Raw genomic sequence first — 140,821 nt, forward strand, 5'->3', positions numbered from 1 at the left:
AATACAGTTCCTCATGTTGTGGTGACCACATACCCCCGCCAACCATAAAATTATTTTCGTTGCTGCTTCATCGCTGTCATTTTGCTATTGTTGTGAATCAGGCGACCCCTGTGAAAGGGTCGTTCAACCCCCAAAGGGGCCGTGGCCCTCAGGTTGAGAACCTCTGCCCTAGAGGTTCTACGTCCAGTCTAATTGTTTCTCTGGGAGGGCTTCGGATACCCCGTGGACCGCACGTGTCTTCCGAGTCTTTTGGGGGCCCATCTCTGGTCTGTTTCATGGCCAGGTCTCTGCTTTTGAAGCCGGAGCAAATTAATAATTACCATGGGGGGAAAAGGCAGTTGAGAGCCAGTCGTCTTTCCTAATGCTCAGTTCTGTGAAGAGCGGCCTCATTCCTGCTCTGGGGTGGGGGGTCTGCTATTGGGGGTAGCTGGAATAGAAATTCCGGAGGTCCGTGCCAGCCGAGCGCCTGGTCTGTGAATGGGAGGATGTTTGTGAAACATTGAGCGAAAAGGTTGTGGAACAAGTTGGAAGGGGGCGTTCCTGGAGCGGAAAAGAGATAAGCACAGTCTTGTGGTTCCTGTGTTTGATCTCCGGACTTGAGAGACCCTCTGGTCTTGCAGGGCTTCTGTCGATCGTGGATAGAAAAGTCACAGAGAAAGGCGTCTCCTCTCTGAGAGCAAAGGAGCTGACGTCTCGGGCTAGCGTTAAAAGCCCGTGAGCATCTTGTAGCTCGTCTTTGAAGTCGCCTGTGTTTCCCTCATTGTATTGAAGGTGGGGGTGACTGCTCCATATACCAATCTCTTGTTATATTTTCCCCTTCTTTTCTTCCTTCTCTTCAGCTCAAGAAACCCTGGGTCTGAAGTGAGCCAGCCGCCACCATGCCCAGCGGCTAGTCCACTCCTACTGTGCGTCACCTCCAGGATCCTCCCCCACCCCCAATCCACCAGACCCTGCTCCTGCTCTGCTGGGCCTCTCGTCTAGGGACGCGCCCACAGTGTCTCCTGACGTCTACCTGCTCAGCCAGCATTTCCTTAGAGAGACAAGAGCGAGGCAGATGGGCGCAATCATGCCACCGACGGCCAGACAGCAATGAGCGGGTGACGCCAGGTTGACGTCAGAGCCAGAGAAGACACCGAAGCCCACAGACGAGCCTGGTTTTCAAGAGACTCCCAGTGCCCGCGGCACCACTGCCGCCACCGCCGTCCGCCTGGCTCCTGCGTGCCATCCTGGCTGAGCCTGGCACCTCCTGGGGGCATCATCGTGACTTGATCCGCTCCTGGGCTTCAGGCGGGACCCCCAGCAGCCAGGCACCATGGAGGAGCAGACGTTCAGCGTCCAGCAGATCCAGCCCAACGTCATCTCGGTGCGCCTCTTCAAGCGCAAGGTGGGAGGCCTGGGCTTCCTGGTGAAGGAGAGGGTCTCCAAGCCGCCCGTGATCATCTCCGACTTGATCCGAGGGGGTGCCGCCGAGCAGAGCGGCCTCATCCAGGCCGGGGACATCATCCTGGCGGTCAATGGGCGCCCCTTGGTGGACCTCAGCTACGACAGCGCCCTGGAGGTGCTTCGGAGCATTGCCTCCGAGACCCACGTGGTCCTCATCCTGAGGGGTCCCGAGGGCTTCACCACGCACCTGGAGACCACCTTCACCGGGGACGGGACCCCCAAGACCATCCGGGTGACACGGCCCCTGGGTCCCTCCACCAAAGCCGTTGACCTGTCCCACCAGCCTCCAGCCAGCAAGGAGCAGCCGCTGGCAGTCGATGGGGCCGCCAGCCCTGGGAAGAGGCCTCAGCGAGCCCACAGCGCTGCCAGCCAGGAGGCCGGCTCACGAGCTCATGCCAATGGCCTGGCCCCCAGGCCTCTGAGCGGGGACGCTACCAAGAACAGTGCCGGGGCGGGCCTCCAGGGAGGCGGGGAGAGCAGCGCCCTGCTCAGGGAGATCCAGCCCGTGCTCAGCCTCCTCACCAGTGGGATCAACGGGGCAGAATCTGCCAAGGCAGAGACGAAGGATGCGGAGGTCCAGGTGGAAAGGTAAGGCCGCACCTGTGTGCAAACGTGTGCGTGTGCTAGTGTGCGAGTGTGTGCACGTTCAAGTGCAGCCCACGGCCTGGAGCCAACATGGGGATGGCTCCCTCTGGCATCTGCCCTTTGCATCCCACCGGCCCCCAGCCATACCTGCTTCCTTCCCTTAGATGTGAAGGAGCCCCGGTTGTATAGGGGGTTACATATGAGGCTGCTAACCTCAAGGTCAGCAATTCAAAACCACCAGAGTGTATGTTCCTGGCCATGAAGCCCAGGACTCATGGTCACAGCCGTGAACATGGCATCTCCCAGTCTTTAACCAACGCACACCTCCTGACACCCTGCACCAAACCCACCCCATGGTCATTGAAGCAATCCCAGCCCTGGGCAGCCCAGCAAGGCCAAGTCGAACTGCCCGGTAGGGCCTCCGAGGCTCTTACGGAGGCAGACTGCCTCCTCTTTGTCCCGTGCAGAGTATGGCTGGTGGGTCTGAACTAATCTTTCAGAGGGCAAGCCAGGTTTAACCCGCCATGCCACCAGGGCTCCTAGGATGCCTGTCTCCTGGCCGGACAGCTTGGCCCTTGAGTGTTCTGAGGAAGGCAGGCCGTTGTGGTGAGTGGCTGACTCAGACATGTGGATTATGCTCGGGCCCCTAGGAAGAGCGCGTGGGGAGAGCTGAGCCCCAGGTGCCCTCCACCGAAACCGGCCTCTCATCTCAGCCCCAGCCAGCGAGGAAACAAGGAAGGAGCCACGGGGGTGCGGGAAATGGGCTCAGGGTGCAGGGTTGACCCTACCTGGGACGGAAGCTAGAAGCTGGGAGGGAGGAGCTGGACATCAGCCCTCTGTGTGAGTCCAACGGATATTCTCTAAGGAGGTGCAATGGGTGAGGTGGTCAGACAGACAGACTGGCTGATTTTTCTCTGCCCCCCCTTCACTGTCCCCTTTGACACTCCAGCAGCCAGAACAACCAGGATGGGGCTAGGACCCTGGTTATTCAGGGCTCAAGTCCAGGGCCTCTCAGCAATATAAATCAATATAGCCCACACCCTTTCCCAGGCACCCCGAGTGCCCCAAGACCATCACCACTGCCCGGAGTAGTGTACCCCCCATGCCACATTCACTCATTCAACAGATGCTCACCGAGGGCCTCCTGGTTGCTATGAGTTGGCATCAACATGACGGCAGTGAGTTTGTTTTATGGGGGGAGGTGGCAGGCAGTGTCCCGGGCCCCGGGAACAGAGGAGTGATTGGAAGAGACCAATATCCCCAGTCGTGCGGAAGCTGGGGGGGCTGTGCAGTGGGGGAGACCAGACAAGTTGTGCTGAGTTGCTGAGCAGAGTCCGGAGGGGCTGTGGAGGAAGGGTGCAGTTATAAATCAGCGGGCGACAAGAGTCCCATTGGGACGTGACACTGCCAGACCTGCAGGGGGGTGTTCATGAACTTTGAAGCTTTCCAGGGGAAGAGCATTCCAGACAAAGGGCCGATATATGTGCCGGAGAGTGCCCAGCATATTAGAAGGACCACTTGGGATCCCCGCTTCCACCCTTAAGTAGGTCCCCCAGCCCCTGGGAACCCACCTGACTCGGCATTGCACCCCAGACCTTTCTCAGCTTCCCAATTTCCGCAAGATGGAAGCTTTGTCCAGGAACCCCTGGGCAGAAGGGAAGCAAGGGACCCTCACTGACCGAGACACTGCCCCCCAGCCCACTCCTTTCTTCTGCACATGCCTTTGGGCAGGGAAGCTTGCCCCCACTAGGAGTAGACCCCAGTCACAGGTGGGGGACTACTGATGGGCCTGAGGGGCAAGAGGCAGGCCCCAGAGCCCAACCTTGGGGGGCTCCCAGCCGGCAGAGATCCAGAGGCCTGGCTCCCCCAAGACCTACACAAGCTCAAACCCCGTCTTCAGGGAGCAGCCACCCAGGGAGGCCCCTGGTTGCGGGCATGTCTGGACCTTGCTGCATCCTCTCAGGATCATGCATGCCCAGGAATCTCCCTCAGTCACTTCACTCCACCTGCCTCCGCGTCCTCTCCAACTCACAGTGACCCCCGTGGGTGCTACTGAGTAGAATGGCTCTGTGGGGTTTTCTTAACGTGTGAGCTTTACAGAGAACGATCTTCAGGCCTTTCATTCCATGTGCCCCTGGGTGGGCTCGAACCCCCAACCTCTTAAGTTCACAGTCAAGTGCGAGCCACATGTGGGGGACTGAGAGAGGGGAAAGGAGCCCAGGTGGTGGTGTGGTTACACTTCGGGCTGCGGTCGATATGGTCGGCAGTTCTAAACCACTGGCCACTCAACAGGAGGAAGACTGTGCTTTCTACTCCTGTCTACAAGAAACTCCCAGGGGATCACCAGGAAGTCACCATTGACTTCATGTCAGTGAGTTTGGGTTTGTTTTCTTGTTTGTAAGAGAGGGGGTGCTGCCGATGGCACAGGAGCTGCCCAAACCACAAACCTGTGTCTCCGTTTGCACCTGACGGCCCGTGCGGGTGGAGATTCCGTCTTAGGCTCACACACGCAGCCAGCCAGCGTTGTCTCACCCAAGCACCGAGCAACAGGATATGCACGCCATTAGCAAGAACTCTTGAGCTATGTCTCCTCTGTTTCTAGTTGAGGGCTTTCAGAAACTCCCTCCCATCGAGTCAATCCCAAATCATAGCGCCCCTCCCTCCAGGACAGGGTCGAATGCCCCCCATAGAATTTACGAGACTGTTGATCACAGCAGAAGCGGAAACTTTCCTCTTGCTCCCACCAAGTGCCCTGTGGGTTCAAACGGCTGACCTTGACCTTGCCGTGAGCAGCCCATCAGGTGACCTACCATGCCCACAGGCCTCTACTGAAGGTACCTGGCTCATCCACAAGTCAGCCTCCACCCCGGAGGAGACAGATGAAGAAGCCAGTGTTGAGTGGACTCTGACTCAGGGCGCCCCCACACATGTCCCAGCAGAACTGTGCCCACCTCATGCGGGCAGTCAGGCTGAGTGGCTCCCCAGTGGGTCCTCCTGCCACTGCCAGGTCACACCGGCGTCTGGCTTCGGGGACTGTCCCAAGTTCCCATGCCCTCATTTTCTCCCTTCCCTCTTTCTCCTGGAAACAGACGTCTTAGCTTGCTCCTCACAGTTCCTTTCCCTCAGGGGACATCCTGGTCCCGTTTGTCTGTGGGCGGAGAGATGCTTCCTCAGAGCCGGTTTCACCCCAGGACCTGAGGAGGGGACTTCTGGAACCTTCTGCCCCGGCAGCCGTCACTTTAAGATGTCAGAGCAGATCCAGGTTACTCAGCTTGCTGCCCCGAAGGAGGCTTCTAAGGAGGCCAGGCTCGCTGCCCGATCCAGCATCCATCTGTCTCAGCCGGCCAGCCACACTCAGCCTCCTGATAGCCCCTCCTTCTGAGAGCTTACCTTACCAAGGGCCCCCACAAGCCTCCCCGCCTCCACCCAGGGTCGAATGGATTCTGCCCCCAGAGCGGGGCCTGTGGGTTTAGTGTCCTTTTGCAGGGGAGGGCATCCCGGCTCTGAGAGGTGCAGCCACGAGCCCGAGGCCTCCTATGGCCACGGGGCTGTCCCGGTTCAGCGTCGAAGGCTTCCCAATAAGAACACCAGGTTTGGAGAGAGCCTGAGAGAGAATACAACATAGCTGAAACCAGGGCAGTGCCCGGTGTCCAGCCTGGGGTGGGCCATCTCCATTGCTTCCTTTTCTTGATGTGTAAGCTGAGGCTTCAAGGGGCACTGGTACTTGTCCCCAATCCCATGGCCAGTGAGCCACCAAGCCGGGACTTGAACTGACGGGTCTGTCACTCTCTTGGCTCCAGGGCACGTGGCTCCCAGCCATCGGGCTGCTGGAGACTTGGGGCTGTTTCCTTGGAGTCCCAAGGGAAACTTCAGTCTTGTCTGCTAGAGGCAGCATCCTAACATCGAGATGCCCTGGGAGCCCCGAGTCGGTTAGGGCAGCAGGACCTCTTGGGTGATAGGCCCTCCCCCACTCTCAGGGGCTCATTGCTCCTGGCTACCTCCCCTCCTGACACAACCTTGGAGACAAGCCAGTGTCCGAGGTCATCTCTAGCCCTTCTGGGTTGCAAGGGAAGGACTTGACTTGGCGAGCGCATTTTAATGAGCCATGCCGTCCGTCTGCAAGGCCCATCCTTCATGCTGAGGGAGGGGCTCGCTGTTTAAAGCCCCACGTTTGATTCATGTCCCAGCAGCGAGTTGAAATCAGAGCTGGGCCTACAGCAGGTCCTGGTGGAACCAAGGGAGGCAGAGAGGCGGAGGGCGGGCGGGGAAGGAGGAAGGATTGGAGGTTAGACTGACTCTCAGCTTGGATATGCCGACTCAGCTAGAGAAGGGGCTTTGCAGGGATACCATGAGGGCCTGAGGAGCTAGGGCCAGGGGCTAGAGGGAGGGGACCTGCTCAGCATCTCAGCAGCACACAGCCCCCCAGTGACACACGGGTGGGCAGTGGCCGTGCCTGAGGGGCATTGACCAGGAATCGAACCCAGGTCCCCTGCGTGGAATTTCCCTGCTCCATCAGGTGGTGTCTGCTTGGCTTCTTCACAACGCCATCGCAGCAGCAGCCCTAAAATCACGTGTCATTGTTGCTGGCTGCCACCGCGCCAACTCTGCCGAACAGCGACCAGTGTGTGACAGAGCAGCACCCTGCTAGGTCCCGCTCCACCCACCCGGCCCTGGCGCATACTTGACCCTGTCATAGTCCCCCCCTCCCACCCCTGTTACAGATGAGGTCACAGAGGCCGAGAAGGGTGAGGTGTGGGGTCCCCAGTTGCCTGCTCGTAACTAGCACAGCCAAGAGTCACATCCCCAAACTCAAAAGGCAAACTCACGGCCGCCCAGTTGATTGCACCTCTTAGCCACCTGATAGGACGGGGGAGAAGGCGCTGTGTGGGCCCCTGCACGGTGCTGCTTTGTGGCAGTGGAAAGCCTCACTTGCCTTTCACGGAGAGGCTGGTGGTTTGGAACTGCTCACCCGAGGGGCAGCAGCCCAACACATAACCACTGTGCCACCAGGGCCCTGGGCTTGAGCCCAGTTCCATCCAATGCCACAAGTCGGGCCTGTGTTCACGGAGCCTGGCTATTTCAGCCAACTCACGGGCCAGTGTCTAACTCACGTTACTTTGATTTGCCTGGCGCGGTGGACCAGCTTAGCCACTGGTCCTCCTCAGCCCTCTGTTAAACACTGCTCTCCCCCACTCACCACACCAACTGCAAAGTCAGTTTGTCTTCACAACACGGCGCATGCGTGATTTAAGCTAAAGCGTCCTTGACCGAACGTAGATGCTTTCCCTGCAAAAGCCACATTGTCCCGTTGGATTTCCACGGCTGTCTTCCTCGTGGGTGCAGAGGGCCGCCTCTTGCTCCCTGGGATTGGCTGGTGGGGTCCTTTACACCCACGGCCAGGTCCTCGGAGCTCTGGGCCCCAGGGGGACTCCTCTGTGGATGCTCAAGCACCACTCGCCTCCCCCTCCCCTGCTGACTTCTCACCAGAGGCCCCGTGATGTCATCAGACCGGGAGGTTTCGAGGTGCTAGAGATCGAGTGACATTTCCAGCAGCCTCTCTGCAGACACCTCCTCTGTTTATCACCCCGCTGGTGAGCCATCAGCTCGGGCAAGGTCTGTCATCAAGAGCCACTCCGGTGTGTTTGGATGACATTTTAAAAGAGGGCGAAACAGAATGTTCCCTCTGACAATTTTGCAGGCCTCCCCAGGCAGGAGGAGGACAGAAGTGGCTTTGACTTTGGCCTAGGATTAAGGGAAGCAGAGCGGGGTGGGGGGAGTGTCTGACTGAGTAAACAGCTGGGGGCCGAGCACTTGGCCCTGCTTCCTGATTCATCCCAACACCACACTTGAAGGGAGGGCAGATGATGGACAGAGTAGGGAAGCAGGAGTCCTCGAAACTGGGGACACCCAACAGATGGACGGATAAGGGTGAACTGGACCCCTGGAACCAGAACTTAGAGGGCCCCAGACCCAGCTGCACCGTCCGAGCTGGAGAACAGAAGATGCCACAGGACAGCTGATGAGAGGGTCAGACTTGAGACCAGCCATCGGGAAATCAGAGGGAAGCCCCCACGGGCAGGACTGGGGAGCACTCTGGATTTTGACAAAAAGCCCCGTCTCATCCACGAGGATGAGCCCCTCCTGGCATCTCAGAGGGCGGCCGGGCTGAGGCGCCTTGCCTAGAAGCAGCTTCCCCTTGAGTCTGTCTGAGTCCCAAGGCAGGGACCCAGGAAAACGTCATGTGAGGAAGTCAGTTGGATGGACGTGCTGCCATCCGTAGCAGTGCGACTGAGGCGAGTGGCTTCACTTCTCCGAAGCTCCGTGACCTCATCCAGCGGTGCCCGTGAGGATGCTGATCCTGGTGGTGATGGCGAGGAGAGAGGAAGGATTGGGGTAGTAAGGAAATAAGGACGGGGGGTTGGGTGGTGGTGGTGGTGGTGAGGGTAGTGGTGGTGAGGGTGGTGGTGGGGTGGAGGTGAATGTGGTGGTGGTGGTGAGGGTGGTGGTAGTGGTGGTGAGGGTGGTGGTGAGGGTGGTGGAGGTGGTGGTGGTGGTGGTGGAGGTGGTGGTGGTAGAGGTGGTGGTGGTGGAGGTGGTGGTGGTGGTGGTGGTGGTGGTGGTGGTGGTGGTGGTGGTGGTGGAGGTGGTGGTGGTGGTGGTGGTGGTGGTGGTGGAGGTGGTGGTGGTGGTGGTGGTGGTGGTGGTGGTGGTGGTGGTGGAGGTGGTGGTGGTGGAGGTGGAGGTGGTGGTGGTGGAGGTGGTGGTGGTGGTGGTGGAGGTGGTGGTGGTGGTGAGGGTGGTGGTGGTGGTGGTGAGGGTGGTGGTGGTGGAGGTGGTGGTGGTGGTGGTGGAGGTGGTGGTGGTGGTGAGGGTGGTGGTGGTGGTGGTGAGGGTGGTGGTGGTAGAGGTGGTGGTGGTGAAGGTGGTGGTGAGGGTGGAGGTGGTGGTGGTGGAGGTGGTGGTGGTGAAGGTGGTGGTGAGGGTGGTGGTGGAGGTTGTGGTGGTGGTGAGGGTGGTGGTGAGGGTGGTGGTGAGGGTGGTGGTGGTGGTGGTGCTGAGGGTGGTGGTGGTGGTGGTGCTGAGGGTGGTGGTGGTGGTGGTGAGGGTGGTGGTGAGAGAATGACGGGCGTGATTATGGTGATAATAAAAGGGGTTATGATGATGGCGGTGATAGTGGCGGTCATAACAGGATGAGGATGGTGTTGGTGGAGATGATGTTGATGGTGGTGGCGATGATGGTGACAGTGAAAAGAAGGGTTATGAAGGTGGTGGCGACGATGATGATGATGGCCATACTGGTCAGGAGGAGAGAGAACCATGTTCCGACCATCACGAGGGCTCTGTTGCTGGTGGTGCTAGTGGCAGTGGTAGCAGTGATGGCAACCTACCTCGTAGACGTGCCCTAAGGTCTAAATTCATTTAAATACATGTAAAGTACTTATCATGTGTCTGGCTCCTACCAAGTGCCCGGTCAACTCTAGCTGAGCCCTGGTGACACTCCAGGAGACATTGAACTCTTAACCCACTGCAGGGTCAGCAGTTCAAGCCCACCAGCCACTCAGCAGGTGGCCAATGAGGCCATCTGCATTTACAGTCTCGGAAACCCCACACAGGGCCACTGTATTGGGACTGGAATTGACTCCATGGCCGTGGGCGTGGTTTATTGATCATTATCAACAGTACACTGTACCCTCACTTATCAGCTGTCTGACATTTTGCGTTTACGACAATAGTAGAAAATGTTTTTCTTTTCTTTTTTTTCTTTTTTAATTCTCATGTCTGACCGTAAAGAATGTCAAGCGGTGAGGTGAGGGCAGCACTGGGCCTCATGGTTCCAGACATGTGTCCGCGTCAATGGGCCATGAGGCCCAGTGTTGAACAGTTATATCACGTGACGTGGCAGATGTGTAATGACATGGTCATCCTCCGTGTGGGGATCTGCGAGGTCCGCCGCCGTGCTCACACCATGCCCATTGACTCGGAACAGCTTGGTCTTCAGGATCTGCGCACGTTGGGAAAGCCAGGGGGCGGGGGCATTATCCCTTTGGCAACTATGTTCCCTTGTGTCCAGAACCATGCCTGTATGGCTGGCATTGTGCGAATCCTTAGGCCTGGGATGACCACGCCTCCCCTGATTTACCTATCCCTCCCTCCTCCTAACCTTCCCACCATCAAGACACATGGATCTTAAAACAAAACAAAAGCCTAGTACTGTGGAGTCGGTGCTGACTTCTGGCAATCCCATGCGCCTTAGATGAGAACTGCGCTCCATCGGGCTCTCCGTGATTGAGGTTACTTGTTTTTTTTTTGAAATAGAGAACCAGGTGCTTCCTCTGCTGTGTCTGCCGGTGGGCTCAAACCTCCACCCTCTTGGTTAGCGGTTGAGTGTGTTAACCCCTCCCAGGTTCCCCTTCCGAGCGTCCGGGTTTCACACAGCCTGGGGCTCCACTAGAAGGTGGACTTCATGTGCCCCCAGATCTGTGAGATGCAGGACGGTGCAGAGGTAAGGAACACCTTGGAGCTGCATCTGTCAGGAGGAAGGTGTGCCAGCCACCCGTGCCCACTCATGAGCTCACCGCCAGGCCTGACCCCAGGGACTGCCTTCTGCCCGCACGTGGCTGGCCGTCTTGGCAAAGCACCAGGCTAGACGCCCAACCCTCTGTGGTCCCGTAGAGAGTGGAGTAAGCGAGCCAGCAAGATTCTGAGCCCACTCGGGGTTCCGGGCCAGGGCTGCCAGCTAGTCACTCTGACGCCACCTCTCCCCTCACCTGCTGCACTCTGCCTTTCAGAGATTTGGATGGCAAGTCACACAAGCCGCTATCCCTTGGCGTGGAGAACGACCGCGTCTTCAACGACCTCTGGGGGAAGGGCAACATGCCTGTAGTCCTCAACAACCCCTACTCGGAGAAGGAACAGGTAAGGGATGGGGGGTGGGGGGCGAAGCAGCTCTGAAGCTCCCTGCCCTGGCGCCGTGGGCGGGAGCATGGAGGGAAGAGAAGCCAAGTCCCAAGCTGTGTTGGGATGGAAACAGTCACCGTGCGGCCATCAGTGTGTGCTCATCCCGGGCATGAATGCGGCCAGGCTTTTGTTTGGTGTCGTTGTGAGCTTGCCACCTTCCTGCTCCCAATTCTGCTTCTACCGGGAAATGCATTCGAACCAAACCAAACTCTGACCCAGCTGCCCCCGAGCCGGGTCATGGCAACCCTGTTTCTTTCTAAGTTGAACCAAGCGTGCCTGGTGGGGGGGGGGGGTCACCTTTTGGAAACACAACCTACCAGGCCTTTCTTCTGCGTCATGTTTTGGGCAGATTCGAAGGGGTTTGCTCTACGCTTTGTGATTGAGGGCTGGACCCTCCCCTCTACCCAGGGCCTACGGGAAAGGCATTCACCTGGCCCCACAGCAGAGGTGCCTGGTGAAACGCTCCACTTGCTCCCCTGGCCCCAGCTACCCAGTGTCCCTCCTCACCTACTATGGTGTCCAGTCATTTCCAACCTAAAGTGACCCCGGGTACACCCAGTCCTGTGCCAGCCTCACCATTGTTCTCAAGCTTGAAACCCGTAGTGACACTATGTCAGCGGTTCCCAACCTGTGGGTCATGACCCTTTGGGGGGTCAAATGACCCTTTCACAGGAATCGCCTAACACATATTTCCAATGGTCTTAGGAAAACACATATTTCCAGAAAACACATATTTCCAGTGGTCTTAGGAACCAAGACACGGCTCCTCTATCCGTCTCCTGATGAGTCCGCCCACATGCAGATAGACCCACCTAAGCGTACCCAGCGTGAAGACTGTTACCCATGCTACACCATGCTCAAAGACGAAATTTCATTTATCCATAATTAGATCTCAGTATCTCCCAATATATAATTACATGCTGTTTTTGTGATGAATCACGGTGCTTTCACGATGTTCGATTTGTAACAATGAAAATACACCCCGCCTATCAGCTATTTACGTGATGATTCACCACAGTAGCAAAATGACAGTGATGAAGTAGCAACGGAAATAATTTTCTGGTTGGGGGTCCCCACCGCATGAGGACCTGTATGAAAGGGTCGCGGCATGAGGAAGGTGGAGAATCACTGCCCTGTGTACACCCACCCAATCCTGGGCCATCCTCGCGGTGGTTTTTACGTTTGATCCCCTTGTCGTGGCCGCAGCGCCAGTCCACCTCATCAAGGGTCTTTTCTGGCTACTGGCCCCCTCCTCCTCCTTCACCAAGCAAGGTGTCCTCTTCCCGGGCTTGGTCTCTCTGACAGCATGTCCAAAGTACATGAAATACAGTCTCACCGTCCACTCTTCTAAGAAGCCTTCAGGCCGCCATACTTCTTCCCAGATAGATCTGTTGGTGTTTCTGCCGGTCCGTAGTCCTTGCCAGCCCCAAATACAAATGCATCAATTCTTCCCCGGTCTTCCTTTTTCGGTGTCTAACGTGTACATGCAGGTGCGACTTGGATCGGGTGGACCTGTGTCCCCAAAGGGCCATCCGCGCACTTCAACACCTTAAAGTGGTCTTTTGCAGCAGATGGGCCCAAGGCAATACCCAACCTGATTCCGGGTCTGCTGCTGCTGGGAGCGTTGCCCGTGGATCCAAGCAGTCTCGCGCCCGAGAGGCAAGTGACAGGAATCGTGTTTGTGCATCTTCTTGGCGGCATTTTGCCCCCGGGGTGGGCCAAGCCGAACACGTAGTTTTTCATACCAATGGCACGCGTGATGCATATGGACTTGTCCCACTCCGCCTCTCTTGGTGGTCAAGTCCTAAGTAGCAAGTACAGGGAGTACTTGTGCCTTGTTGCAAAATTGCCTGACCCCCCAGTGTGCACGCCACCATCATTTTATTTCCGTACGGGACACCTGAAGCACTGCCAGCGTCTCACAATGACCGGGCCCGGGTGAATGGCATTGTACAAAGAGCCCAGTTGGCACTTGGACAGGTGTATTTAACGAGAGGATAAATTCCTTGAGAGGGAGTCACTCGGCCAGAGGGCACGTGCACCTTTGTAATGCTGGCAAGGGTCGCCGACTCGCTCACTCGCCGGGGAGGGTGTCCCAGCTGAGCCAGCCAAGGTGAGGAGACTGGCTGTTTCCCCAAAGCCTCGCCAACTCAGTGTGCCCTCAGACTCTCTCGTCCGTGCCAGCCTGCCGAGATGTGTTTAGACAGCTGAGCCAGTGTCATTTCCTGAGAGTGGCAGGGCTGGGCGGGGGCCCGGCACAGCCTTTTTCTCCCCTGCCTGGGCAGAGAGAGGACCGGGCGCAAGCAGCCCTAATGAAGCATGCTCTGCCCCAACGGTTGGGCAGGAGGACTATCAATGCATCCGAACGAAGGTTCTGACGAAGGCTATTGACGTGGCATCGACGGCCCAAAGGACACACAGATCAGCTGTCCTGGGACATCAGGATGCCCTCTGAGAGTTCTGGGGGCAGTGGTGTTTGCTGTCCGTGCTGGCATACAGTCGCCTGCTGCATCGCCCGCTGCTGTGCCAGCTACACGACGGTCGGTGTGTTGGCGTCTGACGTTTTGGCTGTTGTACTGTAAGCCCATCCCTGTCTTCAGAAACCGTCCTGTAGAATCACTCGGGGCAAATCATCCGTTCATGATCAAGTGCACATGCCTTGCTATGTTTTCTCTTGATGTTTCCGTAATGCGAGCCCTCCCAAGGCAAAGGACAGACAAAGGCAGCTACGGGCCAGGTCCAGGTTAGAGACACGGTCACTTAGCTCGGCAGTGTGTTGCCTACAGAGGCATTTTATGTTTGGGATTTACTGCCAGTTTTTCCATCTTTTCCACAAATATCCTGTTGACAGCATCTCTTGAAAATGATACTGGTCTCCCCACGCTGAGCCTGTGTTCTGTGGGCACCATCAGCATGGACTAACAGCTGCCCCCTGTCGGACAGGGTCTGGCTCTGCAGTCTGCCACGATGCCCGCCCCTCCCTCCCTTCTCCCTGTCCTTCAGGCCAGCCTCTGGGGTCCTACCTGATAGCACTGTTGTGGTTGTCGTCGTCAGGTGCTGCTGGGTCGGTTCCGACTCAGAGAGACCCTGAGTATAGCACAACAACAACAGGTGCCCGGTGCTGCCCCATTCTCACACTTGTTCCTAGGTCCGAGCCCATTGTGGCAACCAGGGTGACGACCCATCTCCTAGAGGGCCTTCCTGTGTTTCGCTGCCCCTCTCCTTCACCAAGCACGATGCCCTTCCCCAGGGACTGGTCTCTTCTGCTACATGTCCACAGGACAGGGCACCTAGTCTCACCAGCTGCGCCTCTCAGCATCTTTCTGGCCATGCTTCTTCCAGGACAAATTTGTGTGTCTTTCTGGTCCATGGTATTTTCAGTAGTCTTCACCCGTGCTGCGGATGTTCTTACAGTCATCAGGGCAAAAGTGAAAGGTGTATTGTGTCCGTATTGTCATGGAGGGGAAAAACAGAGACCGTCTCTCAGGAAAGGTGAGAAAGATCATATTTTTGTGGGGGTGGAAAATGAAGACGATTCTTGTATGTTTTATATGCAAATTTACATGTCTGCTATGCAAACGCAAGTGTTCTGTTTGGAAATTACCCAGCCTACTTCATTGATTTGCCTTACCGACATGTGCCCTCGGGGAGCCCGGGGGCAGGGGGGGGGGGTAGGGGACGGCGCAGTGGTAAAGTACTAGCCGATAAATGAAAGGTCAGCAGTTTGAACCTACCAGTTAATCCACAGGAGCTGGGCCCCAGAGTACGCAGTTCTTGGTCAGTAGTTGTCCCTGAGGTCTAGGCTGTAGGAATGGGGACAGAGGAGGCCTTGGGCCCATGAAGAAGACAAAGTCCCTGCTCAAGTGCTTCTCATAATCAGACCCAGAAAGAGGTGAAGACCCCATGGCAGCGAGGCCCAGCTTCAGAGCTTTGAAAACAGCCCTGTGACCCCGCAGCTAGAGCCACTAGCCAGCGACTCAGAGAGGTTTCCAAGCCGAGGGAACTGGGTGGAGAACTGGTGCCCATCTCTGTATCCTGAGAGCCATCTGCTGGCCCTGGCCTCCCTGCTCTCTGCTCTCAGCCCCTCTCTGGAGCAACTCCGGCAGCGGAGCGGCAGCCAAGGAGGCAGCTTCCTTCTTCCCAGTTGTAACTCACATTCATGCTCTGAGTGTCCACAGGGAGGCTGCTATTGTGGGCGACACAAAGGTGGGCCTGGCTGACCCCCGCCTTTCTGCATCAGGAACAGAGGGCGCAAGTGCAGGGGCAGCTACGTCTCCACAAAGACTAGCACAAGGAAAAGGGACCCGAGTGAAGCAGGACAGGTGCAGGCTAGACGTGAGGAAGAACTTCCCAGCTCGAAAGATGACTAGCTCCCAGAGGGAATGCCCGGCTCTATGTCCCCTTGGCCCAGAAGGGGTTCCCATCTTCCTGGGTTCTTTCATTCACCTGAATTCAAGGAGGATCAGCCATCCAGGTGCCTTCTCTGCAGCCAGTCTCCGAAGGCTGAGACTTCCATCTGGACCTCCTGGCCATTCCTCTCGTGAATGGCAGTGACACCCCAGGCCCTGGCTCCCAAATGACCCGGGACCCTCCTCTGACATCGCCTTGCAAGTGGTGTGTGGCCTGGGAGGGCAGGCAGAGGGATCCATTCTCCTGTCTCTTGCCTTCTCCCTGCCACATGCAGGGTGCTGGGGCGGAAGCAAAGATGAACCAGGGTCACCCTCCCTGTTTTGGGGGCTCAACCACGGGGGGGAGTAGGGCAGCCTCGTGTATTGCCATTAGTGCTACGATGGAGAGGGACACAAAACAGGCGGGGGGGCACATAAACATATCGGCAGGTATCAGGAAAGGTTGCCCAGAGGAGACGACATCCATCCTGAGGTGTGAAGGGCAAATCGGAGAGGGAGGGCGGGGTGGTGGCGGCATGATATACAGTAGATGTAGATCGTAGAAAGGACAGCAGGGGCTGGCGTTTTGTTTTGTTCTCTGTGTCCTGCCAAGCATCGTTACAAGAATCTTAGGTTGACGTAGCGCCTGTCTTCATTGTCTACTGCTGCTATGGCAGCAATACCACGAGTGGGCGGCTTTGTAACCAACAGAAATTTACTCTCCCCGTTAAGGAGGCTAGCAGTCCACATTCTGAGTGTAGGCTCCAGGGGAAACCTTTCTGCTTCTGTCTACCCCGGGGGAAGGTCCTTGTCTCCGTGTGACATCGTGGGCTTTGCATGCCTCGGAGCTCCCCGTGTTGATGCCTCCCCGTGTGCATTGGCATCAATCTTACTCTGAGTCTAGGAGGTTCTCAGCACAGGGACCCTGAGTCCAAGGGGCACAATCTACTGCAAGCTCTTCTTTCTTGGCCGGAGATAGACTCCTCCTCTGCTCAGTCCTCTCTCTCCGTTTAACTCTTATACAATCAAAGCAATGCAGGCCGCACAATAGAGAAACTCCCCTTACATTGGATCCGGGCTGTGACCTGAATGAGGGGGTTGCATCAACCCAAAGGAGCACTGGTGGAGTGCGGTGCGGGCAGCAGTTTGAAACCACCAGCTGCTCCCTGGGGGAAAGACGAGGCTTTCCACTCCGGTGAAGCGTTACAGTCTCAGAAACGCACAGGGCCAGCTCTGCCTTGTCCTTTAGGGTCTGCAGGAGTCGAAATCGACTCTGGCAGCGAGTCTGGTTTGTTGTGGTTGGTCCGACCATAATCCCCTAAAACAACTGATTGATCATATCAGATCACGTGATCGAAAACGATTACCGAACCACTGGAGCTCATTGCCTTGCCACGTCGAGACATATTTTTAGGGGACACAATTAGATCTGTGACCATGCTAATCTCCCCAGAGACACTGAGTTCAGTCACTACGCTAAAGGCCCTTCAGGAAGCAGCCTGGTTCCACAGTAGAATCCTCACCTGGCAAGGTGGAGACGGCAGAAAAATCAGTGGTTTTTGTCTGACGATGCTGATGAAGTTAAGAGCCAACAGATCTGTCTGGGAAGAAGTACAGCCCAAACGCTCCTGAGAGGCCAGGATGACCGGACTTCATCTCATGCACTTGGGACGTGTGATCAGGAGAGGCCAGTCCCTGGAGAAGGACATCACACTCGGTCCAGTAGAAGGTCGTCAAAAAAGGGGGAAGGCCCTTGACAAGGTGGACTGACCCAGGGGCCGCAGCAATGGGCTCAAACCTGAGTCCTTGTGAGAACGGCACAGGACAGGGTGGCCTTCCATTCTGCGGTGCGTGGAGTCAGAGCAGACTCGATAGCACATGCCAACCGCAACAAGTTGGGGACCCAGGTTCAATCCCCAGCCACAGGCACACCTGCCCATCGGAGGCTTGCACGTGGCTGTGACGCCGAGCACGTTTCTGCACACCTTCCAGACTCAGACAACACAGAAGATGCCTGGGGCTGTCCACCCGAAAGTCAGCCAGCAAGAACCGAATGGAGTGCATCATTCCAATCTTTAAGGCCAGCCGTGAGGACGGACGGCATGGCCTCCATTGTGTAAGGAGGGGGTCGCCACCACGATGGCAGCTCACCGCAGTGATGGAGGCCCGTCACCCAAGAGAACGCTGCCCTGGATAAAAGCCACGAGGGACCGCCGTTTGCGCATCCGCCCTGCAAACTGTGGGACTCAAAACCACCCTTCTCGGCTTCTCTTCCTTGAGCACCGGTTTCCCTCGTCTGCCTGGTTTGCCTTCCTGTGCCATGATCAGCCCGCCCTGGGTAGAAGCCCACCCTGCCTGGGGGCTGAACGAATGATCGGACCCTTTCTCGGGAGCAAGTGAGGAAAGGTCTGGGCCTGGGGGAGGTTCCCCGCAGCCTCCTCCCCTCACCCACGCCCCCGAGGAAGGGGATCAAGTAGATGGCAGTTCTATGATCGGAGCCCACTCCCCACCTGCATCACCTCATCGGAACCTGGCATTTCCTCACGCCGGGGACACAGCTTGCTGGCTGCTTTCAAAATGTCAGTGTCTGGTGAGAAGCTTTCCTCCTTTCCAGGTGTCAGCGTCCCCCCAGCCTCTCTGGGAGGCTCCCAATCAGGAGCAGCAGGGGCTGGGTGGCAGGCTCCTGGGCCATTTCGGCCACAATCTCTGGAGGCTCCAGAACCCTCTTGACCCAAGCACAGACCACCTGGCCCTCAGAGGACCGAATGAGGGCAAACCTGCCCTGGCCTTGCTCCGAGGGGCAGCCCCAGGAAGCCACAGGAGCCGCCTAAGTCAGCCCGACGTGTCACACACAGCTAACTGGGCCGGGAGGAAAAGAGCAGCTGGTGTGATACACGTGGATCACGCACGGGTGTGACCCTTTTCACACTTGCGTCCCCTTGCACACAACACTGAGGCTGAGAGCTCAACCCTGGCTCAGACCCGGCTCGGGTCTTCCCTGCTTGGTGAGGTTGGTCAGGGCAACCAATGAGCATCCTGCTGACCCTCCATTCCCTGGTGCTGCTCCTCTTGGGTACCCTCACATCAATTCCAACTGAAAGGGACCCATGAGTGTAGGCAAGTGGAACGCTGCCCAGCCTGGCACCATCCCCACAGCTGTCTGTGTTTGAGCCCGTTGCGGCAGCCGCCGTGTCGGTCCATCGCCTCGAGACTCTCCCTCCCTTCTCCCTGACCAGGGACTGACCCTCCCTGACCACACGTCCCATAGCCAAAGCGTGTGAGATGAAGTCTCGCCATCCTTTCTTCCAAGGAGCATTTGGGGCTGTCTCCCTCCGAAGTTGGGTCCGTTTGTTCTGGAGGCAGCCCAGGATGTGTTGAATCTTCTTTGCCAGACAGGAATGCCGAGGCCCCGGGTCTTTGATCGACCTTATTCACCGTCCAGCTTCTGCGTCCATTGGAAGCGATCGAGGGTGCCAGCACATGGGTCAGACACAGCTCAGTCCTCAAAGGGCCCTCCATGCCATGCAGTGCTTTCAAGAATCTCAGCAGATTTCCCCCAGGCAATCTGTTGTTAGACTTCTGCTTCCGTGGGCGCTGATGATGGATCCGAGTGCACCTTCCATCCCCCACAACAGCAGTCACCACCCAGCCAGTTCCAACACCCCCCCCCCACCTGCCACCCCCTGTCTGTGTCAGAGTGGAACTGTCCCCCCTCAGGGGTCTTCATGGCTGTGACTCTTTGAAGGCCCATTTCCAGGCCTTTCTTCTGAGGCACCTCGGAGTGGGCTCACGCCACCGAACCCCCCAGGAGCTGAGCAGTTAACCCATTTGCACCACCCCAGAATTCCCAACCTGTCGGAATAATCAGAAGCAGACACCTGTTGTCCTTGAGTCTAACCTGACTCATGACGTCCTTGGAGGACAACATGCAGGTCCCCAGAGGGCTCCCAAGGCAGTGGTCTTCATGGAAGCAGACTGGCCACACGTTTCGATCTGTGGTGCTGCTAGTGGATTCGAACTGCTGACCTTTGGGTTAGCGGACAAGTGCTCAACCACTGTGCCACCAGGGCTCCTTCAACTTGTCCCAGCTCATGTAAATATCAGCACTCACAGCTGGTACTGAGCAATGCAAGCACTGTGCCCAGCACTCTAGACCAGGGGTGGGAATGTCTGGCTCTCGGGCCGTACAGGACCCCAGAAATCATCAGTCCCAACTAAATCAAAGAGGAGACATTCCGGCCAACACATCAGGGGTGAGCCCAGTAAATATTTGACCAGTATGGCCCGTGAATGATGTTATAATGGTCCTTGGCCAAAAAAAAATAATAATAATCCCCAACCCTGCCATAGATCCTCAATCCCATTCAATCCCCAGCCACATCCAGTGAAGTGTCATTGCTGCCCCCATTTTTACGATGAGCAGGCTGACCTATAGAGGGTTTAGTAGTTTGGTGACAGTCACGTGACCAGTCAGGGGTGGAGGGGGGATGTGAACCCAGGCTGTGCAGTCCCAGATCCCATTCGGAACTTTACAGGACCTGGCACAGAGCTGAATGTTCACGACATGCTCACTAGGACAGTTGTTACCACCGGCTAATTGTTATCGTGCCGACGGAAAGCACATAGTGACCCTGTGCACTGTCCCCATCATACAGATGAGAGCCTGTGGCCAGGAAAGGAAAAGGGTCCCTCCACATCTCGTTCCCTTTATAACCTCGCTGTCAACCCTCGGCTCCATGTGTCCCCAGTCACGTTCAGGAGCACCTGGAAAGGAGCAGCGGGGTCTAGAGTGGAGACTTGGGGGGGCATGGAGGACTGGATCCCAGACTGAGCTCTGTTGTCTATTTATACTTAGCAATGGGGTGTCAGGCACCCTGCTTCTCAACTCCTCTGGGTGGGGCAAACTTCATACAATCAGCTGCTGACCAAAAGGCTCTAGCAGGACTTGGGGGAGGGGGGGACGGTTGTTTTTGTTTTTTCTGCCAAGGGACGCTTGGATATTTATGACATCATTCGAGGGGCCATCCGAAATGATCCACTTAACAATCAGCCTGCTGTGTTTGGTCCAGCACCCAATGAACTCAGCCCTCGCCTGATGGCCAGAATTGCTTCTCTCTGGTGAGAAGCATGATGTAAGCCAGGCCTCCATGGGCCTTCAGCGCCTTGCAGGCTGGACATTCCCCAGCCCTTGTTAGAGATTCGAGCCCACTCCACCAGATGCCCCTCAGAAGAAAGGCCTGGCCACCCTGCATCCTCACCAACCCTACAGAGCTACCATTCTGCTGGGACACAGATGGGGGCGCCGTGACCCAGAACTCAATGACAACTGGATCGGGTGGCTGCACATCTTGGAGCCTCCATTCCTCACCTGGAAAAGCCATCTCACTGTGAGCATTCGGCTGGGCAGTGTGTGTCCCATTAACCGAACCCAGATCAGGTCCCAGAGAGGCATTCTTGGACTGTGACCTAAAATGAAATTCCCCTGCACACAGCCATGGCCTTCGAGCGCATCACAGTGTGGCCGACATCCTACCAGTTTTTTGCTTCCACTCCTGGAAACTCAACCCCCAAGAGAAGCTGCAGATACCACCCCCACCCCCACACCCCACGACAATGGTCATGCTGCAAGACTTGGGGTTCCATCCACAGGGCCCACTGGGGTGGTCTGAGCAGCCTCCCTGGGTTCCATTCTGGCTGCCATCTCGGGGTGTCTGCTGATGACTCCCCTCCCAGAGCCTCCCTGGCTCTAAGCCTTCGAGATTAACTTCTCTGTGTGAGAAGGTACCCCAAATCTCTAGCCATAAGCTGCTATTAAACTCATTTTTGGCCCCAGCAAGTTGGTGGGGCCAGCTTTCTCCTGACCCAGCTCACGACCCAGTGAGACACCCAGGCGGGGTTTTCCCCAAAGCATCCTCAGCCTCCCCCTCCCCTGCCTGGGGTTACACATGCTCCCCAGGCACCCGAAAAGAGGGAGCAAAGGTCCCCCCAGACAGACATCCTCTAGGAATCTCTGCCGAGCCCAGGCATCTCTGTCGTCCAGGCCAAGTGGCGGCATTCACTTCCCTCTGCCTGAGTCATTGCCAGCTCTGTGGCCCCCAGGTCTTCATAGGTCACTTAGTCATAAGCCAAGCCTTCCAAGTCCTGCAGCCCTCAGGGGTCAGAGCCAGGAAGGGCCCTGAATCGACTAGTGTTTGGGTTCAGCCTAGCTGGAATTTCCACGTATTTTGGTAACTGTTTGTTTTCAATAGGGAGTACAATCACGCACCATGCAACATCCTTTTCGGTACCGCCTGACGGTATGTACGTCTGTGGTCCCATACCGTTATAATAGAGTTCTGAAATCCCAATCGCAGCGGGGCATAGAGCACTCAGCAGCTGCCCAGATGCAGCGTGGGCACATTTTGCCTCTTGTACAGAAAAGAGATTGTGTTGCCCGGCATAGCCTGTGGTTGTTAGGTACCCACTGCGTTTGGCTCCGACTCCCATTGTACAGCAGATCCCAACGCTGCTGTGTCAGTCTGGGCACTTTAGAGAAACAAACCCACAGAAACTCATGTATAAGAGAGAGTTTTATATGAAGGTTAAATGCACATCAAGAAAAACATCCCAACCCAGTGCTGCCCAAGCCCACAAGTCCAACATTAACCTATGAACCCATATGTTCAACACCAATCCACAAAGTCCTCCTCTGTCTCACAAAACAGACGCAATGATGCCGATGGCGGGAGGAAAGCTGAGTAAGTGAACGTGTAAGCATCTCAGTGCTGGCAGGGGTCTCCACACGGGTGCTCCAGCACCCAGGGCTGCATCGGGGTAGGTCCATGTGGCTTCTCCTCAGGGATGTCTTGCAGGAAGTGAGCCTTGCCAGCTAAAGCAGGGAACTGGCTAAGGCAGCTTCATCCTGGTCCGACCATCAGAAAGCAAGAGACCCGAGAACTAAAAAGGCGAGGCTCACCGAACCATTTATCCCTCCGCCCCTCAATAACCCCCCCCCATGTGTTTATCAGCCAGGTTGGCACAATAAGCTAACTCAGCTGCCCAGTCCTGTGCCATCCCCACAAATGTTATGTTTGAGTCCATAGTGGCAGCTGCTGTGTCCATCTCCCTTTCACTGACCCTCTACCGTTCCAGAGACCGGTCTCTTCTGATAACATGTCCACAGTAAATGAGACAGAGTCTTGCCATCCTGGCTTCTAAGGGGCATTTGGCTGTTCTTCTTCCAAGACGGATTGCCTTGTCTTTCTGACCATCCATTTGATATTCTTGGCCATCACTGTCATGCAAAGACATCACTTTGTCCCTGGTTCTCCTTATTTATTCCCCGGCTTCCACAAGCTTTGAAGGGATTGAAAATACCATCTCAGGCCTCAAAGTGACATCTGTGCTCTTTTACACCCTAAGGGGGTCTTCTGCACAGCAGACTCCCCACCACCACCCCCCACCCACCCCCCTGGTGCAGTGCATCCTTTGATTCATTGACACCGCTTCCATGGCAATGGTTGTGGATGCAAACAGCGTGAAGTCATTGACATTGGTTCCTTCTCTGTTTATCGTGTGGTCTGCTGGTCCGATGGTGAGGATTGTGTTTCTGTTTTCTTTACATCGAATTGGCATCTGTACTGAAAGGGACACCCTTTGACCTTCGTCAGTAAGTACTGCATGCCCCTGAGCTTTTCAGGAAGCAAGGTGGTGTCACCTCCATCGCACGGGTCTTCGTTGTTGTTGTTGATTTACTGATGCAAATATTTATTCCAAATTAGTTATTTCATGGTTTTCCCCATTGTGACAGACTTGTGATAGCCATATCTTTCACATCTGTAAATAATGTTATCAACATAATCTTAATCTTTGAAATCTCACACAAATTTCATATTTTACAATCTACCCTGAAATATCAAGGCTGCAAGAATAAAACAACTTTTTGTGTATCCCAATATTTTACAACTGTCCCCAGAAAGAAAAAAAAAAGAGGGGGGAAACCACATTTGCTTGGTTACCTGAGCAGCCAAAAATAAAATATCCAAATTGTTAGTATTATTTTGATACAGTTATAACTTCCATAGTCACTTGGTCATTGACAGTGACTGCTTGAGCACAGGGGTGAATGCCCCATCGCACAGGTCATTGGTGAGCCTTCCCTCCATCTTGCTGCCACGTTCTTCTCCGTGTAGACCAAGTTGGGTGATTTGCTCACCCTGCAGACTGAGTGCGTCTCGGGAATGGACACGGCCCCGATGGCACAGAGTGGGACAGCTCACACATCATCATCCACCACATGCAGCTGGACATTTCATAGAGAACACCTCTCTTATTGGCTTTCGCCCGCACTACACGGAACTTTCGTTGTGAAACGACCGTGTCACGGCGCATGCTTCAAATCACACGATGGCAGCATCCCACCACGTCCATCGTGCATCTCTGGAAGGTGATAGCCTTTGCATTGTTTAATTTTCCTTCAAAAAACCCTCCGCGAAGTACATCCCGGCTCCCCTAGCGCTGGTGAGAGCAACAGCAAGAGGCAAAGGAGCCGTCTTGATGTGGACGTAAAACAGACAGCTATTCGATGCCGCGAAGGTAGAACATCAGGGAAGGTCCCTGCTTGCCGTGTTGGCATGTTAGTTACCCTTGGCAGGCACCACAGTCTCCGCTGTGACCTGGAACCAATCCGATGGCGTCGAACAACAGTAACGACAGCCGATTCCAATTCATCATGCCACCGTGGAGATTTCCAAGAATTATCAATCTTTATGGGAGCAGACAACCTCCTCTTTCTCGCTCAGAGCAACAGGTAGATTCAAACCCCTGACCTTGTGGTTAGCAGCCCCACGTCTGACCCACAGAAGGCCATGGAGCGGGGACTGTGTAATCAGGGAAGAGAAAGGATGGAAGACCCGTTTCAGGCAGTTCACATCAGAAGCAATGCTAGACGTGACCTTGGTGGTGGTGGTGGCAGCCCTGGAGTCCACGCTGACCCATGGGGACCCTGAGTCTGGGAGATGGAGCAGCACCATTGCCATGACCTGGCTGTGACCTTTCAGAAGCAGATCGTCAGGCCTGTCTCCTCTAAAAGTCTGTGGGTGAGTTCGATCCACCCACCATTCGGTTCCTAGTCCACTGCAGAGTCATTCACGACTTCTTGAACACACAGCCAGGAAAGGGTCCTCTGAGGTCCTTGTCCTTTCACGGAAGCTTTGCTTTTCAGCTGGGCTTGAGAATTCATGTACAAAGGCTCAAGGTTCAGTTAGGTGGGCAGGATATCCTCTTCCTAGCCATGCCTGCTAGCAGACTTGCGCTCTGGCCTTTGGCCTCTCAGCCACACAACCCGTTGGCTTCTGACCTGCTCACACAATCACAATCCTCTCTTGGAGCTGCCGATAAATGCCCCACAGGCATGCCACTCCCCTGTAAACCTCAGCAACAAGGTACTCAGCTCTAGCTCTGTGCAGTGGCAAACCCAGCTCCCCCATTAAATGTCTGGAGGTACCCTGCTCTCCTGCATCCCCCCACCCCCCATTCTACCCAAAACGTCCTCCTGGGTCTCTGCCTCCTCCCTCCCGTGCTGCTGGCCCTGGCAGCCAGGGGCTTCCTTACACAATGCTTCTCGGTGGCCCCTGGTGCCCAGCGCAGGCCCTCTCCCTTCTGCGCTACCACAAGATCAAACTTTACCACCTAAGGGCCTCCCTGGCCTTGGCACTCATGTAAGCCTCTCGTCTCTGTTGTGCTTGGTAAAATAGAGGGTCCACAGAAAGGGAGACTCTTGGTGAGATGCATAGCACCGGAGCTGCAGCAATGGCCTCAAACGGAGCAATGGTGGTGAGGATGGGGCAGGACCAGGCACGCGCATAGGAGGGCTGCTGTGGGTCAGAACCAACTCGACAGTTCCTAAAAAGAGCAACCTCTAGCGAACATGTGCTGGGTGCTGAGCACTGTTCTGGGAGCCGGGCAGAGCCAAGTGAAGGACGGGTAGGCGGAAAGCTCTACCTGTACCTAAATGTTTCTGATATCAGTTGACATCAAGTTGGTTCCAATGCGTGGTGACCCCATGCAGAGCCCAACCCAAGGTTGTCCAGGCTGGACCCTTGTGATCCTTAGGAGGACTTCCACTGGCTGATGCTTGGAAGTAGATCTCCAGGCCATTCTTCCTCGCCCGCCATAGCCAGGAAATGCACTGATGCCTGCTGAGCGTCAGAGCAGCACACAAAGCGCCCCTGACACAGGAGTAGTGGCTGCATAGGAGGTGCACCGGCGGGGAATTGAACCCAGGTCTCCCACATGGAATGCAAGCGGTCTACCACTAGCCTGCCAGTGCTGCCCTTTAAATGTGTATGCCGCTGTTGAGTGCTGGTGAGCGGGCTACCACTCACAGCAAGGCTGAGTCAACAGCGAAACAAAACATTACCTGGCCTTTCACCCCTCACAGTTGTTGCCGTGCCTGGGCCCACAGTTGCAGCCACTCTGCTGATCCATCTCGTCGAGGCTCAGTGACCCTCCGCTTGACCGAGCATGATCTCCTTCTCCAGGGACTGGCCGCTCCTGGTAATAACATGTCCAAAGGGCGCGAGAGGGAAGCTCGCCGTCCTCCCATCTCAGGGGCATTCTGGCTGGACTTGCAAGACAGAGGTGTCTGTTCTTCCGGCAGTCTGTGGCACTGTCCGTATCCTCCACCGTTGCCATCCTTGAAAGACAGCCATTCTTCTTGGGTCTTCCTTAGCCACTGTCCCGTTTTCACAGGCACAGGAGGTGATTGAAAATTCCATAGCTTGGATCAGCCGCACTTAGATTTGCCCAGTGCAGTAAATCTCTATGAGAGAGTGTGTTAGGCCAGGTTGACGAGAGAGACAAATTCAGCGACGCTCATCTATGTGTAAGAGAGAGCTTTATATCAAGAAGTAATTGTTTATCAAGACAACATCCCAGCCCATTCCAAAGCAAGTCCGATACTAGTCCATGAATCCCTCTTGAGACTCATGCAGCTAGATGCAGAATGTGGGAAGAGCACAGGATGGTGGGTGAAAAGTCTTGTAGATCCAATGGCTGTGGAAGCATCGTGGGGTTCTTGTAGGGCTCAGTGGCTCACCAGCAGGAAGGTGAAGGCAGGGGTGTGGGGAGACCCTGCCTCCAGAGAGCCATTTATCTTGGTGGCATCTCCAAAGGAGGTCATCAAGCTACAACCTGATTGGCAGGCTCAACTCCACCCCATCTCCTTCTAAGTGCCATGTTGGCACAAAACTCACAGTCACATAGATCAATACACCTGCACACACACACACACACAGAGTAACGCAGGCAGTGCTTAGTGGTAGGAAGAAAAGTGGTAAGGGGGCACAGAGGCCAGAGAATAACAGGTGGACGCTGTGTTATTAAGGAACAATCAGGAGAGATTTCTGGTAGAATGCTGGAGCAGATGCCTGAGACTTGGGATGCCAATCCTTTCTTTGTTTGTTTTCCCTGCCAAGGGCCAGATAGTAAATATTTTCAGTCCTGAGGACCATACTGCCTCCATCTCCATCACAACCACCCGGCTGAGCTGCTGGCGTGAACAAGCAGCCACGCACACTATATAAATACACGCGCGTGACGGCCGGCTTCCAATTACGCTTTCCTGCTTGCTGACCTGGCCTCAGAGGGAGATGCTTTCCCAGGAAGTGACTTGAGAGCGGGGCCCTGACTTGCCTGGGACACTAGCCCCCGGCATGTTGCAGATCCAGAAAGCCAGTTACCATTGCGTCAACGCTGACGCATGGCAGAGGAGAGCTGCACTCCCCGGAGTTTCCACTGGCTGGTTTTCTGGAAGTGCGTTGCCAGGCCTTTACACTGAGCGCACCTTGGAGGACTGGAACCTCCCAGGGTTGCGGCTCGCCGCTGAACCTGGTCACCTTTTGTTCCACCCAGCGAACTCAATATCTGTTTATTGAAGGACACAAAGAAGGCAGGCCGCCCCTTCGCATGTCCCCAGGACCTCGAAAGGCAAAGAGGAATGGGTGAAGCATTGACGTGGCCACAAGCTGAGGGCCTGCTGTTCAGATTAAGGCATGGGCATCCCTGAGAGTCCAGGCTAACCAACCACTCTTTGCTGCCACCCAAGAAGTTTTCATGGTTCCAACTTAGACACACAGGTAGCCGGAGCGCAGAGCCCACACATGACCCTCACAAATGCCACCAGCCTGCATTTTGAGTACCAGCCCTGTGGTCCCCACTCAGATAAATCACTTGCATTCTGCCCACGGGGGCCCTGATGGCTGTATTCAACTCCCCTGCCAAACCCCCTCTCCTCCACACCCTGAGTCATCTAGCATTACTGTGGGCTAATCAAAACATCTAAGCCACAAGAACAGCAGCCCTGCCAGAGACCTGATAATGTCTGGTTGCAGGAATTCAGTCCCCCAAAGCCATGGCGCAGGGAGGCCCCCAGCTCAACCCCGGCAGCTAATTCCTCAGCTCCTAATGTCTTCCCCGAGCACATCTGGGACCTCAACAGATGGCCTCCTCATTAGGCATGCTTGCTCACTCCCTCGGCTCCCCAGAGGTTTCTATGCCCCCCCCACTCACCAGCCACACCCCAAACCCCACACCTTCTTGCATGCCATGCTCTGCACCCGTCTACTCACCATCCTCCCCCCAGGTCCTGAGCCCAACCTGGTGCCAGCACCTTGTCCAGGGTCTTCCCTGAAGCCCGCATTCTGGTGTCCACATGAGTGTTGGAGAGGTTCTAGAGGGGTGGTGGTGTGCCTGGGGGGCCCTCCACACTCAAACCAAACTCATCACCCCCAATTCAATGTTGACTCATCATGACCCTAGAGGACAGAGTAGAACTGCGCGCCTGTGGGTTTCCGAGACTATCATTCTTTATGGGAGTAGAAAGTCTCTTTCTCCCTTCGAGCAGCTGGTGGTTTTGAACTGCTGACCTTCCACACACACAAAAAAAATCAAAAAGCCTCACTGCCATCAAGCCAGTGCCAGCTCACAGCGGCCCTGTAGGACTGACAGAAATGCCCCCATGAGTTTCTGAGCCTGTAACAGTTTAAAGGAGTAGAAAGTCCCATCTGTCCCCTTAGGTGGTTTTGAACCGTAAACTGCAGACCGTAGCATGTGGCCCCTCCTCCACTGGAGCTCCACCACCAGCAGGATAGATTTTATTTCTTCCATAAAGCATGGTGTTGGCACCATCCAGAAATACGCCTGCCAAGATGTGCCCTCTGTTGCCACCTGCCTGCTGATGGCACAGGCCCGCTGAAGGCAGCGGGGTTAGCTAAGGGTGGCTTCCTATGGGAGACTTGCATCAAGTAGCTCTGAGTTCACCCGGATAGAAGGTACAATTGGGGCCTTTGGAGAATGACGGGAAGATGGATCGGGGTCTTTCTGGTGCTGCCAAGCATGGTGGTCGTAGAGTGTGATACCTGTAGCCATGGTGGTACTAGTCCTGGATGGTGTCTTCACAATGGCAGTGATGATAATACAGCTCACTGCCACCGCGTCGCTGCCCGCTGATGGCAGCACTATAGGACAGGGTGGCACTGCCCGGTGGGCTCGGAGACCTGAACTCTTTGCCGGGAGAAGGAAGCCTCATCTCTGGTTCACAGAGCAAACGAGTGCTGACCTGGCAGTTAGCAGCTCAGCCCGTGATCCGCTACACCACCAGGGCCCAATAACAACACCAGAGCCTGTCAAGCAAAGGATGGCAACATGGGAGCGAAAGATCATGGGAATTCATCCCTGAGCTTTTGGAAGCGCCCTCATAGAGTCAGCCCTGTCGAACACAGAAACCTGTCAGAAGAACAGCTCAAATGCTGTTCAAAGTGAGACGACGGAATGCCTGCTGATTGCTCTCTGAGGCATTCCTGAGCTGGAAGGGACAGGGAGGGGCCATTCGGAATGGGATCGTCGTGTGGGCTCCTGGGCCGGGAAGGACAGGGGAAAGAGGAAAGGCATCACATGCACTAGCAGAAGAGCATTGCGAAGTCTATTCTGACATGCAACCCTGCCAGGGAAGCGTGAACTCAGGACACCTGGATAATGACTGATGTTTGCAACACAGATGTGGAAACAAAGAAGGATCCTGGTTGGAAAATGTGGCCGTGGTGATATCAAGGGCCCCTGAGATTCCTTGGTACAATTTGGCAAGATCAAAGGTTTATTCCATGGAAATATCCTTTTGTAACAACAGACATGTCAGCTCTGCTTGGGGACCTCACCAGGTGAAATAGACTACATCTGTGCAAAGAGACTGGTGGAGACGGTCCAAGGGCGGGGAACTCTGATGCTTACAATGCAAGTTCAAGTTCAAGTTGGACTTCAAGAGCCAGTTGTTTGGCTGGAACAAAATCGGGTTCCAAATCTGGAAAGGTATGTCAGGGTTGGACCTCTAACCACATTTACTCAATGTGTTAGGCCTGGAGGCCTTCTCTCCTACACCCCTGCCATGCTGGCTTCCTCGCTCCTTGAACTTGCTGAGCAGACAGACCCCTAGCCCAGATGTGTAGAGAAACAAATCCAGCGACACTCAAATACGTATAAGAAAGAGCTTTCAATCAGCAAGTCATCTTACATCCAGAGAAGGCATCTCAGCCCAGTCCAACTCGAGTCCACAAGACCAGTGCAAACCAGGGCCCTCTTCAGACTCAGCATAGCGTAGCGTAGGCTGGTGACACAGGTAGGTGAGGCAGAATGCAGGAGGATCCCAGTCTGGTGGGTGCAGGGCCACGTGGAACCCCCTGGGGACAGAGAGCACACACCTCTCTATCTGGCTGTCACCATCGCCCTGGCCCCTGCTGTCTTGCCTGGCACAGCGAGCAGGCATCCCTGGGTGTGTGATGTTCCCCGGATCATGCTTTTTCTTGTTTCTCCAACAAAAGCTTTGTGGCCATCCTTGGTGAAGCAAGCCTGTCTGCACCAGTTTTCCCAACAGGTGGTGTTCACCCCGTGTCTCGATGTCCCCTTCTGGTCATCCTCTCGGCATTCCCAGCACGTTCATGCTGTCATCGCGTGCTTCCTGGACCGCAGTATCGTAAACATAGCTTTTCTAGGCTCTGAGGAACCCATCTAGGTTTATTTATCGCAATGGTCTGGAGCCAGACCCGTGTTCTCTCCCAGGTCTGCCTGTAGATCCTCAGTCAGCATGTGCTGAATGAGTGGTGAGTGGTGAGTGGGGGGGGGGGGGTTAATCACAGCTGGCATGAGGCAGGCTGGCCAAGAGGTCAAGGGAGATGGCTCGGGAGCCAGCTTACCTGCCTGCCTTTGACACCCAGCTCCAGCTCATTAGCTCTCGGCCTCTTGGGCAACTTGGCTGGCCTCCCTGTGCCTCTGTGTTCTCATCTGTGAAATGGGTGGTGGTTTAGCAGACAGTAAGTGGTCATAGAACATGAGTCTTGGACTTTCAGAGTTCTCTTGGGCTTTCAGATTTCCATCCTGCACTTAACCCAAACCCACTACCATGGCCTTAGCTCCAACCCATAGCGACCGTAGAGGAAAAAATGGAACTGCCCTTTATGGTTTCCGAAGCTAAACCTTTATGGGAGCAGACAGCCTCTTATTTCTCCTGTGGAGCAGTTGGTGGGTTTGAACCACCAGCCTCATGGTCTGAAGCCCAAAAATAAACCCACTGAGCCACCAGGGCTCGGCCCACCATCCACCCACTGGTGGAACAGAGTCTTCCTTGCTTCCACTGTGTATCTCTTACATTTCCTCACCAGACTGAACCCCTCTGGCTGCTGGCATTTGGACCCCGACTCCTTTCTGACTTCACCCCCTGGGGCCCCTCTCTCCTACACCTCCCACACTGGTCTCCTCGCCGCCCCTTTGAGCTTGCTGAGCAGACCCCTACCCCAGGGCCTGTTGGGAGCCATCCCACAGTCACGGAGCACTGGCCTTTCGTGCCCCTGCTCTGCCACCATCAAACACCTCCCCCAACCCCGTCCCCCCGCTGTGTACAGTCTTCTCACAACCTCAGATTATAGTGTTCATTCACGTGTGTGCGTGTCACTGTCTCCGCTTCTTTCACACGGACTCTGCAGGAGGCCAAGGGCCCTCCCTGCCTGTCTCCTCCCCCCCCCCCCGCCCCCCGGTAACTAACAGTGCCTGACACATAGAAGGTGCTCAGTAAACACAAAACAGGAAACACACGGCCATCGAGTCAATGTAGCTCATAGCCACCCTGCTGGACAAGGCAGAACCACCACCAGCAAACACCACCACCCCCCCACACACACACCTGGTTTCTGAGACGGTAACTCCTAATGGGAGTAGAAAGCCCCGTGTTTCTCTCACCGGAGCTGCTGGTGGTTTCGAACTGATGACTTTGGGAATCATAACCCGAAATGTTCGTGAGAAATTTCCAGGATGCTTTCATTGCCACGTGCCTGTGGATATTTTGGAGACACCCCCTTGTATTCGTGTGATCTCCTGGTTCTAGTTCAGTACCCTCTGCTCTACTGCTGGGCCCGAGGGCCACTCAGCACTGGGCATCACCTCACTGCCATGGCCAGGCTGTTGCATGAGCGCACCCCGTCCTCAGGCAGGGTAGACAAGGACAGCTCAGAGACCTTCACGACAAAAAGGTGCACCTGACCGTGGGGTCCAGCAGCGACCCGGGAGCATCAGCCCACCCAGGACCTCCCCTGCCTCATCTGCAAGCGAGCATAGGAACATGGGATGAATGTGTTGGAACGTACCAACAGCAGGAGCAGCAGGCAGTGCAAAGGTCCTGGGGCAGGAATGAGCTTGGCCTTCGGGAGAGGCCGAAACCTGAGCGCTGGGGCAAATTGTCCACCTGTGCTTCCAACCCTGCCACTCCAGACCTTTCTGTTTCCCATTGTGCTTGCCAGAAACAGCGAGTGTGGTCGGTGGGAGGGGGCACTGGCACATCCAAGGAACTTTTCATGGCCGCCGGGTGATCTCTCAACCTGCCACTCAGGGCCGTCGGCATTCAGAGAGGCCGGTGATGTCCTTCTGTCACGATGTGTCCCACAGACACTCAGTGAGCACCGACTGGGTGCCAGACTCTCCCCAGAGCAGATCCCTCCCAGGGTGCCGCCCCCTGCCTGGGTGGAGAGCCCCAGTCCCACCCACCTTCACCGCCTGCATGACCAGGAGGATGGAGTCCCGCTCGGTGAGCAGGCAGCAGGTGACGTGGCCAAATTCCAGGAGGACCAAGGGGGCCCCCCTTGGAGAAGTCCCCCCCCCCACCGCTCCCCAAGCCTTGGCCTAATGTTCCATCTGCTCCGTTCTGTTTTCAGCCCCCGGCTTCAGGAAAACAGTCACCCACGAAGAATGGCAGCCCCTCCAAGTGCCCCCGCTTCCTCAAGGTCAAGAACTGGGAGACTGATGTGGTTCTCACGGACACCCTCCACCTGAAGAGCACCTTAGTGAGCATCTGGTTAGGGGAGGCGGCGGGGGGAGGGGAGGGGCAGGGTTGCTCTGCCTCAGTGCTGTCCACATTGGGGGGGGGGGGGGGTGAGCGTCAATGAAGTCTTGGGCGGGGCGCTGTCCTGTGCATGATAGGATGTTTCGAAGCTGCCCTGGTCTCCACCCATGAACCTCCCATCTCAGATTGTAGCCACCAAAATGTGCCCCCGAGAGAAGACCCACCGCCCATTTGAGATCCTTGATGGAGAATCCTATCGTTCTAGAAGCACTTGTGTGTGTGTGTGTGTGTGTGTGTGTGTGTGTGTGTGTGTGTGTGTGTGTACTTTGTGCACGAAAGAATCTGGGAGGGTTACTGGCTCTGGAAACATTCTCTTTGTCCCTCTGTCTGTCTGTCTGTCTGACTGACCATTGGTGGAGTGTTGGAAAGGCCTCACCACGTGTCTTCTACATTTCTGGTGTCCTGTTTTTGACAGTCAACAAGTCCACCCATTGCCTCCAGTTTTCGATGGACTTGCTCCTCTTGGAAGGACAGTGCATCTGTTAGAGCTGGCGGTGTCACAAGATAACCCGAAACTTGGTAGCTTAACACTACCTTCGTTGATGGTTTTTTAAACTTAATGTGTTTCAAAAGTCTTCAGCATGGTGGATGATTCTGCTGCTTGGGGGCCGAATCCAGCTCTGCTCAGCTGGACTGGCGCATGCATGTGAGGCGTCGGCTGAGGGCAGGCTGGGACAACCCAGTGCGGGTCCAAGTGCACTTGCATCTTCCAGCCAGCTAGCTGGGGCTCCTTCACTCGGTGGGTGAGGGCTTCTGAGAGAATGAACAAGACCACTGGAGGTCTAGGCTTCTGCCACCCGATCCCGCTGGCCACAGCCAGCTCGCATTCAAATGGCACGTGACAGGCTCTCCACCATGATGGAAAGAGGTGTTAGGTCACATGGCAAAGGCTGGGGATACAGGAGGGAGGAGAGGAGGGGGCCCTTTTTCAAACAAGGCTGCCATCCATCACTCGCTGCTGTCAAGGTGATTCTGGCACAGAGTGACCCTGTCGGACAGGCGGGTCTGCCCCTGTGCAGCTCCGTCTTTCTCCCGAGGAGTGGCTGGTGGGTTTGAAGTCCTGGCCCCGTGGTTAGGAGCCCCGTGAATAAGCACTACACCCCCAGACCGCCTTGGGCTTGCCATCAGTGTGTTCAAAAGAATGGCTGCAATCACCAAACTGGCTCGTTCTTTATCAAGGTGCACACCAAAAAAAGGAAATGGTTTGGAATAAAGCACCTAAGATTCCGATGCCAGGGCATGGCCATCAGAGATGGTCCCTGTGCCCTCATGTCACTTACGGTGCCTCACCTGGGCCCCTAGCCACGTCCACCAGGGACTTGAAGGTGGGAACGAGGGACCGTGAGTGTCAGCCCAGATCCCACCGCCTAGCTCCCCGGCGAACTCCCCTGAAACCGGCAGTAACTGGTGCTCCTGATCCTCCCCTTAGGAATCGGGGTGCTCGGAGCACATCTGCATGGGCTCCATCATGCTCCCGTCCCAGCAGACGCGAAAGCCTGAAGAAGTCCACCCCAGGGAGCGGCTCTTCCCTCTCGCCAAGGAGTTCATCGACCAGTACTACTCATCCATTAAGAGGCAAGTCCACGCGTGGGTCTGGGGCACACGGTGAAGTGCTAGGGACAAAGACTAGCCCAGGGGCCTTGCTCCTGAATGTCAGAGGTCGGGAACGGGGACCCTAGGTTCCAGGTCTGGCCCACGATGTATTTCCTTTGCACGAAGACATTTTTGCTTAAGGCTTGAAACAATTCAAGCAATGCAGCACTTAGGTGTCTGCCCTCCCCTAGACTTCAGCGCTCCCCAAGGTGGGTGATGCCACTTTGGTGGGGGAGAGGGGATGTATGCTAGCACGATCTAGGGGGACTACAGAAACAGATACCTACACCTTATCCTGGATGATGGGCTAGAGTCTAAAAGTGTGTCATTGCCACGGGGCAAGGTAGTCAGGTTTGGTTTTTTTTTTTTTTGGCCCTAAAAAGTGGGCAGTGGGACAAATAAGTTTGGGGACCTAGGTTGTAGAGAATCTCTCACACCACAACAGAAACTAAGCTCACTGCCTTCAAATTTGGGGACCCCATAAAACAGGGTAAAACTACCCCTGTGGGTTCCCAAGACTGTAACTCTTTATAGCAGTGGTTCTCAACCTTCCTCATGCCGCGACCCTTTCATACAGTTCTTCATGTGGTGGTGACCCCCCAACCATAGCATTATGTTCATTGCTACTTCATCACTGTCATTTTGCTACTGTGATGAATCGGGCGACCCTGTGGAAGGGTCGTTCGACCCCCAAAGGGGTCACGACCCACAGGTTGAGAACCACTGCCCTACAGAAACGGAAAGCCCCATCGTTTATTCCACAGGGTAGCTGGTGGTTTCAAACTGCTGATCTCACCGCTAGCAGCCAAGCACGCAACCACTATGTCACCACAACCCCCACACGTGTTTGTAAAACGGTTCACTGCCAACCAGGAGGCACCTCATCCCCATGGACATCAAACACCCAAAAGCCAAGTCCACGGCCCTGCTGTCGAAACTCTAGGAAGGGCTTCCGAGGCGGTAAATCTTTACAGGAGCAAACGGCCATCCCTCTCAGCGGGTGGGTCAGAACTGCTGACCTTGCCTTCGGCAGCCCAGGCTTTACCCAACACTGCCCCCAGTTGGCCATCAGGTCCACTTGGACTCATGGTGACCGCATCCACGTGTGTCGCGTGGAGCCCTGCTCCATGGGGTATGCAGAAGCGGCTGACTTCCTCGAAGCAGATCGCCAGGCCTTTCTTCCAAGGTCCCTCTGGTTGGACTGGGACTTCTGGGTCAGCAGCCATGCGTGTTCACTGCGTGTCCCACCCGGGACCCTTGTGAAATATGATCCAGCTGCAGAAAGGAAGGGCCCGAGCGCTGCGTGTTGAGGAGGAGGAAGCTGACCAAGGGCCAATGACCTGGAACCAGAGAACACAGGGACAGGTTGTAGGGGGACGGCATCAGGATTGCACATGATTTAAGTGTGTTTCGCAGAAGAGTCATGCTTGTCTGAGGGTGCATACGAGCGAGCCAGCAAAAAGATAAGGGAAGATACCAGATTCCAAGTCTCCCCTGGGGAGGCGGTGGGATACGATGCCCCAAGGAACTCTCTCCTTACTTGTTTTCTGCTTTGGTGTGAAACGGACGTGGGGCTCTATGATTTTATTCTGGATACTTGTTTGGAAGAAGCCCTGGTGTGTGTGGTTTGAACCCACCCCACAGTTGGAGAGGGGGAAAGACCTGGTTGTCTGCCCCCATAAAGACTGCAGCCCCATAGGACAGACACCCTGTGGGGCAGTTCCACTCCATCACACGGGGTCACAATGGCTCCAAGGTCAGCGCAGCAGCACCTCCCAGGAACAACATGCGTCTGCAGAAGCCTGAAAGGTTCCATATTGATATTTTTTAACTTCATAAAATTGAATTCAGTAAAAAATATATTGAATTCAGCCCTGGTGGCGCTGTCAGGTAAGCATTGGACTACTAAGCTCAAGGTCAGTGGTTCAAACCCATCAGCCACTCTCTGGGAGGAAGAGAAGGCTGGCCGCTCCCATCAAGGGATAAAGCCTAGAAACCCTGTACAGTGTGGCCTTTGAGTCAGAATTGATTTGCTGACAGTGGGTTTGTTGTTTTGTTTTGGGGGCATCATTGAAGAATTAGAAAATTTCCATCACACCCCCAAAACCATGACCTTGCTTTAAGCTTTAAACCTGAAACGAAAGATATCCCCTGATGTTTTCTTAAAACCAAACCAAAGAAGAAGTCGGCCTAGAGCTCTGTGCTCCATTAGGAACCATCGTGAGGGAGATGCCACAGGGGCCTGGGAGTCTATGGTAACGAGGGAGGGACAACTCAGAGAAGGAGGCCGAAAATGGGTGCACACACAAAGACTACAACTCAAGTCCCCCAGGTTCTACACGTAGAGGCGATTGAACTGGTCGACTTGTGTGTTACATGTGCAGCTCCAACATCCAAACAAACAATTTTGGTTTTTTTTTTAAAAATCACGAGTTCCCCTAAAACTCATTTCTAGTTTCAAGGAGTCACTGGCCGGACAGTGACTTTGGCCAGTACCTGGGGTCGCACCCAGCTGTGGGTGCACAGCCAGACCTGCGTGGACCTTTGGGTGTGTAGTGTCTGCTTTGTGCACAGACGTCAGCTCAGCACTACTGTGGCTTCGCCCTCTCCTGGGGCACAGGGTCATGCCCGGGTCCCTTCCCTGCTCACCCAGGTTTGGCTCCAAAGCCCACATGGACAGGCTGGGAGAGGTGAACAGAGAGATCGAGACGACCAGCACCTACCAGCTCAAGGACACAGAGCTCATCTACGGGGCCAAGCATGCCTGGCGGAACGCTGCCCGCTGCGTCGGCAGGATCCAGTGGTCCAAGCTGCAGGTAGGTGGGGTGATGATGGGAAGACCTTAAGGGGAGCCCTGGGCTGGGGGTCGGGGTGGGGGGCATTAGCTCCTACTTTGAGTGTGCGGTGACCATGAGGTTCCAAGACCTCAACTATAGGTGAATCCGACCTACTGAAGATAATTCACTGCCACTGAGTCAATTCCAACTTATAGAAACTCTACAGGACAGGGTAGAACTGCCTGTTGGTTTCCAAGACAGTAACTCTTTATGGGAGTAGAAAGCCCCATCTTTCTCTCACGGAGCAGTGGGTGGTTTGAACTGCTGCTCTTGCATGCCACCAGGGCTCCCGGCACCCCTTAGTTACCCAGCACAGTGCTTTCTGACAAATGAATGCCTCTTGGTAGGCTCATATGCTCTAGTTAACCACAGACCCCACTACTCCTTTTTGCCTCACACCTTCTCCCTCTCTGCTTGCTTATGTTATCTGCCTCAGCCTTGAAGGCATCAGATTCTGTCTCCCCTGGTACAGTTTTCTTTTCCTGGGGAGGAGTTTTAACGGAGGTAGAGTGTGATCAACTTCAGGGTGTTTGGTTTGACTCTTTGGGGTCTGCTATATTCTTTAATCCCTAATCCCTGGTGGTGTAGTGGTTACAAGTTGGGGTGCTAACCACAAGGGAAGCAGTTTGAAACTACCCACAGAGCCATGGGAGGAAGACAAGGCTTTCCACTCCCATAGGGAATTAGTCTTAGAATCTCACAGGGGCAGTTATACCCTGTCCTATAGGGTCACTATGAGTCGGAATCAACTTGACATGAGTAAGGTTTCGGTTTACTTCCTAATAACCTATCAAGGTATGTAACCAGTTCATTCAAATTCTATCCTGTCCCCCTCACACTTATACTCCCTGCCGACTATTCAGAGCTGTTTTCTGGTGTGGTTATTAGGATAGAGACGTGTGTGTGTGTGTGTGTGTGTGTGTGTGTGTGTCTATCAAGAACCCTGGTGGTGCTGTGCTTAAGCACTTGACTGCTAACCTCAAGGTCAGTGGTTCAAATCCACCAGCACCTCCAAGGAGAAGACTTGGTGATCCATTCCCATAAAGAGTACGACCTAAGGAAACCCTATGGCCCAGGTCCATCCTGTGGTATAGGGTCTCTATAATGCAGAATGGATCCAGTGGAGACAGCACCTGTCCTATAGAAACCCCAAAGCCCCAACCCACTGCATCTCATTGATTCCAACTCAGAGGTACCCTTTAAGGAGTTTCTGAGATGATTAACCTTCAGAGGAGTAGAAGGCCTCGCCTTTTCCCCCTGAAGTGGCTGATGGGTTTGAACTATCAGCCCTATGGATGCCTAACCCAATGGATGCCTAACCCAATGGATGCCTAACCCAATGGATGCCTAACCCACGTATCGATCCATGTACACCTGCTTGCTGAAGTACAGGGACAATGAGAAAGAGGAAGCCTTGGGATGAGGATTGATGGTGTGGCCACACCCACGGGCCCAAACTAGAACCTCTGTGAGGATGGCCCAGGACCGGGCGGTGTGTTGTTCTGTTATATGCAGGGTCACTAGGCACTGGAACTGACTCACAGACAGCTAGCAATGACAACGCCTGTTATCTGCGCTATGTGTTTGTCACTGCCTGCCATGAGTCAGTTCCAAGACATAGCAACCCTGTAAGACAGAGGAGAAATGTGCCGGTCGGTGACATCCTTACTAGAGCAGAAAGCTGCGTCTTTCTCCCAGGGAGCTCTGGTGGGTCAAACCGTGGACCTGGTGGTCAGCAGCTCTTCATGTGGCCCACTAGTCCATTAGGACTCCGTCCATCTATGTGCAACCAGCGTACATACATCTCTAGAGAAACAATGGCATGATGCCCTTCTTCCAGGTGTTCGATGCCCGAGACTGCACCACGGCTCACGGGATGTACAACTACATCTGCAACCACATCAAGTACGCCACCAACAAAGGGAACCTCAGGTGAGCAGGCCAACGCTGGGGCTGGGGCAGGAGTCTAGTGGCCCCACAGCCTGGACCCTTGGGTCTGAAGTTGACTCACAGGTCAGGGACGTGCTGCCCCTTCCAGGGAGATGGGCCAAGACGGCAGAGGACTCCCAGCCTACACCATCTCTTCTGGAAACGGCAGGCACCAATGTGGTTTGCAAAACTCCCGTTAACAAAAATCACACTCCACTTGCTCCTGGATAACGTCCCTCTGTAGAGCAGGATAGGGTTTTCTGATGGCTGGGAACAGAAACCGGAGTGCGTATCCGTTGGCCAGGGCCAGTGTCCTTGACCACCTTCCACTAACTTGGTCACCTAACATGAACTCCGCATCATCCACGGCTAAAGAGCTGTGCCCTTCCGATACTGCCACACCCAGGACTCTGCCTGCCCCAGCGAGCAGACCTGCAGCAAAGCATCAGTACGGACTGGGAGCTCCCACCCTGGGTTCCCCCCAGCTGGCGAGGAGCAACTGGAAGGGGACAGCTGGGCCCCGCAGACAGGTGTAACACCTGTTAGTCCCGCTTGCTCATTCCTGCCCCAGCATCTGTGCCCGGCTGCTGAGGACCAGCCCCATATCAGGCCCAAGCAGGTTCACTTCAGGAGCATTCCCCGAGTCCCTGCGTGCATCCGAATGTGGCTCATTTGCATGAAGCACGAATCGTCTCGGATGCTTCTCTCCCAGCCGGCTGAGTCAGTAGGAGAGGGGCCTGTAATGCAAGCCAGGGACTAGATGGAGAATTGGTATCTAGGTGTATTTCCTTAAAACCCTCAACCCCAGAGAGCATCCAAGAACCCATGTAGGCCAGTTCTCCACCCTCAAGGTGCATGTGGGACGAACAGTGGCCTTCGCATGGTGCTGTGAGGAGGTGATACGTTGGGGGAGGGCGGGGAGTAGGGGGGGGGGAGGTCGCCATCACAGACAGCAGGTCCTGCTGGGGAGGTAGTTGGCCTCGCCGCCCCTCACCTCCCTCGCGCTTCAGCTTGGCTCACCTCCATCTTTCCCAGAGGTCTTTGTGAAAACCTTTTCCTTAAAGAAAGTATTCTGCTGATTCTTTTAAAAAAAACTCATGCCTGGAAACTCTGAGAAAGCAACAAGAGGGTGGATGCTGCGCATGGAGTGATCACAGGCATGAGGGGTGGGGGCAGGGATGAGGAGAGGGGGTGGGAGAAGAGAGGAGAGGCAATTAAACAGACTTGCCACTTGGCGAGATGCTGCTGAGAAGCAGGAGGTGGGAGCTCTCTCCGCAGTGAGCCGTGGTCCCCACGGCTGCAGTTGGCTTGACACTGGCATTTCCAGGCGTGCGTTCAGACGTGCAGCTCTGTGGCACAAACCTGGCTGTACGTGGAGTCCAACCACAGAAACGGCCATGGGTTTTCATTTTGCTTTGTTTTCCGTACGTTTGAAGTGAAGTGGCCTGTCACGAAAGACTCCCAAGTCGGCTTCAGGTTTACTCCTAAGCCTCCTTTCTGAACCGCTCAGGCCGAGGTGGAGATCGAAGGGGCACGAACCTGGCGGGGATTGAGGCTGTGAGCCTGCACGCTCGCATGACGTTTTGTTTGCCTCAAAAGAAGCCTATTCTATGGAGCTGCACGGCACATCTCAGCAAATGAAATCAGAAATAACAGCCCATTAACACACACCCATAAATGTGGGGTTAATCCTCCCTCCCCTCTTTCCTCCCTCCCTCCCTCTCTTCCTCTGTAATTTCATGTCCCCTCCTCTCCCTGCCCCTGCCCTCCTTGCCTCCAAAGTCTTATCTTCTGCGGTGAAAATCACTCCTCTTTTTCCTTGTTTTCCCTCATATTGATAATATCACTAAATATTGATTTTAAGATTGACTAACTTTGCTAAGCATAATGTACTCTAGTTTTCTCCATGTCTCCCGGTGTTTAAGAGAATCATCGATGTTTTGTTGGGGTTTTTTTAAATAATTTTATTGGGGGTTCGTGCAGTATTTATGTCCATCCATCCATCCATCCATCCATCCATCCATCCATCCATCCATCCATTGTGTCAAGCACGTTTGTATATTTGTTGCCCTCATCATTCTCAAAACATTTCCTTTCTACTTGAGCCCTTAGTATCAGCTCCTCATTTTTCCCTCCTTCCCCTGTTCTCCCTCCCTCGTAAACCCTTGATGATTTATAAATTATTATTATTTTTCCACGTCTTACACTGTCCGATGTCTCCCTTCACCCACTTTTCTGTAATCGGTTCCCCCTTTCTACTCCCCTTCCCCTCCTGAGATTGCTACTCTCATTATTGGTCCTGAAGGGTTTATCTGTCCTGGATTCCCTGTGTCTCCAGCTCTGATCTGTACCAGTGTACATGCTTTGATCTAGCCAGATTTGTAGTAGAATTGGGATGATGATAGTGGGGTGGAGGAGAAGCATTAAAGAACTAGAGGAAAGTTGTGTGTTTCAACGGTGCTATGCTGCATCCTGACTGGCTCATCTCTTCCCCACAACCCTTCTGTACGGGGATGTCCAGTTGCCTTTAGACAGGCTTTGGGTCTCCACTCCACACTTCCCTTCACTCACAATGATATGATTTTTGTTCTTTGATCCCTGATGCCTGATCCCATCGACACCCCGTGATCACACAGGTTGATGTGCTTCTTCCATGTGGGCTTTGTTGTTTCTCAGCTAGATGGCCACTTGTTTAGCTTCAAGCCTTTAAGACCCCAGACACTGTATCTTTTGATAGCCGGGCACCTTCAGCTTTCTTCACCACATTTGCTTATTCACCCGCTTTGTCTTCAGCAATTGTGTCAGGAAGGTGAGCATCACAGAATGCCAGTTTAATAGAACAAAGTGTTCTTGCATTGAGGGAGTACTTGAGTGGAGGCCCAATGTCCATCTGCTACCTTAATACTAAACCTATAAATATATGCACATAGATCTATTTCCCCATTGTCATATATAGCTATATTTACATCATCATATTTAACTCTATTTACATATGCACATGTTGTTTGTTTTCGTAATGCATAATACTCCATTGTCTAAATATACCAGAGCTTATCTGTTCCTCTGTCATTGAGTTTTGGGTTGTTTCCATGTCTGTTTGTGTTTTATATTATGGAAATTGATTCAACAGCCATAGGTGTGCATACGGTATATATCCGGCAGAGTGATGGCAGGATCACAGGATAATTGTATTTGCAGGTGTTTAAGGAAGCCCATGCTGGTCTCCATGCTGGTTGAACAGTGCTGCAGTCCCACCAGCCGTGTTTGAGCCCCGCAGTCTCTGCACATCCTCTCCAGCAGTTACTCCCTGCTGTGTTTGAGTTTTGCTCACCGTGTTGGTGTGCGGCAGTGTCTCGCTGTTGATGTGTATTTCGCGTATGGCTGGTGAACTGGAACATTTTCTCTATAGGGTTATGGATCATCTGTCTTGACCCTATTTTTGATTGGCTTATTTGTATCTTTCTGGTTAACCTGTTGTCGATTTCTGTAGGTTGTGGAAATTAGCCATGCCTTTGATGTTTGGTTGCTAAATAGTTTTTCCCCAATCGGAGGGTTGTCTTTAAACTTTCGATGAAGTAGTCTGTGGTGCATAAGTGCTGAATTCTCGGGTCCCAGCCCTTTAATCAGCCGTGGGTTTTAATGCCAGGTGAAGGACTGAAGGTTGGAACCCTTCGGTCACCGTTTATGGAGGAGAGCTTCAGACAATCTCAGGTGGCCACCCTCGGTCCCGATGCTGGACAGATGCGTAGGGGTGAGACACATCCATCCTTTCGGGGTTCCATGCTACAAGTGCTGCTGTTCTAGACCCTGCCAGGAAGAGGGGTCTGGATGGGTATCTCACTGTATTTTTCAGTTGCATTTCCCAGTGGGTTACTGATGTTGAGCACCCTCTTACCTCTGTCCAAGTCCTCATCCATTTTTAAACTGGACGTTCCTCTTGTTGTCACGTTGTAGAGATTTTATTATAAACCTTTATTGGATGGCTGGTTCCCTAAATGCTCCTCCCAATCTGTGTGTGAGGTGTCTCTTCACTTCTAATGGTCCAAAGCACTGAGATGTGCGGGGTCCTATTTAGCTGTCTCTCTTTGGTCATAGATGCTTGTTGTACACCTTCTGGTAGGGCATCTCATTTTGAAAAAGTAATACGCTATGTCCTGCAATCTTGCCTCTAGATTATGCACTAAGAATTTCATCAAGTCAATTCTCCCATGTAGGTCCTAGATCCATTTTGCATTTATTTCTGTGTATGGTGTCAGGCTTAGAGCTGAACTCCTTCGTCTCCCCTTGGAAATCCCCTTTCCCCAGCACCGTTTATTGAAGAGATACTTCCTTCCCCCATTGAATGGACCTAGCACCCGTGTTGAAAATCAGCTACCTTCACTGTATGGACGTCATTTCAGGGCTCTCAGTTCCACCCCGCTGGCGTCCGTCTATCGTCGTGTGGCAACAGGCAAGCGGCACCAAGCAGGCGGCTTGATTTCTGCGGCTTTCCGAAATTATTTTGGGAGTTGTGCTTTGGAATCAGGAAGTTTGAATTTTCCTCCTTTCTTCTTCTTCTTCCTCAAGATTGCCTCAGCTATTCACGGTCCCTCCCCCTCCAGCATAGCTGCGAGGGCTGGCTTTTCTATTTCGGTAAAGGAAGATGTTGGGCCTTTTCTAGGGGAGTTGGAGTCCTTTGGAATCCAAAGTCTGAAAGTCCGGGGTAGTGCAGCTGGGGGCGAAACCACACGGGAATGAAGGATGGCGGCAGGAGCCGGTCCGGAACTGGCCATCAATAGAGCATTCAGAAAGGGAAGCCGGGCCGAGCACTGGGCCCTGGCGATTGCCTCCTGCAAAGGCACTCCCCGGAGGACCGGCCCGCCGTGATATTGTTTAAGTCTCCCACTAGAAAGCATTGTCTGCCTCTGGGAAGCTGGCATGGGGCATCTCGGTCCCCCACCCCCTGCCACAGAGCAGGAATTCCGGGGGTGGGCACACCCTCCCAACAGCGGCTCTTCAAGCCAGCCCTGCTGACCTCCGCCCACATGCCGTCCACCCAGTGCCCCCTGGGTGTCCTCAAAATGCAAGTCCCTCCCCTGACCTCAGGTGTCCCTCTGTCTCCGCCACAGGTCTGCCATCACCATATTTCCCCAGAGGACAGACGGCAAGCACGACTTCAGAGTCTGGAACACTCAGCTCATCCGCTACGCAGGCTACAAGCAGCCCGACGGCTCCATCCTAGGGGACCCAGCCAACGTGGAGTTCACAGAGGTGTGAGCGCGGTGCCCCCACGCCACCCCCACCCCCCACGTGGGGTCACACCCGCAGGCTGCCTTCAGCCACAGGTTTCTCTCAGTTTTCGTTTGGGTGGGGCGGAAAGGCAGGCAGGCAGCCAGCAAGAGCCCTGGAGTCTTCTCCACACCCTGCGCCCTCTGGGCTCACTGACAGCTGGCCCTTTCTTTGGTCATCCTTGTGCCGATGGGGTTGGAGCTCCTCTGGGCCCAGGACACAGGGGGGTAGACTGAGTCCCACAGGCGAGCTAGCCAAGGTGACTGAATGAGCAGAGGGCACGCTAAGACAACTGTCCAAGCCTACTGCCTCTCAGCCTGGACAGAGCCCCCTCCAACGGCCCGTTCCAGAGGAGCCTTCGCCCATGGAAACCGTGTCTGGAATCCACTGTTTCTGAGTTGAGGAACAAGTCAGACCCATGGCCCTGGCATTTACTCCTTTGCGTGTGTATGTCACACACTGTGGAGCTCCAGCATGACCACATGCCTAGCTGCCACGGAACCCCCAGGTGGATCTTCTCCCTCACCCAACTCCTCGTTGAGTGGGCTTGAGTCTCCTTTGTTATTGCTGCTGCTGCTACACAACCCACTGCCATTGAGTCAGTTCTAGCTCACAGCCGACCCTGTAGGACAGAGAGGAATTGCCTCTTCGGGTTTTCCAAGGCAATCAATCTTTATAGGAGCTGAAAGCCTCATCTTTATTCCAAGAAGCAGGTGGGAGGTTTGAAGTGCTGACCTTGTGGTTAGCAGCCCAGTGCAAAACCCACTTCCCCACCAGGGCTCTCGACAGTTGACAGAAACCGCCAGTACCTTGGGCATCACCATTTCCCCACCAGCCGTTCCTTCTTAGCAGGAATTCAGTGGGAATCGTTTACACTGCCTGCCCACAGGAGACCTGTGCCCAGAACGAGCTCAGACACACCGGCTGGGCAACCCACTCGGCCCCATCTTTGTCCTTGAGTCAGTGCCCTCTGGACCTCCTCCTTGATACCTCCTCCAGGAGAGGTGGCCAGGCCAGGAGCGGCTCCTCCCTCCTGCAATTGGCTTCATCTGCGTGTAGCTTTTCTAGTGGGATGTTCTCATCCCAAGGAGGGGCTGTAACCAGGGCAACCAGGAGCCGCACCTGTGCTCTGGTAGACTCGGCCAGACTCCCTGTTCCACTTGGCTGAGCGCTCACTGTGTACTTGGCTGACCTTGCCCTCCCGGTACCAAACAGAAACTCCACAGCCCTTGCCTCCTGCCCTGGCTCCAGAAGCCTTGATAGCTAAGATGTTCTCCAAATCCGGAGATTTAATGCCTCCAACAGACAGCGCCACCTCATTGTACCGTTTATAGCCCTCTAGCCCTGCATGCTCCAGCACGGAGCTGCCCACCACAGGTGCCCAGCGAGCCTTTGAAATGGGCGCCCATGTGGAAACGGATGATAAATGCCAAGTACCGTCAGATCTCAAGACCTGGTACCCAAACGATGTCAAGTACCTCCTTGCAAGAATTGTGTACTGGCTGTGGGTGTGTTCCGGTGATACCGCTCTGACTAGATAGGTGTCCTGGTGGGTTATGCTTTAGGCTGCTAATCACAAGGTCAGCAGTTTGAAACCATTAGCTACTCCACAGGCAAAAGATGGCCCTTTCTGCCCTGTGATGACCGAGTCTTAAAAACAACCCACAGGGCAGTTCTACCCTGTCCTAAAGGTTGCTGTGAGTCAGAATGGACTCTGTAGCAGTGAGTTCTGTTCTGTTTTAAGGCTCTGTGGGGTAACATATTATAAAACACATTGTCATCCACTTGATTCCAACTCATAAAAGCCCTGTAGGATAAAGTCAAACCGCCCCACAGGGTCTTTCCAGGCTATATTGCCTCATCTTTCCCCTTTGGGGCACCTGGTGGGCTTGAACTGCCAACCTTTCAATGGTCAGCTGAGCACTTCAGTCACTGTGCCACCAGTGCTCCCATCAATCAATCCATTTATTGGATCCATAGATATGGTACAAGTTTAATGTTTAAAAACATATCTTACTATTTCCTTTATGAGTAATTAACACACTTAAATGACTTGTTTGTTTGTATTTGATTCATATTTTATATGATATAATGAATAAGGTCTTGCTAATAGGATGTGCATAATGTATTACACATATTGAGTATATTGTGACTACGTGGTATTTCGGAGCTACCAGCAGCACATTACTATATTGATATGCTAACATTATATCATATGTTATGTGTCAGACATAGTCAACAACATGTATTAGGTTCCAAGCCTAAAGCCCCTGTAGTTGAATCGATTCCTGCTATTGAGAAGTTGACCTTGTAGGGTTCCCAAGGCTGCAGTCTCTGCAGAAACAGCCTCATCTTCCTCCTGATAAGTAGCTGAAGGGTTTGAACTGCCGGCTTTTCAGTCAGCCGCCGGGTACTTTTACTACCGTACCCCTGTGGCGTCTATTTATCAGATTAATAAGTATACATTTAATTTCAAGCTAACTAGATCTTAAATCTATTCGTGGTGCTACTTTAACAACGTATTGGCGCTAAATCAGCTTCACGCGCATTGTTAAATTCCTTTCCCCTGTTGCTCCTCACCTTTGCGGCTAGAAATGGGTACATCCCACATCTGGCTCATCTTCTGTTTCCACCGGGCCACCCCACTTGAATCATATGCCCATCACTAGTTCTCATCAGACTCCGCAGATGCCCTCTGGCCCGAGTGCAGCCGCAGCTCTCAGGAGTCCCCCAGACCGAGAAAGGCCCGGAGCATGTAGAATGCGGTGCAGCTGGGCACGTCGGCAGCCTGGTTGGACCTCGAGGAGCTGCATGAGCTCCGTGGTGATGTGGGGCCTCCACCCAGTCTCTCTCTCTCTCTCTCACACACACACACACACACAGAGTCATGTTTCAGGGTCGGGGGTGGCCTGCTGACCTGCGGGTCTCTTTGCAGGTCTGCATTCAGCAGGGCTGGAAGCCCCCGAGAGGCCGCTTCGACGTCCTGCCCCTCATGCTCCAGGCCAACGGCAATGACCCTGAGCTCTTCCAGATCCCTCCAGAGCTGGTGCTGGAGGTGCCCATCAGGCACCCCAAGTAAGAGGGCTGGGGACACTGGGTGGACTGGCCTGGCTCACCCTGGGGCCCAGGGGTGGATCAGTCTCCATGGACCAGCCTGGGGGCCCCATCTCTGACTCTTAAGCAATCCTCAAGTCCCTGACTTTGCCAGCCCTGAGGGTGGGAGAGCAGAGGCAAGGGGCTCAGGTGTGCACCCAGAGCTGGGAGAGCTGTGGCCTTATCTTGGGAGAGCCACGGACGCCGGCAGTGAGGTGTGCTGGCTGTGTGCATACACCCTCGGGGCCCTCCAAAACATCTAGCAACAGATTTAAAGAAGCATTTCACACACACACAAACACACACGATTCCGCTAATCAGGGTAAGGAAAACATGCAGGGCGAACAAAATGCCAACATCTTCAATGAAGGCCCGGCGGGCTATGTTGCCCTCTGCAGGTTCGAATGGTTCAGAGACCTGGGCCTGAAGTGGTACGGTGTCCCCGCCGTGTCCAACATGCTCCTGGAGATAGGTGGCTTGGAGTTCAGCGCCTGCCCCTTCAGCGGCTGGTACATGGGCACCGAGATCGGCGTCCGTGACTACTGTGACAATTCGCGCTACAACATGCTGGAGGTGAGGGGTGAGGGGCCCCGGCCACCACCACGGGGCAGCACAGGCCGGAGGCAAGATGGGGCCCACAAGTCCTTCCCCACAGACAAGCCCTGGAGCCGAGGAAACTGGACCAAACCAAACCACCCTCGTGGCCACCAAGTCATTCCGACCCCTAGCTGCCCTCTAGCGCTGGGTCAGACTGCCCCTGTGGGTTCTGAGTTGAGGAATGGAAAGCCCCTGCTTTCTGCCTCAGAGCGGATGGTGGTTTCAAACCGCTAACCCCGGGGCTGTTAGCCCAAAGCTTAACCCACTGCATCACCGGGGTTAGCATCTGCCGCCGAGGGGTCACACCAGTTGCCGTTCAGGTGTGCAGCCCGCGTAGCAGGGGGAGACCTGTGCCGCTTGGGGTTTGCAGTGGCTGGTGTTTGGGAGGTAGAGTCCCAGACCTGCCTTTCTCATTCGGTGGACATGACCCTCCATTCATCTTGTGATCAGCCTGGTCAAGTGCACCCGCCGCTGTGATCTGTCAGAGCTCCTGGAATCCCAGAGGCACCTGCGCTGTAGCAGGACTAACAACACAGGCAGCGTCCACCCAGGTTATGCACCGCGGACCTGGAGTCACGAGCCACGCCCCCTGATGCAGGTGGCTGTGGTCGGTAGGGGCTCTCCTAACCCGCAGCAGCCCGACGCCCCACCAAAGCTAGCACCGCCCGGTCCTGCACCCCCCTCACGACCGGTGCTGTCTTGGAGCCCGTTGTTAGCACTCCCTGTGTCTGTCCATCTCGTTGAGGGTGTTTCTCTTTCCCTGACCCTCTGCCTTTCCAAGCATGCCGTCCATTCCCAGGGACTGATCCGCCTGATCGCATGCCCACAGTCCAGTCCATGAGACAGAGGCTCACCCTCCCCACTCCCAAGGAGCAGTTGGACTGCATTTCTCCCAAGACGGATCTGCTTGCCCTTTCGGCAGCCCATGGTCCGTTCGTTCTTCTCCATCACCACCACGGTACGAATGCATTGGTTCTTCTTGGGCGTTCCTTAGGCATTGCCCAGTGGTCGCCTGCGGAGTTGGCGATTGGAAGCACCGTGCGTGGGTCCTGGCTGTTCAGAGGTCTGGTGCAGCACGCGGGCTCAGTGCAATGCCCCCTTGGGTTCCGTGACTGCGCGCGTGGACTGTAGCCCCGAACATCTGTTCTAGGAAAGGTGCACACAGTGGTCACCAACAACAGCCGGCTGAGCTATCTCGGCGCCCATGGCAACGCTAGCACCTTTCTGGATTGTCTGCGAGAGAGGTTTCCGTGTGTGTGGAAGAGTTTCTTTAACGGTCTTTACATGGAGAAAGGAAGGTGCACTGTATAATATGAAGACGGGTGACCAGCCGCCACTAGATGAGAGCTGTACTTGTTCTGATCTGATTTAAGGACGGACTTGGGCACGGAACTGAGTCCCAATGGAGGGACTCCTTGTCGTAAGCCCTCAGGCTTCACATGCCAGGATGGGCTCTGCGGCACACACATGGTGGCCACCTGCTGGTTAGGGTGTGCTGGGCACTGTCTATGTCCCTGGTTCTCAAGCTTCCTCATGCCGCGACCCTTTAATACAGTTCCTTACGTGGTGGTGACCCTCCCAACCATAACATTATCTTTGTTGCTACTTCATCACTCTGAAGTTGCTACTGTTGTGAATCGAGCGACCCCTGTGAAAGGGTCTCTCGACCCCCAAAGGGGTTGCGACCCACAAGTTGAGAACCGCTGGTCTAGGTGCTCTGTATGGGGTTGCCACCTACCAGCCAGGGTGTGCGGGGCACTGTCTAGGTGCTCTGTATGGGGTCCGCTCTCTGTGAGCCCTCACCACCATTTCTTGAGAGCTCCTGTGCTACCCCCCCGCCCTTTGCAGACTCGAGGTGGAATGAGGAGCCCCAGGTCACACGGCTGGTGAGCTGCAGAGCCAGGGTGCACACCCAGCGTGGCTGGGGGTGTTCCGGCTTGTTAGAAGGCTTTGAGAAGGACCCACAGACTCGCAGCTCTCTGCATCTCTTTCCTGAAAAAACAAGCCGGGGGTGGGGTGGGGGGCAGAGTTGGCGTGGTTCTGCACTGCCATGAGCGTGCTTCCATGGAGGGGCTGGCTCCCCCCACCACCCCGCTCCCTCTGACTCATCCTCATCTGCTCGCAGTGCTGGGGCGGAGCACTTCCGGAAACGCCGCTTTGGGGGAAGCTTCAGAATTACTGTTTGTCTGTCAGCAAGAGCCGCTCTGACAAGTCTGCCGGCCTGGTTTCGGGAGGCGCGAGGAAACGGGCTCGCCGATGGGCCAGCGGTGTGCACCTGGTGCAGCCAGCAGCGGAGCTGGCACCTAGAGCCCGTGGGGGTCTAGGTGGTAACGCCCAGCTCCCCGGCCGGGATGTGGTGCCTGTTGGCAGTTCCCCAGAGCTTTTGATGATGTAGTACCCCGCTCCCCTCGGTGCTGAGTTCAGGAGTCTGGCCCGGGGCCTGGGCATCGGAGTTTTTCAGAGTTCTCGCGGCAAGTTCTCATGGCAAGTGGTGAGCCGCGGTGGGGCAGAGGCAGGAAAGACTGTCGGCACACTCGGAAGATTGTCCAGAAATCATTTCTTTCATTTCGTGTGTGTGTGTGTGTGTGTGTGTGTGTGTGTGTGTGTGTTTTCCTACAACGGGTTTCTGTTCTTCCAGCCAAGACCATGTGATGGAAACGGTAGCGGCAGCAGGTCTGGCTGCACACGTTTCCCTGTTAAGCAGCAGGTTGCACACGTGTGTGTGGCACAGTGACAGTCCCCTCCCCGAGCAGCACAGCCTCGGAGTGTGTTCAGGAGTCTCATGAACCCCGATCTCTGCTGCCGTGTATGATCTCAGCTCCCAGCCAGGCGGCAAAGCAGGGTCACTGGGTAACTGAGGCGCAGCACACCTCCTTCAGTCCTCGGGTTCCGACGGCTGCTCAATGCTCATGCTGACAGCCAGGACTCACATGGTCACCCCCTGCTGACACCTCTGGCTGGAGCCCTCCGGATACTCCCCGTTACATTGAGAATCATACCCTCTGGTGGACTCGGCGACCCTGTGCCACCACATAGGCTGCCATCCCACCAGGCCTTTCCTCCCACACAGCGGCTGGTGGGTTCCGACACCCCCACCCACCGTCGAGTCAGCAGCCGAGTGCTTTAACCAGTGTGCAGTCTCTTCAGTGGGCCTTCCCCCTTTCATCCTATCTCCCTGCCTGTGTCCTTCGTAGGACTGATACACCGTCCCTCTCCCCAGCAGGGACACAAGCTCTGTAGTTAAAGGGCCAGCCGAGTCTCTCATTCCCTGTGGAAGCCGTCCGACACATGGACAGTTGCAGTCCAGTCGGTTCTGGAGCCTGCTGGCCCCTGGATAGAACTCAGTGTCTTAGGAGTTTTAGGGACTGGGCACCCGGCCTTTCTTCCAAGGCCCCCACCTTTCAGGGAGCAGGCTGACTCATCACCTGGACCCCCCACTAGGGAGGGTCCTCCTCAAGGAAGCCTTGTGAGTGAGAGAATCCCTCTTCAAATGGGCAGGGTTGGTCAATTAGCATAGCCCCGGCCGCCTCTGGTCCAGAGGTGCCCTGCCTGTAAGTCTGTGTCCTCCTCCAGGAAGTGGCCAAAAAGATGAACTTGGACATGCGGAAGACGTCCTCCCTGTGGAAGGACCAGGCGCTGGTGGAGATCAACATTGCTGTCCTCTACAGCTTCCAGGTAGCCCAGGGCACACGTGGAGGCCTTGCAGCGGCCCAGAGGGGACCCCGAGGGCTGTGCCCACCAGGCCGGGCTGCCTCCTGGCTGCTCCGTCCGCTCATTGTGGGTGTGGGGCGGGGGTTGTAGCGGGAACGGACGGTTAGATGCGGAGGTGGGGGATTCCTGGCATGTTGCTCACCCTTGTGTGGAGCCGAGCTGGATGTGTCCTGCGACCACATCTTGGTCACAGTCACCAGAGACTGTGCAGCTCAGAGTGACCCATCCACGTCAGAGCACAGCTGTGCTTGCTCGCAGGGTCCCCAGCAGCTGGTCTTTCAGAGGGAGCTGGCCAGCCCCATTCTTCCTAGGGGCTTGTGGGTGGGCTCAGTGAGACCACCCAGTTTCCAGTCAGCAGCCAACACAGTAACCATGCGCACAACCCAGGGGCATCCTTATTACTGAGCGTGGGCTCTGTTACACTGCATCTCCCAGGAGTGCCCCCCGGACTTGCTCCTAGTCCTGAGGCGTCATTCCTAGGGACACCATCAGTCACAGAACGGATCCTTCAAACCTGGACACTTGGAAAAGCAAAAGGAGCAAAGAGAGGATAAAATCCGGCTAGACCAGAGCAATGTACACGAGTACAGATAAGAGCTGGAGACACAGGGAATCCGGACAGATAAAGCCCTCAGGACCAATAATGAGAGTAACGATCCCAGGAGGGGAAGGAGAAGGTAGGGGGAGAAAGGGAGGCACTGATCACATGTTCTACATATAACCCCTTCCTTGGAGGACAGACAACAGAAAAGTGGGTGAAGGGAGACCTCAGTCAGTATAAGACATGAAAAAATAATGATTTGTAAATCAGCAAGCATTCATGAGGGAGCGGGAAAAATGAGGAGCTGATACCAAGGCCTGATATCAAGTAGAAAGAAAATGTTTTGGAAATGGTGATGGTAACAAATGTACAAATGTGCTTGACATAATGGATGGGTGAGTAGATTGTGGTAAGAACTATATTAGCCCCCATTAAAGTGATTTTAACAAAATAAAAGTTAGAATTTCAAATAATAACAATACAGGAAGGAGTGACATGTTGTCAGCAGGACACATAGCACTGGCTGGGCAAACCAGTGAATCGTGTCCCCAGGGGCCTCCAGAGCCCAGTTCCCAGCCTTGCAGCCCACCCACCTTGCCTTTGATGGACCAGTCTCCTTCATTAGTCACTCTGACTCCCCAGCAGCATCGTGTCAGCCAGCCGGCAGGGAGAGCCCGTCTCAGTGGCTGGAAGTAACAATCGTGCAATTGAAGGAGCAACCAGGCCACTGAGAGAAAAAAGCAGAGTCGCTCCGTTCCAGCTGCACGCTCGCTGCCCGGGGGCCTGGCACCCAAGACTGGCTCTCTCCTATGACAGTAACAGGGAGGGGAGAAGTAGCACATAGAGAGAAACCCCATGATACAGGGGGGGGACAATTGTTCAAACGGTAGGAGAGAGGCTATTAGCCCCAAACCAGGGGAGAAAACAAAGCAAACCACCAAACTCGGTGCCATCGAGTCAATGCTAACCGAGTAGAACTGCCCTTGAGGGTTTCGAACTGCTGACCTTGCAGCTAGCTGGCCAATGCAGAACCGCCCCGCTGCCAGCGCTCTTTAGCACAGGAGGGGCACGAGACACATGAGAGCCAAGCAGGGACAACTTCCTCCTGGGTGGCGTCAGACTTGGCAAGAGAGAAGCCAGAGAGAATCGCCTTGTCACTTGGCACTGCCTGAAGTCATTATCACGGGGCCACCCTCTAGGAACTGCTGCCCTGTGGGGAAGGGAGCCCCCAAGTACCCCGTCTTGCCTGTGCCCACAGAGTGACAAAGTGACCATCGTCGACCACCACTCCGCCACCGAGTCCTTCATCAAGCACATGGAGAATGAGTACCGCTGCCGGGGGGGCTGCCCAGCTGACTGGGTGTGGATCGTGCCCCCCATGTCTGGAAGCATCACCCCCGTCTTCCACCAGGAGATGCTCAACTACCGGCTCACCCCCTCCTTCGAGTACCAGGTCCTGCCCCTCCCCACCCTGGTGTCCGGGCCGAGGCCACCCCAGTCTGTCTGTCTCGCTGTTCCCCAAGGCAGGCTGGGGCCTGGAGCCACCAGGCTGACAGTGAAGTCAGTGTCCTCTGTCCTCGCCCAGCCTGGGCTCCCACAGCCCTCTCCTGTAGAGTGGGGTGCCGTTTGTTGCCCCGTGTTTGGTGGGGCCACTGCACCCTCCTAGTGCTGAGGCTCCACAGCTGCTGAGGAGCTGGGGCTCTGGTTCTCACCCCTCGCCCTGCCACTTGTGACCCAGGCAGCTTCCAGCATACCGTCTCCCTGGGCCTCCGTTGCCTGGCCTGGGAGGCAAACGGGTGGCTGGGAAAGTGCCTGACCAGAGGGAGAGCTGGAACGTGGCTGAGCCGGGCCATGGCCGTCCACAGGGTTTCCCCTGGCTAATTTTATAAAGGAGGTCACCAGGCCTTGCTGCCTGGGCTTAGCGGAGGCAGCGTTTCACTCCATTGTCTGTGGATGCAGTGGGGTGGGGGGGGGGGTCACCAGGAGTCAGCTAAAACGTCCACTCAGCACTTTAACATACTAGCATCCTAGCCCAGGGTTCGCAAGAGGAGGGGGAGGGAGAGAGAAACACAAACCACGTGAATGAGTGAGGTTTCTCAAGCAGCCACACTTAGAAAGTGCAAAGAAATGTCTGAAACGACCCCAGGGTGACCCCTTCCGTGTGAGATCTGTGTGACGTGTGTGGAGGAGGCGGTCGGCAGCCTGGCCTTTCCTGCCTAGGCTTGGGGTCCAACCCAGAGCCACAGAGTTCTCTGGGGGCGGTCTCTCTGCGGGGAGGGAGGGAGGGAAGGAGAAAGGCGGAGGTCAAGGGGAGAGTGGGATGGCCAAGGGGCTGAGTGCGGGTCTGAAGGGTAATGCAGAGAGGTGGACACCCCCCCCACTCTGTGGTCATAGTGAAACATCAGTGTTGTTGCCCTATCGAATCAACACCCCTGTGTGGTGCTTTGGAGTAGAACTGGGCTACACAGCCACTTAGGGTGTCCATGGCATCAGTTTCCCCTAGTAGAATACCAAGTCTTGCTTCTGAGGCATTCGGATTGCCAGCCTTCCAGCTAGTGGCTGGGGGCTTAAACGTTTGGAGCACTGGGGACAGGGGACTCCCAACTTCCCCCAGTCCCTTCACCCCAGTGACAGTCCTTCTTCCCCCAGCCGGACCCCTGGAACACCCACGTCTGGAAGGGCACCAACGGGACCCCCACCAAGCGGCGTGCCATTGGCTTCAAGAAGCTGGCAGAGTAAGTCCCTGGCCACGGGGGCCAGGGGGTGGGAGGCTGGACTGATGGGAGCCCCTCTGGGTCCCCTGTATGATGAGGTCCTCGCTGTTCCCACCCCATTGTGCCTCCTTCACCTCAGAGTTTGGGGTGCTGATAGAGCCACAGCCTGCCTCACTGTCTTTACCCCGACTCTGTGCCCTCTTGCGGCTCCAGGTCACAATGATGGCAAGAACCACACATGTGTGGGCAGCATGTGCCGCTGTCCCTGGTGCTGTCAGGAAGTGACCAAACCCAGGCTTGGGAAGGGCTGCCTAGAAGGGCCTGTAGTCCAGGGCCGGACTCCCCACTGACCCCTTCATTCGCTCAGTCCACCAGGGCAGGCGGAGTGCCTTGCTCTGCGGCAGGCCCCTTGCCAGGCTCTGGCTTGACCACAGTGGTACCTGCCCTCACAAAGCACACAGGCCGTCACCTGGGAGAGGCCCTCACCAATACAGGTGATGCCACCCTGGGCCAAGTACCACCCAGGAAAAGTTCACGGCACCGTGAACTAAAGACTTCAAGCTCGGAGGTCAGGGAGGGCTTCCCCTGAGGAGGTGACCACTGAGTGGACCAATAACATGACTGAGACTCAGCTGAGCAAAGAGTGGGTGGGAAGGGGCCATGGCCACAGGGCAGGTGAAGGCTAAACCCAAGCCCGCCGCCATCAAGCCCCCGCCGACTCACCGCGAGCCTGCAGGACAGAGGAGTCGTGCGTCACAGGGTTGCTAAGGCCAAGGTCTTGACAGGTCTTGACAGGCCAAGGAGAAGGCCTCCGTGCTTGGTGATGTGGAGGGGTGAGGGTGGGTGGGGAAGGAAGGCCCTCTGCAGATGGATTGACCCCGTGGCAACCACTGTGGCTCGGGCGTAGGAGCAGGTGTGAGGACAGCGCGGCGTGTCCTTCTGCGGGGCACAGATAGGGTTGCCGTGGGCCGGAGCCCACTCTGTGGCAGCTGACCAACAACAGAGGTCTTGATGGGCCAACAACTCCCGCTTTCTCCCTGGGAGCAGCTGGTGGGCTCAAACCTGGCAGTCAGCCGCCCAGTGTCTAAGCCCCCTGCCCCCCAGGGGCTCGTAGGCAAAGGCAAGAATACCTTGTCACCTTGTCGGAAGAACTCCTGGGCAGCTGACAAGGAGCGCGGGGTCTGCAGAGCTGGTGGAATGGCCATGTCTGTCTTCTGCCCCCTGCTGGCTGAGGAGGTGGATGTGCACTGTCTTCCCTCCATTCCCCTGGGCCCAGAGCTCTGCTAGGGACCTCGACTTAGAAGACAGCTACATGCCCCCGTGCCCTACACCCGAACCAAGACACTGATGGGCAGTGCAGGGCCCGGCAGCATATCCCAATAACTCCCACCTCCCGCCCCAGTCCCTTCGTCATTCAAGCAGGAACCCCTGTCCCTCCAGGTTCACAGATGTTCCCCGAGAGGGCGGGCGGCCTTTGGCTCCAGTTCAGCTGTCTTAGGGGAGAAGGGAGGGAGCTTCTAAAACATTCATTGCACTATTAGTTTGGGGTAGAGACAATGGGAGTTAATTATAGACGCGCTGTTTAGTTTGTTCTTTTCTCTCCCGGGTTCAGATCATTGAAAGGAAACCCTCGGGTCCCTTTTCTTCCTTTGGCTGCACTCCCTAACTCGGAGCACCCCCCTCCCCCACGTGGGCGGCTTCCCCGATTCTGGAAAGTGATGAATTTGCCATCAGCCATCCCCAGGTGGGGCATAATTAGCAGCCAATCTGCACGTAGGTTCTTGATTAGAAGAGGGAGGCTGGCTCAAAGTTGGAGCCCGACTCTGTCACCCCGTCACCCCGTCACCCCCTGCCCTGGACCTGACTGCACCTCCCCCTTCCAGGAGCTGCAAAGGGGTGCTGGTCTGGCTTGGCGGGTTTCCTGGGACGCACTGGGGCTTGCCGTGGCACAGTGGGCTCTGGTGGCACCGTGGTTCTGTGTGGGGCTGCAGACTGAAAGGTCAGCAGTTCAAACCCACCAGCCGCTCCGCAGGAGAGAGATGAAGCCTTTTTTATTCCCATGGAGATTCGCAGCCTCAGGAATCCACGGGGACCCTTCTGCTCTGTCCTCTAAGGCAGGCCCCTGTGAGTCGGACGAGATTGGACAGCAAAGGGCTTGCTTTTGATGTTTGGTCTGAGCTTTAAAACCCCACCCTGCTGGTAGGTAGGGCTTTTAGGCTGGCCGATTTGGTGTCAGGCTCTGTGGAGGCCCTGTCTGATGGGCATGTTGGTGGCACCCAGACACGGCCATTCCTATGTCGATGTATAAACTTCTGAGGTCTCTCCTGATCCTATGCCCAGGGTTTCGCTGCTGGCTGAGTGTGGCTACCCCTGCCCGCCCCTCTCTGAGCGCGCACACGTGCATTCTCTCTCTCTCTCTCTCTCTCTCTCTCTCTCTCTCTCTCTCTCTCTCTCTCTCTCTCTCTCTCTCTCTCTCCCTCCTCCCCTTCCCTCTCTCCCCACTCCTCCCTACACCCCCTCCCCTTTCTCCTTCTCTATGTTCCCCTAACCTCTCTCCTCCTCTCTCCCTCCACCTTCCTCCCCCTTCTCTCTCTCTCCTTCCTCTTACCTCTGTCTCTGTGCTGTCTGCCCATTCTCTCTCTCTCTCTCTCTCTCTCTCTCTCTCTCTCTCTCTCTCTCCCTCTCCCCCTCCCCCTCTCCTGTAAGCTCTACCTCACAGTCACCACTGGGATCTTAACGCTCTTCAGCCCCGTAACAGGACCTCCCTGCACACGGGCACACAGGCAGGCCCTCGGCACCTATGTGGTAAACAGAGAAGAAGAATGATGGTCCTTTTTCCTGTAACGGTTTTATGGACACTTCGTCCACCTACCACGCTCTCGACAGTCCAGTCCTGTCCGGGAGAGCTGTGCGGTCATCACCACAGTCCGTTTTAGAACACTTTCTTTTTATTTTTTGTTTTGCTTCCCCATGGTTAAATCACTTTTCCAATGGGTTTGTCATTGCCAAGAGTGATGGCCCTCTAGTGGGAAGCCTGGCAGGCTGAGGTTCCTGAAACTGAGGCTGACCCATCTGGGCCAAAGCAGCAGACAGCCACCAGCAGTTCTAACTCGTGGCTCGTTGGTCCAAAAGATCAAGTAAAAGGGTTGATGTGGCACCTAAACTCAGGGGCTTCAAGTGTGCCCAAGAGGACCTCCCCCCCCTCAAAGATGAAAAGCAAATTCTTTCCTGTGAAGCCTCCTGGGTCCTGGTTCATGCCCCAAAGTCCTGACCCAACATCTTCAGACCCGTCTCCATTGCCCAAACTTCCTCTCCCCTCAGAGCTGTCAAGTTCTCGGCCAAGCTCATGGGACAAGCAATGGCCAAGAGGGTCAAAGCGACCATCCTGTACGCCACCGAGACGGGCAAATCGCAGGCCTACGCCAAGTCCCTGTGTGAGATCTTCAAACACGCCTTCGATGCCAAGGTGGGTGAGGGCATGCCACCTCTGGGGTCCTCGGGTGATTGAAGATGGGGAGGCAGCAGAAAAGACCCCTCCCTCTGAGAATGGGCGGAAGTACACCCCAGGAAGCCCATTAGCATGTCAGTGCAAGCGCATTCAGCACCCGCTGGGACTCCCTTCCCTTCCATAGAGCCTCCTGAGTTTGAGGAACGAAAGGACAGAGGTCCCGGGATGCCTTTAGAACGACGTGGCAGTGGGCTGATAGGAACTGATTCCAATTGGGACATCGGGAAGTTTCTGTGTCCAGTACTTCTCGGGGCCTTTGATCTGCAAAGGTGTATGATCCTCGCCCAAAGTGGAGGGACTAGAACCCAAGTGTCCCCCAAGCACACTTCACCGACTGCTTACCGTCATGGAGCTCTCTGGAGACTGAGGTTCCCTGGGGCCTACTTTGAGAAATGGTCCTTGGTGAGGCCGAAAGAGAGGGCAGCTATCTTTCCCTCCTGTGGGTACAAGGTTAGAGAGAAGAAGCGGCCGGCCCGGCCCTTAGGGTCAGTCTCCGCAGGGCCACATTGAGCCAAAGGGCAGCCAGGAAGACCCCAGGGGCTGTTGGGTGTAGTCGTCCATGGCTCCAAGGTTGTCCGTCAAGATTTCTCAACGCCTGACGGTTACTCAGAATCCCGACAGCTGTCTAGACCCCAGTGGCCATAGGCTGGTCTCACTCTGCCCAAAAACCTTCATCTGGACCCTCTCCAAGCCCAGGCCAGAGACAGCAACCTCAAGTTTTGAGTCCTCCTTCCCAAGAAAACGGCTCCTCACATCCCTCTTTCTCTGCTCCTCCCTGCTCCCATCCCTCTGTGTCCCCTACTGCGCCTCTTTTCTCTCCGCCATGGGAAATGAGTGGGCACCGGAGTCAGGGGACAAACCTTTCCACCAAGTCCTTATTGGGGAGCCAGAATGTCTGCAGTAAGGGCTGACACTGCAGAGGAAGGATTGCGGAGACTCGGGCTCCAGAAAGATGGCGGGCGCCTCCTATCAGAAGCAGTGGGAACATTCGTTGGGGAAAGGAGGCATGGGTTCTGGAAAGTTGCTATTTAGGCAAAGGTCTGGGTACTTTTGAAATGGGGGCAGGGCAGTATGATCCTCGGTCCCGGCCGGTAGGTGTGCCAGGGTCCCTGGCTTCACTCTGATGGAGCTGCAGGAGGATGGGATGTGGGCTTGGGAGGCAGAAGCTGGGTTCATAGGTAGAAACTGTGGGGGCGGTCTAAGCTGGAAAGGTCATTTTTTATGGACAAGACAGTCAGTCTTCCTCCTCCTCCTTCCCCACCTCCCGCCGCCACCTAGGTAATGTCCATGGAAGAATATGACATTGTGCACCTGGAACACGAGACCCTGGTCCTGGTGGTCACCAGCACCTTCGGCAACGGAGACCCCCCTGAGAACGGAGAGGTAAGAGGAGCTGTCCCCTGGTGCGACATGTGGTCCCATCAATGGGGAGGAAGCAGGGCAGCAGTTGGGTCTCCTCTCCAGGTGCTGGCGGGAAGATTGAACCACGCCAGGTTCTCGGCCTGCAAGTGGCCACTGCGTGGCCAGGCCATAGCAACAATTTGGTCACCGGACTGAGCTACTTGCTGGGATCCAGAACCTAGAGTCCCTTACCCCGGGAGAAGGGGATAGGGTAATTTCAGAGCCAGAAGGCCACAAAGAGGGGCTGTCTGTCTGCTGATGGGCGGGGTCCCACCTGTTGTCATTTAAACAGCTGGCCCACCTGTGGCTTCTGCAGCTCAGCCCAGCTGTGCAGCCTGTGTCCTTGCCCATCTAGGACGGAGTTTCCTAACCTGGGTGGTATGGCTGCCCCCTGGGGAGGCACCAGAATGATCGGGGGAGGGGCTGCAAAGGCGACACCTCCTCTCTAGTCTGGATTCTGAGCTGTAGGACACAGGGGGTTCATTCCCAGAAGGGGAATTCACTCCATGACCTACTAACTCACTAGTGATTTTTTTTCCCCCTGAAAAAGGGTGTGGGGGTGGTGGGAGGGGAAAGCAGGCCAAATAAGCTATGAGAACATCCTGGTTCCCAGGCATGAGGCTGCCTTTCGCCCACCAGGACCCCAGACTCTCGGTGCCCAACCCTACTGCAGGTGCAATAGCACACGGTTCACGGTTCCTCCCCTCTCTTTCTAGAAATTTGGCTGTGCTCTGATGGAAATGAGGCACCCCAACTCGGTACAGGAGGAGAGGAAGTAAGTGACGGGCCCTCCCTCTGCGGTCAGAGGTCACCCCCGGGGTGCCGACAAGTGTCCTCAAACAGCCGGGGTTCCCAGCTGCACTCTGCATGGTGGCTGCCGCCAGAAGGTCACCTGAGACCCAAAGTGGATGGCAGCTGCCCAGGACCCACAAGGCCACGAGATTGCCCTCTGTAGCTGGGAGATCTTGCCCAGACCCCACCCCCTCCCTCCCAGCTCTGTGCCCTTGCGCCTTTTCCCATCAAATGGGAACTGTCATACCTCCCTTCACCTACCAACTTGTGAGACTCAAAATCAGAAACGAGACGGGAGAACCCCGTGAGGAGTCAAGGGCGCCGTCCGTGTAAGCGTCCGCCAGTCTTAGGCTGTTACCTCTCGGAGGTCAACGTTCAGAACCACTGGAATGAGCATCTCCTTCCTGCTTAGCTTTACAGTTTGAGGCTCTCAGCAGAGGTACAACTGAGACAACGGCTGAGTCCAACAGATTAGATACCTGGTAAGATGCCCTGGTTGCGCAGTGGGCTAAGTGCTGAGCTGCACCCCACGAGGTGGCCAGTTCAAGCCCACCAGCTGCTCCGTCAAACTCCACAGTTTCGGGAACCCCTCGCGAGCAGTTCCCCATGCTGTAGGGTTGCTGCGCTGGCCTCCACCCCGCGGCAGCAGTTAGGTGGACAGTAGCTTGTGGCCAAAAGACATTCCCAGGGGACATGCATCGCAAGTGGGGGGGGGCGGTGTTCCGAAGGCCTGTTGTAAGGTGCGGAAACATCCGCAATCAAAACTTAGCTTTGAAAAGTCCTTAGTCGCCCCACACACAGTGCAGAGCACGTACACACCAGGCCACCACTGAGCACGTCCTGCACAGCGCGGCCACCAGCGTGGCCACGCCCGGCTGCTCACAGACTGGGTTGTACAGAAGTCCCTTTGGGGTGCCTTTGGTTGTATTCTCATTTGTATCTGCTGTCCAGGGGTGGAGCACCCCTGAGTCCCTGTGGTTGGCCCCAGTCCTGCACCCAGCACCTGGTCCTCCCTTGAGGAGCCCTGGAGCCACTGTGAGTGAGCTGCTGGGCTACTAGCCACACAGCTGGTGGTTCAAACCCCACAGACGCTCTGCAGGAGAAACACGAGGCTCTCCGCTCAGAGACCCCAAATCCACTCCATGACCCTGGTTGGGTTTGAAGTCCTCCCTCGCTGCCCCTGCGGAGCCTCCTAGCAGGTCTCCCCTCACCCAGATTTCGGGGAGCGATAGGGCACCATCCGTTCTCCTCTCTAGGTACCCGGAACCCTTGCGTTTCTTTCCCCGTAAAGGGCCTCCCCTCCCCATTGGTGGCACCGAGGTCCAAGGTCTGGCTGCGGCCCGGGACAGACAGCACAGGTAGAGTGTGCATGCACGCGTGCGTGCGTGTGTGTGCTGGTGTGTGCTTCTGCGTGTGCACGTGTGCTCTGTGCACTGTCAGCCAAGGCCACGCCCATTCCCCCCCCCACCGTCCGGTCTGCCCTGGCGCTACGCGTTCTCAGGAGACCTGCGTCCTAACCCAGCTTGCGCCACTAACTCGCCAAAGCAGCCTTGAGCAAGTTGCCTGGCCTCTGGCCTCACCAGGCACCCGTCTTTCTCATCTGTCAAATGGGTAGAACTGTCTCTCCTCTGCCCACCTCTGCAGGCGCTGGGAGGGTTAGTGGGGTGGCGGGAGAGGGTGTGATTGTGAAGCCCAGAGGCCGAGAACCAGTAAGACAGCATTTGGGGAAACGGAAAACCTCATCCAACTACAGTGCCGTTATTTTTACCCCCACAACCATCTCTCCCACATGAGCAACCCGGCCGCCCCCTGGTATGTTGCCTGGCTCCTTTGGCTCGGTGACTCAGCACGAGACGATTTTAGGGCAGAAAACACACGTGCATATATTTAGAACGTTCCCGATGCCGGAGCGAACACTTTGGAGAGCATCCAACTTAGAAACCCTGCGCCCAGAGTGCGTACTTTCCTTTATTTGTCTTCTGCGCTCAGATGTGTGTGTGTGTGTGTTGGGTTTTTGAGTTTTGTTTTTTCGGTTGGGTTTCTTTCTTTTTTTTCTTGTCTGAAAACAAAACTTGCCACTTTTAGAGGAATAACTGGGAAATTGGATTTATTTTAAGCCCCGAGCGTAATGCTGATGCTTGCATCTCAAAGGCATCCTTCTTCCCCTTCAAAACAATGGACCGAGCACTCTGGTCTCCTCTGGCCAGGGGGCATCGGTCTGTATACTATGTCACACGGTAAAAAGAACCCCGCTAGTACAGTGGGCGACACGTGGAGCCACTCACCACAAGGCCAGCAGTTCAAACCCACCAGTTGATCTGCAGGAGAAACTCTGAGACTGTCTGCTCCCAGGAAGACTTACGGTCTCAGACACACACGGCAGTTTTTCTCCTGTGGTCCACGGGGTTGCTATGAGATGGAATCAACGTGACCACATTTTAATGGCAACTGGCAGACTTTTGAAATATGTTAGGAGCTAAGCTTTTAGAGGAGGAGAGGCTGAAGTGGGGGGGGCGCCCAGTGCTCCCCACTGCTGTTGTTATTAGGTGCTCTCAAGTCTGTTCCAACCATGTCGACTCTGTGCATAATGGAATGGAGCACCACCCACGCCCGCGCCGTGCTCACCATGATGCCTGGAATTGAGCCCAGTGTGACAGCCACTGTGTCCATCCACCTTATGGTGGGCCATCCTCTCTGCCTCCCCAAGCGTGGTGACACTGTCAAAGCATGTCAGACGAAGTCTCACCATGCCTGCCTCTAAGGAGCACTCTGGCCGTACTTAATCCAAGGCAGATCGGTTTGCCCTTTGAGCAGCCAATGATACTTCCCCTATTCAGATTCATTGATTCTTCTTCAGTCTTCCTTATTCCAGTTCAAATGTGCGCATGCAGGTGAGGCCATTGAATCGTCCACGGCTTGTGCTGGGCGCACCTTGGTCCTCAGAGTAACATCCTTGCTTTTCAAGAGCCCTGGCGTAGCAGACTGACCCAATGCAATGCATCTTGTGACCTCCCGACTGCTGCTTCCATGAGCATTGATTGTGGATCCAAGCAAGACAAAATCCTTGACACCTTCAACCTTTTCTTTACTTTCCTTGATGTTCCCGTTGGACCAGTTGTGGGGGTGTAGGTCTTCTTTATTCTGAGTTGTAGTCCACACTGAAGGCAGCGATCCCTGATCTTCATCAGCAAGTGGTTCAGGTCGTCCTCATTTTCAGTAAGCAAGGTGTGTCACCTGCGTATTATCACACATAGTTAATAAGCCTTCCTCCAGTCCTGATGCTGCAGTCTTATTCATATAAGCCAGCTTCTCCGGTCATTGGCTCAGAGTACAGCCTTCTTCATGTAAGCCAACTTCTCTGACTATTGGTTCAGCGTACAGATTGAATAGTAGGGTGAGAGGTTACAACCCTGTCGGACACCTTTCCTGACTTTAAACCATGCAGTATGCCCTGGTTCTGTTTATGCAACTGCCTCTCGATCCATGCACAAGTTACGCACGAGCGGAATAATGAAGTGTTCTGGAATTCCCATTCTTCCCAAGTTGAATCAGAGTTTGTGATGCTCCACACACAGTTCAATGCCGTGGCGTAGTCAATGAAGTACAAGTACTCAGCAACATCTTTCTGGTGTTCTCTGCTCTCAGCCAAGATCGATCTGGCATTGGCAATGATCTCTCTTGTCCCACGGCCTCTTCTGAATCCGCCCTAGCCTGCTAGCAGCTCCCCGTCAGTGTCCTGCTGCCGCAGCCGCTGTTGGATGATCTGCAGGGAAGTTTTACCTGCATGTGATATCAGCGATATTGTTCTGAAGCTTGCGCACTCCGTGGGGCCACCTTTCTTTGGAGCAGGTGCAAATGTGTGAGCACAAATATCTCTTGGCAGTCAGCTGACAAAGTAGCTGTCTTCCAAATTTCCTGGCATAGATGAAGGAGTGCTTCTAGGACTTCGTCGGCTTGCTTAAATGCTCCAATTGGTATTTCATCCGTCCCTGGAGCCTTGTTCTAGGCTCATGCTTTCAGTGCAGCTTGGACTTCTTCCTCCAGCACGCTTGGTTCTTGCTCATGTACCACTTCCTGAAAGAGTGCAGTGTCAAGTAGACCTTTTCAGTGGTGACTCTGTGCATTCTCTCCATCTTCTTTTCATGCCTCCTGCATCATTCAATATTTTGCCCATAGCATCTTTCAAGATTGCCAATGAAGGCTATATTTTTTCCTTGAATGCTTTCCATTAAAGATATGCTACCCAATGGGTTAGAAACATCCAGTGTTTGGGGGATCCAGAACTTCCACCACCAGTCACACAGCTGTTGAGGGCTTCAGACATGGCCCGTATGGGTGTGCAACTAGAGTTTTAAATTTTACGTTGTCTTATGTTTAAATAGCCACTAATGGGACATGATGTGCAAGGGACCACAGTGCTGCCGAATCCCATGCCCTCCCCATGGCAAGGTTGCCGATGGGGCCATGGTGATCCACAGCAGTTTCACCGGCTGATGGTTGGAAACTGGTCCCCAGGCCTTTCTTCCTAGTCTGTCTTAGTGAGGAAGCTCCACTACAACCTATTCAGCATCCTAGCAACACACGAGCCTCCCGTGACATACAATGGGTGTTACTCACAAGTTGCCTTGGCCAGGAAATGGAATCCGGGTCTCCCACGCGGAAGGCAGAGAATGATAGCTTTAAACCACCATTGCCCGCTCATCTCCCAGGAGCTTGTTCATCGACAGAAACTCAAGCCCCGCTCCACACCTACTGAGTGAGTGCCTGCATCCTCGCGAGATCGCAAGGTGATTCTTGTGTTGCTTGAAAATTGGGGGAGCCAGGAAGGAAGGACTCGTGGCTAGGAGGTGCTCTGTTCTATTCCCGACTTCTTCCTGAGCAAGTCCTCTTGATGTGCTGGGACCTCCAGTTTCCTGGGGTCAGAAACTTCCCAAATGCAGGCAGGGTCTGGTGTGAACGGAGAGCTGTCGCTGTGGGGGGCCTGGGTCAGCTGATGCAGTCTAGAAGACCTCAAGGGAATGTCATGGTTTGCCACCACCACCACCACCCCCACACACACACGTCCCGGAGCCATGGCTGGTATCTTGGAGATCGCTGAATACGTTGGCCTCAGCAGGAGGCTCCAAGCCCGTGCTCACAGCCTCCGTTTCATTTTGGCAGGAGCTACAAGGTTCGATTCAACAGCGTCTCGTCCTACTCGGACTCACAGAAATCCGCAGGGGATGGGCCTGACCTCAGAGACAACTTTGAGAGCACCGGGCCGCTGGCAAACGTGAGGTGAGACAGGGCCCACGGGACTGGGGGGACTTGGGTCGCTCAGGAGCTGGATGCGGTTACAACGTGGGCTCTTGGTTGACTGATCGTCGGTCTTGTTCTCCATGCCCACCCATGCCGACTACACCGGTCCCAGCTGCCTGGGACCTCCCCAGCAAGGGTCCTTACCTGGCCTCTCCCCGTGTTCCACGGTCAATCCTGCCAGTGACTTCTCTTCGTGTGCAGTCTCCCTCGGGCCCCCGGGACCCAGGCTGCCGCCCAGCCTTTATTCAGGAGGATGTTCAGACCTGGCAGTTGCTCCGTGTGCTGCCCTTCTTCAGTGGCATGCTTTACACTCAAATAGAAGCTTCTGGAAACACCCACCCATGACCCACGTCTGGAGGGTAGAACTATACATACTCCATTATTGGTAGTATGGTATCAATTCTATTGGGACGGGAGTTTGTTTCTGACTTGTCCTCCGCCCTGGGTGCCCATTGGAATCAACCGGGGCTATTTACAATAAATCGATCCCTCAGCCCCACCTCCAGAGTATCTGCTTGAATCGGTCTAGAATTAGACACAAGCACTGCAATATTTGGGTTTTTTTTTTAAATCTCCTTCATTGACTTTCCTGTGCACCCAACTTTGGAACAAGTAGGTCCCAACCACAGGTTTTTCTATCCAAATGTAGCCTCTTCTCCTGCAGCAAACACATCACGCGTTAGAATCACACCCAGCCTGGCTGTTGCCTGGGTCTGTATTGCTACGGAATTACAATGGGGTTTATAGCTGAACATTTACAATCAGTGTTCTGATAGAAAACACTACCTTTGAACTCTCACTGAAACCAAATGTCAGCCCTCTTGACCAGGGGTCCTCAAACTCCGGCCAGCCGAGGACATTTATCTGACCTGCCGGGTGTTTTTGCCGCTGCTGCCTGTCCTGCTTAGCAGCCGACTCGTCCAGTGTATATAGGAATTTGTTCATCGTTTTTTTTGGTTTTTTTTTTTAACTGTAGTCCGACCCTCCAACAGTCTGAGGGACAGTGAACTGGCCCTGTTAAAAAAGTTTGAGGACCACTGCTCTTGACCTTCCCCTGTCGCCACCCACCCCCATTAGCAGATCAGTGGGATACAGCAGTACTTACTCAGTTTTTGTTAGTGTGGTATGCATTCTGCACATAGGTAAGGTGACCAGACATCCCGCTTTTGGCGAGACAGTCCTAATTTTGAACAATTTTTCCCGTGTCCCGTGGCATTTTTTTTAAAGTCCCGATTTTGGGAAAGAATGCACGACGAGCTAGGGTATATGGTGTCCGGCTGCCATGTGGCTGTTCCGCCAGGATATGAGTTTTATCAATGGTGTCCCGCTTTACCAATGTTAAAATCTGGTCACCTTAGCGTAGGGGAGCTTGTTTTCTGACTTGTTATGGAAGGACCGGCAGGTCATCCTTGACTTTTCCTCTTGGCCCTCATGGCCTGAGGTATTCACAACCTGGAATCTTCTATGCGAAGTTTTGTGGATTCTGGTTCAGAGGTTTGAGAAGAAGAAGTTGGGCATCGTATGGTAAAGACTGCAATGGATATTTGAGTCCAGTCATAATTACCAGACCCAGCCCAGCTCCATCCCAGGGCAAATTGACGATTCCATTGCCTGAGCCATCTGTTGGCGACCACGTCTGAAATAAGAGCCGGGTATGAGCATCGATTAAAGCCAGTCAGAGCAAATCGAAGTCCGTCTGTGCTGGTCCAATGTGGCAGGCATCTTGGGTCTAAAGAACAGAGGCTTCGAAAGCAATGCCTTCATCACACGACTAGTGACGGTTTTGTTGTTGGTCTCGGCCCTGGAGTCGTCCCCAACCCAAACTCCATCGGGTCCTGATTGTGGGTCAGGCAACCAATCTGCCATCGGTGGGTTTGCAGAAGTCAATGGCCGGGCCTCCCTGCCGAGTCCCATCTCAGCATGGAAGCTCTGCTCTGGGCAGCCTCATAGCAACCCACAAGCCTCTGTGGACAGACAGGTGGTGGCCACCCAGGAAAGGCAGTCGCCGGGAACCAAAACTGCATCCTTCACGTGGAAGACAAGGATGCTCCCCCGGGGCCACCACTGCCCCGAGGCTCCTGATAACCCGGAGCTCCAGGCTCCCCGCCATTGAGTTGGCTGTGACACATGGTTGTCCAGCCTGTGTGAGGCCAAGTCTAAGGGGGCTGGTTTAGAGCAGGGCCTTGGCCAACGGTAGCTCACAAGCCACATGTGGCTCTTTCGATACGGGGATGTGACGCTGAAGGAAACGTAAACACTTTTAAAGGATAATATTTTCCTGAGAACCCTATGACGTGCAATTTCTCCTGGGACAGACCCCCATGGAGTGGCCAGGAGCTGGAGTCTAATCAGCCACTCCTGCTGTCGTGGCGGTGGCCGTGGTGGCGGTGGCAGCCGTGGTGGCTGCAGCAGCAGTGTTCCCGGCCAGGACTGATTGCTGACTGGGGATTTCCCCTCACAGCTGCCAGAGAAAGGGAGAATGGCCTTGGGATTCCCTGACTGCGACTGGCTGGACTTGAACCTTATGGAGACAGAGCCCCTGCGTCCATGCTCCCCGGCTTAGACCTTGACCTTTTGTTGTCCTATTGGCAGGTTCTCGGTGTTCGGCCTTGGCTCGAGGGCGTACCCCCACTTCTGCGCCTTCGGACACGCGGTGGACACCCTCCTGGAGGAGCTCGGCGGGGAGAGGATCCTGAAGATGGGGGAGGGCGATGAGCTCTGTGGGCAGGAAGAGGCCTTCAGGACCTGGGCCAAGAAGGTCTTCAAGGTAATTGTTCTCCCACCTCCCAGAGACCCGCCTAAACCACGGAGAGCCAGAAAGAACGTGAGGAAAGCTCTGGGGCTGCCCCTAGAGCAGCGGTTCTCAACCTGAGGGTCGCGACCCCTTTGGGGGTCGAAGGGCCCTTTCACGGGCCATCCAATTCATCATAGTAGCAAAACGACAGTGATGAAGTAGCAGCGAACATAATGTTATGGTTGGAGGTCACCGCAGCATGAGGAACTGTCTGAAAGGGTCGCGGCATTAGGAAGGTTGAGAACCGCTGCTCTAGAGAGAGCACTCAGGAGCTGGCTCATAAACGTTAGAGCCTCGTGGGACGTCAGGGCCGAAAGGCACCCGTCCTCCGCTCACATTTGGCGGACACGTATGAAAAAGCTGGCCAGCCACCTCGCAGGGTGGCGTGGCACGGTCAGCAAGCTGGCACTTGGGTCCCACCAGTTGGCCTCCTGAGACTGACGTCGGACAGACGTCAGCCTCCCGTCCTGGAGCCTCGGTGACCCCCGTGAGGCCTTGAAGCTTCCGTGAGATGTAAACAGCGTGAGTGGATAACTAAGACGTGGTGCACCCGCGCAGTGGAATATTGCTCACACATGACAAGGAAAGACGTTCAGATGCACGCACTGACAAAGGCGTGCCCTGAAACCGCTGCTGGGTCTCTGGTGCACGTGCGTGGACAGGAAGCAGCCAAGACAGGCCAGTCCTTGGAGAACAGAAGCAGACAGAGGCTGTTGCCACGTGGTGACCTCTCAGCCGCCTCGAGCTTCCAGCTGTAGGAGCTGGAAGTCTTTGTGGGGTAACTGCTCAATTTAAGAAGCTGAGCCAGCCCCGGTTCTTTATTTTTTTAATGCAAGGAAGACATAAGTCTACCCTCAGGGAGCTTAACAACTAGCTCAAGTAAAGTCCCCACTTCCTCGGGGCACCGATTTTTAAATCATCATGGGAGTTTTAAAAATGGTAAAAATATAAAATAAAATCACCCTGTGAGGGTTCTTAGAATCACTAAAGCTGGGGAGCTAAGGAGCTTGGCATGCCAACAGAAAACAACTCCCACAAGAAAAGGCATAGCAAGTGTGCAGGTGTTCTGTATATTCTATATTTAATAGATAGTTTAACCTTTAGAGATGATTGGTCAGCAAGCTTAAAGTATTTACTTTCTGGTTTAATGCTAAGCCTCTAAACATTGGATAATAGAGTTACGTCTTAAGTAGAGGTTGGGCCCTAAACTCAGTAGTAAATAGAATGTGTCCTGGGCCTTGAATATACTCAAGAAATACAGGATAAGTGGATGGGTGGATGGATGGGTGGATACATGGATGGATGGATGGATGGATGGATGGATGGATGGATGGATGGATGGATGGATGGATGGATGGATAGATGGATGGGTGAGTCAGTGGAGAGATCAGTGTGTGAATGGATGCTGGATGAATGGCTGGGTGGGTGAATGGATGGGTACAGGATAGATGGATGGATGGTGAGTGGATAGATGGGTGGGTGGGTTACTGCCATGGGTGGGTAGATGGGTGGACAGTGAGTGAATGAAGTGGGTGAAAGAGTAGGAGCTGGTGTGGAGGGTAGATGGGTGGATGGGGATGTACATTCCATGTCTCAGAGCTGTTGAGGAGAGGTCCCCCGCGGCTAAAGGAAGCCACTGAGCACCATCTGTGTGCCACAGGCAGCCTGTGATGTGTTCTGTGTGGGCGACGATGTCAACATTGAGAAGGCCAACAACTCCCTCATCAGCAGTGATCGGAGCTGGAAGAGGAACAAATTCCGCCTCACCTACGTGGCAGAAGCTCCCGAACTTACACAAGGTAACTCCCGACGCCCTCCCTAAGAGGCATTCCCACCAGTGGGGAAGGAGGAAGGCAAGAGATCCGGGCTTCCTGGGGGACTTTGGGATGGAGGGCTTAATTGTTTGGTCCCCACCCCCAAATGGATAGCATGCTACCATCACCCCCCTCTCAAGAAAGCGCACGGTTGGAAGTTCTCTTCCCAGCAGTATGGTGTGCTTCTCTGTCCAGCTTGCTGCTGTTGTTGACTGCCATCCCCTCAGCCCCCAGCTCACGGAAGCTGGCAGCCCCCTGCACAAGGAAAGGAAGCACTGTCAATCCTCTATGATGGCTCCGTCCACTGTGGACCGTGGGAATTTCCTTGGCAGGTGTTCAGAGGCACATTTGCCAGGCCTTTCTTCCTAGTCTGCCCTGCTCTAGAGGCACCACTGAAACCCGGTCCTCTCCACACCAGCGTCTGCTGACAGCAGGATGGTGGTGGCGACGGCTAAGCCTGGGTCTCCTGCACGGAAAAAAGGGACTCTTACCAAATCTGCTTTCTGTTCTGCGCTGGCCCCAGCCACCCCCTCCCGACAGCTGCTTGACCCCTCTGAACTCAGAGGCCAGGCCATGGAAGTGCACCCCAAGGACCCTCCGCGAGGGCTTTTCAACTGACCACTGTTTCTCCCTATCTCAGGAGGACTGTTATCCCCTCCCCCCCAACAGGTTTGTCCAGTGTCCACAAAAAGCGTGTCTCGGCCGCTCGACTGCTCAGCCGTCAAAACCTTCAGAGCCCCAAGTCCAGGTAGGAGCACCTCGGGGACCCCCCCCCACCCTGCTTCTCGGAGGGAAGCTCAGGTTCCTCGCTCCAACCCTTGTGGGCCCCCCAGGCGAGGTTGGTCAACTCCCTGTGCCAGCTGCTAGCTGAAAGGTTGGCCATTTGAGTCCACTCTGGGGCACCACCCGAGAAAGGCCTGGCGGTCTCTTCCTGAACAGTCAGCCCTGGGAGCGCAGTTCTGAGCTGACATGGCGGGGGGGGGGGGTGTGGGGGGGGACCATGAACTGGGCCCAGCTCAGTGGCCACGTCTTGTTGGCTCCGGTATACGAAGCGGCAGAGAGCTCCCCTTGCTGGTGTGCAGAATCTGGGCTTCCGGAATGTTCCCTGGTCTGTTTCAGGACTTCTTTTTGCCAAGTTCTGACCTAGGGAGCGTGGACAAGAAGAGACAGTGGAGACTGCAGTGGGGAGGGCGAGGTGGCTTTGTTGTTTTGTTTTAAAGATCATTTTATTGGGGGCGCTTCCAGCTCCTATAACAATCCACACATAGACTGTATCGAGTGTTTGTATATATATTGCCATCTACGTTGACTTTCCATTTGAGCCCTTGGTATCAGCTCCTCTGTTTTCCCTCCCTGCCCCCCTCCCACCCTCGTGACCCCTTGACAAATTATAAATTATCATTGTGTTCATATCTTAACACCGAGAAAGGGATGGTTTTTGAAAGTAGCGCACACACGTGGTGAGCTGCTGATGCCCGCTGTGTGTTGGCATCGGAGTGAGAAATCCGCCCGCCCGCACATCTCCTCCCTGTGGGCAGTTCTGCTGAGGCCGCAGGAAAGGGCACCTCAGACTTGGCTTAAATCCCTCTGGGGAGGGTTGTTGCTGCCTCATGAGACAGCTAACCCGTTGCTTGAAGTCCTGACTGTCAGAAATAATCGTAATCCCAAGCCAGCTCCTTTCCGCCCTAGACCCCTGCCCACCCCAATGCTAGAAGACAGCCCAGTGTGAATCTAAGGACCTGCAAAGAGCCCCTCTAGGCCTCAGGTCCTCCTGTTGGTTCCTCCTGCGCCCGGCTTTCCAAACCTTTTGCTTTGGGGAGAGGACACACTCCTGGCTGCTGGGAATGTCATTCCTAGTCCCAGCCACAGCCTCAGTGGAGGTCAGGTGGCCTCAGCCGTGTGCCCTGGTGCTGAAATCACCATCCCCGGCCTGAACAGGTCATACTAAAGGGTCCTGAGACTGCCGGCGGACTTCCTTCTACCAGCCGTTCCAGCCAGGCACCTGAGACTCTCCAGCAGGCTCCTGCAGCCCTGTCTGCCGTGGGCCTGCAGCAGCAATTCTCTTCCCACCCCCGAAGGCCTAGGCCCAGATCCCCGTGGGACACAATCTCTATCGTTGCTGGCCATGGCCCATGAAGATCTTTTAAGACCTTGGTCCTTTGCTCGGTAGCGTTGCAAGAAGCGGGCTCCAGCCTGCCTCTGCCACATACTCTGCCACAGAGTGACTTCGGATGAGCTGCTCTGGGGACCGTGAGCCCTAGATGCCTGACCCACAATGGCAAGAAAGGCCCGGGGTGGTGTGAACGGCTAACCAAAAGAGTGGAGGTTCAAGTCCACCCCAGGGGTGCCTCCGAAGAAAGACTTGGTGATCGGTCCCTGAGAGCTACGGAGCACACACAGTTCTACCCTGATGTGGGCATCATGCATGAGTCACGGTGGCAACTGGAAGTAATGCCCAGCAGAGAGGAAACCCAACTTTTTCACTGCCCATCTTTACCCCAGGGAAGGGTCGGCAAACTTTTGAGGCAGAAGAACCCATTTTGTCCCTTGCAACCATTTAAAAGTTATCCGAGCTCCATGGCTCTATGTTTACAAGTCAGTGAAATCACCATCATCTCAGTAACAGCCTTCAGAAATTGCCGGCTGTACTTCAGAGCCACCTGCACGGACAGAAAGAGCCTGTATGCCTCCCACGCTGCAGTGTATGGGCCCTCAGGGAAGGGGTGGCCTAAGTAGCATCGGAAAAGAAGGGACCAATGACCTACTAGAAACTCCTCTCAGCAGCAGACTGTGAAAGACCAGGTGACCAGTATGACTCCCCAGCCCAGAGGACAGAGCAGCCAGGAAGCCAGGTGTGTCCTGCTGCAGTCAGACTCAAGTCCCAACAGCGGCCACGCCCTCTGCCTCCCTCGGGAAAAGACAGCTGTCTCAGAGCAGAGCCAGAGGGGAAAGTGGCTTATACGAGGATGTGGGGAGCAGAAGCTGGAGCTTCATATTAAAATCAATTCTTCGTCGTTAGCACTAAAAGCACCAACTTGCTTCTGGGAGTCTAACTCTTTAAAAGCATGGTACTGAGGTACTCCCTATTTGGGGGAGCCCTAACGCCACTGCTGGCTTTATGAGGTTCATGAAAGAGAAGATGCGGGGAAAGGGTAGAAAACTGAGTGAACAGGCACAGCTAGCATTCTCCCGATTTCTCCTAGCAACTCCGCGCAGTTAGGTCCAGGAGGCGAAATCCAAGACACCTCAAAACCACCCCAGCAGACACATCCTTACTGGCACCAAGTTCAGTAGCAAGCGACAAGCCTCTGATGCTCAGTAGCAACCGGGCATCCCTCTGACTGATGGGTCAACTTGTACCTGTAAAGACCAAAGTGACCGCTGTTGGGGGAAGTCACGTTCCTGAGGGAATCAATCAATGAGCAAGCAGCACGGAAAGAGCGGAGGGGGTAGGTGCAGATAAGTCGGACTGAGGCTCTGGATAAACCTCAGAGGGAAAGGGGGTCTTCAGTCATCTCAGTGGGGTGGCAGTGCAAATGGCTAAACAGGCCCTCTGCAACCCGGAAGATTGGTGGTTGGGAGCCCCCCAGAAATGCCACCAGCGCAGCAGATGCCTGGTGACTGACTTCCGATAGAGCGCCTATGGAGGACTGCTCCACTCAGGCACCAGGGGGCGCCCTAAGCCGTTGCTGGCGCAATGGCCACCTTGGGGCATGGAGAACAGAGAGGAACATCCAGGAAAAAGGGACAGCAGGATGATGGGGCCCCGAGGCCTGGGGTGTTTTTAAGTGGGCAAGGACATTCCAGCAGGAAGTCTAGACAGAGGCAGACCTCTCGGTTCCCATCCCCCTGCCCCTGCTCACATTGCTTCTCTCCACCAGTCCTCCCTCCTAAGCCAGGGGCATCCATGGAGCCAGAAACCCCAGTGCCACCCCCCACCCGCCACCTCTGCATAGACATGCTCTCAGCTGGCCCTGCCGACTCTGCCATCTAACCACATGACAGATCCACGACTGCCCCCCACTCAACCTGCAAAGCCACAGCCCTCTGTAGTCGAGGTGACTCACAGGCCACCTAGTGGGTCTCCTTGTCCCTAGGCTCTTCGCTCAAAGCGCCGTCCATTTTCCACACCTGAGCGGGAGTCGGTGCTTTAGACTGTAGATTAAAGCGTGTCCCCCGCTCCCCAGCATAACAGCCCTTTAGGCGGGCTCCAAGGGACTTACCAAAAAAACCCAAATCCCCACCCCCTGGTTGATGGGGCTCTCAGACCCCTTGTCCAACCACACGTACCTGTGCTGGCCACCCTGCAGCCCCTCAAGCCTTCTGGCTCTCCCTTGGGCGAACTGTGACCATTCCAAGCCCAGGGCCTCTGGACTGGCTGGTCCCTCTGCCAAAGCCCATCACTGCATCACTGAAGAGCTTCCGGTAGTTTGGGGATGGGGGTGGGGGGCTAATGCCGGGTCCTTGTTAGGCTGGTCTTTCTTCTTTGATCTGTCATTGGACTACTGTGGAGTGTGTCTGTCCATCCATCCATGCTGTTAGGGGCCTTCCGGTTGATTCTAACTGCTGGAGCCCCCCGTGGGTCAGAGTAAAACTGCTGCATGAGGTTGACAAGGCTCTTGGACGCCAATGCCTCATGTGTGGGGGCTGCCCTGGGGCAGCGGGTACAGAAGGCCAGGTAGCTACTGCAGCCCAGACTGCCCTCTTCCCGCTCCCCGAGGGCTCCCCAGCCTGCCTGTGTGCGCCCTAGGCTTTTTTTTAAAGTGTTCAGAAAATCCTACACTAGAGCTCCGGTTCCCCAGGCTGGTGCCCTAGGGGCGGTCCCACCAAGGTGCCCTGGGCTCAGGTGACCGTGCCTTCTGGGCGGAGTACCGCTGAGCCAGCCTTGCCCCATCAGCAGCTCGGAAAGCCCTCCGTTAAGTTGTTAAAGTCGTAGTAGCTCAGGACCTGGGCCCGCCCTCCACCCCGCCGCCAGCTCAAGTGCCAGGCAACCCTCGCCTGCCCCTGTCTGCCTTGCCACCTTCTGCCACTTGCCAGCAGGACTAAGGGATGTGGCTGCCTCAGGCAAGCCAGCTCAGCAAGTTCGAGGCCTCCGCCTCGAGGTCTCTATTTCACACCAGCCCGAAGCACGGAGGCAAATGGGCTGCAGAGAGAAGTCGGGATGGAAGAAAGGAAAGGCCCTCTGGAGAGGCAGAGCGCCCCCAGTGAGGAAGACGCCCCACAGCGCCCCCTGCTGGCGGGCGGCCTTTGCCACGCCCCCAGGCGATTGAGTCTTTGCACCGCAGGGGCGAAGACCCGGGGCTCGATGGGGAGAGAGGTGGGATCCCAGAGAGTAAGCGCCAAAATGTTCCCCTGTGCCAACAGCAGAGGGCCCTTGCTTTAAGAAATTGCTTGGCACACACACACAACAAAAAAACACAAGCGCCCTGGCACAACTATTTTTAACCAGCCTGGCTATTTGTGGCACAAAAGGGCTCTCGGCGGTGCCAAAAGGGCTCCTTGAAATAGCAAGTCCCATTGGACTCTTCAGGCGTCGATTTTCATACCGTGGAAAACGGAGGCGCGTCACGTGTGGGCGACGTCTTGGGAAACTGACCAAGTTGGCAAGGAAGGGAAAGCAGCTCTGGGTCGCTGATTCTACTGGAGTGCACGGGACACGGTCTGCCCCCGTGTGTTCGATCCGGGAACTGCATAACCTGCAGTCCGTCCGTCTGTCTGAAAACAGACTCCCTCTGTTCCGACAGCTCCCTGGCTTCAGTGACACTCCAACCCAGCAAGGGACATGACCATGGGGCTAACAGGCTCTCTCCCTGGCCGTGTGTGTGTGTGTGTGTGTGTGTGTGTATCTGTCTGCCTGTCTTAGATGGACAGTTCTATTTTTCCTGTATCAGTGGATTTGTACCTAACAGGAACCTGAGCTTATAACGGTCCCTGTCCCCCTTCACCATCCATCTGAGGGCCTCTGTTTGCAGACGGGGGTAGAACTTAGAAACTCTAGGTGTGACGTAATCCCACAGACTAGGGGAGCTTCCCGTGGCCCCAAGTCTTCAGAACAAGCCTATTCCAGCAGCTAGGGAGCCCAGGGCATCTGAGCTTCTCCTGTCTTTTGGGAAATGTTCTGTGAGCACTTACTTGGTGCTAGGCGTGGGTCTGGGCACCAGGAACAGAGCAGTGGGCTGAAGAAGGACAAATCCTCTGCCCCCGGGAACTTTCCTTGCCCGGAGGGCTGTGGAGGAAACAGACTATAAGCCATATAGCATGGCCATCCATAGTGTGGGTCTGAGGATAGAGAGCCTGTGGAGAGAAGCAGAGCAGAGACAGGACTAGAGAAAACTGATCTCTAGGAGATCGGTAGGATCGCTCCAACGTCCAGAGTTTGGAGAGAGAAGGAACCAGCCAAGGAGTAGCTGAGAGCTGGCGGGGAAAGCCCGGGGTGCTAGAACCATAAAGGGAGTGGGGAGGGGTCATGGACAGCGATGCCCAGTGTTGCCCGGGCAGTGGAGTTGGTCACTGGGAAGGCTGTGGGGAGAGCAGCTCATGGGTGGCCGTGGTCAGAGCCGTGGCGCAGAACCAAGGGCAGAAGCCCTTGGGTGGGTGTGGGCCCCCAGGAGCAGGGAAGGAGGGGCATTGGGCCAATGAGGATGGACAGGGGCAGGGGTAGTGGTAGCGGCTGGCCCTGGCCCATTTGCCCCTGGCCGTTCCCTTTAGCCGATCCACCATCTTCGTGCGGCTCCACACCAATGGGAACCAGGAGCTGCAGTACCAACCCGGGGACCACCTGGGCATCTTCCCCGGCAACCATGAGGACCTGGTGAACGCCCTGATCCAGCGGTTGAAGGACGCACCCCCGGCCAACCAGCTGGTGAAGGTGGAGCTGCTGGAGGAACGCAATACAGCTTTGGGTATGTCCCGGGGGCACCTTTCCCTTCTCCTGTGTGAAGTCTGGACAAGAGGGGACCCGTTCTTCTCAATCCTTAGTCCCAGGTGGTGTCTGTCACCCCAGCTTGTGAACTCGAAGACACGCCCCTTCTCGTGACTGAACATCCTTGACACAATTGGTCAAGGGAAGGCCGGTGACTAGTTAGTCAGGAGGAGGGGATTCTGTCTTCTTCCCTGCCCAGGTCATCAGCTAGAAATTGACTTCCTCAGCAGTTAACCTCCTGCTTCCTTCCTCACCCCTGCCGTCCAACCCCACCCTGCCCTGAATCTTCACCCCTGCCCTCTGGAGCTCATGGGATTGGACCACCCACCGTTTACCACAGGAAGGCAAATCTCAACCTGCTCAAGGGAAGCCATCCCTGCTGCGTTAGACCAGGTTGACCAGAGAAACAAATCCAGGGAGAATCGTAATATGTATAGGAAAGAGCTTTATATCACAGATTAATTATACAGTAAGAAAACACCCCAGCCCTGTCCAGATCAAGTCCATGTGTCTGATATTAGCCCATAAGTCTGATATTCGTCCTCTTCAGACTCACACAGCACATGCAATGATGCCCAATGCAGGAAGATGACAGGCCGGTGGGTGGAAAGTCCTGTGGGTCCAGTGGCAGTGGAAGCATCTCCAGGGCTCTGGCTGCCATCAGCATGGCTCCCTGTGGCTTGTCAACAGGAAGGTGAAGCAGAGAGAGAGTGTCCCGCCTCCAGGGAGGAAGACAGGAAACTCCCAGAACTCTCATGAGAAGACTCCGCCCATAAGGAGGCATCAATCGGGCTGTGACCTGATTGACAGGCTAGACTCCACCCCTGTAACCTAGTTACCAAGTCGATATGTAATTATGTGGTCTCAGAGGCCAGTGCTCAGTATTTCATCTCAGCCAGCCCTGGGGGCTCAGGAGGCAGGCCTGCTTCTGAAGGTGGCCGCCCGGAGAGCCCCACGGAGCAGTTCTCCTTACCCATGGGGCTGCCAGGCGTCGGCATCCACTGGGTATGAGGTGTGTTTGTCACGTTCAGCCTTGGAAGTCACTCCCCCACCCCACCCAGTGTCCCCAGTGCACAGGCAGAATCAAAGTCACCCCCTGCCTCATCTCCTTGGGGCTCACTGGCGTGGAGTGCCAGTGGACACCCCCTCTTGCTGCTGTACTATTTATTATCCTCCTTCCCCTCCAATGTTGCAGTCTGGGGCCAGTTGACCTAATGCCACGGGCACACGTGGTCCCTGGAACCTGGCTGTAGGCACAGGAAGCAGGTCGGCTCTGGGGTGTGGACACCAGGCTCGGCAGAGTCGGCGTGAGGCTGGCTTGACTCTGGGACAGCCCTGTTCACAAGCCCGCTCTGTGCCTGGGAGCGGGCTAGGCTCGCCCTCCTGCAGCCAGGCCCTGGGAGCTCAGCCTTGCCTTCCCCGGGCCCTGGGTCTACCGGGGCTTCACAGGTGTCATCAGCAACTGGACCGACGAGCACCGCCTCCCGCCCTGCACCGTCTTCCAGGCCTTCAAGCACTACCTGGACATCACCACGCCACCAACGCCCCTGCAGCTGCAGCAGTTTGCCTCCCTGGCCACCAGTGAGGAGGAGAAGCAGCGCCTGCTGGTCCTGAGCAAGGTGAGACCCTGGGCCTGGCCTGGCCCGAGTTAAAACAATAGTCGTGGAATGGCCACCGAGTGGCCTGCGATGCACAGTGACCTGTGTGTATCCGAGTGGGACTGCATGGCTGGCAGAGGGTTTTCTGTGACTGTGACCTTTTGGAAGTCAGTCGCCAGGCCTCTCTTCTGAGGCACTTCTAGGTGGATTCAAACCACCCACCTTCCAGTGAGTCGCTATGCACTTAACCATTTGTACCCTTCTGTCCAACACTGGTGGGTGCCTTTTCTGTCTCAGTCTTCAGAGAGCTGTCTAGTGGGTACAGCACTTCTCCAGTAGAGGGTGGTCTTGAGGAAGGGCTGCTGTTTTCAAATTTGCCAGACCGGCACCGTTCGGGAAAGCTGCTTTTGTTTAGCGTAGACCATCGCCATTTATTCTGAGACCCAAGAGGAAACCCACCCTCCCCACCCCCTTGAGTCTGGGACTTGTCTGATCACCGTAGAAATCGCTATTCTAACGCGTTTTTTCCCCTCCCTTCCTTTGTAACGCTCGATCTTTCATAAATCCCACCCTGGCTCAGGCTTAGAGAAAGGAGGACCCCACAGTGCCCTGGTTTGAATGCGGGGGTCCTTTCTGACCCAAAGGTCCAGTAGCCTGGATTGTCTGATACAGGAAGTCTCAGCTTCCACTGCCCTTGCTGAGAAACCAAAGGTTCACCTGCCCAAGCTGCAGCAAAGCTAACACACGTGCACAGGAGGAGCATGCGGGCTTCTCCCAACGGGAGGCTCTTCCCAGTATGCATGCACCTGACAGAGCTTTCTCCTGCTTGCCAGAAGGGATTAGAATGGCCGGCAGCAAGCAAGAGGTCAACACACTGAGTGCGTGTTATTTAGAAGCGTGAATGTGAACCCCAGAAGAACCATGCTCAAGAGGGGCGAGTGTCTGAGCCCTGGTTGGGGGGGGGGAGTACCAGGAGTGGGGTTCTAGCTTTCCTCTGCCCCTCTGCTTGGCCCAGGGTTTGCAGGAGTACGAGGAATGGAAATGGGGCAAGAACCCCACAATCGTGGAGGTGCTGGAGGAGTTCCCGTCCATCCAGATGCCCGCCACCCTGCTCCTGACCCAGCTGTCCCTGCTGCAGCCGCGCTACTACTCCATCAGCTCCTCCCCAGACATGTACCCCGACGAGGTGCACCTCACTGTGGCCATCGTCTCCTACTGCACCCGAGGTGGGCAGACAGACTGGGAGACAGGTGGGAGAGCACACACACACACACACACACACACACACACACACACACACACACACCCTGCGAAGGACCTCTGCGGGGCTGCAGAAACCACTGCCCACGGTCCAAAGGCCAGAGCCGTGGGAGGGAATCCAGTTCCAAAGCTAGGAAACCCAGGGAAGAAGCCCATCGGCATCCGGAGCACTGGCCCCGGAGGCAGAGCCAGTGCTGCGTAGAATCCAGAAGGAGGCCAAGGGTGCTGTCAGAAATGTTCGGCCTTGGCAGTGCCTTAGAGCCCCACGTAGACATCCCCTCAGGCCGCCAACCAAGACAGCAACTGCAACATGTCACCACCCCTGCTCCTTCAGGGGAGCGCTCCGCTGCAGGCCATCACGCTGGTGATAGCCAGTCGGGTAACGCAAGCTCCGTTCCAGCATCCCCCCTCCCTGACTGCAGTTCAAATGTGGGTCCCAGCATGTCCCTGAGACCACACTGAGCAAGACCTTCTCACTGGCCAGATTGAACTCCATCCTATTCCCACCCCGGCAGGGCCCTGGTCGACTCCCAGCTACACACTGCACCCCAGCGAGACCTTTCAAAGCAAGGGCTACAGGCAGAGGGTTGGCTGTGGCCTTGGGAGTTTTGTGTGTTGGAAGGAGAAAGCGTGTGTGTGTGTGTGTGTGTGTGTGTGTGTGTGTGTGTGTTTGTGTTGGGGGTGGGGGGAGTGCTTGGAGACTGTAGCCAGACCAGACCACCTTGGTTGTTTTGCTAGACGGAGAAGGACCGATCCACCATGGCGTGTGTTCCTCCTGGCTTGACCGGATACCAGCTGACGAGGTGGTCCCCTGCTTTGTAAGAGGGTAAGTGACACATGACCAGAAAGGAGCGGCTGTTTCCCCCACTGCGCATCCTGACCCTATGTGTCGGGGCTGGCGGGCCAGTAGGAAGCCTTGGTCCAGCGCTCTGTAGAAATGGGTGGATGGGTCAGAGAGATGGAGACCAACATCCTGCCTCACTCACTCCCAGTTAAGGAAGCAGCATCATGGACCATGAGAAGCTAAGGAAGTCTTCTCGGCAAAGCGCCCAAGGCAACAAATATGTATCAAGTATTTGTGTGTGTGTACGGAGCCTGATACCAAATTACAGTGGGGCGTGTGTGTGCGTGTGTGTGTGTACAGTGCTGCTGGATACTGAGGTACAGTAGTGTGTGTGTATGTGTATGTGTGTGTGTATGTATGTGTGTTTGGTGGTGCTGGATCCTGAGTACAGTAGTATGTGTGCATGTGCATGCATGTGTGTGTGTATGTTTGGTGGTGCCAGATACTGAGGTACAGTAGTGTGTGTGCGTGTGTGTGTATGTGTGTGTGTTTGGTGGTGCCAGATACCAAGGTACAGTAGTGTGTGTGTGTGTGTGTATACGTGTGTTCAGTGGTCCAGATACTGAGGTAGAGTAGTGTGCATGTTTAGTGGTTCCAGATACCGAGGTACAGTAATGTGTTCGTGTGTGTGCGTGTGTGTGTGTTTGGTGGTGCCAGATACCGAGGTACAGTAGTGTGTGTGTGTGTGTGTGTACATGTGTTCAGTGGTGCTGGATATCGAGGTACAGTAGTGTGTTCATGTGTGTGCATGTTTGGTGATGCCGGATACCAAGGTATAGTAGCATGTGAGTGTGCAGGTGCAGATGTGTGTGTGTGTGTGTGTGTTCGGTGGTGCCGGATACCAAGGTACAGTAGTGTGTTCGTGTGTGTGCATGTGTGTATATGTGTTCAGTGGTGCTGGATATCAAGGTACAGTAGTGTGTTCATGCGTGTGCATGTTTGGTGATGCCGGATACCGAGGTACAGTAGTGTGCATGTGTGTGTGCTCAGTGGTGTCGGATACTGAGGTGTAGTAGTGTGTGAGTGTGCAGGTGCATGTGTGTGTGTGCATGTTCGGTGGTGTCGGATACCAAGGTACAGTAGTGTGTGTGTATGTGTCTATGTTTGGTGGTGCAGGATACCGAGGTACATTAGTGTGTATGTGTTTGTGTGTGTGTGTGTGTATGTGTCCATGTTCAGTGGTGCAGGATATGAGGTACCATGGAGGAGCCTGGGTGACACTAATCCAGACTCGGCTGCTCACTAAGAGGTCGGTGGTTTCAACCCACCAGCCCCCTCCCTGGGGAAGTTTTTCTCTGTCCCGTGGGGTCCCCGTGACCCGGAGTTGACTTGATGGCTTGAGTAACCGGTGCTACGGTGGAGGGCCAGGCAAACACACACTTGGTCTGCATGGCATTCAAAAATTAGTGGAAATTCCAGCCAAATTCCACTGGCCACCCCCAGTTTGTTAGAGAGGTGAAAGACCTGAGCAGCCCCATCCACTGGAACGTTGTGCCCCAAACCCGGCCCCAAGGCCGTGTCTGAGCTCAGGACCCACGAAACACACACGTTTTCTGCCAGTCTGAACAGTGGCTGCCCGGTGTTGTCAGCTGTGGAAATCAGGGGCTTACAGTCTAGCTCAAGTACTGGTGACGTCAGCATCACGAGCCTCCTTTCCAAACAGAGTCCTGAGCCCACGCATGCCCCATAGGCCACAAGTCTGCAACTTTGGAGCCCCCACCCCTTTGTGCCCAGGTCACCCCTGTGCACACTGACACTCAGTATGGTGAGCTCGGTGTTTCTCAACTGGGAGGGGCGTGGCCTCCAAATCAGCACTCCTTGGCGATGTCAGGAGCCGCTCTAAGGACCCCTGGTGGGCAGTGGGTGAAGCATTGGGTGGGGAGTGGCAAGGTGGATGGTTGAAGCCAGCAGTTCTCAACCTGCGTGTCACGACCCCGTTGGGGGTCGAACGACCCTTTCACAGGGGGTGCCCGACTTATCACAGTAGCAAAATGACAGTGATGAAGAAACAATGAAAACAATGTTATGGTTGGGGTTCACCACCCCATGAGGAACTGTATGAAAGGGTCGCAGCATTAGGAAGATTGAGGACCACTGGTTTAAGCTCACCAGCTGCTCCTGTAAAGATGGACAGTGTGGGAAGCCGGAAAGGGCAGCTCTGTGGGCAGTTCACTGCCTGTGGGCATGAAGCAGTGGCAGTGGGTTGACCCAGCTGGTATGGGGGGGCACTCCTGGCTTCTAGTTCATAGGGGCTGGCCATGCTGCTCAGTACCCTACAATATACAGGGGGGCCCACAACACAGATATCTCTGACCCCCATGTGGACTGTGCCAGGGTAAAGAAACCCCGAGTTAAGTCAGTCCTACACACACACCCCACCTTTGTGACTCGGCTCAGCAGGGGAGGTGCCTGGGAGCAGAGACAAAGAGAGTGAGAGAACTCTAAGCTCCAAAGAGCTCTGGTTCTTGGGGTTCCCCAAAGCTGTGGGGCTTGCACCCTGAAGAGAGGTGCAAACACTCCAAGCTCCACCGTGTTTGTGTCTATCCCAGGCGGCCCTCTGAGCCACCTGAAACACGATGGTCATGGACGGACCCTCACCTCACAAACCTGACTCTCTCTCTCTCTGTGTGCAGAGCACCCAGTTTCCACCTGCCCCGAAACCCCCAAGTGCCCTGCATCCTGGTCGGCCCTGGCACCGGCATCGCCCCTTTCCGAAGCTTCTGGCAGCAGCGGCAATTTGACATCCAGCACAAAGGTAGATGGCCACCCCGCGGCCTCTGGATGTTCAGCCGTGGTCCAGGGGAGGCCGTGGGATAATGGAGTTGTCGCTCGTGGCTCCTGTCTGGGACGGTGAGGGTGGGGAGGGAAGGAGGGTGAGGGGCGTCGAACTCACCTTGCATCCAGACAGACCTTAGCCAGAGCACATCTTAGGGTCCTGGGTTCCCATCCCCAGAGGCCGTTTCTTTGACTGGTAATGAAAACTTTTCCTAAAAATGCGGATCACACCAGAAGGGGTGGGCGGCCGTGCCTTCTCACAGAGATGTGTTGTTCAAGAGCCCCGCCCCAGTCCGCTCTGGGGGAGGAGAGAGCCTTCATCAAGCCAGGCTGTGTTGAGTGCCCAGTCAGTGCCACACCTTGCTTGGACACTGGAGGGCATCTGACTGAGCAGGACAGAAAAAATGAGTGACCTTTGAGCGTGCCCCCTTGGAGCTGCCCCCAGGAGCCTGGTGGCTAACTGCAGGGTCTGCCGTTTGAAACCACCAGCCCCTCCGTGGGAGAAAGACAGGACTTTCTACTCCTGTGAAATGTTCAAACCTCGGAAACCCACAGGGAGAGTGGGTTCCACCCTGTCCTGTAGACTCACAATGAGTCAGCACTGACCTGATGGCAGTGAGTTTTTGGTGAGCGGCATGTGTTAAAGTGCCTTACCTCCCTGTAGCCTCACTGAGTGAAAGACTGCTGTAGCTCAGGGGGAGACTGAGGCACGGCTGGGCTAAGCCACTCACTGCTGCAGAGCTGCTTCAGAGCAAGGCTCCCAGAATTCATCTGGGGGGCTGGAGCTGCCACGTAGCCAAGGGTACAAAGAAGGCACAGCACCCGGTGAGAAGGGCAGGGTCTGCACAGATGGCCCCTACTTCCCTGTGTGTGTGGGGTAACCTCTGCATGTGTGTGTGCCTGTGACTATGCGTTTGTGAGTTTGACTCTGTAGTATGTGTGTGTATGTGTGTGCATTTGGATACACATGTGGGGGTTGATCCCACCCCGGTCATCATGCAAGTGGGCATCAGTGCCCTCTGTGACATGAGGTCCCCACTGGCCCAGGCATGAGCCCCTGCCCCATGGTCCTGGTCTTCGGGTGCCGGCAGTCTAAGATCGACCACATCTACAAGGAGGAGACCCTGCAGGCCAAGAACAAGGGTGTCTTCCGAGAACTGTACACGGCCTACTCCCGGGAGCCAGAGAGACCAAAGGTAACCGCACCCCATCACCCACACACTCACATGCACCCACACACGGACACCCGGGTCCCAGGAGCCACCCTCCGGCTGCTTCCCTGACACTCGGGGACCCCGTGGATAACAGGGGCCTGTGCCAGCCCCATCACCATGGTCATTGTAAGGGTCCCAGTGGCGGGTTTTCAGAAGGTCACCAGGCCCCTCTTCCTGGTCCATCTCGCTGTGCCAGCTCCACTGATGCCTGCTCAACCTCGGGCAAGAGCCAGAACCTCCAAGGACAGACAGTGGTGGCTGTTCCTGCTGCATCAGACAGCTGTCGAGCCCACTCCCCTCCCTGCCCTCCTCCTGCCAGTTCAGAACTCCCATCCATGAAATTGCTCGGGACTTGAGGAGACGTATCTGTTTAAAATGGCTAATGGTTCATCAGAGTCACCAGCCAGTCAGGATGGACACAGGCAGGGTGGGGAGAGGTCCAAAGGGGCCCCAGGGAAGGGGTCTAGACAGCTGGGGGATCAAGGCCAGCGTTCAGAAGACTGGCTAATGGGCACCACTGGCTCATGGGCAGCAACCAGGCTGAGCTGTGCTGATGTCAGCCTGACGTGGGGAGCCTCCCAGCTGAGTTAAAGGCCCCCTGGACTGGACTGAGCATACCCCACGGTGTCCTTGTAGTCCAAGGAGGACTGCGGCAGCCACTCCACAGCAGGAATAGGACAGGCCCTGTCCGACACACTCACTCGCTCGCTCACTCACTCACTCACTCACGCCCTCCCAGTCTGGCACTCAGCATAGCCCACTAGCAGTAAGCAAGCCTGTGCTAGAGGCGGCTAGGTCAGTAGCAGATGGACAGTCCCCTCTCTGATGTCCCGCCTGAGAATGATCCCGAAGTATGTTCTACAGAGATGAGCTCACCTCCCCGGGAGGTCCCCCTCCCAGAATTAACTGGAGCAGGGGAGCGGGAGCACGGGCACAATACCTGAGCGCCCCCCCTTTCGCCGGTCCCCACAGAAGTACGTGCAGGACATCCTGCGGGAGCAGCTGGCGGAGCCCGTGTACCGAGCCCTGAAGGAGCAAGAGGGTCACATCTACGTCTGCGGGGACGTCACCATGGCCGCCGACGTCCTCAAGGCCATCCAGCGCATCCTGACCCAGCAAGGGAAGCTGTCAGAGGAGGAGGCCGCGGTGTTTGTCAGCCGGCTGAGGGTGAGCGCCCAGCCCACTCCCCCGCCCCACTCCTCACCCACCAGTCTGCCTGACATCCCTCCTCCCGGGTGTCCACACACACTGCAGCCCCAAGCCATGGCTGAGAGAGGAGGAAGACAGGCGGGGCTGCGGGCATTCCATACGCTCGTACCTCTGCCACATCCGCATAACCCGCGAGCCCAGGCCTACCCTGAAGAGTGGTGTGGGTAGGGCACTGCACAAGGGATCTAGACCAGAGGTAGGCAGAGGCGCAGAGCCAGCCTGTACTGGGTTCCCCTGGCTGCACACCCTGGCACGGTGCTGGGCACAGCAGAGCTCGGCGGCAGCTGGTATGCAAAGTCGTGGCTGTGTAAGCCACTGCCCTACGTAGGAAGAGGACCATGGGCCTCCGGGGGATGGAAGGCCACCGCGTGATGCCCTCCCTACTCTGGCTTACCCCACTGAGCAGCAGCCGCCGGGCCTTTCGGCAGAAGAAGCTGTTGGTCTGAAACAGCAGTTCTTAACCTGTGGGTCATGACCCCTTTGGGGGGTCGAACGACCCTTTCACTGGGGTCACCTGATTCATAACAGTAGCAAACCTACATTGATGAAATAGCAGCAAAAATCATTTTATGGTTGGGGGTGGGGGTGGGGGGGTCACCACCACGTGAGGAACTGTATGAAAGGGTCTCGGCATTAGGAAGGTTTTAACCACTGGTCTAAAAGCCCAGTCAGGAAGGAAACTTCTGGAAGCAGTGTCTGGGTCTGAGGAGGGCCACAGAGTGAGCCCACAAAACTAGTGGGCAGGACCGAGGGAGGTCAAAGTCCAGCTCCCCAGTCACTGTCACTGCCCCTCCAAGGTTGGAGTGTTCTCCTGCCAGATCATTGTGGGGGGGGGGGGGCGGTATTCAGGAAGCCCACAGGAATACCTGGGGGATTTTCCTAGCCACGGTGGACTACTGCTTGAATGGCTGCTGTGGCTATACCTCGACTGGGACGCCTTCCCCCATGTTTAATTAACTACATGCACTGCACGCTGAGAACCGTCCTGCCTGCCTGCCTTCAGTTCCGCGAAGCCGTCCCCAGCGCCTCCGGAACTCCTGGATGCTGCATGCTAAAGATCCTTAGTGCCGTGGTTTCTTGAAGCGCCCCCTTTCTCTCTGCCAGTTTCTAGACAAAGATGCCCATCTTTGGAGAAGATTGTGTGCCCAGACGGTGGCTGTCCGCTTGAGGATGGCAGCCTGGGCAGGCAGTGGACACTAAACTTGGTCCATCTTCTGCTGGTCTCTGTGGCTGTCAGGGCTCCCCCTGCCCACCGCCCCGTCGCTCCCCAACGCTGGCTGTACGCGAGTTCCAGGAGGGAAGAGAGGGTGCTGTGGGTGCTGCCGGCCCATCTGGAGATCAGAGGTGTCCAGGGAGGGGACACGGAGGGCAGCCGGTGTCCCTAGGCACAACCTCTGCTCAAGGCCATGCCATTGCAGGGCTGGTCGTGTCTAGAACTTTCCCCACTTTGGCCGGGCTCCTGAGACCTGTGCCTGGGCTGTTTCTGCACCCCTAGGATGACAACCGGTACCACGAGGATATTTTTGGGGTCACCCTGCGGACGTACGAAGTGACCAACCGCCTTAGGTCTGAGTCCATCGCCTTCATAGAAGAGAGCAAAAAAGACGCGGACGAGTAAGCCGGTTGCGCCCCGCAAACAAGGGGCGGGCAGAGCCCTGGCATGGGCCTGAGGGGTGGGGGTGGGTTGGGGGGAGGTGCCTGGACCAGCCGCAGCCCCTCCCCGCAGGCCTGCTGCATCAGAAACCCAGCCGCAGGCACCTAGGTGGTTCCAGCGAGCCCTGCAGGGCCCGTGGCAGTGGTTTCCTGACGCCCCCGAGTGAAGGCTGGCTATCACCCCACTCACTGCCAGGGAGTCGATGCACACTGGGCACGGCAGAACTGCCCCTGTGGGTTTCCACTCTCCCTCAGACTGGCGGGCCTGGCACTGCCAACCTTGCAGTAGGCAGCCCAGTGCATGACCAGGACATCACCGGGGTCCTTGTCAGGAGGCTGGCTCAGTCCCTGGGGAAGTTGTCTTCTCCCCGGACCACTGCTCCTGGCCTTCACCTCACCACCCCCATACTGCCCCTGCCCGGAGTCTTTCTGAGGACACACGTTCTAACCAAGGTCACTTGACACTGGCACCCCTCCCCTAGAAATGTCTGCAAACAGCCTGGGCCTCCCTGTGCAAATCCAAACCCGGACTCCCTATTTGCCACATGCCCTCCTTCCCCGCCCCCGCAGAGCAGCTCCACAGCACAGCCCCGTGCCCTCCACGCGCACCTTCAGCTGTCTAGTCACTCGGGGTACCCGCTTTGTGCCTTTCACTCGGCACCCTCCCCCTAAGACCGTGGGAACGAAACCCAAAGGAGTCGCACAGTAACCCCACGCCGTCACAGGACAGCTGCCCCTGGGGTTTCCTCGCCTGTCGGCCCCTGCCCGGCCTTCCGCTCACAGACCACTGGGTGGGCTTCAACAGCCAACCCTCTGGGCAACCAAAGCCAAGAGACCAAGGTCATTGCCACCAAGTTCAGCCAGCCACTCTCAAGGACAGGGCAGAACTGCCCCTGTAGGTCCCCAAGTCATGGCTCTTTCGAGGAGCGGAGCGCTCTCCCACAGACTGGCCAAGGGGTTGGCACTGCCGACCTTGCAGGTAGCAGTATAGCTCACCTCCAGCCTGCCACCACCTGCGGGTCCCTTAGACCCATCCAGAGAGCTTGAGACCACATGGCAGCCGGGAAGATACCTCTGTGCCCTCTGGGCCCCAATCATTACTTTTAAGACGGCAGCTGTTTCCCATCCTCGGGTCCTTGCCGCTTGGGTTGATGAGCTTTCATGCACTCAATTCATTCATTCATTCATTCAACAAGATGAGCCCTAACTAGGTTCCAGATCCTCAGTGAAGGAATGAAAGGGGTGAAGTCCTGGACCCAGAGCTGACTGGGCCTCTTTAAGGAGCCAGAACAGCCTCGCTCCCACCCTGCTAAACACCCCCACCCCTTTCCCTGCCTCTTTCCGACAGGGTTTTCAGCTCCTGACTGGACCCCTCTTGCCGGACGAATGCAGGTAGGCCTCCTGGTGCTGTGGCTGGGAAGGCTGAGGTTCCGTAAGCGTGGACACTGCTGGATCTTTTCTCTGGGGCTCCACGTGACCTTGCTGCACCTGGCATCCCATCACCGCGTCCCGTGCCCTCCCTCCTCCGGGCTCCTGGAACCTCCCTCTCTCCTGGAGTCCTCTCGCTGCAGTGCAATGGCTTTTTACCCACCGTGGCTCCCAGGAAACTGTCCCCGCCCCCACACACACACACATCCAGCCCTTCCTGGCAAGGGCAGTCATGGGTGCGTGAAGGTGGCTCGTGTTTGGGTCCTCAACCTGGGGCCCCCAGAGTTTTCTGAGCCTGCCCCTCAGCATCTCCTTTCGTGCCAAGATGTGTCGGTCGTCAGTGTGTGTGTGTGTTTGTGTGCGGGCCACGGTCTCCGTGCAGGTGTGTTGTCCAGGAGCCTGCCATGGCCGGTTGAGTCGTTGTGTATCTGTGCAGTACCTCTCCCTCCACCCCCCCCGGTGTCCGGGTTGTAAGGGGCTGGCAAAGGGGAGGGGTGATGGCAAGCCAGGCCCCCAGGAACAGGGGAACCACAGGACAGCAGACATTTGACTGTGGGTGGACACTAGCGAGCGAACCCCAATGGGAGGGAAATAACCATCCATTGGTGGAACAGGTTGCATGCTGGGCTGCTGAGAGGTGGGCAGATCAAACCCACCAGCTGCTCCCGTCAAGATCCATGGCCTCGGCACCCCAAAGGGACAGTTCCACTCTGTCCTGCAGGGTTACGGAGTCGTGAGTTTGACAGCGCGTTTGGTTTTGAGCTTTGGCCGGGTCACCCGCCCAGCCCTGTTCTCCTCACCCCGGCACAGCCATGGGCCTCCCCAAACACACCCCTAGTCACTCCCACCTGCAAAGCCTGGTCGTCGTCATGTCCAAGGGAACCCACTGGAGACAGAAGTCCTCCCCACCTTTGCCACTGACCTTGGACACGCCCCCTCTTCCTGAGTGCCCCTGCCTCGCGATGTTCACGGAGGTCAAGAACACGGGTGGCCGACCCGTTCCGGACACTAGAGACCAAATGGAGGAGGGCTGTCTCTATGGTGGCTCACCGCCACCCCCACCCCGAAATAGGGCTCTTTCCTCTGCCCTCGGGGATGGGAGGGGGAGGCCAGCCTGAGGGAAGCAGGCTGGGGAGGGGTTCTGTGGCTGATTGCTGAGAAATCCAAGCAGGGTGTCAAGGACCCGGCCCGGGCTTCTAGCCTTCGGAAAGTGGACCCCTGAGTCTTTCTCCATGAACGGAGGATTCTTAACAAACACACTGGTCGAGAATGGACAGTCAGGTGGGACTTCTCCCTGGGAGGAAAGCACTGAGAGGCCCCGCACAGTGACAGTACCCGGGCCACACGGAGAGCTAACTTGCAGTATCTCAAGCTCCCATCCTGCGAGCTCCAGCCTGGGGTGCTGTCTGCGATCCAGGGTGGCTTCAGCGTCAGCCCACCTGACTTTGTTTTGCCATCCTTCCTGTGCACGAGAGGCCTTCCGTCGGTGCGGGGGGTGGGGGGAGCCCAGCTTCCCTTGAATTCCATTTTTTCCTGCCTTTGGGGAGCGCGCACCGTAAGACGCAGCCGTTTAACACAGCTCTGCAGGAGGGAGGCTGGGTGAACTGCTCCCCGACTTGGTCATACAGGATCGCGGTGACAGCACCAGGCACGCTGGTCCTCTTTGAAGGGACTCACTCGCTCGCCAACAAGCCAAAGGGCCCCAGGGCAGCCCGGGCCTTGTCTCCCTCTGCTCTGCCAGCAGCCCCCACTGGTGTCTGCAGTTTGGCTGGGTGCCCCATTCTAACGCTCCTGTATCTTGCCCTATCCTCTCCCGCTCATCCTGCTGTGAACACACAAACCAGACACTTTGCAGGCCTTTCACAAACACAACTTCCGGTCCCCACTGCTTTTCTCCTAGGGTGTTTGTGGCCAAGCCTTTGGATCTGTCCGGGTGCCTCCTAACAGGTCACTGCTAGCTCCCCAGCAACGGAACACCCTCCCCCACCTCCCGTGTCCACCTCCTTCAAGGAGGAGTGAACTGACCCGTGCCACCCTCCCCTAATCAAGCTTTCTCTGTGGGCATCACCAAATGGAGGCTGCTGAGCACTTGGTGCCCCAGGCCCCTGTGTTGTATATGTACCCCAGCTTGCCTGGCAGCAGGCAGGCAGGCAGATGGGAGCATCATCTTGTCTTACCTTGGAGTCCCAAAAAGGGTTCTAGAACCAAGATGCACCTTTTTCCCCAAAGATTTTTGTTTTTTTTTCGGTTTTTTTAAGTAAGCACCTCTCAGCCCACAGCACCAGCTGCTGTACGACTGATTGGCTTGCCGTCACCCTGGTTGCTCCCTTCGTTGCCAGAATCCCAGACCTGAGAAAGCCACGCTCAGGAATCATCAGAGAGGCCCCATCCAGGGATCCAGGCTGGGTGACGGCCGCCCTCTTGTGGTGGACGGTAGTGCAGTCACAGCCAACAATAAACCAGTGGCCAAATCGGCCAGATCCATGGTGACCCTGCGTGTGCCAGGGCACCCCAAAGAGTTTCTAATGGCTGGTTTTTCGGAAACAGATCACCAGGCCTCCCCACCCTCCCAAGTGGATTCTAACTGTTAACCATGGTGGGCAAAAGACCACGTAGCAGAAGAGAGAGAGTAGATGGTTTGCTAGGCATTTGGAGCCCTGGTGGCTTAGCGTGCTACGAGGTCAGCAGTTTGAACCCACCAGCCTCTCTGTGGGAAAAAGATGAGGCTCTGTGCTCTCATAAGAGATGTAAAGGCTCGGAAACCTGAAGAGAGGCATTCCGTTGGGTCCTAGAGGGCCACTCCGCACTGCAGCAGACTCCGTGGCAGTTTGGTTTTGTATTTTGGGTGTTGGGATGGAGGTTACCCAGCTGACAGGCCACGTCTCTCCTTGTCCACCTTGAAGTGAAGCAGCCTCCAGGAGGAGCGAAAGCACAGGGGTCCCTCTGGGTACAGCTCCGGGAGGGTTCGGCCCTCTGCCGGGAGAGGGATCTGCTTTTGTTTCTGGGGAGGAAAAGCCACGTGCCCTTTCTTGTTGGGAAGGCTTCTTCCACCACGTGGAGCTTGGGAAGAGCCCCCCTGAAGCCTCAGTCCTCACTCAGCCTATTTGTGGGGTGGACCTTCAGCTTCACGGTTTGTGTTGTCCTGAAGGAATCCTCGGAGAGATGTTCAAAAGGGGAAACTGAGGCCATTGGTGTGACACTTGGGAAAGAATGTTCTAGAAGCAGGGAAGAGCGGCTGGCCAGCTGAGCCCGTGCAGGTCACTGCAGTGGCCGAGGCATGGGTGGAGGAAGGAGGAACACAATCCAGATCTTGATTTAGCAGGAATTCAAGGTTGGCTGTCTGCTGTGGAGGGTGAGAACAGACGGGAAATTAAGGAGCCTGCCACTAGCTGAGAAAGAGACGGGGGGAAGGCACGCAAAGCGTGGACGCCAAAACCAGCTTCTCCCTGAGCAGCAGGTGAATTTGACCACCGTCCAGTCATGCCCGGGTGCCGGGACAGAAAAGTGACCCCTTATGAGTGGACACTGGCCTAAAAACCACACGTGCTGTTGGCAGTCACCTGCTTCTGGTCCCCAGAGAGGTCAGGCTTTGTCCCAATCCGTGCCTTGGGATCCTCTGGAGAGACAGAACTAATGAGGGGTGGGCATCGAGAGAGAGAGACGGAGAAAGATTTACTTCAAGGCACTGGCTCACATGACTCTATAGAGCAGTGGTGCTCAACCTTCCTCATGCCACGACCCTTTCATACAGTTCCTCATGTGGTGGTGACCCCCCCAACCATAAGTTATTTTCGTTGCTACTTCATCACTGTAACTTTGCTACTGTTATCCCCCCAACCATAAGTTATTTTCGTTGCTACTTCATCACTGTAACTTTGCTACTGTTATGAAACGGGCGACCCCTGTGAAAGGGCCGTTTGACCCCCAAAGGGGTCGTGACCTACAGGTTGAGAACCTCTGTCTAAGGGGCTAGGCATTCTTAAATCAGAGGAGGAGGCAAGTGAAGAGGGGGCATGCTCCGTCTGGGGATGCAGAGGCGATGGGCACACCCAGCTGCTAACCCAGGGGCTGGCAGCTCCAGTCTGACTAGAAGCACCTCGGAAGAAAGGCCTGGCGATCCCCTTCCGAGAAACCAGCTATTGAAAACCCTGTGGCGTGCAGTTCTGCTTCGGCACACACAGGGGTACCACACGTCACAGCCCACCCAAAGGCGGCACCTCAGGACAGCATGCATCTGGAGACAGAAAACTTCGGGAAGCACCCCATTTTAACTGCCTGCGACTGATTGGGGAAGAGCCACCAACCTTTATGGAAGGTCACAGCCTATCTAGACCAGAGTTTGACCAAGCAGCCTGGGCACCACCTCCTCGCCAAGGTGACACCTGGAGGTCCCATGCCGGGCCCCTTTAACCTACAGCAGCAGCAGGCCCCCACATGGCCCTATCCTATGGTCATTGGGAAACTCCTGGACCTGTAGGCACTTTTTATTGGGCCACACCGACCGGTGCTGTATGGCCTCCACAGTCCCGGGACCCCAGCATGGCTCTCTGCCCAACCGTGCCCTCGCAAGCCCTCTGTCTGGATTGGCAAGTTAGTGCCCAGGGGTGAACAGGAGGAGGAAGTACTAATGCAGGCTCCCTGCTCCTGCACTTGCCCAACCTCCCCAAAGACCCCAGCATTGGAGTCAAGTGCAGGAGCTAGGATGGAGGGGGTGGGGGAAGCCTCCACCTCACCCGCCTCCAACTCAGCAGGCATGACCCACTCTTTTTTTTTTTTTAAGATTTATTTTTTAAATCATTTTATTAGGGACTCATACAAGTCTTATCACAATCCATACATACATCACTTGTGTAAAGCACATCTGTACATTCTTTGACCTCATTATTCTCAAAACAATTGCTCTCCACTTAAGCCCCTGTCATCAGGTCCTCATTTTTTCCCCTCGCTCCCCCCTCATGAGCCCTTGATAATTTATAAATCATTATTTTGTCATATCTTGCCCTGCCCGACGTCTCCCTTCACCTACTTTTCTGTTGTCTGTCCCCCAGGGAGGAGGTCACATGTAGATCCTTGTAATCCCTTTACCCTTTCCAACCCACTCTCCCTCTACCCTCCCAGTATCGCCACTCATACCACTGGCCCTGAAGGGATCATCCACCCTGGATTCCCTGTATTTCCAGTTCCTATCTGTACCAGTGTCCATCCTCTGGTCTAGCCAGTCTTGCAAGGTAGAATTTGGATCATGATAGTGGGGGGCGGGGAGAGGAAATATTTAGGAACTAGAGGAAAGTTGTATTTTTCATCGTTGCTACATCGCGCCTTGACTGGCTTGTCTTCTCCCCTAGACCCCTCTGTAAGGGGAGCCCCACTCTTGTCTCTCACACCCACCCTGCCCTTGGGTCCTGCCTTGTGGCAAAGAGATCCAAGAAGATAAGCTGCCTTTCCCACCAGAGACTGCTGGGTCCAGACCAGGCAGGGTCTGCTGTGGGTCTGTGTCCTCTTGGTGCTGTGAGAGCCACCTGCAGCAAGCGCTTGCTCTGTGGTCAGGAATAAACAGCACGCCTTCAATGGCTTTTGAATTCAAATTTGCTTGGGCCCTGAGTATCGGAATCGGTGTGGACAAGCAAATCACGTCAGGCTGGTCCAGAAGAGAGCCTCTCATCAGTGAGGTGGCCCCGGCTGGGCCCCGCAGGAACAAATCTGCCCTGACCGCTGCTTCCCTGGGGCCCCAACCATAAACTGGCTCCTAAACTCTTAAGAGGCTCCTAGTCCGAGTCCCCTGGCCCTCAGCAGGATGGTCACTTCCGCTCGCCACATCCTGTGCATTGTAGGGTGTCCAGCAGCCTTCCCGCCTTGACCAACTGGAGGCCAGTAACACCCCATGTCCCAGTTGTAACAACCAAAAACATCACCCAGCGTTATCCAGCTCCCCTGAGGCCCAGTGCCCTTGGACTTTGGAGGGCAGCCATCACTGCTGATCCCCCAGCCAATCACCCCACCTGTGTCCCCCAGTCTGCCTCCACTGTCCCTGCCCTTGCCTTGTGACCCGTTCCTGGCTCAGCGGTGTTTTCTGGAAGGCTGAGAGCGGCCATCCCTCAGGCACTGCATCCGCCGTCTCCACCCCAGGGCTGGGGAAGCCAGGGAGAGTTGGGTGGAGGGGGACGTCGTCTGTGTCTGCACGTACCCTGCACCATGTGGTCAGGAACCCAGGCCTCCCCTACCTCCAAGCTCTCTGGATGCTGCACCTCTGCCTGTGTCTCTGCGCCTGCGTCTCCCACCCAGACCGGACACGCTGGCCCAACCCACCACCGCCGCCGCCGCATGCTCCTCTCTGGTGTCGTCCTCGCCCTCCGGTATTATGGACTCCAACCAACGTCTACTTATGCCTGTTTGCATTATGGTGACAATATTAAAACGTGGACTCCGCTCGGCTGCCTCTGGTCCATTTTTGATTGGCATGGAGTAACTGTGCCTGCTGCCATCAGTCAGGGTCGTCCGGAAGCTGGACTTGGAGTTTCCAGGCAGGTGGGTGGCACTATGGGGTGACAGCCGGGCACGGTGCCGGCTCGATCACCAAGGAGCCCTTATGGTTTCTTAGTGTGGGTTCCTCAGCCTTGTGGAACGGGGGGCTGCTCATTTTAAAGGCATCCTGGGTCTGGAGCCCAGTCTGGCCACCAGACACTTATTGGGCTTTTATGTGGCCTGGCCACAGGTTCACATATCTAGGCCCCCAAGTGGGCTCCTGTTGCCTGGCAACCAGGTAAAGAGAATCCAAGTGTGCACCCAAACTACGTCTTCTCAGGTCAAAAGGAGATGGGGATGGGAGGAGGGGGACCAAAGGGTTTTTTTAAATCACTGCTGGTTAGGAGAAGGGGCTCTGGCAGTGCTGTGAGTGATGTGTTCCACTGCTCACCACCAGGCCAGTGGTTCAAACCCACCAGCCCCTCTGCAAGCGAAAGTTGAGGTGGTCTGCTCCCCTAAAGATTCAGTATCAGAAACCCCAAGGAGCAATTCCACTCTGGCCCGTGGGGTCTCCACAGCAGCAGGAAGGGGAAGGAATGCGGGCAGGACCAGCAGAGAGTTTGGCCTTCAGAGTCAGCTGACTGGTAACCATTCCTTGCTATCAGCTGAGGTCATAAGGGAACAGAGTACTGCCGGTCTTACACCATCCCCCACTATCACAATCAGTCGCAGATCAGAATTTTGTGATCCGTTTTCATTGACTGGGGTTTTTGTTTTGTTTTTTGAAACTCAATTCCCAGGCCATTTTTCCCAGTTCACCTTCATCTAGAAACTCCACAAACCTTTCACAAAAAATCTCCATGAAAACAGAACAAAATGGGCAGGTGGGGAGGAGGAGTCTGAGGACTGTCAGGCAGAGCTCAAGCCACTTCACTGAAAGGAGATCACCTTAGTTAGAACCTCTTGGGGGGAAAGGAGACTAACCTCAGCCAGCAGTAGAGGATTGTCAAGTCCTTTTTATTACTATAGAGGGGGGGTCTCTAGCTTCTCTCGATCTTGTTTTGGCTAGTGGCAGTCCTAGCCCCCAGCCCCTTCCAATTGGGTGTTTTTAAGAATGTCCAGACCTTCAAGGAGATGTGGGGGTGGGGGTGGTTCTGTTTCCCCCAGGAAGATCTGCGGCCTGGGAAACCCAGTGAGGCCGGTCTACTACGTCCTGCAGGGTTGCTATGGGTCAGAATCCACCCAAGACTTTGGCTTTGGGTTTGCTCTTTGGATTGAGGGATGGACTTAGGCACCTCCCTCCCAGCAGCGGCCTCTCTCATCCTTGTTCCAAGGGGAGGGGGGAGGCATGGTGCAAAGCAGCTATTAAAGTGCCAGAAAGCCCCGGGACATCCCATAAAGCATTAGATAAACACCTCCCAGTGGGGAATTGTATCCCTTTTGTCTTCAAAGGCCTTGGGAAGAATCGCTAATGGAAGTGCAATCCTCTGCAGGGAACTGCAGAGAGGGGATGGTTCATTGTTGCTTCTCAAAGGTCATATTGCCTGCCTTGGGAAGGAAGCATTACCTCTGATGTTCCCCCTCTCCCCCCCAACAAAAACATCCTCTTCCCTCCACCCTGCTCAAAGGCATTGGGTACCGTGTGTGTGTGTGTGTGTGTGTGTGTGTGTGTGTGTGTGTGTGTCCAGTGATGCTGCGGTTGAGTCGGCCCTGACTCCTAGTGACCCCGTGTGTGTCTGAGCCCAACAAGGCTCTATAGGTTCTCAAGGGCTGGGTTTTCAGTAGGTGATTCCCAGGCCTTTCCTCCAAGGAGTCCCTGGATGGCCTTGAACTTCTAACCATTAGCAGTCCAGCATATTAGCCATTTGCAACACCCAGTGGAGTCCTGGTGGTGGAGTGCACATTCCACTGCTTCCACAAGGCTGGCAGTTCAATACTACCAACCACTCTCCTTGGGAAAAAGACAGGGCTTTCGTTCTACTCCCATAGAGAGTTACAGGGTCTCAGGGGAGGCAAGGGGGAAAAGAGGAGCTGCTACCAAGGGCTCAAGTAGAAAATGTTTGGGAAACAATGATGGCAACATATGCACAAATGTGCTGGATACAGTGGATGTGGGAAATGTTGGAAGAGCTGTAAGAGCCCCCATTAAAATGATTTTTTAAATTAATAAAACCAGGTAATGTGAGAAGAGATTGTGGAGCTAAGAAAACAAACACTGTACTTAAAATATCTCAAGAGAAATAAATTATCAACAGCAACCACGGAAGGGTTACAGTCTCCGAAACCCACAGGAGTCGCTATGAGTCAGCACCGACTCAATGGTAGGGGGTGTTTTGAGTGAGTGCCCCCTTTGCCGGCATTACACCCCAGGAACACCTTCCTGAAAGGCCTGACATATCACCCCCAAGGAAAGTAGTGTCCCCCCTCCCAGGCCTCCCGGTCACCCAAGGACATCATGCTCGGTGAAGTTAGAAGGTCCATGGAAAAGAGGTCGCCCTCCACACTGGTCATCGTCATGAGGATGACGCAGGACCAGGGGGTGTGTCGCCAGGAGCTTGGACTGGCCGACACCTAACACCACCACCACCTCCCTGTCCCCTTGAGAGTTAGGCCTGGGCACTTTGCTCCAAGTTGTCACCCCAAACTGTCCCAAAGATGTGAGCCTTTGGATCAGCGGTTCTCAACCTGTGGCTTACATGATCCCTCTGGGGGTCGAACAAACTTTTCACAGGAGTCCCCCGATTCCTAACAGTAGCAAAATAACAGTGATAAAGTAGCAACAGAAATAATTTTATTTATGGTTAGGGGGTGGGTCACCACCACATGAGGAACTGTACGAAAGGGTCACAGCATTAAGAAGGTCAAGAACCACTGCTTTGGACTGTTCTTTCAGACAAGACCTGTGGCCCACATGGGTGAGGATAGGCTAAAAGCATGAGGAGTGCTGGTGGTGTCCTGAGTTAGGAGCTGGACTACTCACCGCCAGGTCAGCAGTTCAAGCCCACCAGTGGCTCCACGGGGGAAAGATGAGTCTTTCTGCTCCTGTGAAGACTGACAGCCTTGGAAAAACCCAAAGGGCTGTCCGACTCTGTTCTGTAGGATAGGACCCGCTAGGAGTCAGAAGCAATGGGTTTTATTGGTTGCTTTTTAAATAAAAGCACCGCATCCCAGAGTGGGGGCAAGTTCTCTGACCTGAGGGAGGCTTAGTATCGCTTGAACCTGGACTTGCTTGGCTGTATCAAATGAAGGGGATTTCTATGTAACCTAGTGAGCCGGTGACCTGTGAAGGACAACCCAGGCGGCCTGAATGCTTGCTCTCTGTCTTCGCCGCATGTGGTGGGAAGAGTGTTCTTGTTATCCATTTTTTCCCTACAGCATCTTGTCTGTCTTTGGTTGGGAGACAGGAGAACATAGACAGAACCTTCCTCTTATCACCCTGCACCTCCGGCGTCTGCCCTGTGCTCTGTGGCTGTGGGACTCTGCCTCCCTCCTCCTCCAAGAGGTTGGAAACATTCTTCATCAAGGCCTGACTCCCACTGGGGCCAATTGTCACATTGTTGCCTTCTCAGGGTCGGAGAGGGAGCTGTCCTGGGAAACAGGGCTGGGACAGTGCCTATGGAGTCGGGGAGGAGGAGACGGATTTGAGGAGTACTCTAACGATTGCTCAGTAACCGAATGCCTCCCTGGGGGAAACTGAGGCACTGCGAAGTTGACCTCTGTGACTTGAATGTGATGGCGCTCCCCGCACTCTGACATCAACACCCTGGCCCTTCTCCCAAAGCCCTGGCCTGCACCTTGACTGACAGCATAGCATAGCATCTGGAGTCTACAACTGGATGCGAATTCCTGGCCCACAACCCCCTTCTCTGTGTGACCGTGCTCCTCCCACCCCACCCCCACCTGTGGGATATAACCTTTATATATTTTAACCATACAATTGGGCTTATGGAACCCGTGACAGTGTGAGGGGCTGGTTCCCCCACCTTCTATAGTGGCTTCCTGCCAAACAGGTGAATCACCCATGACCTCCAGCCCGGTCCAGACTTCAGATGAGAACACCTCCCCTCCGACATCGTCCTGTGTCTGCGTAGGAAGCGCTGAGCTGCCCACAGAATCCAGAGCGCACGAAGCAAGCCACCAAATGTCGGGCTTGTTTGTTAGGCAACTGTGGGTGTCTGTGTCACAGGAAGGTCTGTCACAACACCCATTTGTGGGGAGACAGAACCACCTGGAAGTGAAACTCCCTTGGGCATTGGGTTATGAGTGTTGGGAGCAGGAGAAGTGGTGAGGGAGGGATTCAATGTCCTGTTTGGCAAGGAATGGGCAGTGAGTGTCCCCCCCCACACACACACACCCCACACACACACTTCCTCAAGGCAAGAACCAACCAGGAACGGACAAAGTAACTTTGGGGGTGGGGGGGCATGAGTGTTTTCTGGGACAGGGTGCTTTGAGGGTCCCAAAGATGGCGTCACTGTAGCAGGCGGCTAAGCATCGCTAGATCTTAGAGGCGTGGGCTGGGCAGGAGAGAAAACTGTGGGTGCTGACCTTGGGGCTTGGGTTGTCCTTTCAGTTGTAGGTGGGGGAGATGCTCTGAGGAGTGTGAATGAGGACTGGGAGCCTGGGGCCCGAGGACCAGTCCTGACACGTGATGGCTGGGTGAAGTGGGTGGGGCCGCAGGCACCATGAGAGCCTGTGTTCTCAGGAGGTTCTGTTAGGTAAGAACAGGCAGGGACAGATGGCTCGTCCTTCTCCATGCATGAAGGCTCCCTACAGGAGATTGGAAGAGAATCAGGCAAGCTCTTAGCCAGCCACAAAGACGACGTGGCATGTGCCAATTCAAGCCAGAGCCAGGTAGGCTTCATTCAGCCAATAGGGTCAACCAATACCTTTGACCACACCTCCCAGCCAAAGGCCTCAAAGACCCTGGCTGCAAACCCCCCTGCCCTTCTTCTCCTTCTTCACCCTTCCACTTGGCCGTGCTGAGGTCTCTCTGGCCTCAGGCTACCGTATGTGGGTGCCCAGTCCCATGAGGTTGCCCGTGTTCAGTGACTATAAAACCTGAAGCTTCTTCCATCCTTTATAAAAGCCTACCTGGATCACAAACTAGGCTGCGGCGTGAATTCTTTCTCATGCGAAGCCAAGAACTGAGGTCTACCCACCCAAGACACCCAACAGTTCCAGAGGGAGCAGGGCCTTACACAGTGGGTTTCAAGGCATTCGCTGAAAGTCCAGACACCCAGACCTCTCCGCTTTCACAGCAGCAGCAGCTGCAGCAGCAGCAGCAGCAGAAACACCCTTTTGGAAAACGTGTTGCTGTTACCTGCTGTCCAGCCAGTTCTGTCCAACAAATGTGTGAGTCCGGGTGGACTAGAGAAACAAATTCATAGACACTCACACGCGTATAAGAAAAAGCTTTATATACAAGAGGAATTGAATATTGAGAACACATCCCAGATTAAGTCCAGAAGTCCGATATAACCCAGTATGGCCGATACTAATCTACAAAATTCTCTTCAGATGCCGGATGTAGGAAAATCACAGGCCAGTGGGTGGAAAGTCTTGTGGATCCAGTGGCAGTGGAAGCATCTCAGTGCTGGCAGGGGTCTCCACATGGCTTGTCTGGCTCCATCCCCATGTGTCCTCTCCACAGGGATGTCTCGCAGGGAGTGAGCACATGTGCAACCGTGGTCGGGCTGTTTATCTCCTTAGCTCCTCCAATTGAGATCATCAAGCTGCTGCTTGACTGAAAGGCTCGACCCCACCCCTTCACACTGGATCCTCAAACTGACACCAGATGATGTAACTACCACAGCGACCGTGTGCACAACAGGATGAAACATGGCGCCGTCCTCACTCACCGTCGCCAGGTTGGGTGCCCACTGTGGCAGCCACCGCGTCTGCCCGTCTCACGGAGCCCCTTCCCTGTTTCGCTGCCCTAAGCGAGGCGAAAGCCACAGAGCACGAAACTCACCGGCCGACGGTGGGCAATTCGGTGGCAGGTGGTATGTTCACAACGCACTGTGCAGACACCACCCTGGTCCGGTTCCAAAACCTTTCCTTCCCAGGAAGCGGAGCCGGGGAAAGGCTATGGATGCTATTGTGTCCTGTCCCAAGGCGGGTTGACAAGTACACCACAATCAACGGGGTAATTTGTGAGACCCTGCTGGGTGTGTGCCCAGGAACCAAGCATCCACGGGGGATTCAAACAGTCCCAGGCTCCACCCCGATCCTGTGGGAAAGAGGTACCTCACACAAGTAGCTAGAAATAAGTAAGCAATTACCTTAGGGTAAAGTGTGATTAGGGGCGTGGGCAGACCTGTGGGGAGGTTCCGCTGAAGCCTCCAGGCAGAGGAAGGAGCCCTCCACCCATCTCATCAGGAGGAAAGACCTGGCAATCCGGTCCGCCAAGGTCACTGCTGGGGGATCTCAGGAGCTGCCCCTGTACTGCCTTTATCAGGGCGCCTTGGGCTGGACTCAACTCCATGACCTGAGGCCAATGGGAGGGGGAGCTGGGAGGGAGGAGTGTTGGCACAAACCATCTTCCAGGCAGAGGGAAAGTGTGTGTGTGAGGCCAGAGTGGGAGGACAGAGAAGCTCAGGCCGGTTGCGGCCTGGTGTGACTGGTGTAGGAGGGAACCTCCTTTCTTCATAGAGGGCCATGGAATGGGGGGGGGGGGTTTGTCCCTTTGCAATACTGCTTTGTTTCCCAGGACAATGGGGAGCCCTGGATGGCTTTATCACCAATGAGAGTAGCATGACTAGTCCAACACAAAAGGCATCCTGATTTCCAAGTTGGGGATGGGGTGAGAGCACGTAATTGCAGCCTCCACAGACTGAAGCTAGATCATGCCTAAACCAGTGGTTCTCAGCCTGTGGGCTGAGACCCCTTTGGGGGTTGAATGACCCTTTCACCTAATTCATCACAGTAGTGAAATAACAGGGATGAAGGAGCAACGAAAATAATTTTATGCTGGGGGCGGGGGGGTCACCACACTTAAGGGACTGTATTAAAGGGTCACTGCATTAGGAAGTGTCGGGGGAAGCCAGCCCCTAACACATCGTTCCGGGTCCAGTAGACCCAATTGTACAGCGATACTAAGTAAAGATCATAGTAAAGTCATAGAGAGCATGAGAGATAGAAGAGAAGTATTGAAATAAATGGAGTCAGACACGATTCATAGTAGCATGCTCACCTCAGCCCCGCTTGATGGTCCACATGGAGGGAGAGAGAGAATTTAATGCTAGCCCAGGCTTTTTATATTCTCTGGGGACATGCAAGCCCCCTACTTACAAGTGAGGACCCATGTCACAGGAAGGGGTTGTGCTATAGGTAATACAGTAATGGGGTGGTCTAGGGAAATATACACAATAGGGCAATAGGAAGAGGAGGGATTGGGGGTATACATGTGACAAGATGGGGGGATCCTAGGTACAGGATGGCAGCCTAACTTTGGATGTCACAGATCCCTTTGGCCTGTTCCCTGGTTCAACTGATAGAGACCATTAATCCATTGTTTCTAGCAGCAGGGAGCAGGCCCACCCCTGTGGTGTGGAGAGACAGCAGTCTGGCAGGGACTGCCTTCAGGGAAGATGCCTGTGAACATCTGACCTCCCCCCACAAGGAAGGTTGAGAACACCTGTCCTGAACCGGTGTGTCCTCCATAAGTGGATCAGGCTCCTGAAGCCAAAGACACTGCCTTACTCCTTCTGTGGCCCCAGGACACCATGCAGGGCCTAACGGAACTGGATTTAAAGAAAAGCACAGGGGACATAGGCACTGAGAAGAAAACCCACCTATACCTGAGTGGTGAACGCTTCCTTTGAGGGTTTAGATCCAAGCTGTGCCACTTGTTAATCTCTGAGCCTTGTTTCCCTTATCTGTAGAGTGGGTGTAATTAAGGTAGCCCTGACATAGCCTTCAAAGGAGGAACCTTGGCCAACAAAGGGAAGTACTTGTGTGAAATCCAGGTGATACTGTCAAGTTTGTTATCAAAGCCTTCTGGAGAAGAGGACAGCAGAGCAGAGGTCGTGCATGCAGGTCTCAACCTCTACCTGAATCTAGAACAAGAACCCCTAAGCACCTTGCTGACCTCTTTGAGCCTCTGTATCTTCAGCTGTAATGTGGGCAGAGAGAATAACAATGGCTCATCTGATCCCTGGGACAAGGTGGGGAAATGTTTAACTATAATAGTTAGCTACTCACTGAAAGGTCAGCTGTTTAAATTCACCAGGTACTCTGCAGAAGAAAGCCCTGGGGAATCCACTTCTGTAAAGTGTTGTGTTGGGTTTTTTTTCCCTAAAAACCCACTGCCACCTAATCCCATCCACAGAGACCCTATAGAACTGCCCCTTTGGCTTGTCTGGGCTTTAAGTAATGAGTTTCTAAACTTATTTGGCCCACTGATCCCTTTTCAGGAAAAAAAAAATAGTGTTTCCCTCCCTCCCCTCCACCTGCTCAATTAAAATACTTGGTACTATAGTTCATAATTGAAGGTCAAGTGATTAAGCTTTTGCACGGGGGCGGTACAAAACTCACTGCTATTGAATAGAGTGTGACAGATAACCACCCTAAGGGACAGAGCCGACTTCAAAGCTATATCTTTTTATGGGAGTAGAAAGCCTCCTCTTTCCCCTGTGGAGCAGCGGATGGTTTCAAACTACTAACCTTCGGGTTAGCATCCCCACACATAACCACTACCACTATGCCACCAGGGCCCCCACACGCTGGGAAACAGTTTAAAAAAGTCCCATAAACTCATACACACATACGGATTAAAAAAAAAAAGAGCTGTATGAGCACCAATAAAATGACTTTTAAAAAAGAATTGTATGATTTAAATTGTTTTAAAAAAAGAAGAAGAAGATGGCTTTTAGTAGTATAACTCGTCAAAGAGGCGGCGAGACTGCTGGACTCCGGGACTCCGAGCGCTATTACAAAGAGCCTTCCCGGGTCGGGGGTGTGGCCACGAATGGGCGTGGCGACTCGGAGGCCACGCCCCTCAAGGCGGGTGGGCGGGTGGAAGCCCGACGCCCGACGTGAGCGAGCGCGCGAGACGAGCGAGCGAGCGCGCGCGCGCGGCGGCCGCAGGTACGCGGACAAGATGGCGGCGGAGACGGCGGTCGACAGCGCGATGGAGGTGGTGCCGGCGCTCGCGGAGGAAGCCGCGTCGGAGGCGGCGGGCCTGTGCTGCCTCGTCACCCTGCCCGGCGAGGTGCTGGAGTACATCCTGTGCAGCGGCTCGCTGGCGGCCGGCGACATCGGCCGCGTCTCCAGCACCTGCCGGCGGCTACGCGAGCTCTGCCAGAGTAGCGGGAAGGTGTGGAAGGAGCAGTTCCGGGTGAGGTGAGCCCACGGCCGCGGCCGCCCGCCCGGCCCGGCTCGGCCCGGCCCGGCCCCGCCTCCGGGCGCCGCGGCCCTCCGCGCGCCCCCGAGCCCGCGCCCCGCGGGCCTGCCTGGCCGCCTCCGGGAGGGCCCCCACCCCCGGCCCCTTCCCGCGGACAGATGGACCAACAAAGGCCTCCGGGCCGCCAGCCCCGCGGGCCACGCCGCTGCGGACCCTCCAGTGCCCAGATGGCGCGTCGGGAGGCGCGTCCGCGGAGGATGACGGCGGCGGTGTCCCCGCTAATCCGCTTTGCGCGCTTCTTTTGTGCGGCGTCTGGGCGAACCTGTTTACGTGGATGGGGCGATCGCGGGGGTCCTGCGGGCCCTGGGAGGCAGCGGGCGCAGCATCACCCCTCCCCCGTGCTGGGGGCGGGGGAGGGTCTTTTTGTGGGGGGGTGTTGAGGGCACAGATTTCGAGATCTAGCCCCGGGGGTCAAAAATCTCGGCCCTGCCACTTCCACGCTGATGATGACCTTGGGGAGGAGCGACGTCCCCCTTTTCTTGCTTTGGAACCTTAAGCGTGGTGGACGTTTGGGGGTGACGACTGAGACCCGCTGCGGACCTGGTTCCCCAAGGGTGATGGGTGGGAAGCACTTTCCCGGGGTTCAGCCCTCGGGAAGCGCCCGGTCCCTGTTGACCATCAGCCCTTGTCGCCGCTGTTGGGGTTGTTGCTACTGTTGCCCCCATTTTTCGCCCTGGAGACAGCGCCGATGTCGCGTCGCCTCCCCAAGGTCACACCGTGCAGTGCGTGCCTGCGTGGAGATTGGAATCGGGGCCACCATCACCAGGGGCCCCCTTGTCACCAGACCCTCCTCCTCCTCCCCGCCCACCCGCCCTCCTCCTTCCTTTTGAAAACTGAGAGGATGTCTCTGTCTCTCTCGTAGGTGGCCTTCGCTTATGAAACACTACAGCCCCACCGACTATGTCAATTGGTTGGAGGAGTATAAAGTTCGGCAGAAAGCTGGGTTAGAGGCGCGGAAGATCGTGGCCTCCTTCTCAAAGAGGTTCTTTTCCGAGCACGTAAGGATGTGACTTAGCGCCTCCCCCTCCCCAGCTCGTGGTGCCTGCGCCTGCGGGAATCAGCTCATCCTGTTCTTTTTGATAAGCTCCCCTTTCAACTCTCCCAAGCGGGAAGGGTCATTGTGTACTTCTCCTGCTGTCCACTAAACATGAAGTCATTTGTCCCTGCCAGCCAGCCAGAGAGAGAGAGAGAGAGTGGGGGTGGGGCAGTTCTCTTAAACCTGTTTTGTTTGGTGTGTGTGTGTGTGTGTGTGTGTGTGTGTGTGTGTGTGTGTCCGTCCATTTGACTCATGATCAGCGATGGAGCATCATCCCCCACCAGTTATTGGATGCAGAAGGGTTCTTTCCTCTGCAGATTCCAACCGGGAGCAAACGCCCTTGTGTGTGAAGCAGCCGGAAGATGAAAAGCTGTGTTACAGTAACTACTGCCACATAGACCATCTTCCTTGTACTATCCTTTTAATTTAAATGCACAGTTGTTGTTGTTGTATTTCCGCCCTCTCCGCAAAGTGTCTCATGGCACTGTCTCTGTCATCAGCCCGCCGCCCCTGCCTGTAACCTCCTTGTAACTCGGGAAACTAGCCCACAGTAGCACCATCATGCGTTACCATTGGGAACTGAGGCTCAGAGCCCAGCCTGTCTGATGGGTCATATTCTCCTGGTTTATAGAGACGTGTTCCTGTTTTCGAACGTTTCCTTACTGCTAGTTCATGGCATTCACACATTTGAAAGAGAGAAATTTGAACTTCCCTCATGGAAAAATTTTCTTCTTAAGATACTCCCCAATGTGTAGGTTCCTAAACTTATTTGGCTTATTGCCTTCTGCCCCCCCACCCCTCTTTTTTTCCCAGAAAAAAATTTTTTACTCAGTACCCCCACTGGCAATTAAAAACTTTTTTACAGCATCCAGCCATCATCCAGGAAAAAACATAGGTATCTGCTTTTGCAGCCCCCCCCTGCCTTGTTCCAGCCCACCCACTGTGGGAAACACTGGTCTCCTATCTATACTTCTATAGAAAAAACAAACAAACCAACCAACTCCACAGCCACTGAGTTGGTTCTGATGCGTAGCAACCCTATAAAAGCATATACTTATTCGTGCTAGAAAGGACTGCATTCAGTTGTTTTGAGAGATCAGGGCCTGGACGCAGGCCTGATTCATGATCTGAAATTTGAATTCCGGTTTCACTGAGTTTGCCTGCATGGATGTTTTGACACTGGATACACTGGAGGCACTTAGCCTCGGGCGGCTGCTTTGCTGCTTCTAGTCCAACTGGTGTCACGGACCTTTTTTTAACCGACCGACCTTTTTCTCTGTGCTGGTCAGTCAGCACCATCGTTAACCATGAAGCAGGACTCTGGATAGAGCAGGAGTAGACCGAGGATTGCCCTGTGGGTTGGAGATGACTTGTGGGTTCAGGACCCTTGGGGTCTCAAGTTCTCAGCAGGCACGCAGGGCAGGTCGGAGTGGAATCTCCTGGCAAATGTCAAAGAGGAAGTTGGTGTTGGATAGAATTTTGACCTGAGGGGGCATCTTAAGGCGCACTTCTCTCCCCTCCCCCATTTACAAAGGTGGTGTCCCAGGATTGGGTGCTTCTCCCCTCCAAGTGGAGTATGGCGGGGTGCCTGAAATCGGTGACTGGAATTTTGAAAGGCTGTGCGTTCTAGCCCCCCTTTCAGAGCAATCCCATTTTCTTCACCTGGAAAAGCCCTGAGGCAACAGTTTGAGCAGTCCCAGTGTAGGAAAACTTCGCCAGTTGGTGAGAGATCAGGAGATGACCGCTTATTGGCCTTTTCCAGGTGCAGTACACTGGGTGGGGCCAGGCGGCATGGGAGACCGATTTCCTCCTCTGGCGCAGCGCTAGCACCTTGGTTTGCTCGCAGTGACAGCGGAGTGCTGAGGCCTGTCTGTGTGTCTCCATCTTCCTCCTAGGTCCCCTGTAACGGTTTCAGTGACATTGAGAACCTTGAGGGACCGGAGATTTTTTTTGAGGATGAACTGGTGTGTATCCTAAATATGGAAGGAAGGTAAGTCACTGCCTTAGCAGGGACCCTGTTTGTTCAATTGCTAGTTTTCGGAGCAAATTTGTGTGTCGCTGAACCCCAGGACCTGCATTTCCCAAGATTTCAGGCCCTGCCAGGGCTGCCTGTGAGGTACCTTCCAAAAGATTCCTGGAAAAATCCATTACTGTCACTTCCATTTTCCCACGTGTTGTAAAAGTTATATCTATATGGTAAGATATACCGAGGACAACTGATATGTAAAGAGACCTTGCAAATATCCTCTGGGAAAGAGAAGAATTGCTATCCTGCCCCGCTTCCCAGTCAGAAGGGGTTCTAACTAGTGGCATTGTTGGGTAAGCGTTTGTCGATTAACCCCAGAGTTGACAGTTTGAGCCCATCATCCACTCCTTGGCAGGAAGATGCGGCTGCCTGCTCCCAGGAAGCTTTACAGCTGTGGAAACGGTACATCTGGTCTCTGGCAGTCAGTCAGTGGCATTGGATTTGGCTTTTGTTTAAATTCTCGATCAAATCCTTTAGGAACCTTGCCCCCAAACCAGACTCAGTGCCATGAGTCAATCCTGCCTCACCGAGACCCTGTAGGACAAGGCAGGACTGTTTCCAGAACTGTTAACTCTGTACCCGTCCTTCTCCTGCAGAGCTGCTGGGGGCTCTCAACTACACACCCTGTGATTAGCAGCCCCCCACAAAACCACGCTCCATGAAAGCTGTAGGAACTGTGGGTGATAGTGGTAATCCTTGTCTTAGGCACTGTGGACGTCCTGGTGGTGAAGTAGTTCGCTGGGGCTCCCCATGAGTGAGGCGGGGCAATGGACTTCCCTCGATGAGGGACAGGGCTCCGTCTCACCGTCCACATGGCAACGGTGGGCTTTTCTGAAATACCACCTCTGCGCCCTCCACCACCAACCAAACTACCTGCTTCCTCTCTGTTAGTATACTTTAAGTGATTTCTTTGGCATGTGCTCAAGTGATGGGCCTTTTATCTACTTCTCGCCTCACCTGGAATTTGATTAAGGAAAGAAATCTAGCTTTGGCTCTGAGCCCTATCCAGTCTAGGTTGAGCCCTTTTATCTCCCACCTGTTACGTCTTTACTGTTGCCCACACCCCTGCACATATCCTATGCTCTGCTGCTCTTAAGAGCCCTTTCCTGCTTCCCCAAAAGAGGGCCTGCCTCGAAGCTTGGCTTACCTATGAAAAAAGATGGGTTTTTTTCTGCACCCCAAGTTCTGAAAATGTTACTAGTGGTGGGAGGTCATCAGAGAATCCATTTAGCATGTGTGGGTCTTCGAATCCTGAACCACCCTCTCCCCCGAGGTCACCCCCCTGAAAAAGTGGTGCAGCAATGCTACAAACACCCGGCTAAGTCCAAGTGGGCCACCTGTAGCTCCAGTTAAGAGGAGAAGAAGAGGGGCCTGGGGCATGCAGCAGCCTCAACTCCATTCACGGTCACCACTACACAATCAGAAAAAACGTAGCTACTGTCATTGATCCGTTTGTGTAGGAGTTGTCTAAGGGGACGCTGACTTGCTGTGTAAACTGTGACCCAGAGCAGTGTACAATGTGACAGTGAAGTGTTTCTTGAGCAAGGTGTGGCAGGTTTTCATGACTGGTTCATGGGATGTAGGACACACACACCACACACACACACGTGTGTGGCACTATTCTCGACCTGGGATGAATTCAGATGCAGAGGTCGTTTTCCTGATTCTATTTTGGTTTACCTAGAAACAAACTGAAGTATGAGCTGCTAGTCAGCTTTAAAGGCCGAGGCAGGCATGTCTTCTTCACATATGCCCGCATGCACTTTCAAGTGCACCACTGAGGCAATGCACAAACTGGGCGTGGTTTCGGTTTGGGTCCAGTGTTCAGTGCAGGCTGTTCTTTGTTAGGCCAGTTCGTCCTGCCTCCCCACTCCCTCCATTTGCTTTGACCTTGCCCACGCTCTTGACCCTTGATAACTACCTGGTATGTCTTCTTCCTGATACGGACATCTGCACCAATGTAGGTGGTGGGGGCCGGGACTCCACAGAGTCAAGATCATTTAATAGGCACCTTTTATACCTTCTCTCCCGCTTTCTCCTTCAGCATCCCCTTCTGCAAATCTACCGTTAATTGATTGGTAAGACAAACTTGTGTTTGTCAATGACCACAGACTACTGGGGCTCAGCAACAAAAAAAAACCCAAGATTCTGAAAGAGATAGATGGACCCAGTGGCTTCAACAATGAGATCTAACACAGTTACTGTAACGCTGACGCAGAATCCAGTGTATTTGGTTCCTGCTGAACGTGCGTCCATGTGAGTCCACGTAAGTCGGACCCAAGGGACCAGCAGCCACACCCTATTTAATGTGATCTCCCCCTGATTCTGCGGACAGTGATGTGCCTAATCGTTTCACTTCCAAGTAATAAGCTCCACATAATGTTTTTTAGCCGACCTGAGGAGGTTATTGAAAAACATAAAATAAAGACATAGAATGTTCTGAGTGCAAAGACGTAAAAATAAAAGTTCTCCCCAAATTAATAAATCAGATAGCAATGCAATTAGGATCCCCCTTGGCGGGTTAAGAAGTGTGGTTGGTCTGAACATTTAGACAGAAGGATACATTTTCAACAAGAGTTAAAGGGGAAATTTAAAAAAAAAATTTTTTTTTTCAACTTAGTAGTAGAGAGCTTGCATCATTAGCTATTTGGATATAAAGCTCCTGTCATCCAGAGAATGCAGTATTTAAAAATCAACACATCTGTGTCAAAGGATAATTCAGAAATGCTGCAGACTAAAAGAGATTTTAATAAACTTTAAACTCAGAGGGGGAAGGTGGAATATTTAATAAATGGTATTAACCACGACTGTATGTCCATCTAGAAGAGATGGACATATCACAGGCAAAAATCAAAATCCTAAGGATTAGACCTTCTAAATAGAAAACTTTCTAAGTATCATTGTGAAAAATGAAACTTTATCACAATGGAGATTCTGCAACAAAATGGGGGCTTGGTGTTTTATCTGTAGCAGCCCCATAACAAAATCTGACTCCTGGGGACCCCAGGCACAAGAGACTGAGCTGCACGGAGGAAGGAAAGCAGACACGATGTAAATAGTAGACCTTCTGTGAATGTGATCATGAGAGTCCTACCGGAGGGGTGGAGGTGCGCCCTGCATCATCCTGTATCTTCTGAGAGGAGGGGGGGAAGGAAAGAAGGAAGGCCCAAGGGCAGAGCACACCCCTTGACCCAGGGCCTCCACTGTTGAGACCCAGGCAGGGATTGCTGCCAAGACATGGGGGCCCTCCAAGGGAGTCGGCCTCCCCGTGTTGAAAAGAATCAGAGGACTTCCTCCTGAGCTGACGGGAGCAAGCCTTCCCCTGAATGCAGACTTCCAGAGAGACTGCACTTCTGTTCCCTGAAGCCAGCCACTTGTGGTATTTCTGTAATAGCAGCACATTCAAAGATCCACCCTAACAGCCACAGTGTGTGCTCAGCAGCAGCCAGGAGGGAGGGAAAGGTCTGTGAGGAGCCCCCATGGAGCTGTTCACTGGCCCAAGGGGCGGGGTCAGCTTGACGTCAGTGTGAGCAATAGCAGAAATGGACCCAGAACCCATCAACATGAACTCTGGGTTCATCATGATGCTTAAGACCATAACAACTGTTGATCTCCTTGGGAGGACAATAGGAACCCGAATGATCACTTTGAAATGGCCAGTGAAAAAGAAGAACCGAGCATCTGTCCTGCTGTTCCACCAGGGGGAGCAAATGGTAGAGAGGAGCCAGCAGTATCTCAGCTCACGAAGGAGGAAGGAAGGCATGTCTCAGGAACCGAGGCACCGCTCCTCTATCCGTCTCCAGGCAGGTGCACCCACAGGCAGATAACGCACACATACCAGTACCCGGCGTGAAGACTGCTACCCCATGCGCAAGACAAAATTTCATTTATTTGTAATTAGATATCAGTATCTCACAATATCTAATTACATACTGTTTTTGTGATGAATCACTATGCTTTAATGATGTTCAGTTTGTAACAATGAAAATACATCCTCTCAGATATTTACATGATGATTCGTAGCAGTAGCAAAATGACAGTGATGAAATAGTAACAAAAATAATTTTGTTTGGGGGTCCCCACCACCCGAGGAACTGTATGAAAGGGTCGCAGCATTAGGAAGGCGGAGAGCCAGGTTCCAGAGGTTTTCATTAGGTCTGGGGCCTTGCGGTCACCCAGCGTGTGGACAACCATTGGGGAGTGGAAGCAGAAGAGCCCTGTGACCTGCACTAACGGTCCGACTGGAGCAAGCTGGTGCCATGATGAGGATCGGGGGCGGGCGCACAGGGCAGGCGAGGTCAGGAGCAGGCGGGCGTGCTAGTACAGACTGACGGTGGTAGCTGGGGTGAGGGCAATAGTCAGCTAGTGAGATGCATTCATTCACATTGTGGCTAAGTTAACAGGATTGGCTAATAGACTGAGGTGGGTTCTGAGAGAGAGCAGGGAATCCGGGGTTAGTCCCAGTTTGGGGGCCTAATTAGAAAAATGGAGTTGCCCTGGAGGTTTAAGATGGCTCTCATATTCCAAGTGGGGTGCCGGGAACGCACCTGGTCTGGAAGGTGAATCGGGACTGGTCACCATGGTGACACCTGAAAGCTGAAGCTCCGAGTTCCCCAAGTAACCAATCGAAGCAGCAGGCAGAGCACGGGCTCCACACTGCCCTCATGCCCCTCCCTTCTCGAGCTGCTCTCTCATCGGCTTGTCCCGAGCCAAGCCTATGGCCTTTGTGCCCGTTCCATCTCATTGTGACCTCACCGGGCAGGGTCGGACTGCCCCCTGGGGTTTCCCAGGCTGCCATCGGTATGGAAACTGTCGCATCTTTCTCCCGTGGGGCACCTGGGGGCCCAAAGACATACCTTTCCATTCGCAGCCGATCGCATCACCAGTGTGGCAGTGGGTAAGCATATACCCACCCCTCCACCCAAGGTTACACGCAGATCATTTGGAAGAGAGCCTGGAGCCAGTTCAGTCCTAGGTGCTGCAGTCAGTCAAAGGAGGTGTAGGGATGTGGTAAAAGTTACATAGTTTCTCTCTTGTATTACACTTGCATTATGGGACAGTGAGCTAGTGGGAGGATGGCAAAAGGGGACAGAAAAACACAAAGTGAGCTCATACTGCTGGGAAACGGCCTTGGTAGACTTACTCCAGCGCAGGATTGCCGCAAGCCTTCCATTTGTTCCCAAAACAAGAAACAACCAGAATTGGTGGAGCACAGTCGAGTGAGGGGAGGTGTGCCGGCACAGCATGGTGCCTCCCAGTGCCGAGTCTTGCCTGGACAGTTTACGGCGTGGTCAGTAATGCATGCTCCTGAACCGGGGATGTTTCTGTCGACATGTCGTGCCACGCTCAGTGTACTTGTTAGTGTGTGCAGCGTTTAAAAGAAAAAAAATGTAAACTTTTTAGCTCTTCATTCTTACATGGTGTGGTAGGCTGGGTCGAGGAGAGAAACAAATTCATTGCCACTCATCTGTGTAAGAAAGAGCTTTCTATCAAAAAGTAAAGCTGTATCAAGAATACATCCCAATCAAGTTCTGAAGTCCCTCTTCAGACTCACGCCGTCCCATGCCGTGAAGGACGGTCACTGCAAAGCCTTGTGGGCAAAGCCTTGTGGGCACGAGGTCGTGGAAAACATCCCCAGGTTCCCAGCCGTTCTCGGGGTGGCCAGCAAACAGGAAGGTCCAGGCAGAGAGGGGCTCCTCCGTGTGAGAAGGCCACGTTCACCAGGAGACACCATCAGACTGACCTGACCGACAGATTGAATCCCACCCCCACGGTTTGATAGTGTCTACAAGTTGACATGAGATCATGTAACCACCACGGTTGGTTAGTGTTTGTTTTCCTCTCGTAGAAAAGCCTTGACCTGGAAATACTATGCCAAGAAGATTCTTTATTACCTGCGACAGCAGAAGATCTTGAATAATCTGAAGGCTTTTCTCCAGCAGCCTGACGACTACGAAGCGTATCTTGAAGGTGGGTCTTCTCCCCCCCCCCCCCGCCCCACGCACGCACGGTAAAGGCGGCTTGCTCAAGTGACCACAGAGAACCCTCAACTGCACAAGTCACGGCCACAAGAGTCCATTCTAACTCGGCAGTGGTCAGCTCTGCCCCATGACACACCTGCAGGGACTGCGGCTTGGGCTTCTGCAAGTTGGGTTAGTGGGTCTGTTGAATTCTGAGCTAAGATTGTGCCCAAACCCTTGTTTGGTGTTACTAGCTGCCATGGAGTGGCTTGGACGGATTTCTTGTATAGCATTTACACTTCTCTTTGTAACAGACTGTGACCGTGCCAGGGGCCACCGAGTCTCACTGTGTGGACTCTTATTTTGTTGTCAGCTCAGGCGACGGGGAACTTCTTTCTTGGGAACATGGCTCTGGTGTGTGCAGGTGGTTCTGTCGGGAGGGTGTAAAGCTGTGGCCCAAGAGCCGGAGGAGCAGGCACCAAGCAGGCAGGGTAGACAAGTAGCCCCCGGCCTCCTTGTTGTGTGTTCGTTTCCAGGTGCCGTGTACATCGACCAGTACTGCAACCCTCTCTCCGACATCAGCCTCAAAGACATCCAGGCGCAGATCGACAGCATCGTCGAGCTTGTCTGCAAAACCCTGCGGGGCATAAACAGTCGCCACCCCAGTCTGGCCTTCAAGGCAGGTGTGGAATGGCTTAAGGATCCGGTCCCTTTGGGAAATGTTGTAAAGAGACCCCTGTGACCGCATAGAAACAAGCAGCTTATGGTGTAACCCCCTTCCCTGGGTGACCTCGGTGCTCCTTTCCCCTTCCCTGTTGGCAGTGTCTGTGCGCTGGGGTAGTGGGGGCACCAGGCATGCTGTCCCTGTGCTTGTGTCCTCAGAGCAGACATCTTTGTTGCAGGCCAGTCCTCCATGATCATGGAGATCGAGCTCCAGAGCCAGGTGCTGGACGCCATCAACTACGTCCTGTACGATCAGCTGAAGTTCAAGGGGAACCGGATGGATTACTATAACGCCCTGAACTTATATATGCACCAGGTAATGCCCATGCCTGGTGGGAGAGTGTGGGTGGGGTGGGCTTGCCCTCTGAGAAGGCAGGACACACAGGGATGGGACCCGTGTGTGGTGTGCAGCCTGCGTGAGCAGGATACACTGGTGAACCTCCTGCCCCCCCACCCCCCGAGCCTGTGAGGCAGAAGACACTGCGCCACCAGCTAAAACAGACAGTGATCTTGGAATTTTATGTCATTTCTGGAGGAGCCCTGGGTGGAATAGTGGGGTACACGTTCGGGGTCTAACAGACAGTCCTCGGGAGGAAGACGGGGCTTGCTCCTCCCATAAAGAGGTTACCATCGGGGAGACTCATGGGCAGTTTTCCCCTGTCCTATAGGATCACAGGGAGTCAGAATCAATTTGGTGGCAAGAGAGAAAATGTGAGCGGTGTCATTTGTGTGTCATGAGCCTTTCCACAGTGTTTGGAAAATGTGGAAACTCTTTTCCCAGAGACTGTGCCCAGAACGGTCTTCAGTGTAGAGCAGTGGTTCTCAACTTTCCTAATACCGTGACCCTTTAATACAGTGCCTCATGTTGTGGTGACCCCCCAACCATAACATTATTTTCGTTGCTACTTCATCACTGTCATTTTGCTACTGTTAGGAATGGTCATGTAAATATCTGATATGCAGGATGCATTTTCATTGCTACAGATTGAACATAATTAAAGCAAAGTGATTATCACAAAAGCAATGTAATTATATATTATGAAATATTTATTTATAATGACACATAAATGAAATCTTGTCTTGAAATAAGGTGTAGCATGGGTGACAGGCTTCACACCGGGTACTCAGATGTGGGCGTATATGCTTGAGGAGGGTGCACCTGCCTGGAGACAGACAGAGGAGTGGTGTCTCGGTTCCTAAGACCATTGGAAATACGTGTTTTCTGGTGTTCTTAGGCGATCCCTGTGAAAGGGTCATTCGACTCCCCCCCCACCCCCCAAAGGGGTCGCGACCCACAGGTTGAGAACTGCGGGTGTAGAGCATCATGCCAGATGCCCCAAGGACACCTGGCAGATGTGCCCACTGGACGGGTGTGGGTGCCAGGTGTAGCTGTGCAACCAAACGCCTTTTTGCCCCTGTAGGTTTTGACCCGAAGAACAGGAATTCCGATCAGCATGTCTTTGCTGTATCTGACCATTGCCCGGCAGCTGGGAGTGCCCCTGGAACCTGTCAACTTCCCAAGTCACTTCTTGTTAAGATGGTGCCAGGGTGCAGAAGGGTAAGTATGCTGGGAATGGCTGCACGTCCTTCTGCCCCACTGTGCTGAGGGAGCCCACGGAGCAGGCTCATGTGAACGACCTGGGCATGCATAGTGCCCAGGTGTGAACGCCAAGGGAGTGGTGCGGTGTGCAGAATCCACGTTGCTGTGAAAATCGTGTCACTAGCAGGCAGGTTCACAGTGGCCCTCGGAGGGTGACTCTGGAGCTGCCTCTTGTCCTGGCGCATCCCTGTCAGTGGTCCCACCAGACTGTTTGATTCCCTCAACCCCCCCCCCCCCAAATTCTCAGTTGAAGTGATCAATCTTGGTTTTTCCCCCCTGTATGTGCTGACATAGGTTTGTTTGTTTGAATGTTTCCTTGGCCTTTCTTGGGGCACATCTTACCTGATCGCGATACTTCAGTACACCCCTCCTGTCTTAGATTGGCCCACACTCATTCAGAATATTTGTATTGTACGCACAAGTAATCTTGGCCTATTCATTGTTTCCCCCAGTGTCCTTAGAAGGTAAAGAGTTGAGGCGCATTCCTCACTGCGAGGGCTGCCTGCCTGTGTCTCAGCCCGTGCTAGAGGTGGGCTGTGCCTGAGACTTCTCTCACTTCTGTGGGGCAACAGTGTATCCATGGTTTGCCTTGTACGGAAGGTCAAAGGGAAACAGTTGCTCCCTGACCCTGGCCCAGCTAGGTCTGGCTGCCAGCTCTCAGAGAGCCCCTTGGTAATGCCGAGACTGTCCCCACACCCACTCAGGGCAGCCAGCCACACAGGGTTCGTGGAGATTGGGGCGGGTCTCTGGCACAGCTGGGCCCGTGGAGCTGAGCAGACCCAAGTGCAGTATCCTTCAGGCCCTGCAGGGCCCAGTTACGTACTTGCTCACCTATGGTTTTGTAGATTCTGTAGACCCTCCGTAACCGATCCTCCTCTCAGCTGAACTTGACCCTTCTGGCACTGGGTTTTAAACTACTCTCCCCAAAGGCTGCCTTGGACAGGCACCCTCAGTGCTGTCTCTGCAGACCCTGTGAGCTGCACTTCTTACTTAGCCAGCAGAGGGTGGGCTGTAGGCGCAGATGAGGCCTGGATGGAAGTGTGGCTGTGGTCCTGACGTCTCCGGCTTGCACTGCCTGCTGGGGGAGCAGGGCGGGCAGGCTGGCCCCTCTCTGAGACAAACTGCATTCTCCCACAGCGCGGCCCTGGACATCTTCGACTATATCTACATCGATGCCTTCGGGAAAGGCAAGCAGCTGACCGTGAAGGAGTGCGAGTACCTGGTTGGGCAGCACGTGACCGCGGCCCTGTACGGGGTGGTCAACGTCAAGAAGGTGCTGCAGCGCATGGTGGGGAATCTGCTGAGCCTGGGGAAGCGGTGAGTACGGGCTCCGGCCCTGCTGTCAGGGTAAGGGGTGAGGGGGATGGAAGTCATCCAGGGGCCACCCTGCTATGCAGCACCACAGCTAGTGAGGGAGAGTGGTGTCCAGCCAGCCACCCACCATGAAAAATAACTGCTTCCGGTGGTATCGGGCTCTCTGGGGCTGAGATGTACGGGGTGGCTTTCCTCAGAGCTGGGCGGGGGCCATGCTGTCTTCTTGGCAAACACCAGACGGCGACCTCACAAGAGTTCTTTAAGCCACCAAGACGCCATGGCGGAGACATTTGTGCCTGTTATCACTGAGAGGGAAGCAGGCGACAGAGGTACAAGAGTGCCTGATACTATTGAATGATGGATTGTTATGATTATAAGATTTGTGAGCGCCCCCAATAAAATGACTAATTAAAAAAGAAACCGTGGGAAATGCCCTAGCTTTCTGGTTCCGTATGAGGGGGCCTGCCGTGGAAGCGCTGTCATCAGGGCTCCTGTTGTGTCATCAGTGGTCCTGCAGTGGTGGCGGCGACATTGGGTGCCAAACTGTATCTTTATCACTGTTGCTCGCTCGTGGAGAGCTGGGCGCTTCCTGCACAGAGTTGGAGGGAGTGTGCAAGCCCAGTGACTCGCTTGGTGCCCAGGTCAGTTGTCAGGGCCGACTAGCATGCCGCTGAGCCCGCACTCCCTCCTGCCCTGCAGGGAAGGCATCGACCAGTCGTACCAGCTCCTGCGGGACTCCCTGGACCTTTACCTGGCAATGTACCCGGACCAGGTGCAGCTGCTGCTCCTGCAGGCCCGGCTCTACTTCCACCTGGGGATCTGGCCGGAAAAGGTAATTATCCACCTTTGCTGCTTCGCCCCTGCCTTAGAGAGGGAAATGAGATTGCCACACGCTTGCGAGGGGGCTGCCCCTCCCAGGCCTGGCCTTGTGTTAACTCCGGGAGTAAGCACCCGGCCACCGGCCTCCCCGTCTCAGCCCATCACTCCCACCTTCTGCTGTCTCCTTCGGTCACTTCTACAGGGAATGCGTTATGCTGCTGGGACCTGCTCTCATTCAGGCCAACCCCCTGAACATCCAGAGCCCTGCAGCTGTGGCCCTTGCCTCGCGCCCTGGAGAGGCATTTTCCCCAGTACCCTCACTCCACAGAAAGACGCACAGCGTTCAAAGGGGTCGGCCCCCAGCTGGGCGACAGCCACTCCAGGGCCATGCTTGTCAGCACAGCCTCAGGTGTGCTTGAGCCAGTAGTCCAGGGGCAGGGCTGGACTGGTCAAGGGCTTGGGACATTTGAAACCTTTCACCTTTTCTTCTGCTCCCCGTGAATGCCTGCACTTGTCACGTGGCTCCGCTGACAGGCTAGCTGGTGAGCCGGGGTCAGGTGACCAGCTGCAGATCGCCACCCCTGCCCTAGCTGCCCCCGAGTGGCCTGTTCTTCCCCACGTCTGCTGCACACAGTCTGGTGAGAGAATTGGACTCCGGGCTCTTGGAGAGGCTGCTGGAGCACAGTCAGCCCACGTGATGAGACAGAGGTGGCCTAGTCCTCCAGGAAGGGAAAACTCCCAGCCACACTCTGATTTAAATGCTCATTGAGTCACCACTTCAGAGATGGAGGCCGCTTCCAAGGAGGAAAGCCGCCATGGGAGAATCCCTGGGCTCCCATCTTCGGGGCAGATGTGAGAAGTTGCCTGGAAAGCAAATGTCTTCCCAGGGTATTGGCACTGCCCGGTAGGGAAATAACTGCATGTGTGGGCTCTGCTGAAGGTGCCCTGGCCTGGTGCCGTACACACGTGAGCATGTGCACACACACAGCTTGGTTACCGAGGATTCCTAATGTGTCAGTCCTCCTTCCCTTTACGTACCTGTCCTTTTAGATCAGGACACACGTCACCCATTGCTGTCTCGGCTGCTCAGGGAATTGCAGCGTCGCCTGTCAAACACAGCGGCAGGAGCACACACAGTTAACCACCGTGCCTGGGTCTCACGCTCAGAGATGGGGGCGCCAGGTGTCCAGCGGAGACAGCCTGTCCCCAGACCCCACTCCTCACCCCATCCATGGCACAGTGGGCCTGTTTGTACTGCCTGCTGCTGGCCTACACCGACTCAGGCCACGCGTGTTCCTCTCCTGCTGTCTGCATTTGGCCTGCTTTGCCCAGGCTCACCTCCCTCAGCCATGTGCTTTGGTCCCAACCCTCCTGCTTGTCTCCACTTCTGTTTTCTTCCCTCCTGTGTCTCCAGCTTCCTGTTTCCACTGTCCTGTAGCCAGCACCAAGTGCCCGCAAGTCCTGGGGTTGGGGGCGCAGAGTGGACAACCCTCCCTGGCTGCCCTCCCCCCAGGGGACAATCTTGCACATTGTCCCTGCCCACCTGGGGACACTGTGGCCTGTTCCCATGCTACCTCCCCTGGATTTGTTCTTGACCCATGGTGATAAAGACTGGTCTCCCTGTTGCCAATTCCAGTCTTGTTTCTCTTCCCTTCTCTTTCCCTACCGCGTGGGCGGCTCCCTCTGCAGTGCGAGGCTTTTGTGTTTTCCCGTGTCTGATTCTCACACTCACTGCTGCCGGGTCTGCCCCTTAAGGAGTCTGACTCGGGTGCAGGGTCCTTTCTAGACGTCTCTTCATCCTACGCCCTTCTCCAGGCAAACTCTTCAGGACTGCCTGTTCCTTTTACCATCTGAGTGAATGTTGGTGACTCCCAAGTCTGGGATCTTTTGCTCAGACCCAGGACCCCAACACTCTTGCACACCTGTCCCCTGGGCACTCCCCGTGCACCTGAGGCACAGGGTCCTGAATGAAAACACAGGAGCATTTTGTCCTCTTCCAGGCTCGGGAGTGGCACATCAAATAGAGATCTACACGCCCACAATTGCAGAACCTTCTAGGGTCCTCATCCCCAACCTGCACCCCGCCCTTGGCTGCTCAGCTGGGTGTCCCAAGCCCTTTCCCAAGCCCCTCCTTGCCCCCGGCTGGACTCCGGTGCCCATGTCAGAAGTGGTGAGGCGGCCAAGGAGCCTGGGTCCTGGAGAGTTGGGGGGGGGGGTGTGGGTGTCCCAGAGACTGCCTGGGTGCAGCGCCCCTCAGCCCCCTTGGTCAGGTTATGTAGGCCTGAATCCCAGGCAGTGAAAAAGAAAAGGCACCGGTGACAATATTATCTCGCAGTCTTTCTGTCTTGTCTTGAAGGTGCTTGACATCCTTCAGCACATCCAGACCCTGGACCCCGGGCAGCACGGGGCGGTGGGCTACCTGGTGCAGCACACCTTGGAGCACATTGAGCGTAAAAAGGAGGAGGTGGGGGTGGAGGTCAGGCTCCGCTCCGATGAGAAGCACCGGGACGTGTGCTACTCCATCGGGCTCATCATGAAGCATAAGAGGTGAGTGAGCCCTGCCAGCACCCCACGACACCAGCTGGCCGGATATGCCCTGCCTGGGAATCAGTTGCCTCAGGGAGACACTCAGGAGGGCTGAGTGCGTGCCCCGCTCAGGAAATTCCAACCCGAGCATCAGCCCTCTTGGTGTTAAGGAACGGCTGGCCTCCCTGAGACCTTGGGTTTCCGGAGCTTGAAGACGGAGCAGTTCCTCCCCCGTCCCGTCCCATCCAACCCCGAGTCATGTGCAGACGCTTGCTGGGCCTCAGGACAGGCTCAGGGAGCCTCTACTCAGCCGCCCTAGCTTGGTGCCTGCAGAGGGACTGTCCCTGCCAACGTGGGGAGTTGCCAGGCGGAGGGGCTCGCTCTCGCATCTCCCATGTCTGGGTGTGTCCCTGGTCCCTGAGGAGGTTGAGGTTCTCTGCTTGTGCTGACCGGCCCTGCTGTCTTCTCTCATGGACATGCCTAGCCGTCAGCATTCTTGTCTCCCCCTCTCTCCTGGCTGCTTGTCCGCCTCTTCCCACTTGGGCTGGTGATGGCTCCACTCTGGAGTTGGGCAGGCTCGCTCTCTTTCTCTTTCTCTCTCTCTCTCTCTCTCTCTCTCTCTCTCTCTCTCTCTCTCTCTCTCTCTCTCTCTCTGTCTCTCTGTCTCTCTGTCTCTCTGTCTCTCTGTCTCTGTCTCAACACTGACAAGAGTCGTGCAACGGGGGCAGTGAGGCAGATGATGGGAACTTCCTCCAGTTCCCACGGTCACCCTCACAGTCTCAGGATCAGCCTCGACGACAAACATAGGCAGCTCTCAGAGGTCAGGTCACCAGAGGCTAGGTCTAGCCTCATCTTGGTTAATACACTGAGCCAGACAGAAATCAAGCTTACTGCCACCGAGGCCAGGCAGGGTTAGAACTGCCCCTGTGAGTTTCCGGAGGTTATGACTCTTCCGGGAGTAGAAGGCCTTTGCCTTTCTCCCGTGGGTAGCTCGGTGTAACACATTTCAGAAAAATAAGCAGTGCCTTTAGTTAGCAGTGTCTGATGCCTCATCCCCCCATTGTGCTGCCGTCTTTGAGTAGTCTGTTTAAATTAACCAAGCTCGTTACTGCTGAGTCAGTCCCGACTCGTAGCGAGCGCCCTGCGGGACAGGGTTTCCAAGGTGTCATCGTTTGGGGAGCAGACAGCCTCATCCTGTCCCCGCCACCCTGCTCGAGGGGGAGCCCTTAATGCCTTCACGGTGTTCACTGGAGCCTCCCTCCCTCCTCCTTCGTGGGTGATCGTTTTAGTGCCGCTTTATGCAACCTTTCCTCAGCTCCGGTCTCAAAGGTATGTCCTCCTTTGAAAGTTGTGCTGTTTCCGGTTGTGCATCTCGGTCTCTGTTCTAGTCAGAATTGATTAGGGGGGGGTGGGGGGGCGTGGTCAGGCCAATACAGGACCCTGTTCCTTTTAGACAGATGATTCGCCGATATCCCTTCACTGTTGGTCAAAACCAGAGACTCCACATTTATTTGGCCTGCTGCTCCCTTTTGTAAGACAAACTGCTCGCCGGGACTCCTTCCGGTGACAGAAAACATTTGCACTGTCGCCTGTGACCTAGGATGAAGGGTGGCACTCTGCCTGTGCAGGGTGCGATTGCCCACGTTGGGAAACCCTGGCCAGTTCATCGTAAAGGGGTTGTGGCAGTGGGGAGGGAGCGTCCAGGGAAGGGACCCGTGTGGAGTAAAGGCAGGTCGACATGGCCAGCGCCCGTGGTCCTTGCCCTGACCGGTCCTTGCTCTCGTGGTGCCCCAGGTACGGCTACAACTGTGTCATCTACGGCTGGGACCCCACCTGCATGATGGGGCACGAGTGGATCCGGAACATGAACGTCCACAGCCTGCCTCACGGCCATCACCAGCCCTTCTATAACGTCCTGGTGGAGGACGGCTCGTGCAGATACGCCGCCCAGGGTGAGTCAGGCTCCCAGCAGCTTCAGGCCCTCGAGCAAGCACACGGGTTCTGTGGCCTCAGCAGCCAGGGCCAGTGTGTACCCGCAAGCCATCAGCTCTCTTCCCAGTCCCCAAGACAGAGAAGCAGTCTGCCTGCTGGTTCTCACACCTGGGCCTGGGGGCATTGCCAGCTTGTGTTGTCCAGAGGCGCCCCCGCGTGGCCACTCATGGAAACTGCTGTCTGGCCACTGGCTCTCAGAGTCTGTGAGGGGCGGAGCCTGAGGTGTTTATATGGGGACCTCAGGAAATGCTCTGAGTCTCCCCCTTCTTCAGGCCCACGTAATGGGCGAGTTTGCTGTCGGCCTGCTGGCATTGAGGCAACCACCACCATCGTCCCCATCCACGCTTCACAGGAGACAGGAAACGAGGCTCAACTGTCCCTGCCACTTCAACTTCCTGTGAATTTGACCCTGGCATTCCAGAAAGCCTGGTCCTTGGTCCTCATGTTGCCCTGTGTCGTGTCTGACCTCGAAGATCAGGTGTGCCCAAACTGAGTAGTAGGTTCCGGTGACTCATTTTTGTCAGCCAGTGCATCCAGTCCACCTCACTCCCATCATGCCGGGCTGTGTCATCTGTGTATCGCAGGCTGTTCACGAGCCTGCGACCGGTCCTGCTGCCAGTCTTCCTAGCAGGTGATTGGCTCAGTGTGCAGATTGAATAAATAGGGTGGAAGGACACAGCCCTGACACTCACCTTTCCTGATTTTAAATCATTCCGTATATCCCCTTTTACTGTCCAGGCAACTGCCCCTTGGCACACAAGTTCTGCGAGAGTGGGTGGCAAATGGAAGCCAGGCCTACTACTGGTGAGCCCGTCTCGACTGGTGTTGCTCTTTGGAGTGTCAGAGACGAAGTCTGTAGGCTCTCGTTTCTCCCTTGGGCCGGCTGATGAGTTGAAGCCACACCTGACTTGGCTGTTCCTCAGGGACCCTCTGCCTACAGTGAGGTGCTGGGCATTCTCATTCTTCACCGTGTTCGTCAGGTTGGGGGAGGGGCTGCATAGGCAGGGAAAGTCGGGTAAACAGCTTTCTGCCCAGATCCACCTGCTGGTGTCAGCAAGGGTGTCTGTCTCCCATTCACGCCCACCCTCTTAAATCCAACTGGAATTTCTGGCTGCTCCCTGTCAGTGTACTGCTGCAGCCACTTTGGAAGGACCGTCAGCAAAGTTGCTTAGGTGTGAGATGTTGGTGCGCCTGTGCAGTCAGTCCCACGCTCTGTGGGGCCACCTTTCTGTGGCTCTCAGCATCCAGTCTCTCTTTTTCTCATCGAATACTCTGCCCCTTCACCCTCATTGACACCCATCTCTACCCCTAGCCTACTGTCTTCACCTTCCCTCCCACCCCTGGGAGTCATCAGAGCCACCATAACCCTTTATCCTGATTGTGTGTGTGTGTGTGTGTGTGTGTGTGTGTGTGTGTGTGTGTGTAAAACTATCTCATCCAGCTGTTTCTTTTTATGATGGACTCCATCACCCGGCACGTTGTCCTCCAAATCCCTCACAGTGTCGCCATCCTCCTTGTGCGAGCTCCACCGCTTGTTCCATCTTCTTGCTACTGAGAACGGTGCTACGACAGATGGGGGTGCGCATGCGCCTGCTCGGGGTGGCTCTTGCTTCTTGAGGGCATCTACTGGGTAAAGGGACTGCTGGACCGTAGGGTATTCCCACTGCCCGTTTTCGAGCAAGCACCATTGCCACTTTCCACAGTAGTGGTGCGGTTTTACAGCCCCTGCCCCCAGCGGGGTGCGGGGTTCATCTCGCAGCACCCTCCGGCGAGTGTCATCTTCTGGGTTGGTGGTGGCTGTTTTTGAACTGTGCCGTCACTGCTAGTGCGCGGCGTTCCCTCGTCGTCGTCGTCTTCATTGGCATCCCTCCGACGGCTACAGACGGAGCATCTCTTCATGTTTGCTGCCTCTGGAGCGCCTTTGCCGAGCTTCCCGTGGTTCGTGTCTGTGCACACCTGTGCACAGAGGGAGTTTGCACCCTTCGTAAAGTGGTTTCAAGGACACGGTGGCTGCCCGGACCCCTCACCAGGCCCCACAGTGTCACCAGCACCACCTGTTTGTCTGCCGGCGGAGGTTCTGCTTTCTTGTTGAGCTGCGGGCCCTGCCATGCCAGGTCAGGCCCTGGGTGGCCCTGTCTCTGTATCTCGTGTGAAAGAATAGCTCCTCACAACGGCTGGCTGTGTGCAGGCGGGCTGTCGGACTGACTGCCTCCCGCGCTAATGCTCTCCTTTGTCTTGCTCCGTCCGTGTCTCCCTTGGAATCTGGTGGGCTCTCTGGCGGCACTGTGCAGGTCGGAGTTGTGTGCGCCCGGCTCTCTCCTAGAGGTTCTTGATGTTCCCTTGACCCGCCTCGTGCTGTGGGGCTTGGTCAGTGGGCTAAAGCCGTGTGTTTCTATAAGCTGCTGCAGTTCCCCCTTTGGGCTTCTCGTCAGATCTACGGGGGATGCTAGGTATCCTGGGAATATCCCGGCCCCCAGTTAACCTGTAGCCTGCAGGCTTGTCCCAGCACCCAGCCCAGGTCTCTCTGCCAGTGTCACTACATAGGAACTGCGCAATGGGCCTTTCCGATCCTATCACTCCCCTTTCTCCTTGCTTTCTACCACTCTCTCCTTTCCATAGATTGCTGGATCTGTTCGATGGGTTATAATCATGTGGGACAAGTTCATAATCAATTATAACTATAAATGTAATATAACGTAGAGAGACTACATTTTTAAAGCAGGAGTTTAAATATCTTTAGAACATTCCTGGGTTGATAGACGTGCATTCGGATTTCGTTCAGGTTAAACTATTTGTACATCCAAGGTTGTGATCTCTGGCTCCAGTGATGTTTTCCTAATTCTTAACTTTTCAGACAGCCTTTGTCTTTAAGAGAACCCCACCCCCGCCCCCCTCAAACTCATTGCCATTGAGTCAATTCTCACCCAGAGTGACCCACCCTATGGGGCACAGTAGCTTTTCCCTGTGGGTTTCTGAGGCTAGAAGTAGAGAGTCAAGTGTATCCCACAGAGTAGCTGATGGTTTTGAACTGATGACCTTTCTGTTAGTGCCCAACGGGCAGCCACTAAGCCACCATGGCTCCCTAGCCCCCCACCCACACCCCAGTATGTTCAACTGGGGAGATCCAGCATCTGGCTGTACTCTCTGTGCCCACTAGGGGGGGTGCTGCAATCGATTCATGGAGCAGTTTCCTGTCCTGACCACCCTCCCTTTGGTACAGGCTCTTTAGAGACCGCGGGAAATGAGTGTTTGAGATGCTGCCTGTGGTGGAGGATTGGGGCTTCACCTCATTGTGAATTTCCAGTGTAGTGTCTATTGTGTCAGGACATGTTACAGTGTCTGGTACATGACGTCGCTTCCCAAAACTTCAGTGCCCCTTCACGACATTTGTCTTCAACTTGTAAACTAAACCTGTCACTCAGACACTTGGCCTGCATCAGGTGCATTTGCCCACCGGGGGGGGGGGCACACATGGCAAGCTTCGGGGGACCCATACATAGGGCTAGTGTAACTTCCCACGTGCTGTCCTGTGGGTCTTACTGCCTCTGAGATCCTGGCAGAGCAGTTGACCTTCATAAGGAATTGCCCGGCAAGTTCTGGGACGGGCAGAAGAGAAGGCCAGGCTACCATCAATAAAGTAGTTTCCACTCTACTGCTAAAATATATATATATATATATATACATGCACACGAGAGAGAATTGTCTGCAAGGGTCCTTGGGCATCTTTAGATACAGACACGTCCTTTCATGAAGGATGAGGACGACACTCAGACTGGGAGGTGAGGTGCAGGGCCGGGATGGAGGAATTAGACTGACGGAGGGTTTTGTGGTGAGGAAATAGTTACTGTACAGGAAGTGCAAGCACACACATACCCAGGGAATCCAGGAGGGCTTCCCCATTTTTCCACACTCAACGTCACTGCTGCGCAGTTTTGCTCAGTTCTCTTTGGTGGTCCGTGCACTCCTGGCCCTCTGGCCGTACATCACTGCAAAGTCTTGTGGAGTATTTTCCCAGTGTGACACACGTTGCCAGCCTCGTCCTGTGTTCCTTCCTGTTCATGTTTAATGGGGTTTTTCACCCTCTTCCTGGTGGGCTCCTTGGCAGGCTCTTAGCCCGTCCCTCGCTGGTCTTGGACAACCAGAAGTGGGATCCCCGCTGAGGTGTCACAGCATTCCTGCCTTTTCTTGTCCTGCCCCTTTCTTGGTGCACACACTCGGGTTCTGTGCCCCCCGCTGCCCAGCCACATCGCCCTTTGAGATCCGTGGATGATAAACAGGTGGGTCTGACCTGCCATCCTCTCCCAACACTCAGGAGCTAAGTGTTAAAAAGTCAGCTCCTCCAGGAGCCCTGTCAGGTAGGGTGGACCTTGCCCCCTTTGGGATTCTGAGACTAGGTCTTTGCGGCAGTGGACAGCCTCCTCCTCCTCCCCTTCGCGGAGCAGCCAGTGGGGTCACACTGCTGACCGCCCTGCCTTACAGCTCAGCGTGGAGCCATGACTGCTTTCTCCAGAGACGGTTTCTCAGCCTAGCCTCAGCCCTGTTGGCATCTAGGGCCCATCCTTTGTCATGGATGCTGTCCTCGGTGTTGCAGGATGTTCCTCAGCACCGCCCCTCTAGATGTCACTAGTGCCCCTGCCCCAGTTTCAGCAACCAGCTGGCATCACCCAGTGTGCCTGGAGTTGGGCAGAGTTGCCCTGGTTGAGATCCTCTGCTCCGTGCTGCTCTCAGTAGTCTCAGGGCCTCCCAACTTCTATCCCCATAAGCCTCTGCCGGGCACAGTGCCTGGCACACCACAGGTGCTCCACGAGCAGCCCCGGCCCCTGGTCCACCGCCCTCCAGGCGCCTGTGTGGTCGAGCACCCTGTGAACGGCTTCCTCGTTCTTGTGGCCTCCCGTGTTTTGCTGGACTGACGGCCTTGTTGGTTTCAGACTTTAGACCATTCTTGCTTCACTGTCACAGGCTGTGGCCACAATCCATGCGGGACAGTGTTGGCCAGGTTGCTTCTCAAACAAACATTAACGCCGAGGTACCTACCCCTACTCACAGTCTGAAGGAATGTCCTAAACCAACTGTCGGCACACAGCTCATGTAAACACTCCTGCATTTGTACTTCTAGAAATACGATTGGTTGAATTGTCTAGATCTTGCCTCGCATGGCCATTGAAGTGGACGCTTCAGAAGGGTGTGTATATACCCGGGGTCCTGGGCCTTGGGCAGGAGCAGTCCTGCCTTTAAAAGAAACTCCGAAAAGGAGATTTTCTGGCAGAAATTATGTGGTTATTTTGAGGCTGTGGGTAGGCTGTGTGGCTTCTGAAAGCTGTGGCTCCTGGTTTTCTCCAGAAAGGTAGCCTTTTGCTTAGCCATCCGGAATTCATGTTCAAGGTGAACGAGGAAGAATGTGCTGGCAGATAACCCGACCAGCAGCAGTGGCGGTGCCGGCTTCCCCAGAGACACCCGCCCCCCCACCCCACCTCGTGAAGTGATGTCTGTGGGAAGTCGGCCTCGTGCTGGCGGGAACTGAGGCTGACTGAGGGCGGTAGGCATGGGCTGGCACCCCTAGCTTCAGTGCCTGGGGAGGAGGACCCGTCAGACCCCACCCTGCCGTTGGGCCCACATGGGGCCGCCTTCACCTGCACGTCGTTCTCGTGTGAGGGAGTCACCGGGAGGGTGTGTGCCTGAAGCAGGCAGCCCCATCTGCCTCCCACTGTGTGAGGCTGGGTATTGAAGAGAAACAAATCCACAGAAACTCATGTATCATAGGGGTTTTATATAAAAGTTAAGTGCACCTGAAGAAAACATCCCAACCCAGTGCTGCCCAAGCCCACAAGTCCAACATTAACCCATATGTCCGACACAAAGTCCTCCTCCATCTCACAAAACACACACTATGATGCCGACTGCAGGAGAAAAGCTGAGTCAGTGAAAGTGTAAGCATCTCTGTGCCGGCAGGGGTCTCCACACGGCTGCTCCAGCACCCAGGGCTGCATTGGGGTAGGTCCATGTGGCTCCTCCTTGGGAGTGTCTTGCTGGAAGTCAGCCCTGAAAGCTGAAGCAGGGAACTGGTAAGGCAGCTACACCCTGGTCTGACCATCACAAAGCAAGAGACCCGAGAACTAGAAAGGTGAGACTCGAGAACTAGAAAGGTGAGACTCATGGAGCCATTTATCTCTCCGCCCTTCAATTAACCCCAGATGTGTTTATCGGCAGCCAGGTTGGCACAATAAACTAACTTAACTCACCCACCAGCAGCTGGTGACTTCAAACCACCAACCCTTGAGTTTGAAACTGAGCATAAGTCCTCCCTGTCCTTCCAGAGTTCCCTTTTCCTGTCACCTCCCCTAATCCCATCTCTGCCTTTCCTGTTCATGTTCCCTGTCCTATAAACCCCGAAAATGCTGCCCTTAACGGGGCACAGCGCAGTTCTCTGGCTGTTGCCGAAATCAACACGTGTGTCCTTGTGCTCCTCTGTCCCAACAGAGAACTTGGAATATAACTTGGAGCCTCAAGAAATCTCGCACCCGGACGTCGGACGCTACTTCTCAGAGTTCACCGGCACCCACTACATCCCCAACGCCGAGCTCGAGATCCGGTACCCCGAGGACCTGGAGTTTGTCTACGAGACGGTGCCGAATATTTACAACACGAAGAAGGAGAGCGCCGAGTAAGGTCACGCAGAGGGCGCCGCGCCGCTGCCATCTTCTGGGAGGAACCCCAGCCTCCGACGCGCTCACCACCCACGCTGCTCCTGTGGCCGCCCTGCCGCTCAGACACTGCTGCTCTCCGCCCACACTCGTGAACCGGCTCCAAGGGCAGGCCGGCGTTCAGCGGCATGGCTTGAATGCTCGGCCTGTGGTGACAGCACATGGCATCTGATTCCGTGAGGTCCCATGACGGACACACTCCTGTCTGCCTCTGTCTACACGTGTCCTCGGACACCTCACTCGGTGGGCAGGTGGCTGCACGCTTCTCCGCGGGCGGGGCTGCACCTGCATTTTAGTTGCATGTTCAGAAGGAAAGCCGCCCGCCACCATCTTGCCAGCACCTGGGAGACGGGGCGGGGGGCGTTAGCAAATGCCACAGAGTTCAAATCCTTGGAGTCCGTTCTGTCTCCGTTTGAAGCGCCGCGTTTCGGTGTTTATCTTCTGTATTTGAATTGAGACTTTCCCTTCCCTGTCCCTTTCTTGGATCTACACCTATGTCTCTACCGATTTATGACGTGTCGTTCTTTGAGAAAACAGAGTGATGGCCCTTGTCGATGGAGTTGTACCACCTTCATGCAGTATTCTCTTTAAAATGACTTCTTCCTTCCTTCCTTCCTTCCTGTAGGTTGAAAAAATCTATATCCCAGGTAGGTCTGAAATCAGCACTTGGTTCTGTCAGTAGATGTTTAAAAGCTTAGAAATCATGCTGCTTGGTTTCTCAAGACCTAAGATTGAGGGTTCACATTTGTAATCAGAAGAAATATTGAACCTTAAACATTAAAGCAAAAATAAATAAATAAATCAAAACATTAAAGCAAGGGTAGGGGTCAGGGCACCCCTCACCCCTCGTCACTCCTGAACAGGGTCACTCAAGACCCTGTGAAAAAGGTGACAGGGTAACACCCCTGGAGAGTCAACGTTGGACTGGTGGGGGAGGACTTGGGCACCGTCTGTCCCTAGGAGGTCTCACAGGCAGACGAGCCCTGTGTGCGGTGTGGGGACGCCGAGTCTTTCCGCAGCTCGGGCCCAAGGCCCGCCGTGCTCCACCGAGCCTCTGTCAACGGGAACCCACTTGCCACTGAAGGGCCCAACCGCAGGCCGAGCTCCTGCCTGCCTGTCAGTCTGTGCAGTCATCTCCCCACGTGCTCCTGGTTCACACCTGGGAAATCCTGGGGTGATCGAGGCTGAGCAAGCCTCCAGAGACCACTGGCGAGGAAAGGCCACAGCCATTGTGTTAGAAAGAGCTGGGGATTCTGGCCGGCCACATCCACACCCCTCCCCAGTCAAGTCCCAAGTCCAGTTCATTCTTGAATGCGTGACCGACCACTCAGCACACCAGTCCGCCTGCAGGTGGGGAATCTAACGCCCCACCTTCATGTCCTGGAGGCAGGTAGCACGGTGTCAGTGCCATGGCTGACCGAGGGCTGACGAGTATCGCGAGCGAGAGTTGATAAGCGTGGGTTTTCTGGCTCCGTTTCCTTTCTGTCCATAGAGACGTCACGTCCAAGAAAACAACTTTCACTTTTACTCACTTTCACTGTAAATATGTACCTAGAGTATTTTTTATGTGTTTCTTCATGAATGCTTCATTTGGTTTCCGGAAGCCTGTATTACTTGTGTAAGTTGGTATTTGGGCACTTTATATTTTTCTAAAAACGTGTTTTGGATCCTGTACACTAATAAACCATAAGTTTCTTTTAAACTTTTTTTTCATAAGTTTTATCCACCTAAACACTCCTCCCACTCAAAAAAAATCCTGTTGTAAAAGTAGAGCTTTCACAATGTTAAGATACATAATATTTGGATATATTAGCTTCTTTTCAGATGAATGCCAGGATTTTTTTTTTTTTTTGGTACAATGATTAATAAACGGAACTTACCCAGAGAAACCACCCAAACGGCCTGCCACGTCTCGTTTCGGAACCCAGCCCAGCCTGACATGGCGAGGGGGAGGTCTCTGACCCGTTTTCTGACGTCAGTGTGCCAGCGCTCCATCTGGCTCCTCCGGCCCCCAGTAGTACTCAGTGAACCTTTCTACTGTGAGTTCCCCGCCAAAGGCTGGTCTCAGGACCCTGCCAGTCTGGGAGGACTACTGTACGCCCGTGCTGCCACCAAGTCCATTCTGACGCAGCGCGGCCCTGTAGAACGTGGTTGAGCTGCCCCTGTGGGTTTCCGAGGCTCACTTTGTGGGAGTGGGAAGCCGCCTTTCTCCCTTGTTTGTGAGAACAGGACTGTCATTCTGCAGAGATTGCAGGGGTGGGGTGGGGGGAGTGAGAGTGAGTGAGTGAGTGTGTGTAGAGAGCACGCTGGCTGCTTTGAGAGAAGACCGCTTGGATGGGTTTCAGTGCCCATGTCACACCATCAGGTCCCACGAGGGGAGCGTGCAGGTGGTAGCCCAGCGTGTACACCTGGGGGGGCTGGGGTGACTCGGGTGCCTTGTTTTCTTGACTGACTTTCTAGGCTCTAGAATTCTTGACAGCACTGTTGGTGGATGAGAAACGGGGCTTTTCCACCCAGGTAGTCTGTCCACCGAGCCCCCATCCCCTCGCATGGGCATCTCCGCCAACTTGGGCCTCTGGGCGGTCTTACTCTCTAATCTCTTGTCTTGAAGGCGCTCCTGCAGAGAATCAATGACGTAGTTCACGAGGGTAAAGGCGTTTGGGCCATTCGGTATCGGTTATATTCTGGTCCTACGTGGATGCAAAGCTGCTAGCCGGCTCTGCTCTGCGAAGACAGCTTTCTCAATGCTGGCGGGTGACCCTCCTCAGCAGTCTGGGGACTCTGACCTTCAGGTCCGCGCCTGCGCTCTAGGGCCTCCGGCTCTCCCGGCCGTCGGCTCTCCCGCACTGGGCGCTCGGCCGCCCTTGGCCTTTGGGAAACCTGCTGTTCGACTTCAGTGCAGGTCCAGGAAGCCAGCGCTCACCCTCAGCCCTGCCTGTGCTCACCAAGGGCCAGTGTTCACAGAGTGAGTGTTCTAGAACGTCAGGTGCAATCGCTTCACCTCCCTGGAAGAGGACACGTTTGTAACTTGTTCCCAACTACCTCGGGATTCTGTGCTGACAGATCTGTGGATAGTTGGTTCTGGAATAAGTTAAACACCCCTTTTTTCCTTCTTCCCCCAAGTAGGGCTTGGACCCAGTCAGTTCCATGTCAACCCTTTGCTGAAAATTCACCTTGCTGCCCAGATGTACTGAATTTTAATCATTTTAGCAAGATCCTCATTACGCCTAAGAATCACCTGGGGCTCTTGTTAGGTTTTTTTGAAAAACAAACTCATTGCCGCTGAGTCGACTCCCGACTCATGGCAACAATCTAGGAGAGGGTAGAAACTCTTAGCTTCTGAGGTTAACTGCCTTTGTTCCGGAGAGCAGCTGGTGATTTTGAACTGCTGACCTTGTGGCTAGCCCTCTCTGCCAGCAGGACTCCTCCATTAAAAGAGAAGTCTGTCGGGGTCAGACTGGAAGGAACCAGCGTGAAGCCTGGTGTCTTTATTCTTTCATTTCCATTATGACTCCCTTTTAATTACCATGATCTCTATGATTCCGATCTTACTTTGTCTTGGGGACTTGGAAACGGTCCGTGTCAACATGCAGCTGAGCGTGTGGCCGGCGGAGTGCCCACTATGCGAGGTAAGTAAGCGTGGGTTCGGGTTTGTTTACTGATGGGTGCAGACGTTTTCACGTGGGTTTGGGTTTGTTTGCTGGTGCTCGGCAAACATGCTCCACGTGGTTTTAAAATGCATGTGCTGCAGGTGGATCGTGAGGCGCACGCAAGCCCGTGTTTCCCTCGCACACTGGGCACTCCGATCCCTGTCCGGGGTTGAGAATTTGAAAAGAGGCTTCGATTCTGTAGGAGGGTGCGGTGCGGTGTGGGAAGAGACACGGCAGCCAGGCCAGGGAACCACCTCTTGGATGTCGTGGGAAATGTGAGCTGTTCACCACAGATGGGTCAGGAGCCATCTCAGTCCGTGCTTACCTTGCTTATTGAGTCATCTGACAGTGTCCCCAACCCACTGCCATCCAGTGAATTTGAACTCACGGTGACCTTATATAGGGTTTCCAGGGCTGTAAATCTATCTGTACAGGGGCAAATAACCTCATCCGTCCCGTTGGGGGTGAGGGGGCGGCTGGTGGGTTTGAGCCAGCAACATTGAGGTTAACAGTCTTAACGCTTGCCCTGCAGGGCCGCCGGTGCCTTTACCCTATGCTGTATATTCTACATAGCATTCATGCTAAGACAGTAATAGTCAAAAGCCTAGTTTATCATACCTTGAATACATCCTCAGTTGGGGACTGTATGTACTTAGTACGAATCTCCGTTTAACGTACAAAGAAACAGCCTCAGGGAAGGGGAGCAACTTGCCCAAGAAGACGCAGCCATTGGATGGATCACAGGAGGACCGGGGTCCCCCGTGCGGCCCATCCCATTACCAGGTGCTCCTCTCAGTTCTCCGGGTGTAGTTTCTCTCCTGTTACTGCCTGGCTCTGGCCCTCCCTCTTCTCGGTTGCCTTCACTGCTCTGACCCACAGGGTCTTTGTGCCAGCCTTTCTTCTAGGCTAAGCCTGGAGGCTCTACTGAGACCTGCACACCTAGGGTGACGCTGCTGGTGTCCCAGATCCCGGTGGCATCGCTTCCAGCATCACAACAACATGCCACACCCCCACCCACCCAGGATGACACACTGGTGGCCAGGGGGGCGACTTAACTCCTTACCCACTCAGAACAGAAGGAATTTCATAGACTGTCCTCTATGACAGTGCGTCCCCTTCTCGGTGATCCTGGGTGAGTCGGAAGCTCAGAAGGGTGCACTCCGGACCCCGTGGCATAGTGTCGAGCGAGGTCCGCCTGGACCTTGCTCTTGGCCATTCCAGGAATTAGGCACTGCCGCCAAATTTGTTCCCAGGACCATCTGTGGATGCCTTGATTTCTCAAGGCAGGGATTCAGTTGGATGTTTGTCTTTCTTCAGCAGCTCAGAGCCCCGCTTCCCGGTGGAGGGGCTTCCGCTCTTTCCTCCTCCACGTCTTCACTGAACCCCTTTAGCTCAGTTACGGGGAGCCGTTCAAACCCGTCGCTGCATGGGAGAAAGGCTGCCAGCTCCCCTAGAGATTCGCAGTCTCAGACTGTTCTCTGTCCATGGGGTCGCTGAGAGTAGGGACCACCTCCACAGAGGTGACTGAGTGGCTACGGTTTTGCTGGTCACTAGGGGAGGACACTGGTGCTAGCAGAAGAAGGCCAGGTTCCAGGTCTGAGGTGTGTGGGTTCTTTAAAGTGCCGTGCGCTGTTCCCCCAAATGACCGCCACCCGGGAGGGAAGCCAACGCCTCAGCAGGGCAGCGTTGGGCCTGCAGGAGACACACAGATGCTCTAGGGGAGGGGGAGGGGACAAATGTTTCCTCCTTCAGATCATCTGGCAGTGATAGACGTTGGCTGGCACTGTCTTGCTCCGTACAGTAGGCAGGGGTCGCTCTTGGGGCTGCAGACCCACCCAGGGGCAACCTGCATCCGGCAACTTGAAGTCTCACTCAGCACCGCTCCCCGCTGCCTGCCCAGCGAGGCCACCACGCACAGGGCCAAGAGCACCCAGTGAGGAGTGTGGGTCAGGAGCCAGCCGGGAGGGGGCCCAGAGCATGGAGGTGAGGAATGGGAGGGGCTAGGACCTTGGAGTGGAGAGGTGGGAGGGGCTAGGACCTTGGAGTGGAGAGGTGGGAGGGACTAGGACCTTGGAGTGGAGATGTGGGAGGGGCTGGGAGCTTACCACCAGAGCCCTTGGGATCTTGCCAGTTTATAGCACCGCCCCCTCTCCCTCAGTCCCCTCCCCCCTCCATCACCCAGGCGATGAGCTTCCCTCCACGGAACCAGTGTTCCCTCTTGGGAAGGAGAGCACGGGAGAGTGGTAATTTTCCACTGCTTTCCCCGGTGAGTCAGAAATAAGCAAACCATGTTCCCAGCTTGTGTGAGTCCTCCGTCTGTCTCTTGCTGAGTGGCACCGGGAGGCTTGGAGAGCCTTAGCTACGCTCCCACCCACCCCACCCCCCTCTCCTGTACTTTCCCAGAGCTATTTCCATCTCCACGTTCCCAAGAGTCCCACCCCGCCAGGAGCTAGCCACACGCCTCAAAATGCCACCTATTGGCATGCTCCGTGGAGGTTCCACTAGGGTCCTGGAGGCTCACGGGTGGGTGTTGGGCTTCTGTGGATCAAACCACGACTCCACAGGAGCACAGCAAACCCCAAAACAAACTTACACTGCTTCGATGCTGACTCACAAGGACCCTACAGGACAAGGCAGAACTGCCCACTGAGTTTCTAAGACAATCCTTACTTAAGGCAAAAGCCTCGTCTTTCTCCCACCTAGCGACTGGTGGTTTCAAACAGCTGACCTTGTGGTTCACAGGTCCTCCTGTAACCCGCCGGGTTACCATGCAGACAGCAGGCTGGGGAAAAGAGGGCTGTCTTGGGTCTCCACCCTACAGTTTCTTTGGCTTCCCTAGGTGACTCCGAAAAATGGAATCATATTACTCTCCTGCATCTCACCAGGGGCCTAGAATGGTCCCAGACCCACACGGGGACCAGAGGAGTCTCAGGAGGAAATAACGGGGGGGGGGAGGGGGGGGTGTCTGTGGTCTCACCCTGTGGTTGGGATCTTCCTGCTCACGAGAGATGGGCTGGGTCACAGAACTGGTTCCCTTGGCATGAAGAGGGTGTCCAAGCCCAGGTATCAGTATTTGAGCGCATGTGCGTGTACACACACACACACTCTTTGTTCATCTTGTCCATCGAGAGGCCCTGTGACCTCCTTGAGCCCACCACCATCATCCTGGTCCAGGCCTCAAAGGGGTCAACCACCTATAACTTTTCTTCCACAAAAATAGACATCTCCTTACATGACTCCCTTACTTCCTAGCCTCCCACTGCCCTCCGGGCTACATCCAAACTCCCATCCCCAGCTCAGCACCCTCTCATCTAGAGATGCAGCCTGGAACTGCAGGGGGGCAGGGCATGAGCACCTACCTGCATGGGCCTCCCTCCACACCATGGCCTGCCTAGGCTGCCCCCTAGATAAGACACCCTGACTCCACCATCTCTCCCCGCTCCCACTGCATCTAGCTTCTACCTCACTTCCTGCTGGAAGCTTCCAGAGCCCTCGTGGCCTCCCCAGCCCCTACACCTGCACTGGGCTAGCAGTTCTTATCCTCTCATGGCATCTGTATTGGAGCACTTGCCTGTGGGGTTTTCTTTCCAGCCTGTGTACCCCAAGTGCCTTGAGCTCCTTGAAAGGCCTAGTTTGGGGTGGGAGCAGGAGGTTGGGCCACCGTGACCTTTATACAAAGGAGCTTCCAAAAGTTTCTGGGGGGGTGGAAATACATTTATTCCATTTATTCCATTTTTCTGTGAACTCTTTGAAGTCCCCGCACATATCCTGAAGCCTATGAGAGCCAGCACTATGATGGGCGGGACTTGTCTTCCTGGGTCTGCCATTTTCTAGGTCAGTCTTTTCGCTTTAAAAGAGTTTTCTTGGCATATATTTCAGATATCGTACAATTTAACCACTCAGTCATATTCAGAAGAGTCACACAGTCATCCCCACGATCAATTTCAGAACATTTACTTTCGTACTCTTGTTAGCTGCCCCATCTTCCCTGCCATGCCCCTAGGTAATCATCAATCCAGTTACTACCTCCCCTGCCATGCCCCTAGGTAATCATCAATCCAGTTACTCTCTCAATAGATCTACCTAACCTGGATTTAATAAATAGAAAATCACACAGAATACAAAACACACACACACACACACCATGACTAAACACGAAAACCTCAATCAGAAAGCAGAAAAAAAAACAACTTTAGAATGGGTCAAAAGGGAAATCGAATGATCCGGTGTGACATTTTAATCTACCTATATCTCCTGTAATGGACTTTACAGGACTCTGTGATAGCAAGGTTATCCAAATCCCTCAGCTGTGCTCACAGGGAATTCACCCATGCAGGGCTCTGCAAGCGATTTGGGGCTTTGGCTGTCATCCATACCTTTCTGTGAACCAGGTGTTCATGATTTAAGCTCTGATACCATTCCCTCCTTTGAATGTAGATTTTATTATTCACAATCCTGGGATCACGCAGACCAGTGTGCTTCTTGTGTGTGGACGTAGTTGATGCCCTACTTCGATGGCTGCTTATTCCAAGACAGCCGGAGTGCAGTCTTCCCACTTCACTGTCGCTCTTCTCTGACGGGTTTCCACCTCACACAGATTCTGGCTTTCACAGGTTGTGGGGCATGTACGCGCGTCACCACCAACTACTCCACGGCAACTGGTTTCACGCGGTGCTCTGCGTTTGCGGAGCTGAATTCCGGGCGATCTTAATTGTGTTTTGAAAGACGTTGACATAGGGTAAGAGAAATCCTCTTACAGAAAAGAGGAAATAGCCTTTTCAAGAAGGGCGCAGACCTGTTCCAGACACAGTCCCCCTGTGCCCTTTATGTGTGTGTCACCTCCCCTGCCAACCTATTGTCAGCTTAAGGACAGGCTCTGTGCTTCCTGCCTTTTAAATACTGTAGCTTCTCACAATCATGCAGGGAGCTGGCAAGCTTCTCCTGTAAAGGGCCAAGCAGTAAACAGCCTCAGCTTTGTCAGCCAGATGGTTTCCGTAGCAATACTCAAGTGCTGCTGGGGGAGGTTGGGGGGAGACAGCCATCCTGTCAAGCCTGTTCCCATTCCTAGTTGACCCCATAGCACGTACCTTTAGTCCCTGCTGATGTCACATGGAGGATTGGGACTGAAAGCAGAGAATACAGCATACCTCACCGTGCAAAGGATAGCATTGTGAGGAATGGAAAATTCTAGAACACCTAGTGATGCTCCTGGAGAACCTCAACAGAGAGTGTGAGGCAGTTAGTTGCTCAAGGGACTTGTGTTTGGTTTAAAGTCAGGAAAAGGGTGTCTCGGGGCTGCCCCATTGTTGCCATAGGCATTCACTGTATACGCTGAGCTAATCGGAGTGACTGGATTGTGTGAGGAAGAACACAGCGTCAGGATGGGAAGAAGCCTTCTTAGCAACCTGCCATTTCCAGACGACACAGCCTGGCTGGCTGAAAGCGAAGAGGACCTGAAGCACCGCCCGGTGATGAAACAGCGCCTGGTGTGTGTCCTCAATACGGATTGTGCATCAACGTAACACAGAAATCCTCCCAACTGGACCAGCCAGCAACATCTCGATAAAAAGAAACTAATAATAATAATGTCTTCCGTTGTCAAGGATTTTGTCTCACACTCGGACCCACCATCAACACCCACGGGAGCAGTCAAAAAATCAAATGACACCCAGCACTGGGCCACTGGGCCACAGTCCACAGGGCTGCTTCCAAGTAAGGCTGGCGAGACGTCATCCCACATGCTTTGGTGCTTTGTGTCCAAGAAGATGGACCGGTCCTGTAGAAAGATATCACGGATGGTCAAGTAGAGGGTCAGCAGAAACAGGGAGACCCGCAACGAGATGGACTGACACTGTGGCTGGGTAGGAGTGTTCTGTTCCGTTGCACACAGGGTCGCCATGAATCAACTCACTGGATGGCCCCCAGACACAACCCTTAGGGAAACCGACTACCACGTCCTTCTCCCGTGGAGTAGCTGGTGGGTTTAAATGGCTGTCCCTTGGTTCAACAGCAGCCAAGTGCTTAACCACTGGCCGACCGGGGCTTTCCTTTTGAGCAGTCTCAGACAGCACCTAAATGAGTGTGATTGTGTATGCAAGAGTCTCAAGAAAACTTTATTTACAAAACCCAAAGTTGACGTAACAGTTTGCCAACTCCTAAAGTAATGAGGGACATGTGGGCTGTGCCGTGCTCCCCCCCCACCCCCACCACCCCGTCCCTTTTCCCAGGCTATCCCTCCATGCTTGGCACTATGCCATATGGGTAGTGAGCACCAAGGAGATACTTGGTGATTGGTGGCAAGTACACCACATGCGTGGAAGAGATGACGTGTTAGTTCGATTTGACTAGAGAAACAAATCCAGAGACACTCATGTGTGTGAGAGAGCTTATCAAAGAGTAATTGTATAATTAAGAAAACAGCCCAGTCCAGATCAAGTCCATAAGTCTGATATTAGCCCATATGTCCAATAACCAATCTATCAATTCCTCTTCTGACTCACGCAGCACATGCAAATGATGCCACGCACAGGAAGATCACAGGCGTGTAGGTGGAATGTCCTGTGGGTCCAGTGGCAGTGGAAGCATCTCCAGGGCTCTGGCTGCCATGGGCTAAGCGTGAATCCATGTGGCTTGTCAACAGGAAGGAGAAGCAGAGAAAGAGAGTGTGTGTCCTGCCTCCAGGGAGGAAGAGGTTCCCAGATCCCCATGAGAAGGCCACGCCCACAAGGAGGGATCAATCAGGCTGTGATCTGATTGACAGAATAGACTCCACCCATTCATTCTTTTACCAAGTTGGCATAAAATTGAGTAACTACCACAAGTGACCTACCAGGGCCCCTTGGGCAGGGCACACATTGGTTGCCTATTGAGCCGCTTTATTTCCACTGCGCCTCCCACTCCAGCCACAGAACCCAGACTTTGTTCCCGTAGCGATGTCCCTCCTCCAGGGGCGTTCTATGAACGGTCAGAAACAAGATCACTAACCCAGCTTGCCAGCAGTTGGCCTGGGAACAGATGTGG

At 54.9% G+C, this 140,821-nt stretch overlaps 2 protein-coding genes across 3 annotated transcripts; both read left to right on the forward strand.

Moving 5' to 3' along the window:
* Positions 1–1,312: 1,312 nt before the first annotated feature.
* On the forward strand, positions 1,313–88,123 carry NOS1 (nitric oxide synthase 1). The gene is made up of 28 exons (XM_075534646.1): positions 1,313–2,031; positions 10,818–10,944; positions 32,606–32,734; positions 34,223–34,368; positions 37,040–37,202; positions 39,064–39,155; positions 44,261–44,402; positions 47,356–47,495; positions 47,912–48,086; positions 51,684–51,785; positions 53,621–53,815; positions 55,012–55,097; positions 58,398–58,542; positions 59,863–59,967; positions 60,702–60,760; positions 62,034–62,135; positions 65,938–66,054; positions 68,668–68,842; positions 70,530–70,668; positions 71,353–71,431; positions 77,392–77,585; positions 79,055–79,224; positions 80,219–80,429; positions 81,202–81,289; positions 83,941–84,062; positions 85,130–85,278; positions 86,269–86,463; positions 88,001–88,123. Exons 1-28 carry the CDS (start codon positions 1,313–1,315, stop codon positions 88,121–88,123), a joined length of 4,389 nt encoding a protein of 1,462 aa, XP_075390761.1.
* Positions 88,124–105,126: 17,003 nt separating this feature from the next.
* Positions 105,127–130,255, forward strand: FBXO21 (F-box protein 21). Of its 2 annotated transcripts, none has more exons than XM_075535138.1 (12): positions 105,127–105,393; positions 106,317–106,452; positions 108,386–108,480; positions 114,365–114,486; positions 115,013–115,159; positions 115,379–115,515; positions 116,621–116,757; positions 117,937–118,116; positions 118,813–118,945; positions 121,268–121,479; positions 123,253–123,410; positions 129,928–130,255. In XM_075535138.1, the coding sequence occupies exons 1-12, from the start codon at positions 105,152–105,154 to the stop codon at positions 130,113–130,115; spliced, it is 1,887 nt and encodes a 628-aa protein (XP_075391253.1). In that variant the 5' UTR covers positions 105,127–105,151; the 3' UTR covers positions 130,116–130,255. The 2 variants fall into 2 exon arrangements, with proteins under 2 accessions (XP_075391253.1, XP_075391254.1); XM_075535139.1 differs by having other exon boundaries at positions 121,289–121,479.
* Positions 130,256–140,821: the final 10,566 nt, after the last annotated feature.

Source organism: Tenrec ecaudatus, chromosome 16, assembly GCF_050624435.1.
Source record: "Tenrec ecaudatus isolate mTenEca1 chromosome 16, mTenEca1.hap1, whole genome shotgun sequence".
Taxonomy (NCBI): domain Eukaryota; kingdom Metazoa; phylum Chordata; class Mammalia; order Afrosoricida; family Tenrecidae; genus Tenrec; species Tenrec ecaudatus.

Bases quoted from the DNA above. Each gene is read 5' to 3' on its own strand.
- NOS1 (XM_075534646.1), top strand. From the start codon at position 1,313: ATGGAGGAGCAGACGTTCAGCGTCCAGCAGATCCAGCCCAACGTCATC. The intron at 44,403-47,355 runs GTGTGAGCGCGG...GTCTCTTTGCAG, and splicing joins CCAACGTGGAGTTCACAGAG to GTCTGCATTCAGCAGGGCTG. The intron at 58,543-59,862 runs GTGGGTGAGGGC...GCCGCCACCTAG, and splicing joins AACACGCCTTCGATGCCAAG to GTAATGTCCATGGAAGAATA.
- FBXO21 (XM_075535138.1), top strand. From the start codon at position 105,152: ATGGCGGCGGAGACGGCGGTCGACAGCGCGATGGAGGTGGTGCCGGCG. The intron at 105,394-106,316 runs GTGAGCCCACGG...TCTCTCTCGTAG, and splicing joins AAGGAGCAGTTCCGGGTGAG to GTGGCCTTCGCTTATGAAAC. The intron at 114,487-115,012 runs GTGGGTCTTCTC...GTTCGTTTCCAG, and splicing joins CTACGAAGCGTATCTTGAAG to GTGCCGTGTACATCGACCAG.